At 42.2% G+C, this 144,179-nt stretch overlaps 1 protein-coding gene across 1 annotated transcript; it reads right to left on the bottom strand.

Annotated features, from left to right (window-relative positions):
• Positions 1–28,319: 28,319 nt before the first annotated feature.
• On the bottom strand, positions 28,320–114,990 carry SH3TC2 (SH3 domain and tetratricopeptide repeats 2). Its single transcript, XM_075856588.1, has 16 exons — positions 114,417–114,990; positions 92,478–92,605; positions 87,438–87,543; positions 85,037–85,180; positions 81,083–81,287; positions 73,474–73,550; positions 70,306–70,501; positions 63,897–64,030; positions 51,338–51,379; positions 44,986–46,689; positions 42,359–42,539; positions 37,221–37,371; positions 34,825–34,947; positions 32,668–32,818; positions 30,145–30,341; positions 28,320–29,525 (listed from the first exon to the last, which is right to left on the bottom strand). Exons 1-16 carry the CDS (start codon positions 114,556–114,558, stop codon positions 29,334–29,336), a joined length of 3,873 nt encoding a protein of 1,290 aa, XP_075712703.1. The 5' UTR covers positions 114,559–114,990; the 3' UTR covers positions 28,320–29,333.
• Between the last annotated feature and the right edge of the window lie 29,189 nt (positions 114,991–144,179).

Here is a 144,179-nt window from a genome sequence, read left to right on the forward strand (position 1 = left end):
CACTGTATTAAATAATATATATAATTGTGCTCCCACAATATAGAAAATTTTTTGGAAATTCACTGAAGTGACATTTGAGTAAAATATACCTTTTATTATAGTAACTCGCTAAAAACAGGGGTAACACACCACTGTGAAAAAAGCCCCACCGTGTATATTAAAAGATGTATTAAACAGTAAACACTGAATCATTTAGATAAGTATATCTCAGTGTTTATAGCGATATTCACCGGAATCAGCATTTAGGCCTGGGCACAACAATAGTACGAGCCCCAAGAACACACCAGGGTCCGTGATCAACACTGGAATCTCCTAGCGTTGGGTCCACCACAATGCTACTGTCCACTATGCAACAATCCCATATACAAAAAACGACCCAAAACGACCCTACGCGTTTCAAATACTCATCCTCAGGGGTCTGTATCTTGGTCACTCTGGCCTAACCACCAGCGATAAAATATTCAACAGCAGATATTCTGCTGCGCATCACGGAAGGATGCTTGCGTCGATGTCAGCGGCATACTTCATTTCGGGCACTGAGTTGCTATAAGCACCAAACTCCACCCCTCGTACTTGGCGGCGCTGTACGAACTAACCAATCAAAGCGCCCCCTGCGGTCAATGATGATTCTTGGCTGTCAGCTGACGGCCGGCAGTCACATGGACAGGTGTCACGAATTCAGGGGGCACTGTGATTGGTTAGTTCATACAGCGCCGCCAAGTACGAGGGGTGGAGTTTGGTGCTTATAGCAACTCAGTGCCCGAAATGAAGTATGCCGCTGACATCGACGCGAGAATCCTTCCGTGATGCGCAGCAGAATATCTGCTGTTGAATATTTTATCGCTGGTGGTTAGGCCAGAGTGACCAAGATACAGACCCCTGAGGATGAGTATTTGAAACGCGTAGGGTCGTTTTGGGTCGTTTTTTGTATATGGGATTGTTGCATAGGGGACAGTAGCATTGTGGTGGACCCAGCGCTAGGAGATTCCAGTGTTGATCACGGACACTGGTGTGTTCTTGGGGCTCGTACTATTGTTGTGCCCAGGCCTAAATGCTGATTCCGGTGAATATCGCTATAAACACTGAGATATACTTATCTAAATGATTCAGTGTTTACTGTTTAATACATCTTTTAATATACACGGTGGGGCTTTTTTCACAGTGGTGTGTTACCCCTGTTTTTAGCGAGTTACTATAATAAAAGATAGATCGAATTACACATAACTTGATTGCTTCACAACTTGCATATATACGTGGCAGGATGGTACCCTGACATACTTGGGCATTTCCCTGACGAGTCCCAGTTCAAATTTGTTTTCCAAAAATTACCTACCTCTTATACCTAAAATATCCCACCTCCTTAATATATTTTTTTAAACCCATGATATCGTGGGCTGGTCGCACAGCCATTGTAAAAATGATGATACTGCCGCTAATCCTATATGTTTTTCGTGCTGTTGTTATTCCTGTATCTACCACCTTCCTTCGTAGACTACAAAGTCTGCTTACAAATTTAATCTGGGCCGGGAGGAAAGGCAGGATTCGAATCTCGACTATGGTGCGTCCTTGGTCATGGGAGTCCGAGATGTAAGGAAATATTATGTCTCCACTCTGCTTTCTCATCTCAAACAGTGGTGGGATAACAACATGGACTTAAGATGGGTTTCCATAGAAAGAGACACAGCTGGAGTCCCCCTAATTTCACTTCTAAATTTAAAAGGACAACAAGCACACAGCTTGAGGCACTCCTCCACGATTACTGCCTCTTTGGCGGCATGGAAATATTTAATTCCAAACACTCAAGCCTCTGACTCCAAGCTACTGAAACATTTACTGCTCCGATATCTGTCAACTAAACTTCCAGATATCTAATTTCAAGTATGGGAGGAAGTGGGCATATCTCAAATAAATCACCACTAAGATTCTACTGCACTCCTCTTATTCCAATTTATTGCCAATAAATACAACATAACCAACCGGGACTTCTATAAGTACCTTAGACTCAGGCACCTACTTCAGTCTTGGCCGCCAGATTCCCCGGCTATCCCTGTGGCTTTTGAATACTTTACAAGGTCCCCTCACACCAAAGGAATTTCTTTGTGATATGCTGCCCTACTAAAACCTCAACTATCTCAGAAACTGGGTCACTTCCTGATTTGGGAGAAAGACCTACAAGCAACCCTCACTTTGCTTGAATGGAAACAGGCCATATTCGGATCGAAACAAGTTTCTCACAGCTCCATACATTGGGAAATTGCTCTCAAAATCTTATTGAGATGGTATAAAACTCCTGTACAAATTTCCAGATTTAACCCATAGTATTCCACCCTTTGTTGGCGCCGTTGTGGTGAAAGAAGCGACTTCCTACATGCCTGGTGGAATTGCCCTCTAGTATATAACTTCTGGAAAGCCACATTCATTTTGGCAACTACAGTTACACATTGCCAGATTCCTTGTAAAGGATCTGCCAGACAAAGCTTCTGTGTCGACGCCCGTGGTTAATCAGTCTGCACCTGCTCCTAGGTCTGATAGTGTGACTCGATCTGCTACCACTCAGGCTGCTAGGCTCAGAAGTGGGAGAACCTATCACAGCCTGGCCAGACGGTTCTAGCTCCCGTCCTCTGTCTATTTATACCTTCATTTCCTGCTTGTCTTTGCCTGTGATTCTATCCTGTTTCCTTGCTCTGCTGCTCCTGCTATTATTATTGACCTTGCTTCATTTTGACCCTGGCTTTACTGACTACGCTCCTGCTCTGCGTTTGGTACCTCGTTCACTCCTGGTTTGACTCGGCTCGTTCTCTACGCCTGTTGCTCACGGTGTTCCGTGTGCAACTGCCCCATTTCCCTTAGCTTCTGTGTACCCTTGTCTGTTTGTCTGTCGTGCACATATTGAGCGTAGGAACCGTCGCCCAGTTGTACGCCGTCGCCTAGGACGGGTCGTGCAAGTAGGCAGGGACTGAGTGGCGGGTAGATTAGGGCTCACCTGTCTATCTCCCTACCCCGTCATTACATAATCACAGGCCCATATACCTTTTCTACCCTGGTCCCTGACACAACTATGGACCCACTTGAGACCCTGGCTCAGCAAATGCAGGGCCTCTCCCTACAGGTCCAAGCCCTGGCTCAGAGGGGTAACCAACGTGATGCCACCCATGTAGTGCCCCCCACCTCACCTCTTGGAGCCCACCTCAAGTTGCCTGACCAGTTCTCAGGGGACAGCAAGACTTTTTTCTCCTTTTGGGAGAGTTGTAGGCTCTATTTCCGTCTAAGGCCCCACTCCTCAGGTTCTGAGAGCCAGCGAGTGGGTATAATTATGTCCCGGCTCCAGGACGGGCCCCAAGGATGGGCCTTCTCCTTGACTCCTGACGCCCCTCAACTTTCCTCTGTTGATCTTTTTTTTTCTGCTCTCGGGCTCATATATGACGAGACTGACAAGACTGCCTTTGCCGAGAGTCAGCTGGTGACCTTACGTCAGGGTAAGAGACCCGTTGAGGAGTACTGTTCTGACTTTAGGAAGTGGTGTGTAGCTTCTCGGTGGAATGACCCTGCCTTGAGGTGCCAGTTTAGATTGGGTCTATCGAACGCCCTGAAAGACCTGTTAGTTAGCTATCCCTCTTCAGACTCTCTAGATCATGTTATGGCTTTAGCGGTACGTCTTGACCGACGTCTCAGGGAACGACGACTTGAACGTTTTTGTGCTTTCTCCTCTGGCTCCCCCATGATGGCTCCCGAGGTTCCGTTGCTTCGTGCTTCCACGGAAAACTCGGATGAACCAATGCAACTCGGGGCCTCTGTGTCTCCCCAACAACGTAGAGAGCTCCGCAGGAAGAATGGTCTCTGCTTCTACTGTGGGGATAACAAGCATCAAGTGAACAACTGTCCTAGGCATAAGAATAAGCAGCCGGAAGAACTTCCACGCCTATGTGACCATCGGGGAGGTCACTTGGGCGCACAGGTATTTCCCGTAAATATGAAACCTAATAAGATCTTGCTTCCCTTTCAGGTCTCTTTTGAGGGTAGGGGAATGACAACTGAGTAAAAAGATATCTTTAATAGTAACTAGTTTAAAAACAGGGGTAACACACCACTGTGACATAAGCCCCACCGTGAAGATTTAAAAAATGTATTAAACAGAAAACACTGAGTTATTATGATACCTATATCTCTGTGTTTAAACGATATTTGTAGGAATCAGCATATACCCAGGGCACAACAGTAGTACAAGCCCTAATTGAAGCATAGGTGTCCGACAAAATCGGATCTCCTAACGCTGGGTGTAACACAATATAATTGTCCCCAATGCACACATTCCATAGACATTAAACGACCCTACGCGTTTCAGATACTCATCCTCAGGGGTCCGTATCTTGGTAACTCTGGCCTCATCACCAGCGATATTAGTATTCAACAGCGGATATTCCGCTGTGCGTCACGGGAAGATGCACGTATCGATGTCAACGGCATACTTCATTGCAGGCGCTAGGTTACTATAAACGCTAAACTCCACCCATCGTATTCGGCGGCAACACATGAATTGACCAATCACAACACCCTCTCGATTCGTGACACCTGCCCATGTGACCCCCCGCCGTCGGCTGACAGCCAGGGGTCATCATCGGCCGCATCAAGACGAACGCGCAGGCGCAGTGGAAGCCAAGGACGTATCGCCCGGACTGCCAAACACGAGGAGGTAAGCGCTAAAAGATAATGTGTTATAAGTATATCTTGCGGGACAGTAAAACACCGCAAGTGGGCAGCCTCACAAAGCAACTCAAGAGTAAATAAACACATATGAGGTGAACGAAGTTGCTAAAGTCCCTATTCCTTAGAAAAACTGACAAAACGATCTCTTTATGTGTTGGCTGATCAGTGTAGCCATCTCAAATAAGTAATAGAAAATGCAGATAAACACTCACCCACCCCAAGGTAAACCACCTATAGGGGGATGGTATCACACATTTAGATAAAACATGTATAATTAGTCTGCTCATTTAAACCTGCTGGTTGTATACATTCCAGTCTATGGATCCATTGCGCTTCCTTCCGTAAAATCAGGTTGTCCCAGTCCCCTCCTCTTTTGGGGGGTCTGACAAGTTCAATTGCTTGAAACTTTAACACTGCTGCCTGGCCTTGGTGTTTAGAATGCACGTGCTTGGATATTGGGGTGTCCCTACCATGGATAATATCTCCAACATGCTCCCTAATACGACGACGAAATTGTCGTGCTGTTTTACCCACATAATTTAGGGGGCATGGGCATGTGATAAGGTAAACTACTCCTGCTGTCTTGCAATTGACATAATCCCGAATATTGTATTGTTTCTGTGTGACAACACTGGTAAAACTGTTCCCTTTAAGAATGAAATCACAGGCTTTACAGCTACCACATTTGAAAGTGCCTGGTATTTGTCTATCCAGCCATGTATCCCTAGGTGAAATGGGGTCGAAACAGCTGTGCATGACTCTGTCCCTTATATTTTTCCCTCTCCGATACGTAACAGATGGCCTCTGTGTGATCTGGTCTACTAAATCTATATCAGAACTGAGAATACGCCAATACCTATTCAGTATCTGCATAATGTCATTTTGTTTTGAGTCATAGGTGCCTATGAGTCTGGTAACTTGTTCTTCTTTCCGTTTTTTAGGGACCAGGAGACATTGCCTATCTGCATCCCTTGCTCCCTCATAGGCCTTCCTAATGACACTCTCGGGGAAACCTCTATCCTTCAATCTTGTTTTGAGTTCCTGGGCCTGGTACTCAAAATCACCCATAGAGCTACAATTCCTGCGTACTCTCATGAATTGGCCTTTCGGAATGCCACGTTTGAGGGAATAAGGATGACAGCTATTCCATTGCAAAAAACTATTAGTTGCTGTTTCTTTCCGATGTACCTTTGTGCGGATTGTACCTCCTTCCGTTTTTGTGATTTTCAAGTCTAAAAAAGACAGTTCGTTCTCACTGATCTCACATGTAAACCTAAGTCCTACATCATTTTTGTTGAGGGCTGCTACGAACCTATGGAACTCATCTGCTGTAGAGTTCCAAAGAATCAGCACGTCATCAATATATCTAATCCATAATCCAACGGATGAAGTCCAATTGACAAATTTGTCCCCAAAAACAATTGTCTCCTCCCACCAGCCAAGAAATAAATTTGCATAGGTGGGAGCAGCAGGACTCCCCATTGCAGTACCACATTGCTGATGAAATATCTTGTCTTCAAAAATAAATATATTTTTTTCAAGAACAAACTGTAATAACTGCAAAACAAATTGGTTATGGGCAGCAAACTGTGTACCTCTTGATCCCAAATAATACTCGATCGCTTTATAACCACATTTGTGAGGTATGGATGAATACAACGCCTCAACATCCAGACTAGCCAGGATTGTATCTTTCTCCAGAGAAATACCATCAATCTGTTTCAAGACATCCATGGTGTCACGTACATATGATGTAAGACTTAAGACAAAAGGGCGCAACACCTGATCAACATAAGTACTCACATTTTGAGTTAAATTATTAATGCCTGAAACAATGGGTCTGCCACGTAAGGGAGGATACCCTTTGTGGATTTTGGGCAGGCTATAAAAACACGCCATAACAGGAAATTGTGGGTACAGGAACCCAAACTCTCCTGCACTAATCAAGGATCTGCTCTTTGCATCACTCAGAATGCTCAGCAACTCCTTCTTGAATAGTGCTGTGGGGTTATCCTTTAAAATGGTGTAACAGTTATGGTTAAACAATATGTCCTCACACATTTTTTTATAATCATCCCTACTCATGACCACAATGTTCCCACCTTTATCAGATGCTTTTAGAACGATGTTCTGTTTTTTCTCTAGAGTGGTCAGAGCTAGTCGTTCGGACCAAGACAAGTTATTATCCATGCCCCTACTGTCCTGACTAAGATTTTTGATCTCATCTCCCACCATATCCACAAATAAATCCACATTGGTAAAATCTCCTATAGGTGGCAGCTTTCTACTCTTCATTTTTAGGTTGGTAAAGGGACCTAGACCTGGAGCTCTTCCAGATTCCTCTAATAACCCCTCCAAGGCTGCAAGGCCTTCCATATCAGACTCTTCCAACCCTAGTTCCATACATTTTTTTCTATTGTGGTGTTTGAAAAATTTGATCCATTTGAGTTTACGAGCAAATAAATTAAGATCTTTTATCCACGAGAAAGAGTCAAATTTAACTGTGGGGACAAAGGAAAGTCCTTTTTCTAATAATGTGTTCTCTGATGTACTCAAATTGTATTCAGATAGGTTAATAATTTGTAGCCTATCCATATTTTTTCCCTTCACTAATCCTTTTGTCCCCTCAGCATATAGCGGGAAATGGGAGGATTGTTGGCTAAAAAATTATTGCCACTATTAGAAGAGGCTCTACCACGGCCTCTATTTCTACCTCTAGCTCCTCCCCTAAATTTTTGTTTCCCATGCAAATTTATTTCTTGGCTGGTGGGAGGAGACAATTGTTTTTGGGGACAAATTTGTCAATTGGACTTCATCCGTTGGATTATGGATTAGATATATTGATGACGTGCTGATTCTTTGGAACTCTACAGCAGATGAGTTCCATAGGTTCGTAGCAGCCCTCAACAAAAATGATGTAGGACTTAGGTTTACATGTGAGATCAGTGAGAACGAACTGTCTTTTTTAGACTTGAAAATCACAAAAACGGAAGGAGGTACAATCCGCACAAAGGTACATCGGAAAGAAACAGCAACTAATAGTTTTTTGCAATGGAATAGCTGTCATCCTTATTCCCTCAAACGTGGCATTCCGAAAGGCCAATTCATGAGAGTACGCAGGAATTGTAGCTCTATGGGTGATTTTGAGTACCAGGCCCAGGAACTCAAAACAAGATTGAAGGATAGAGGTTTCCCCGAGAGTGTCATTAGGAAGGCCTATGAGGGAGCAAGGGATGCAGATAGGCAATGTCTCCTGGTCCCTAAAAAACGGAAAGAAGAACAAGTTACCAGACTCATAGGCACCTATGACTCAAAACAAAATGACATTATGCAGATACTGAATAGGTATTGGCGTATTCTCAGTTCTGATATAGATTTAGTAGACCAGATCACACAGAGGCCATCTGTTACGTATCGGAGAGGGAAAAATATAAGGGACAGAGTCATGCACAGCTGTTTCGACCCCATTTCACCTAGGGATACATGGCTGGATAGACAAATACCAGGCACTTTCAAATGTGGTAGCTGTAAAGCCTGTGATTTCATTCTTAAAGGGAACAGTTTTACCAGTGTTGTCACACAGAAACAATACAATATTCGGGATTATGTCAATTGCAAGACAGCAGGAGTAGTTTACCTTATCACATGCCCATGCCCCCTAAATTATGTGGGTAAAACAGCACGACAATTTCGTCGTCGTATTAGGGAGCATGTTGGAGATATTATCCATGGTAGGGACACCCCAATATCCAAGCACGTGCATTCTAAACACCAAGGCCAGGCAGCAGTGTTAAAGTTTCAAGCAATTGAACTTGTCAGACCCCCCAAAAGAGGAGGGGACTGGGACAACCTGATTTTACGGAAGGAAGCGCAATGGATCCATAGACTGGAATGTATACAACCAGCAGGTTTAAATGAGCAGACTAATTATACATGTTTTATCTAAATGTGTGATACCATCCCCCTATAGGTGGTTTACCTTGGGGTGGGTGAGTGTTTATCTGCATTTTGTATTACTTATTTGAGATGGCTACACTGATCAGCCAACACATAAAGAGATCGTTTTGTCAGTTTTTCTAAGGAATAGGGACTTTAGCAACTTCGTTCACCTCATATGTGTTTATTTACTCTTGAGTTGCTTTGTGAGGCTGCCCACTTGCGGTGTTTTACTGTCCCGCAAGATATACTTATAACACATTATCTTTTAGCGCTTACCTCCTCGTGTTTGGCAGTCCGGGCGATACGTCCTTGGCTTCCACTGCGCCTGCGCGTTCGTCTTGATGCGGCCGATGATGACCCCTGGCTGTCAGCCGACGGCGGGGGGTCACATGGGCAGGTGTCACGAATCGAGAGGGTGTTGTGATTGGTCAATTCATGTGTTGCCGCCGAATACGATGGGTGGAGTTTAGCGTTTATAGTAACCTAGCGCCTGCAATGAAGTATGCCGTTGACATCGATACGTGCATCTTCCCGTGACGCACAGCGGAATATCCGCTGTTGAATACTAATATCGCTGGTGATGAGGCCAGAGTTACCAAGATACGGACCCCTGAGGATGAGTATCTGAAACGCGTAGGGTCGTTTAATGTCTATGGAATGTGTGCATTGGGGACAATTATATTGTGTTACACCCAGCGTTAGGAGATCCGATTTTGTCGGACACCTATGCTTCAATTAGGGCTTGTACTACTGTTGTGCCCTGGGTATATGCTGATTCCTACAAATATCGTTTAAACACAGAGATATAGGTATCATAATAACTCAGTGTTTTCTGTTTAATACATTTTTTAAATCTTCACGGTGGGGCTTATGTCACAGTGGTGTGTTACCCCTGTTTTTAAACTAGTTACTATTAAAGATATCTTTTTACTCAGTTGTCATTTCAGTGAACCTTATAATTAAATTTCTTTATATTGTGGGAGCACAATTAGATTTCTATCTAACTATACAGTGAAATTATTTTTCTCTTTTGAGGGTAGGTCTGCTACCGGCAGTGCCTTCGTGGATTCAGGGTCTACTGCTAATATTATGTCTGTGGAATTTGCTATGTCTCTAGCTATGCCATTGATTGATTTGCCTAAACCTGTCCCGGTAGTGGGTATCGACTCCACTCCATTTTCTAATGGTTATTTTACGCAGCATACCCCTGTTTTTGTAATCATTGTTGGCTCCATGCATTTGGACTAGTGCTCTGTACTGGTGATGCAGGGATTATCGTCCGATTTGGTTTTAGGCCTTCCCTGGTTGCAGATGCATAATCCCACGTTTAACTGGAATACTGGGGATCTTACCAAATGGGGTAATGAATGCATGATGTCATCTTTTTCTGTTAATTTTATTTCTCTCCCTGAGGAGGTGAACACTCTACCTGAGTTTATTCAGGACTTCGCTGATGTTTTTTCTAAAAAGGCCTCCGAAGTGTTACCTCCTCATAGAGAATACGATTGTGCAATCGATTTGGTACCAGGGGCTAAGCTCCCTAAGGGTAGGATATTTAATCTCTCTTGTCCCGAACGTGTAGCCATGAGAGGGTATATCCAGGATTGCCTGGCCAAGGGTTACATTCGCCCCTCTACGTTTCCGGTAGGTGCTGGCTTCTTCTTCGTAGGGAAAAAGGATGGTGGTCTTAGGCCGTGCATCGATTACCGAAACTTGAATAAGGTCACTGTAAGGAACCAGTATCCCCTTCCTTTGATTCCTAATCTCTTTAATCAGGTTCAGGGGTCCCAATGATTCTCTAAGTTTGTTCTTCGGGGGACTTATAACCTTATCCGCATCAGAGAGGGGGATGAGTGGAAGACTGCGTTTAACACGCCTGAAGGTCATTTCGAATACCTCGTCATGCCCTTAGGGTTGTGTAATGCTCCCGCGGTCTTCCAGAATTTCATAAATTAGATTTTGAGAGACTACCTGTGGGTATTTCTTGTAGTGTACCTTGATGACATACTTGTGTTTTCCAAGGACTGGTCCTCCCACATTGAGCATGTCAGGAAGGTGCTCCAGGCCCTTCGGGAAAACAAACTCTTTGCTAAAACTGAAAAATGTGTGTTTGGGGTGCAGGAGATACCATTTTTGGGTCAAATTCTCACTCCTCATGAATTCCGCATGGACCCTGCCAAGGTTCAGGCTGTGGCTGAATGGGTCCAACCTGCCTCCCTGAAGGCGTTACAGTGCTTCCTGGGGTTTGCTAATCATTACAGGAGATTTATTGCTAACTTCTCGGTCATCGCTAAGCCTCTTACGGATCTTACTCGCAAAGGTGCTGATCTCCTCCATTGGCCTCCGGAGGCTGTCCAGGCTTTTGAGGTCGTTAAGAAGTGGTTTATCTTGGCCCCAGTGCTGATTCAGCCTAACCAAATGGAGCCATTCATCGTGGAGGTTGACGCCTCCGAGGTGGGAGTGGGTGCTGTCTTGTCCCAGGGTACCAGGTCCCTCACCCATCTCCGTCCCTGAGCCTACTTCTCCAGGAAGTTCTCGCTGACTGAGAGTAACTATGACATTGGAAACGGCGAACTCTTAGCCATTAAATGGGCATTTGAAGAGTGGCACCACTTCTTTGAGGGGGCTAGGCACCAGGTAACGGTCCTTACCGACCACAAGAATCTGGTTTTCCTAGAATCTGCCCGGAAGCTAAACCCGAGACAAGCTCGATGGGCGTTGTTTTTTACTAGATTCAACTTTTTGGTCACCTATAGGGCTGGGTCTAAAAATATTAAAGCTGATGCACTGTCGCATAGCTTCATGGCCAGCCCTCCTTCGGAGGAAGATCCTGCTTGTGTTTTGCCCCTAGGTATAAGCATTTCCTCTTTTGATTCTGACTTAGTCTCCGAAATTGCGGCTGATCAAGGTTCAGCTCCCGGGAACCTTCCTGAGAACAAGCTGTTTGTTCCCCTGCAATTCCGGCTAAGGGTACTCAGGGAAAATCATGACTCTGCACTATCTGGGCATCCAGGCATCCTGGGTACCAAGCACCTCATTGCCAGAAACTATTGGTGGCCTGGGTTGCCTAAAGACGTTAAGGCCTACGTCGCCGCTTGTGAAATTCGTGCTAGGTCAAAGACTCCCAGGTCCCGACCAGCGGGCTTACTATGTTCTTTGCCCATTCCCCAGAGACCTTGGACCCATATCTCCATGGATTTTATCACCGATCTGCCTCCATCTCAAGGCAAGTCGGTGGTGTGGGTTGTAGTAGACCGCTTCAGTAAGATGTGCCAATTTATGCCCCTCAAGAAACTACCCAATGCTAAGACGTTAGCTACCTTGTTTGTCAAACACATCCTGCGTCTCCATGGGGTTCCTGTCAATATTGTTTCTGACAGAGGGGCACAATTTGTTTCATTGTTTTGGAGAGCTTTCTGTAAAAAGTTGGAGATTGATCTGTCCTTCTCCTCGACCTTCCATCCTGAAAATAATGGCCAAACCGAGAGGACTAATCAGTCTCTAGAACAATATTTAAGGTGTTTTATCTCTGAATGTCAATATGATTGGGTGTCCTTCATTTCCCTCGCCAAATTTTCCCTTAGTAACCGGGTCATTAACTCGTCAAGGGTCTCCCCCTTTTTCTGTAATTTTGGGTTTAATCCACGGTTCTCCTCCGTTTCACCTGGTGGTTCCAACAATCCCGAGGTAGATGTCGTTCATCGGGAACTGTGAACAGTCTGGGCCCAGGTTCAGAAGAACCTAGAGGCATCCCAGAGCATGCAAAAGACTCAGGCAGATAGAAGATGTTCTGCTAACGCCTTGTTTGTGGTCGGGGATCTGGTGTGGCTGTCTTCAAAAAATTTGCGCCTTAAAGTCCCGTTGAAAAAATTTGCTCCACGGTTTATAGGGCCGTACAAGGTCATTGAGGTCCTTAACCCTGTCTCCTTCCGTCTTTTCGAATACACGACGTGTTTCATGCCTCCCTCCTGAAACGCTGCTCCCCGTCCTTGGCTAATTCGAGGAAACCTCCTGTCCCTGTTCTCACCCCTGAAGGGGTAGAATTCAAGGTGGCCAAGATTGTGGACAGCAGGATGTTCCAATGCTCCCTCCAGTACCTGGTCCATTGGAGAGGATACGGGCCTGAGGAGAGGACTTGGGTACCTGCCCGGGATATTCACGCTGGGGTATTGCTCAGGAGGTTCCATCTTCGGTTCCCCAATAAGCCAGGTCCACCTAGGAAGAGTCCAGTGGCCCCTCATAAAAGGGGGGGTACAGTAAAGGATCTGCCAGACACAGCTTCTGTGTTGACGCCCATGGTTAATCAGTCTGCACCTGCTCCTAGGTCTGATGGAGTGACTCGATCTTCTACCACTCAGGCTGGTAAGCTCAGGAGTGGCAGAACCTATCACAGCCTGGCCAGACGGTTCTAGCTCCCGCCCTCGGTCTATTTATACCTTCATTTCCTGCTTGTCTTTGCCTGTGATTCTATCCTGTTTCCTTGCTCTGCTGCTCCTGCTATTATTATTGACCTTGCTTCATTTTGACCCTGGCTTTACTGACTACGCTCCTGCTCTGCGTTTGGTACCTCGTTCACTCCTGGTTTGACTTGGCTCGTTCTCTACGCCTGTTGCTCATGGTGTTGCCGTGTGCAACTGCCCCATTTCCCTTAGCTTCTGTGTACCCTTGTCTGTTTGTCTGTAATGCACATATTGAGAGTAGGGACCGTCGCCCAGTTGCTCGTCGTCGCCTAGGATGGGCCGTACAAGTAGGCAGGGACTGAGTGGCGGGTAGATTAAGGCTCACCTGTCTGTCTCCCTACACCGTCATTACATTCCTCCATCCGCAGCAATGGCCTTGTGCTTTATTGGAATGTCAGATCACCCAAGAAGTATCCAAACCGTAATAGGTCATATACTGATGGCAGCCATACATATGATAGCCAGATCCTGGAAATCCCTGTCTCCCCTTACGATACAGGAGCTTATCAATCAGATATGATTGAATTGGGAAATGGAACGAATGTTGGCATCCAGGAACAATCAATATTCAAGCTTTGTCTCACGTTGGTAAGTCTGGAAAGATTGTATGTCAGGTTACTCCACTCCCAGTCCCCAGCCTACTATCTTGCCTCCTTGATATTCGTATTGGGTCTTTTTTTCCAACCCACCTAAGGTGACTGAATTGCCAACATTTATTTCAACAGTTGGCAAGAGATTGTTTATATTATACATGTATATTGCAAATGGTATAGCCGTCCTCTACTTCTTCCAAGTTAATACACTGTCTTTGCTTTGACTTAATTACAGTAGCCACAGGTATACAGAGGCATGGACGGCCTTGAATATGTTCGACCAGTGCGGTCACACAGGGCGCCAGCCTCCACACTGCAAGAGGTGTGTGTATCCCAGCGCCGTTACAACTACCAGCGGGGTTACACACATTAACTGCAGTCGCCTTTCCACCGGGGCACTTCTTAACTTAGTGGCCGTCGCTACCGCTGTAGCAGCCATAGCGGCTGCTAGCTGTGACACCGGGCATGAAGGCGGTGTCGCCGCTGGCAGCCGCTGCGGCTGCTATAGTAGTAGCGACGGCACTACAGCAGAGCAGGAAGGTATCTCCCTGCTCTGCTATCTACTAGCGCCACTGTAGTATCCTGAAGGAGCGAAATCCCCATGTGGCTGGGGATTCCGCTCCTGGAGCGCTGCTTGATGTCTCTGTCCATATATGGACAGTGACATCGGGGGGGAAACTCCTGAAGCGGAATCCCCGGTCACAGCGTTGCAGACACTATGACCGGGGATTCCACGCCAGGAGAAGCCAATGACGTCATGGACATAGACGACAGGAGCTTCTCCTGGAGTGGAATCGACGGTCACAGCGTCTGCAACGCTGTGACTGGGGATTCCGCTTCAGGAGTTTCCCCTGATGTCACTGTCCATATATGGAAGAAGAAGAAAAACAAAAAGCACGGTGCCACATAGTGCAGGTTACCCAGGTAGATTACAGTGGAGAATACCAAGAAACTGCTAAACTGGTATATGATGAAAGAAAGCTCTGAATGATGTTTGAGCTGCTGCCAAGACTCGATGCCGGTGATCCTTCAGGAGACCGCAATGGATAGTGGTATAGGTGAGAGGAAAAGTGGAGTCTTCAGGAGGCGGTGCTACACACAGGATAACATGCAAACCCATGAACGGTAGTAAATCACGTATGAGGAAGCGGACTAAACTCGGTAAACTTGAATTTTGCAGAAAAAGAATAAAAGACTTAGCAAGGTGCCATGGGTTGCTAGGCAACGCAAAATATATCAATGGACGTATCTGAAGAAAAAAACAGAAGTTATTGCTGTGAAATTTGTCTACAAACAGGAAAGAAGGGGAATGTATAAGAAAACTACTAAAGGTAAGCGGTTCCCGACATAATGATACTACTTTTGTAGCTACTCAAGGGCTGATTCAAATATGTCATTAAGACCGTCTGGTTGGAGGGTTTTCAGTTTGAAAATCCAATAGTTTTCTCTTTTTTTCAGCTTGCAGAATCTGTTTGTAACATTATAAAAAATGTGTTCTATAGGGGTAATGACAATGTTACTGAATTGACTATTATGTGCAGAGGCAAAATGACGGGCAACACTATGTTTCATGAAACCCATATTTACATTAAATCTGTGCTTATTAATCCTCGTACGTAGGCATTGTGTTGTACGACCGATATACTGCAAGCGACAAGGGCATTCCAACATATATATTACATAGGAACTCCCACAATTAAGGAAGCTCCTAATAGGAAACGATTCATTAGTCACTGTGGATGTATATGTACTTTTTTCTATGTGCTATATTGGTACAGCACATGCAACGTTGACGACCACATTTGAAGGAGCCAAGTGTCTTTGGGAACATAGCAGGACACAGAGATTTGGAGCTCCTTATTTTACTGGGTGCTAAAATATTTTTTGACCTACCATGAGAGAAATTCTCTTAAACAACTGGCAAAAAATGACACTATTGTGATTCGTTCCACAGGCGGCGGTATAGTGATCATGGATAAGGATAAATATCTGGGTGAGACATTTAGGATCCTTGATGATAGTAATTTTTACCTTAAACTAACTGAGAATCTGTTACCGTCACATATACTTGAATATTGTAGTCTCATTAATACAGCATTTAAAGAGGGTCTGATCACTAAAAAAGAAAAAGGTTTCCTAAATGTTCCATTTCATAACATGCCTTTTATATACCATCTTCCAAAGGTGCATAAATCCACTACAAATCCCCCTGGTCGTCCTATAATCTCTGGGATCGGTTCCTTTACCAGCAATCTCTCCCATTTTATTGACCTTCACCTTCAACCCATAGTCTTGAACTTGCCCTCATATCTGAAGGACTCCATACAAGTGATAAAGGACCTTCGTGCAAGTAATGTCTATGACTCAATGTTTCCTATCAACTTTTTAACAGCAGATGTTACGGCATTATACAGTAATATCCCTCATGATAAAGGCCTTGAGGTTATTGAATCTGCTCTATCTGCCAAAACTTGCATGCCTGACAGGCAGATTACATTTTTAACCAATTGTGTGGATTTTATCCTCAATCATAATGCCTTTAGTTTTGACAATAAGTACTTTAACCAAATCAAAGGATGTGCTATGGGCTCGAGATTTGCGCAGGCATATGCCAACTTGTATATGGGATCTTTTGAAGAAGAGCATATTTATTGTGACCACCTTTTTAAAAATAACATTTTATTCTATAGGCGCTATATTGATGACCTCTTTTTTATCTGGAGAGGTACTGAGAAAGAGGCTACGTCTTTTATTGAGCTTTTAAATCCAAATAATTTCGGATTGTCTTTTATTCATACTTTTTCTGTTGCATCTATTGATTTTTTAGACCTAACTATTACCTTTGATGATATCTCTAATAATTTTTATAACTAAGACTCATTTTAAATCTGTGGATGTTAACAGTTCTATTAATTTTAAAAGTGCCCATTATCCTCCTTGGATAAAAAATATCCCTTTCGGACAGTTTAGAAGGGTGAGGAAAAATTGTACTACTGATATTGATTTTACGGAAGAATGTAATTTACTAGAAAAGAGGTTTAAAGAAAAAAGTTTCCCCCCGAACCTTATTAAAGGGGCACGTTTTACAGCCACTCCGTTATCCCAAGAGTCCTGTATTGCACAGAAACCAATCAAAAAAGAGAATCGTAGATTTACAAGTAATTTCATTACTTCATTTAACAGTGGCAATAAAGCTGTTAGGGAGATTTTATATAAACACTTTAAAGAGTGATCCCTACCTGAAAACAGAGCTACCCGATAGACCAATTATAACATTCAGACGTTCAAGGTCTTTAAAAAATATTTTGGCACCCAGTAAAATAAGGAGCTCCGAATCTCCGTGTCCTGCTATGTTCCCAAAGACACTTGGCTCCTTCAAATGTGGCCGTCAACGTTGCATGTGCTGTACCAATATAGCACACAAAAAAGTACATATACATCCACAGTGACTAATGAATCGTTTCCTATTAGGAGCTTCCTTAATTGTGGGAGTTCCTACGTAATATATATGTTGGAATGCCCTTGTCGCTTGCAGTATATCGGTCGTACAACACAATGCCTACGTACGAGGATTAATAATCACAGATTTAATGTAAATACGGGTTTCATGAAACATAGTGTTTCCCATCATTTTGCCTCTGCACATAATAGTCAATTTAGTAACATTGTCATTACCCCTATAGAACACATTCTTTATAATGTCACAAACAGATTCTGCAAGCTGAAACAAAGAGAAAACTATTGTATTTTCAAACTGAAGACCCTCCAAACAGACGGTCTTAATGACATACAGTGAAGGAAATAAGTATTCGATCCCTTGCTGATTTTGTAAGTTTGCCCACTGTCAAATACATGAACAGTCTAGAATTTTTAGGCTAGGTTAATTTTACCAGTGAGAGATAAACTATATAAAAAAAAAAAAAAAAGAAAATCACATTGTCACAATTATATATATTTATTTGAATTGTGCACAGAGAAATAAGTATTTGATCCCTTTGGCAAACAAGACTTAATACTTGGTGTCAAAACCCTTGTTGGCAAGCACAGCAGTCAGACGTTTTTTGTAGTTGATGATGAGGTTTGCACACATGTTAGATGGAATTTTGGCCCACTCCTCTTTACAGATCATCTGTAAATCATTAAGATTTTGAGGCTGTCGCTTGGCAACTCGGATCTTCAGCTCCCTAGTGCTTGTTCTTAGCCGTTTTCTGTCTTTCTCTAAACAATTTTTGGTAGGGGGGCCCTGAGGAAATGTTATTTTTCCAGTGCTGCCTCGAGTCCAAAAAGTTTGGGAAACTCTGTAGTAGGCTTCAGGATCCCGTCATGGAGCAGCTCAGTTTGTCATGGGAATGGGGCCTAGGTGAGTACAATTTTTGTTTTTGTTTGGGGGCACTGTATACAAGGGGGTGGTGGGGGGGCTGTATGGCACGATCTACAAAAAGGAGGTGGGGGATTATGGCACTGTCTACAGGGAGGCTATATGGCAGAATCTACAGGGGGCACTATATTCTGTGGGGGCCACTGAGCGGACATTATAGTGTGTAGGGGCACTACAGGTGGCATAATACTGTGGGTACAATTAGAGGACAAAATACTGTGTCCTTGAAGGGGTTGTAATATATTATTAAATATTATTATTATACTGTATGGGGGCACTAAAGGGGCATCATTTTTTTATGGGGCATTTTGTTTTAATGATAGGGTGGGGCGCCGAAAGATCATTTCGCACAGGGCGCCATCTATCCTAGGGCCGGCCCTGTACAGAGGTCTCTCATTGATCTTCCCCTGTCGTTCACATCTCTCTATATCTTTTCTACCCTTATTATTGTTACATAATATAATCTGAGAGTTCTCTGCAATTAACAATGTTCTTTTGTTTCGTAAAAATATAATAAAATGTCAATTTAGAAAAAAAAAATATTAGATTATATTAAAAATGAAGTGACACCTGGTGATCTGAAGGTTCAGGTAAAATTAGGTTCTGTAATAAAGAGATGTAAGTCATGGTATAATTTTGAAAGCATTCTGGCACTATCGTTCCATTTCTATATTTCTGTCGCTGTCCCCTATGCTAGCTTTCAGTATGACAGGGATGTTTATAGAACTGGGCAGTTTATCTGTTTGTCCAGTCAAGCCTTGGTGATTGCTTTTAAAGAACACATTAGTGACAGCCTGGGAAAGAAAAGGCAGTGTTCAGTATTACCCACAAAAGGTGCTAGCATCAAGAACATAGTAAATATAGCAAGTGTAATGTCCCAAAAACAAATAATGTCTACAAACATCCACTCATTACACACTTCACAAAACCCTGGATCTATTTGAATTATATAGAAACCTTTTCAATTACATTGGTGATTGTTTTGATAATTTCACAATGTGATATTACAATGGTCACTGTTATGTCACAATGGTCACTATTGTGATGTCACAATGGTCACTGTTGTGATGTCACAATATTCCCTATTGTGATGTCACAATAATCACTATTGTAAAGTCACATTGATCATTATTGTAATGTCACAATAGACATTGTAGTAAAGTCATATAGGTCACTATTGTGGTGTCACATTATTCACTTTTGTGATGTCACAATGGTCACTGCTTAGTGACCTCACAACAGCGCTCATTGTGACATAACGATAGTGACCGTTGTGACGTCACAATAGTTGTGACATTCCAATAGTAACCATTGTGATATAACAATAGTAAGCGACATCACAACAGTGACCAATTTAACAGTGACTATTGTGACATCATAATAGTGACTATTGTAACATCACATTAAATACCATTAGGACATCATAATAGTGACTATTGTGACATTACAATTGTGCAACTGTTCGCCATTGTGACATCCCAATAGTGACTGTTTTGATATCTCAATAGACACCATTGTAACATCACAGCAGTGAATTTTGTGACATTACTATAGTGACCATTGTGACATCACAATAGTGACCATTGTAACATCATCAAAACAATCACCATTGTGACATCACAATACTGACAATTGTGGCTTCGTAATAGTGACCATTGTGACATCACAACAGTGACTATTGTTAGAGCATCAAAACAATTACCATTGTGACATTACACCAGTGACCATTGTGACATCACAATGGTGACCATTGACATATCATATTAAAGACCATTATGACATTATAATAGTGACCATTGTGACATCACAATTGTTAAACTTGCCATTGTGACATAACAGTAGTGAGCATTTTAATATCCCAAAAGAGACCATTGTAACATCACGGCAGTGACCTTTGTGACATTACTACAGTGACCATTGTAACTGTCACGCCTGTGGGGTATGTGGACGCACTAGGCAGATGACACGGAACGTGGAAGCTGACAACACGACTCCAACACTAGATGCAGCTCAGGAACAAGCACAGTTATGGGATACAGGATACAGGTAGCAGTATATGGGAACACTGGGAGCAGGATAACAACTAAGGGACCATTTGCAAGACAAACATGGGAATACAACAACAACAACGCTCAGGCAAAGAGTGGAAGGACAGAGCCCTTTATATAGTTCAGGAAGTAAGGGGATAGGTTAGGGAACATTTAGTTGGTGCACGTGCTAGCCCTTTAAGACCAGGAACGAGCGCGCACAAACCCGAGCAGCAGAAGGATGCAGCCACGTGGGTTGACGCCGATATGCTGACCAGACTACCGCGGTCACGGCTGCCGGTAAGTACTGCGTGCCGATGGTCAGCGACCGCAGACACAACAGTAACATCACAATAGTGACCATTTTAGCATCATCAAAACAATCACAATTGTGACATTACAGTACTGACAATTGTGACTTTATAATAGTGACCATTGTGACATCACAACAGTGACTAATTTGAGATCATCAAAACAATTACCATTGTGACGTTACAACAATATCAATTGTGACATCACAATAGTGACAATTGTGACATCACAACAGTGACCATTGTAACATCACAACATTAACTATTGAGACATTACCATAGTGACCATTGTGATATCACAACAGTGACCATTGTGAAATCACAAGTGACCATTGTGAAATCACAATAGTGACCATTGTGACATCGAAAAAGTAACCATTGTGGCATTACAATAGTGACAATTGTAGCTTTAAAAAAGTGACCATTGTGATATTACAACTGTGACCATTGTAATATCACAATATTGACCACTGAGACATCATAACAATGACAATTGTAACATCATAACAGTGCCCATTGTTGCATCATAATAGTGACAATTATGACATCGCAACAGTGCCCTATGTAACATCACAATAGTGACAATTGTGACATCACAATAGTGACCATTGTGACATAACAACAGTGACCATTGTGACATAACAATATTGTCCATTGTGACATCCTAATTTTATTATTTTATTTATAAACATCTTTCTTAATCAGAGATGCTTATTATTACCCCATAGCTGCATAATATTCCACATATGTTAATGTGAACTTCCACTTTTGAGTGAAAATTGCTCAGCTAGCATTTACTAAGCAAAATGGGCAATTATGACAGACAGAGTTGCTGGAATAAAATTAATTTAAATATGTTTTATGTCAGGCGTGCGCTGGGTATTTGGTTAGGATATGCCTCATTGGTGTGGGGCAGGATAGATAGAGGTACACATGGCACAGCGTGCGCATATTTTCTAACCATTAGTCACGACCCCAGGCACACACAATGCCCACACCTGAGGGCGAGTCATCAAGAAATGTGTAAGAACACAAGGTGTCATTTGTATGGAGTCAAATACAGAGAGAAAATGTCATAAAATGTTCAAGCAGTTAAATCATTTAGCAACAAATTCTGCAAAACCCTATTTAAGGCTTTGTCCACACTGGAATTTTTTACTAATTTTGCATCCCTATTGACTTCAATAGAATTTTTGTGGTTTTCAGTTAGATTCCGTTCCGTCGAGTTCCTATTTTGTTGACGAGCAGAAAACTATAGTCTGCTATACTATTCTACCCAAAAACCTGACAGATCCTATTAATATCATTGGGATCTGTAAGGCTTCCATTTAAAATTTGCTAAGACTGATCAGATGGAAGCATTGATGACACCAGTGTGAACAGTAAGACTGTACATCAAATCCTAACTCATCTATCCAATGTTACATTAATTGAAGCATCAATGATGATGATGATTATTATAATTACAGTTATTATTATTATTACTGAAGCGCCTGATCGACTGCTCACCATGTCTAACTGTTGGTGTTTTCTACCTTTTTGACAAGTAAAATTAGACACCCTGTCATGGTTTTTCTTTCCTGCCATACCATTATTGGCTGAAGGACTTTCTGCTATCAGTTTTTTGTAGGAAGACATACAATATAAGGACTTATCTTAGTTTTAACAGGAGCTTCAGACAGCCCTTATATGTGATGGATCTTGCATAGGGTTGCCACCTTTTCTCCCTACAAATCTGCTAGTTTGGCGGTGTCTTTTTCTGCAAGATTGTGCAAATTGCAGCAGAAAACGCCACAAAACTGGCATGTGTAAATACACTTTATAGTTCATATGCCCAGCCAGTCAAGATTCGCAATAGAGTATAGAAATAGCAGCAATGGTTCCAGCCCCGATCAACAGGAAACTAAATGCAGGAACCTGCAGGGAATGAGTAAAGAAGAGACGTAGGCCAATTATTTAATAAAGCAAAAAAAGGCCACATACTATATATAAATATATAAATTATTTTATTTACATCAGGATCATATCAATTACATCAATAACATCTTCTTACATGCTCCTTAAATATATTCTCACATTTCATACAAAATGTATTATGTTTTTCCATTTCCCTATATGTTTTAAGTAGGTAACAAGTTGCTATGGGAATTCTGTGTGCCAGCATATAATAGCACCTCCGTATCACCACCAACTAGGAACATTGTTGTAGAGTCCATCACAATTTCTGTGCCAGGGATCTTATTTATTAAGACGCACTATATAAAAGTGCAGTTAACCAACGTATTACTTTTAATGTGTGTGTTCGCCTGCTCTTCAGTCCAATCTGTTGGTGTCTAAACAGTTCGCCTCCACCTGTTGCTGCTAGGTGAGACAGTGACAACAAACATTGAAACAACGGGTACAAGTACAGTAAGGTCCCACTCAAATGTTCCATTGTCAGCCATTGCACCTGCTTTCACTCTGCATCTCCCGAAAGTGTGACCATCCTGAATGTACACTGTGTCTTTCCGTCAGCGGTACTGCAGCCCTAGATAGTAGCCCAGTCACCCGAAGCCCATGGGGTCATTTAACATGCACTCCACATCACTTGGTTTCCTGAGCACCCACTCTAGCTCCCCTACTTTGTTTTATTACATTAATTCACCAGTACCCGCCATTTCTTAGAGGCCTCACTGCATTGCATCAATCTCCATCTAACCAATCTACATCCTCCACTTGATGAATAGCTGCTTTTATATTCCAATGTGGTACAAGACTCTTCTTATATTGATTTGGTTTATATGACTGGTATTTTCAAGAGATTTGAGGATCTAAGAAAATGTAGGAAGCAGGGTCTAATGCAAATAAACACAGAGAACACACACATGTTTTTTTCACCATAGAAAATGATAGGATACCACTAGGATAAGTCATCGCCTTCTAGAACGAAGGGACACTCAACTTGGGTGCTGGGTTGCAGTAACTGCACAGAAGTGGGTCAGGAGTGGCACTGTGTTAGGAAAAAATCCAAAGGGGCTTTGCCTAAAGCTCAGTGGACCCACTGTTCTAGTGACCACTGATCACATAGTAACGGCACATCATTGGGGAGAATCCCTCAGTATACATCACTTGAGCAACCAGTAACCCAGTTTTATTGCCAATTGTGGACCACTTAGAAAAAATAGGTGCTGCAACATCACCGCTTCCAGTAACAACCTCTGCAACAGACCGGATTTTGACTATAGCAAAATAACATTTTGGTCTTTTTTTATGACATTACCAATAGATCTAGATGAGGCATTAAGAATTTCAAATTCCACAAATTCTGACTTTTATTTTGTACACAGGTTTATTTTGTTTGCTGTGGTGAACAATGCTGTTTTTTTAACTTTTAGATCCCCAGTTCTTGTATTCTATTAGCACACAGGCTAACTGTACATATTTAGTGTCTGCTCCTTGTTTTATGTGGTGTTAAACTTGCATTACTCATTACTATTGTTGTTACCATCTATTAAATGTATTTATTTTGCATCTCTAGCCTTATGCAGATTGTTTTCGATGCTTGAGATTTTTCCATTTGCTATAATCTTTTTTTTTTAAATATAAATTAACCCCTTAGTGACCACTAATACGCATTTTTACGTCGGTCACTAATGGGCTTTAGGCTAGGCTGACGCCTTTTCACGTCAGCCTAGTCTAAGTCCTGCACGGGTCTTCCGTGCAGGCAGGAACCAGGGCTCTGCCGTCTGATGACAGCTGAGCTCCTGCTCCAACGCCCGCGATCGAAGTTTACTCCGATCGCGGCCGTTTAACCCGTTAAATGCCGCCGTCAATAGCGACCGCGGCATTTAACTTTGTTTACAGAGGGAGTGCGCTCCCTCTGTCACCCATCGGCGGCCCGCGAATGCAATCGCGGGTCTCCGATGGGGTGTCATGGCAGCCGGGGGCCTGATAAAAGCCCCCAGGTCTGCCCTGGACATATGCCTGTTAGGACGCGCCGGAGGCACGTCCTAACAGATTGCCTGTCAGATTTACACTGACAGGCAATAATGCTCTGGTATACGAAGTATACCAGAGCATTATAGCAGCGATCGGAATATCGCACAGTAAAGTCCCCTAGTGGGACTAATAAAATAAGTCATCAAAGTGAAATAAAGATTATTAATAAAAAGTACAGTAAAAAAATAAATAAAACCATTTTTTTCCATAAAAAGTGGTTTTATTTAGTAAAAGTGTAAAAAAAAAAAGAAAAAGTACACATATGTGGTATCGCCGCGACCGTAATGACTCCATTAATAAAGTTAATATGTAATTTAAACCGCAAAGTAAACACCGTAAAAAAAAAACGCAAAAAACCATGGCGAAATTGCAATTTTTTTCCATTGCCCCCCAAAATGTCATAATAAAAATGAATCAATAAGTCCCATGCACCCCAAAACAGTACCATTCAAAACTACGTCTTGTCCCGCAGAAAACAAGCCCAAAAAATCACTACATTGATGGAAAAATAAAAAAATTACGGCTCTTCGAAAGCGACGATGCAAAAACAAATAATTTTAGTTCAAAAGTCGTAAAACATAAAAAAACTCTACATATGTGGTATCGCCGTAATCGTACCGACCCATAGAATAAAGGTTACATGTTATTTACGTCGCATAGTGAACGGCGTCAATTTAAAAACGCATAGAACAATGGCGGAATTTCAGGGTTTTTTTATAATCCCCCTCAAAAAGGTTAATAAACGTTAATATAAAAATTATATGTACCCAAAAATGGTGCTATTAAAAAGCACAACTAATCCCGAAAAAAACAAGTCCTCATACAGCTATGTAGACGAAAAAATAAAAAAGTTATAGGCCTTTGAATGCGACTATAGAAAAACGAATAAAATAGCTTGGTCATTAGGGCCTAAAATGGGCTGGTCACTAAGGGGTTAAGGATTTATAAAAAAATAAAATGCAGTACTGAAACCATGCAATAATTGTACCAATAAGGAAAATGCATGGGGTGAGTCATTGTTTAATGCATTCAGTATCACTCGATCTACACTACCATTGCCAGCCAATTGCTTATTCTATACATTGTGCAGGAGAAGCAATAATCAGTCACACTTAGCCTAAAAAAAACTAGTCCCATTCATGTAAGAAAATAACAAGCATCCCTGTAAAAACAGCTCTTTCCTATCCATAAATACCAAAATTATAGGTCAGTATGCACAATATGTGACCACAGTTGAACAGGCAGAATCAATGGTTCTGTGACCGTCCAATTTTACAAGCCGTTCTAAAAGAACTCAGCTATCACTAGTGAACTAGAAAATGTGTCTGTATGTACCTTTTCCAATGAGCCATGTGCAATTTACCAGAACAGCTATACCCCATTAGATGCCACCCATTCGGCTTTTATTTAGTTGATATAATGACAGAATTAAGATTAAAATGTAATAATATAAATTACACCTATGGCAGCAGGGATAACATCTGCTAATAGGAGAAAATATTAACAAAAGACATCGGTGAAGCTATTAAATTGCGCATACTAGGTAGGCTTTTCTAAGGTCAATTGGACATAGCAGCATAGTGCCTTTAATGCACCTTTATACATACCCTCAATTACAACATATTATTTAAGTTTTTCATTCAGCTTCCCTAAATATATAATCTAATGCAGTTATCACTGATAAAGTATACCCTGAAGCCACAGTATGATATTAAGATAGATGATAGATAGAGATAGATAGATAGATAGATAGATAGATAGATAGATAGATAGATAGATAGATAGATAGATAGATAGATAGATAGATAGATAGATAGATAGATAGATAGATAGATAGATAGATAGATAGATAGATAGATATGAAATAGATAGATAGATAGATAGATAGATAGATAGATAGATAGATAGATAGATAGATAGATAGATAGATAGATAGATAGATAGATAGATATGAGATAGATAGATAGATATGAGATAGATAGATAGATAGATAGATAGATAGATAGATAGATAGATAGATAGATAGATAGATAGATAGATAGATAGATAGATAGATAGATATGAGATAGATAGATAGATAGATAGATAGATAGATAGATAGATAGATAGATAGATAGATAGATAGATAGATAGATAGATAGATAGATAGATAGATAGATTTTGTTTCTCTATCAATTTGGCATTGTTTTAAGTAACCATTATTTATTTATTTTTCTCCAAAAAAACAACAATACTACAAGCTAGATAACAACTTTGTAATGTATCATATTACAGAAAACACCTCTTTCTCTGCTTATCAGACTCATTTCCCCCTCCCCTGCCTCCTACACTGATCACTCACTCTTAATTCACTGGTAAAATCTGTCTTTAGTAAAGCAGTGATTAGATGGATTAACAGCCTCTCTAAGAGATCAGGTGACAGCTGCTGCCCATAGATGTCTATGAAATTGGAAGGGGGAGCTGCTTCTGCTGCTTCCCTCTGTATGTGTGAGATAGCGATAGGGGAGCAGGATCTTCTCTTCTCTCTATGCTGTTTGTGGGAGACATCACAGCAGCTAGTCTCCACCCTATCTGGAGTTGAGTTCAGGGACAACTGACAATCAGAAATGAAGCCCGCAGAGAGGAAGCCCGCAGAGAGGAAAAACTGCTTAAAATGCAGATATACATCATATAATGATCAGAATATGTATAAATACATAGGACCGACTATTCTCAAAAGTCATCTGAAATGTAGGGTAGCTGGGTATCAAAGTAATGAGTGTCTGGGGCCTTGGCAAATCCATACAGATCCAGAATAATTAATTTCTTACTGTTGATTAGTGATTTCAATCATATACGTTACAAATTATAAGTTTCTTGTGATAATTATGCATTTTAATGTAAAACACTACAGCAGAAATTCATAAGCATTCATGTGTATACTAAGTAGCCATCATTGCCTAAGTTACTTAAATAGAATGATAATATTTGTTGACACAAAAAAATCTTTATCCTCTTCTTCTTCTTTACTTTAATGCATTTTTGAAGACAATATTTTAAAGTTTTCAAAATCTATCCAAATGCTCATTGTCTCCATTTAAAAGAGGTTTTCTGAGACATTACATTGATGGTATATCACTTCTACTGGTCACCGCGGCCCCTTCCTCCTTGTGATCATGGGGGACACAGGAGTCGGGCCCCACTGATCACACATTGATGACATATTATTCAATGAAGTGCTGTGATCCAATTGTATTATTTACAGACACAGCACTGGCCTTGTCCAGACTCTATAGCTGGTATTGTAACTAAGTCCCATTAACTTGAATTGAGAGAGTTCCAACAGTCTGACTCAACTGATAACACATTGATGGTATGTGTTAGAATATCCCTTTAAAGGTAATTTCCCTAAAATACTTTTAAGTCAATCAGAAATATAATAAAAGATAAGCAGGGAATCTGAACTGAGCCAGTCCCTTTTTATTTTTCATTAAGCAAGTGCTGTGGATAGTCATGCAAGGTACAACTCGAATTAAATAAATAGATACAATTGAGATCACTACTATTAAATTCCCATTCATTCCATTTAATAGGTACAGCACATACATGGCCAGATCTTCATTGAGAACAGGAATGTGATTAGCTGAATCTCATGATCTGAGACAATATCAGTTAACTTCCAATAATCATTTATGGCATTTTGAAGGGACATCTCATAAAATTGTTTCTTGAGCAAATAAAAAAACCCTAATATAACTCTTCCAATATCTGCATTCATTCTCAATTGCTCTTTGTATCATCATTTTACTTATTTTCCATTTTTTACTAAAAATTAAAAGATACTGCAAATGGAAAAAGTTGGTTGTGTAAGTCAATGAGCAGTTGGTGTAAATCATACAGTATATTTGAGTTGCCTAAGAAAATAAGAGAGTCACAGCACTCACTAAAGATTTCAGAATAATTAGCTTTATCCATAAATCACATCTGTGCAAAGTGAGAACAGATAATTTCAGCCAATGGCCATTTTGCACTTAGAGGGACACTTTGTCATGGCCTTGACATGACCTTGACATAGCACCACTTAAGATGAGTAATAGTCACTGACCCCAATTGAACTTTTCTTACTTGTATATTGCCCATCCAAGCAGCTCAGTCTATTTAGAATGGTGGCAATCAGCCCAGTACTGACTTTTCCGAAATAAGTGAAAGAGAGGTTGTAAAATATCTCCCAAAGTAAAAAAAAATAAAAAAAAATAAAATAAATTGAGTTGATCTATTGAGGATGCTTTCATAGCGTGGGTCTTCCTTAGGGATGGAATGTCCAGAAGATTAAACACCTTTAATAATTACATAAATAATTGAAGATTGCAAAAATAACAATAAATATTTTATATTATAAATGTTAATATCTTTACATTTCATCAAATCATTTTCATTGCTTGTTTTTCCTATTAATTTAGGAAATTAGACATTTTCTGTATGACAATATCTGACAGTGCTGGTGATATCTTACCTATACCACTGCTTTCTGTTCCTTATAATGTAATACCGCCCTTTATAATGTGCGGTACAATTTCCAGTATTTTAAGATTATATCAGAGATTCAATATTGTTGAGTGTGCGCCTCTGGGGAATATAGTAGTGTATGATTCATATATTGGACCTCTAGGTTCAAAGCTGATAGAAACCACTGCCCACGTAATTCTTCACAAATCTCTCTAGCGCTGTAAGGGATAAGATGATGATCTTCTTTATACTTGAGATGCTATGAAGAGCTGTGTCTGTGCAATAAATCTAGTCCTGTATCATCTATTATACGGTATTGATAACTAGAATTTAATCTTTGGCAACCGTTGCCAGTGACCGTTATTACAACTGGGCTCTCTTAACCCTGTCTGTTTTGTACAATGGAAGGGATTTTTGTGTCTCTTTTCGTTCTTTATAAGCGCATATATGACACAGTTTCACGTACAAGCCTGGTTATTGCCAAGTTGCAGGATTTGTTTAATGAAAATATCCGCCTGTTCTTCATCACATAGGAACTTCCCATACACATCAGAAAGTTTCCCCATTAAGAGCAGTTGAAACTCTTCATTGCCGACTTCGATAGCAGCTGCAAGGGCCAAGGAGAGGTATGTGACAGCATCTTCTGCATCCTGTAAACAGGTAACACGGTTACATCAGGACAGCTGTTCTGCTTCTTTGTCCAAGAGGAAGTATCATCACATTTCAGTCATCAATGTTCAGGAATAATACACACGGCACAAGCGGACATGTTCACGTGAAGTTATGTTCCCACATTTAATTCTAATGTTGACCAAGTTATTTCATTGTCTCAGCATGTTATTTCCTTCACATCTACTGTAAGGAATGATGTATTTCTGTATAACTCCTAGATAATATGTTACTATGTTACACGAAACAGTTTCAAACAGCAAACAAGCCTAATCCGTCTACAGGAACTCCCATATTTATACTCCAATTTAAAAACACTTTCTTTGTTGGTAATTTTTATTTATTTTTGTCCCATTTCATATGACTTACCATTAAAAAAGAATGTGACATCTAATAATTCAGCAAAAGCACTAAACAAATTTAGAATACTTTAACCTCCTCTACACTAAGCTTTGAAATAGAAATGGGAGTAGGATTTCTCCGTAAATGAAAACAATTTTCAGGGGTCCCCTCGTGGTAATAAGGTTCAGGGTCTCTACCTAAGCTGTTTTTTTACCTTTCTTGTCATACACTAAATACTAATTTTAGAAGATCTTTTACCTTTCGTCTATGCAGTGCAATATCCCCCAGCCGCCAATACACCTTCACATAATATCCAGCCTCACTTGCGTGTTGAATCGGTGAAGAACATACAGACAGCGCCTTAAGATAACAGTACTCAGCAATCTCATAAATCTGCAAGGCATAGTAGACTCCTGCCAGTCGATGAAATGCAACCAGCTCATGCACTGGGTCCTCTGGATGGAGACAATAAAAAAATGATACATTAGGAGCGAAAATTAGACAATTCAGGGTGAGTGTAGTATCAAATGCAGCTTTGCAATAATTTATGATAAGGATTCCTTATGTTCCGTTACTAAAGGTGTGTTTACATTGGCAGATTTCGGCCCATAACAAGCGCCGATTGATGATAGAACATTGACGATATAACGAGTTGATTGGCCCTTGTTTAAAGGCCCTTTTACACGGGCTGATGCAAATTGTATGGGAATGAATGTTCAATAATATGATTTCTCGGTCCCCATACAGTTTTTAAATTGTTGTCAGTACATCCTCTATTTACACGGGGAGATGTGCTGCCGACAACAATGATTTTATAGGCTACATAAAAGATTTGTTCAGCTGACAAAAGAGCGTTTGCTCGTTTGTCAGTTGATCGCTGACATGTTTATATAGGCCAATGATTGGAAACGAGCGTTTGCACGAACGCTTGCATGCCCGACCATTGGCTCGTGTAAGTGGGTCAAAAGATATGTACAAAGTTGCCAATAATATGTGACTGCCTATGCTATGCCAAATCCAAGTCTTGTTTATTAAGTATGTATATTGTGTGAAATCTAAAATATAACATTTAATGGAAAATAAGATTGCTTTTATAAGGCGGAAATGGCCAAAAGTTGATAAAGTACCACAGTTTATGGTGCTGCTACTTGGGAATGTAAAATAACTTAGCCTATTACTGATAAACGATGCTAAACAAGCCATATGTTTAGTCTCTTATATGTTTATTTGAACTGACCTCACAATATATCATCTATTTTCATGTAACACAATTAAGAAAAGTCTTAACCTTACATTTTATTATTTACATTTTGCATTTTATCTACCAGAAAGAATGACAATTATACATTACTTTTGGAGTATCTCTTTCATGTAATATTGAAACACGAGGAATCATGTGTATGAAAACTAGTTTAGAGAAAAATATGTCCATGGCAACCAATCAGATTCTAACACTAGGAATCTAAAACTTAGAAAAACCACATGATAGGAGGATTTACATTTAGTCCAGTTTGCCCATAACAATCCAATTTCTTTTTTATTTTGGTGACTTTTTTTAGTTGCTCTCATCCTCATCTCAAGTTGCTCTCATCCCCATTTTAATGAGTGGAGAGAACCTGCACAGGGATGTGGTCTCCATAGTTGCTGCAAAGTTAGCAAACAAGCAAAAGTAAAATATACTGAAGTCATGAAAACTGTAATGGGGCCCCAGAATCTCCTATTAGACTTAACAATTAAGGATAAAAAAGAGACTTCTCTTTTGAAAGATATTTCCTGGTATTTTGTTTTGGGGAGACATGTTCTTTGAATGCAATTTAAGGAATGAGATATAATGTGTGGGGTCCAGTATTCAACTGTAAAATGAAAATGTAACTTACTACCATTGCCACTTATGACATTCAAATATAAATCTTATTCAAATATTAACAGAAGGAATGCAATGTTTTAGGGTAAATGATATTCGAGACTTTACATCTAAATAATTCATAATTAATTTGTGTGTCAAAATTCGCCACAGCTTACAAACCTATGCAGTTGTCATTTTGTTGCAAGATAAAAAGCTAACATTTGACAAACTTATAAAATGTCACTACCCCCCCTGATCAGTAGTATAGCTGAAGGGGGTGCATGCATAGTGTCCAGTCTTACTCAGGTCCTAGTGCCTGAAGAACCTCTTTGTAGTTGAGCTTTAGTAAAACTTCTGCATGAACATTCAAGCTATTCATCTGCTTCTGAGATTCAGTCGTCAGCAAAAACGGACACTACTTTCTATACGATCCACCAGGACATTAATAAAAAGAACTTGGTCCACCACAGGACGTTGTATTTTAAATGTTTACCATTTGCAGCTACTTTAGCTCCTTAAACAGTATTTCACCCATTTACAAACAAGGCCAGTTTTAGGAGGGTGCACACAGGATGCATCGTCTGACATTAAAAAAAAGAAGCACTACTGGCCCTGGTGGCCTGTGGACCTGATGCCCAACCCTATGGAAAGGCAGAATGCAACTATGTTCCCTAGTTTATTGATTGGGAAGAGAAATGAAGGCAACTGTCTGGCAATGTTATTTGTACCCTATGTGATTGTATTATTTGGGAACTATATGGTACACCATAAGTAAGGAGGGGCATCAGTAGAAGGCAATGCATAGGCCAGCCCTGTGTTCAAGCATTCTATTCTAGTACTATTGTAACTTTTGAATGCAATAGATGCAACTAATTATTATGCTCATGTTTGCCTAAGGTGCTTAATCATAAGTAGAAAAATATTAGAATACCTACCGACTAGGGTGCTCAGCCTGACAGCCATTGTTGCGAATTCCAGTGAAGATTTATAATCTCCCTGATTTATCAACAGCTGAGTGAGTTTGTGGAAAATTCGGAGCTGTGACCGGGTGTCTTCAAGTTTCTTTGCTAGTGGTAAGGCACCCTCCTACAAATTACAATACAAATTATGAATAGACTAGATATCCTTTTGTCTAAATATTACAGATTAGGCCTCTTCATACGAGTAAAACTTTCTGCACGCCCTACTAATGACAATACAAGAATACAAGTAATACTTACTGCATGACTTTGATGTAGAGTGCTATTTAGTAATATCATAACTGAAGCCGAAAATAACCATAACTAATGATCTACAGGAAGGTTTAAACAGCCTCTTAGATCAAATGATATGAGTGCTTATGGATTTTTGCCCTAAGTCAACACAGAGTTACACTTGATAAACGGAACCTGTCACATTGAACATGCTGTTCAATGTACAGGCAGCATTTTATAGAACAGGATTAGCTGAGCAGATTTATATATAGTTTTGTGCAAAAGGATTTAGATAACCTGTAATTTATTAATTCAAATCCCTGCTCACAGTAGGCTTAAGAGTCCAGTGGGAGGTCTCAACCATTGATTCACAATGTCAGAGTGTGAATACAGAAATACTGTAACTGCTAATCACTGAGTAGGACTGCCCACTGGACTCTTAAACCCAGAATTAGCAGGGATTTCAATGAACAAATTACAGCTTATCTTGTATTTTTTCACCTAAAACTATATATTAATCAGTTCAGCTCCTCCTGATCTGTAACATGCTGCTTACAGATAAGACTGGATGCTAGACATGAAAAGTTGCCTTAAAATAGCTGTTTGTTCTCTAGAGCTGCTTTTTACAGACGCTTTCCCATAGAAACTCCTTTATGATTACTGTACATTATGAGTTTTGTACACAAGGGGAAAACACTTCTACACTGAAGGAAACAGCAATAAAAATTCCTCTATTTAAGGTTTTCATTCATTCAAGTGGAAGGTCCAGTCTGGGAGATAATAGCTCTATATGACCGTGAGACATAACATTTTTAAGTCAAAAATATGTTTTAATAGAGCACAATGAAAAAAATCACTACAAGAAAATTTGAACAAATACCTGTATAAAATATGTCTAAGGGGTTTTCCCACCAGGGACATTTATGACATATCCACAGGATATATGAGTAAAAGGGGTTGTCCGGGCATGTGGATAGGTCATCCGTATCAAAAAACGGTCCGTGCCCAGACAACCCCTTTAATGTATGCGCCTGGGCTTTGGTGTCTGAATTTTTGTGTTTTTATAGAGGCTGGAAATGGCTGAAGAAGTGTCTCATCAGGAAACTCTGCAGTCATCAGGAGAAGTTGCTATAACAGTCTGTGTCAGATGGAGAAGAAAAGAACGACTCCCATCAGAGAAGACGTCACTTTTCACAGTCACTGGATTTATAGAAGATCTGTCACCTCTCCTGACATGCCCATTATAGGAAATCCTTGTATTCCACATAAAGTATTTGTGTACCCAGGACTAATAGACAAATGCGTGTTACCATTCCCATTGTCAGGAAGATGTGTCTCTAAACAGTGTGATACTGTCAGCGATGGTTGGAGACTGTCAGTATGTAGGGACACAGCCCTTTATCAAGGGGAATACTAACACCCATTTGTCAATGCTCACACAGAAAGGTGGTGTTAACTATAAACATGGCAGAGAGGGCTGGGGCAGGAGGCCCAAGTTTGGGAAACAGCCCAGGGCCTATGGTCTACCTAACCTGCAACTGCACAAGGTTGTTGTATTGAACTTTTTTTGGGGTAAGTACACGTGCAGCAGATTTGTTGAAGAAATTTCTGCAACTGAAAAACAGTTACACATATCCGATTGTGGTTGCTTCTGCAGTAGGTGCATGAATTTCCCCAAGTTCCATTTAGATGAATAAGACTGATATTCAGTGGCAGAAATTTCTGCAACAAATCTGTCTCATGTGGACTTACCTTTAGAGGAAAGTTATAGAAAACTTTCAGGATGTTCAAAGATGAGTGAGATTATTAATAAACTGAAAATAATATAAGTGGTAGGGCTGAGAAGCTATAAAGTGTCAATGATTCAAGGTACAGTTCTCACTTATAAACAGTCATTACCTTATAAAAAGGTAGAGCCTTCTCTGTCGTCTGTAACCCATGGAAGAATACATCTCCAGCAGCTTCATACAGGTGCAATGTAGCAGTAAAGTGCTCTGATTTCATGGAAGCCTGGATACCAGCCTGTAATAAATTCACAATGTAGCCATTATTCGTCAACCCCTTGCCGCTGTGACCAATTTTCATTTTTCAATTTAGTTTTTTTCCTCCCTCGCCTTTCTAGATCCATAACCTTTGATTATTTCATCGACATAGCCATATGAAGCAGTTTTTTGTGGGATAAGTTGTAGTTCTAATAGCACCATTTAATATACCATATAATGTACTGGGAAACTAGAGTGGAATGTGAAAAAAAACTGCAACTCCTTCATTAGTTTTTGGATTCAATTTCTACAGCATTCAATGTGCGCTAAAAACAACATTCTGCAATGTGATTATGGCAAACTTTATAGGGTTTTTTATGATGCATTACTTTTACAAAGAAAAAATATATTTTCGAAAGAAAAAGTCTTGAGCTGAGTCCAAAAGCATCGTGCACATGCTCAGTGCTCATATGAAGCCGAAGCCAGTACACAGGGTGGGGCCCCACTCGTTCGCCGGGTGTTTTCTCTGCCGTCATGGCTCCTCCAGGAGCGGAATCCCCAGCCAGAGTGTTGCTAAAGCTCTAGCCAGGAATTCTGCTCCTGGAGAAGCTCCTGACGTCACTGTCCATATATGGACAGTAAAGTCAGGGGCTACTCTTGGAAGTGAATCGTTGCCGACGCTCTGGCTCGGGACTCCGCTCCTGGAGAAGACCCTGATATTACTATTTATATATGGACAGTGACGTAGGGGTTCCTCCAGGAGAGGAATCCCCAGCTGGAGCATCGGCAGTGCTCTGGCTGGAGATTCCAATCCTAGAGGGTGCTATCTACAAGGGTGTGTGTGGCACTATTTACAAGGGTGTGTGGCACTATCTACAAGGGTGTGTGTGGCACTATCTACAAGGGAGTGTGTGTGGCACTATCTACAAGGGGTTGTGTGTGGCACTATCTACACGGGGGTGTTTGGTGGCTTAGTTCCCTAAAATCTAATGACAGGTTTCTTTTAAAGTGTAGGTCAATATGTTACTTCCATTCCACCGATTATGTCTAGGTATATTTAAAGGTGTAGCTGGCAGGGTATATGCCCTGGTTGTTGGGCGTTAGGGTAGCACCAGCAAGCCACTCTCCCTTGCCCCTAGTATTTAGATAAACGGCAAGGGCAGTGAACTGAAACTTTGCCCAGGGTGTAGTAAAGCATACAGCAGGTACATCTTTGGATATAATCTACACAAAAAGTAATCTTTGCTAATGCATTGCTTCTTGTTTTGACTTACAGAACGGAATTTATTATTATTCTGAATGGAAATCTCCCAGCATTTCCTGTCAGCTCCATGTCTGCATAAAGCTTGTTCTGACCACCTGTATTAGATAGAAGTCACTGAAGATGCAGCGCAGCAGAGTGCATTGCATATAGCAACTCAGCTAATTTGTCACACGTGTACAAACTGTCAACTGTTTCTAATAGTAACCAGCATAAATGTAAATGTAGTTCTGGACTATAATACAGGCTGTAACACACGAACACGACAAGTAATGCAATGTACTTACAAAGTTACTCAACCTTATATGTAAACATATCTTCATCTTATCTACATTGGTAGATAAATATACTTCATCAAATCAGATTTAAAAACCTTAGAAAATGCACACTAATCCGTCATAGCAGTTATCCCCGACAATAACATGATGAAACTAGATTAAATTATGTATCAGTTAGAGAAATGTTTTGAGTATGTGTACACCGCTCTGCTGTGTCCCCACTTGCGTTATGTTCTGTTCACACTAGAGCCATGGCTTCATTTTCTAATTGAGCCATGACAGCAATGCTGGATCCGTTTTTGAACAGATCCTAACTAATCTTGATGGATCCTATTAATTTGTATAATCAAGTGTTTGAACAGGATTACAGTTTTTTTGACAGCATGAATATATCTACAAAAATAGCTTTATTCTTGTAGTCAAAAATTCCAGATGGACTGGCAATAACTCCAGTGTGAACAGAATCTAAGGCCCCATGCACACGACCATAAAATCAGATGTAATTATGGCCCCATTCAGTTCTATTGACTGCGGACACCTTTCCATATCGCTACGAATGGGTGTCCGTGCCGTAGAACTGTCCTGGGATTAATGGAGTATGTCCATTTTTTCGTGTTTTACGGGCCGTGCTCCCATACTTTGTATGGAAGCACAGCCCTAAAATTGGGGCGGCCGTCGGCGACCCGTGATTACTGGCATGGCCATGTGTAAGGGGCCTTAGTCATACATATTTTAATATGTTATATTGCATTTCACTTTGCGGTTATTACTTACATGCAGATAAATCTCCACAAGTTCATCTTCTTGCAGCAGATAATATAGTTTTCCAGCTTGAATCCACCGATCAGCAGATTTCTCATGCTGTCCCAGATCGATGGAAATCCTTAAACTCTGTTTCGTATAGTCCAGAGCTTTCCTTAGAGATCTACAAATTAATACAATATTCTTAATACAACAATGTTGAGAATCACAGTAAAGAAAAGAGGTGTAAGTTGAAGCTTTTCCTCCTAACCACTATAGAGTGAGCGCAGTCTACGAGGTTAGATAAAGGGAAACATGACTGAGGTGGTGGACACAGCTAGCAAGGGGTTCAATTTAGAGGTGTGCTTACAAGTTCAAGGGGAGGTAGAATCTAGACTGTATTGTTCTTATAGGGTGGAGAAAAAGTTCAGCCCACTCCTTCTCCTCATGTGTTCCAGGGTGTTGTTTCCCCACCCGCCCCTATTTAGGATTTATTGCAAAACAGAATTTGTCATGGCAGCAATTCGGGAAAGATGTGGTCATAAGAGGGATGACAGGGAGGGAAGAAGAAAATTGTGCATTTAAGACCTCTGGGGTAAGCTCAGAGTACAGTGAAATAAGTGCCAGACCGATGGTTTCGGGTGCCCTTGAGGCGATGTTAGCAGCTGGGGTGAGAGGTTGGGTTGACTGAATGAGACAAGGCACTCCTCACAAAATATCTCTCCTAATGAGATTATGATTAGTTGCACTTTAAATATGTTGGAATTTTATGCAATTTGAAATGTTATGTGAACAATTATATTTATTAAATAGTTTTTAATAAAAAGCTGCTGTGGCCGTTTAACCCAATGGGGTGTGGTTATTTATGTTCAGTAAAGTATCACTAATCCTCTTAGTCACTTGTGTGACCTGCTGTGCTTTAGGTCCTTTATTATATCATTGTAAAATATTTGTTTGTGTAGCAAGAGGGTTGTGTAACCAGCAGAATGTTGTCATTGTTTAATTATAATTGGGGTAGATTTACAACTCAAATTGAGCCAGAATCCTGGCGCACACATCTCGTTTGCCACATTTATTACTTTATTTAGACATCTTTTGCGCCTAGGGTAGGTGGCCTAGCCAAAGGGATGTGATCTAGTAAAAAGGGGCATGGCTTAAATCCCTCAAAATGTTGGCACAAAAAACTGGCGTAAACTAATTCAACGAAGAGGGGGTATGAGGAAGAGAAAAGTGTCTAAAATTTCTAGCAAGATGCACCATACTTATCATACAGCATGCACCACTGTGATAGATTTGGCATTTCTTCCGGCTGTGTGCTCTAAGTTTATGCTGTCTAAATTTAGACAGCGTAAACTTAGACCAGGCAGTCAGAAGTAGCACCACACAATGGGCAGATTTGAAAAAAATATGCCAAATGTGTCTTTTGCACAATGGGAAATGTGTCTTCTTATAATTATGTTTTTCTTTTAATTTACAGGGGTGTCTTTTGAACCCCAAGGCAGGTTACTAAGTAAAAATAATTTGCGGTGCCAAATTGTGTGTATACAATATACAGAGTGTATTTAATGACGGGCCCGTTCATTAAGTTAATGAAAAAGAGACATCTGACTGTTTATTCTGGAAAATATGTTTCATATTTGTAATTAATGTCAATATATTGATGTATATTTATATATATATATATATATATATATATATACATACATATATATACACTACCGTTCAAAAGTTTAGGGTCACTTAGAAATTTCCTTATTTTTGCAAGAAAAGCACAGTTTTTTTCAATGAAGATAACATTAAATGAATCGGAAATACACTCTATACATTGTTAATGTGCTAAATGACTATTCTAGCTGCAAACGTCTGGTTTTTAATGCAATATCTACATAGGTGTTTAGAGGCCCATTTCCAGCAACCATCACTCCAGTGTTCTAATGGTACATTGTGTTTGCTAACTGTGTTAGAAGGCTAATGGATGATTAGAAAACACTTGAAAACCCTTGTGCAATTATGTTAGCACCGCTGTAAACAGTTTTGCTGTTTAGAGGAGCTATAAAACTGACCTTCCCTTGAGCTAGTTGAGAATCTGGAGCATTACATTTGTGGGTTCGATTAAACTCTCAAAATGGCTAGAAAAAGAGAGCTTTCATGTGAAACTCGACAGTCTATTCTTGTTCTTAGAAATGAAGGCTATTCCATGCGAGAAATTGCCAAGAAACTGAAGATTTCCTACAACGGTGTGTACTACTCCCTTCAGAGGACAGCACAAACAGGCTCTAACCAGAGTAGAAAGAGAAGTGGGAGGCACCGCTGCACAACTGAGCAACAAGACAAGTACATTAGAGTCTCTAGTTTGAGAAATAGACACCTCACAGGTCCTCAACTGGCAGCTTCATTAAATAGTACCCGCAAAACGCCAGTGTCAACGTCTACAGTGAAGAGGCGACTCCAGGATGCTGGCCTTCAGGGCAGAGTGGCAAAAAAAAAGCCATATCTGAGACTGGCTAATAAAAGGAAAATATTAATATGGGCAAAAGCACACAGACATTGGACAGAGGAAGATTGGAAAAAAGTGTTATGGACAGACGAATCGAAGTTTGAGGTGTTTGGATCACACAGAAGAACATTTGTGAGACGCAGAACAACTGAAAAGATGCTGGAAGAGTGCCTGACGCCATCTGTCAAGCATGGTGGAGGTAATGTGATGGTCTGGGGTTGCTTTGGTGCTGGTAAAGTGTGAGATTTGTACAAGGTAAAAGGGATTTTGAATAAGGAAGGCTATCACTCCATTTTGCAACGCCATGCCATACCCTGTGGACAGCGCTTGATTGGAGCCAATTTCATCCTACAACAGGACAATGACGCAAAGCACACCTCCAAATTATACAAGAACTATTTAGGGAAGAAGCAGGCAGCTGGTATTCTATCTGTAATGGAGTGGCCAGCGCAGTCACCAGATCTCAACCCCATAGAGCTGTTGTTGGAGCAGCTTGACCGTATGGTACGCAAGAAGTGCCCATCAAGCCAATCCAACTTGTGGGAGGGCCTTCTGGAAGCATGGGGTGAAATTTCTCCCGATTACCTCAGCAAATTAACAGCTAGAATGCCAAAGGTCTGCAATGCTGTAATTGCTGCAAATGGAGCATTCTTTGACGAAAGCAAAGTTTGAAGGAGAAAATTATTACTTCAAATAAAAATCATTATTTCTAACCTGGTCAATGTCTTGACTATATTTTCTAGTCATTATGCAACTCATTTGATAAATATAAGTGTGAGTTTTCATGGAAAACACAAAATTGTCTGGGTGACCCAAAACTTTTGAACGGTAGTGTATATATATATTCATTCAATATACAAAGATATGTTTGACAATTTATTACAACTAAGTACAAATGACCACGTATACCTACTTTTATCAGGTGGCATCTCACGAGCTGAAATTTATAGGCGGTTATAGGTGATGACTAGGGAAACCTAATGTTGCCATATGGCACCACCCAATCTGAAATTTACAGCCAGTGGTAGGTAAGGACCAGGTAGAACCTGCCATTATCAGACGTCACCTCACTATCTGAAATTTACAACCAGTGGTAGAAGTTGACGAGGGATTACCTACCATTATCATATTTCAGGTCGGTCTCTGAAATTTACAGCCAGTGGTAGAGTAAGTGGAGACTAGGGAGCACCTACCATTACCCAATTGCACTTCAATCTTTAAAATTTACAGCCTGTGGTAGGAGTATACCAGAGAGCAATTACAATTACCAGATGGCACTTGACTATGTCAAATTTACAGCAAGTGGTAGGTGTTTACTAACGAGCACCTACCATTACCAGATTGCCCCTCACTATCTGAAATTTACAGCCAGTGGTAAGTGTTGCTGAACAGAGAGAGCCTACTGATACCAGGTAGAACCTCACTATATGAAATTTGCAGCCAGTGGTAGGTGGTGACTAGTGAGCACCTACCGATACCAGATGGCCCCTCACTATCGGAAATTAACACTGCCAGTGGTATGTGATAACCAGGGAGCACCTACATATACCAGATGGCACCCCACTATCTGAAATTGGCTGCCAGTGGTATTTGATCACATTTATTTATTTGGCTAATAAAAAAATGAATCAATAATCAAAAATTCCTAAAGACTTACTGTAAATACATACTTTGTATGCTATATACCTCAGAATCTCAAGGACTCATTTAAAGTGTAGCTACACTGTACAACATATAAAATATATTTTTCCTGCAACAGTAGTTAAAATCATAACCAGAAACAAAAAGTTCCATCTGAGCAGGGCGCATTTTCCCAGCGCTAATGGGTTATTATAACCATATGTAACCTCTGGGCTAGGAAATAATAAATTGTTATTTTTCAAACACAACTGCATTTAAAGGGACGTTATAAATGAAAATAATTTGTTCCTTTCAACAGCCCGGAAAATTATCTTGATTATTCAAATTTAGATTTTTAATCTGTTATTTTTTACAACTATTAAACAATTATGAAGATTTTTATTTTATTTTAATGACTCTGAAAGGTGAGTTGTAATATCTAAAACACCGGTTAATTTGTAATATTATCTTCTATCTGGATAAATGAGAAGGGGATTTGTCTTGGGAGCCAATCAAAGCACTTGGCATAAAATCAGTAGGTTTCTCCTGATACTCTTGAGTAAGGTTAAAAATAAATCAATGAAAATCATTTACAATATTAACCTTTTTAAAAGTAGCTTTTAATAAACCTTAACAGTATTTTTCTATAGATGTAATGATATAAAAGACTTTTTGGTGCCTAGTGAGTTTAGCAGGGTCCAAATATGTGATTACCCTAAATTAAGCTGGCAGACAGCCATAAATGTTTACATTGTTTCTCACTCCTGATCTTACAAAAGTTAAGATTGTGGAAATGGTACATATAACCTACAATGTAGCTTACGTTGTTGAGATATTATTACATGGACATTTTTACCAATGTTGATATTTGTATATCAAAAAAACTATGCACTATGACAGGAGAGGTGAGAGAAGGAACATAAACATTTTATTCAAGCATTGATAATATAAAAAGCTGGATCAATATCAAGTTACAGATTTTCTACATGGTTATTAGTCACTCAGCTATTCAACCCACTTCATATAATACACCCAAAAAGTTGACTGCACTTACTTAGCAGTGTTTAGGGTCTGATATAGTCTACTTAGGGTACTTAAAATGTCTCCTTCCTTTTGTCTGTCTTTCAAACGTTGCAGCAAGTAGACCCAGTGTTCACAGTATGTTATGTGCGCTCCAACGGCAGGACACACTTCACTGTAGAAATTAGATAGTTCTTCAATGACACTTAGTTGACCTGCAAAATTAATACATAGTACAATCACTTGTCTAATTACTCAAAATTTATTTTTACTAAATATGTCAATTAGGAAGCATTTTTTCGGACTATATTGTCAAAATCTTTACCAATCTTTTGGAAAAAAAAGTTGATACAACTAAAGTAAATATTAACTGTTTCTTTTTGCCTGCATATTTGGCACACTCAGCAGAATTCTAGCGCTGTTTGATTAACTTTGATTAAAGAATTATTCCGCCAATTCCCCCCCCCCCACTCCTATTTAAAAATGTAATGACCTGAAATGAAATGAAGTGAGGTGTGTTGATTTACAGTGAGCTTTATTTTATGGGTAGCTCTCCACTTCAGGCTGCCGTTGAATCATGTGATCCTCACTTTAATCACCCAAATTCTACAGCCACTGCTATAGGAACTGTCGGATACATCGAGGCTCTGATAGCCTTGCATTGAGAGACTGACTTCCGGTCCATACAGCAGATGCAGTAGAATTCAGAGAGTCAGAATGAAAATCACGTGACCCAATGGCGGCCAGGAACTGAGTGGCTACCCATAAAGTGAAGCACACAGTAAGCCAATACACCTCAATACATTTTGCTTCATCACATTTTCAAACCGGGGCCGGGGCAGAAAAAAAACTTGTCCTAGTGCTTCTTTAACATCATCTACCTATTTTGTTTGCAAGACACACAAATATTTTTTGGCATTACATATACGTTGAGGCAAAAGTGACTGTATACCTATGCTTACACATAATAATAAAGTGAACAATGTTACAGGAGCTACCAACAGTCAGTTGAATATGAGCTGAGATGAAGCTCTGATGAATTTAATAAAACAGGTGGTTTTTTTTTATAGTGCATGGAAATATATGGTAGAAGTGAACTGTAATTTTATGGAAAAATTTTTCAATGATGACATACACCATTCAGTCAGCCATAACATTGTAACAACCTGTGTAGGTCCCCTCATGCCACTAAACCAGCTCTGACCCTTCAATGCATGGACTCCACAAGACCTCTGTAGGTGTCCTGTGGTATCTGACAGCATGACATTAGCAGAAGATTCTTTAAGTCCTGTCAATTTCAAGGTGGGACCTCCATGGATCAATCTTGTTTTTCCAACACATCACACAGATGCTCGATGAGATTGAAATCTAGGGAATTTGGAGGCCTAGTCAACACCTTGAACTCTTTATCATGCGCCTTAAACCATTCCTGAGCAATTTTTGCAGTGTGGCAGGGCGCATTTACCTGCTAAAATAGGCCACTGACATTAGGGAATACTATTGCCATAAAGGGGTGACCCGGTCTGCAACAAGGTTTAGGTGGTAATTGTCAAAATACTTGCCACATGAATTCCAGGATCCAAGGTTTTCTAGTAGAATATTTCCCAGAGTATCACACTGCCTGGGCAGGCATGTTTTCTTTCTATAGTGCATCCTGGTGCTATCTTTTGCTCAAGTAAGCAATGCACACGCACCTTGCCAACCACATGATGTAAAAGAAAATGTGATTTATCAGACAAGGCCAACTTCTTCCATTTCTCCATGGTCTAGTTCTGATGCTCACATGCCCATTGCAAGCTCTTATGGCTGGGGACAGGGGGTCAGCATGGGCACTTTAACCAGTCTGCAGCTATACTGCCCTAAATGCAACAAGCTGTGATGCATTGTGTGTTCCGACACCTTTCTATCAAAGCCAGCATCAACTTTTTCAGCAATTTGTGCTAGAGTTGCTCTTCTGGTGGATAGGACCAGACAGGCTAGCCTTCGCTCCGCACGTGCATCAATGAGCGCATGATTCTGTCACTGGTTTCACCGGTTATCATTCCTGGATCACTTTTGGTAGGTTCTAACCAATGCATACCAGGAAAACCCCACAAGATCTGCTGTCCAGCCATCACAATTTGATCCTTGTCAAAGTCGTTCAGTTGCTTATGCTTGCTCATTTCTCATGCTTGTAATACATCGACTTCAACGACTGACTATTCACTATATCCCACCCCTTGAAAGGTGCCATTGTAACGAGATAATCAATGTTATTTACTTTACTGTTATGGCTGCATGGTGTATATCTCAATGTAATATGCTGCTCTAGGGTTGAACTTTGAAAAACTGAATCAGTGATAGACACTCTGAGATCAAGAAGGCCATGAGTACTCATAGATGTCAAACTAGAGAATATTTCAGATTCAATTAACCAAAGCCCCAAAAAAATAGTTTGTAAATTGGCTCAGCAGGGTGTCATTTGCTAGTACACATATGGCAATGTATGAAATAAACAGTTCACATTTGATGTAAAAAAATCTGTTTTAACCATTACATTACATCCTAAATTAAATTCAAGCATTGCAAACTAATGCGAAATAGGATTTTTTTTTTATGAGCATAAAGTAATTGGAAGATACATTAGAGCTCCTTGAGGCAAACGTTAAATAAGTTACTTACTTTTTAAGTTATTGGACTTCATAGCAAACAGCAATGCAAGCTCAAAACAAACTCTGCCATCTTCAATCTTCTGTTGTTCTATCAGTATTTTACCCAACCAGTGCAGGACTTGGGCTAGCTCTCTCTCTGCGTCACCACAGTCCTGCACGTCTATAAAGAGCTGGACAGACTTTAGAAAATATCTCTCTGCCATAATAGAGGCCTGGCAGGACACAGCTAATGTCCCAAAGTTTGCAAGGGCTATGGCTTGATTTCTTCTGTTGCCTGTTTCAGTAGCCATTTTAAGGGCATATGAATACCCTTTTGAAGATTCAAGTACCTTTTTATTCCTCTTCTGTGCATTTGCAAGGAGATTATGCACAACTCCACACTGGGTGGTACTGTCAGTTTCCTGCATTGAGTCTAAAAGAGGCATTAAAATATGGCAAGCTTGTTCAAAATGGCCATTCAAAATATATAACCATCCTAAAAACAGGGAAGATTCAAAAGCTTCTTCTTCACTGGCCCATCTACCTAATTCAACAGCCCTTTTAGTATACTCAATGGCACCAGACAGAAGACTTCGCTGGAGGTAGAGCTTGGCTAAAAGAAGACACAGAGTTCTCTGAGCTTTCACATCTCCACTTTCATATGAAGAGGACATTGCATGTTTTAAGTAAAGGGCAGCTTGAGCCGGAATATGATTTCCTTTTAGTGGACAACCCATAATTTTGGATATATTTTGCATAACTACACCAACTCTCCACAATGGAGATGGCATTAATTTCATTCCAACTGATTTATACAGTCTGGCCGATGCCAAAGCAACATGAGGCAGGTATTTTTTATCATACAAGTAACTTAAAATGGGCATTACACTTGTATTGGAGTTCAAAGTCTGGGAGCATGAAGTAATGAGAAGAAATTGCAAGCGTTCCAGAAACGGTAGGGCTTCATCATGTCTTCCTAGTTGAAGTAGCAGCCGGAATATAAGGAAGCAAATACGAGATTCTAAGGAGGCATTGTTAACAATTACAGCTTTCCTAAAAACATATTTTAGCACCTCAAGCTCATTTTCTGAGCTAAAATTATGCTGAGATATGCAAGTTAGAAGAGTGGCAGCTTTTTCCAGCAAAAATTCTTGCTTAGATTTCAAATTTTGCTTCAAGTAGATAGCTGATAAATTCCCATACAAGGCAGCCAAAAGTTGCAAATCTAGAAATCCATGGCTAATGGCACTTAAGGCTTCTTCAAAGTAAACTCTTGCCTGGGATAGCTTCATCCTCTTGGCACAAATCCGTCCTAGAAGGAAACAACATCGTATGTGAGCCCAAGACATATTATTCCTCTTTGCCCAGTTCCGGGATGTTTCCAGGTACATTACCAAGTCTTCCTCTTCTGAAAACCCGTAAAATGTGGAGTTGAGAAAAGACAGAGAGAGATCATAGAGGGGCTGGAAATGAGAATCATAGCCTTCTTTATTGAGAAATGTCAAGACGGGATCAAAGACTTCAGAGTCTTCTAGGTCTCCAGAATTTAAGTCAACAAAGAACTTTGGGTCATCAATATCCTCTTGTCCATGCACATGGAAGCCCTCCTCTTCAGATCTCCTTTCTGTATCTGAACTTGACTTCTCAGACACACTGCATTTAGAATATTCACTTATAGCTTCAATTTCCTCCCAACTATCAGATATTTGTGTTTCACCAAACTCTTCTCTTCTACCTGAAAAAGTGGAATGTTTTATTATAGATTGGAACAACATATTGCAACTTTTAGACACATTTTAAATATTGTTTCAGTCCATAAAAATGTAAAATGCAGACAATATATGGTAAGCGGAACCATCAATAACATCATTATACAATCTTACTATAAATTGGGGCTGCTTTATAAATATGTAAAGCAGTTCATTGTCTCGTGTCATCTCAATTTACTGTGATGTCACTTTTCCAGACACGACTGTGAAAGTTAGGCCCATTTCACACAACCTTTTTAGGCTATGTGAGAAGGAAACAAATGCCTCTAAAATTTAACTGAGTAGAATAATACTATATAGTCTATATTGTGGGCAGTGGCGTAACTACCACGGTAGCAGCCGTAGCGGCTGCTACGGGGCCCGGGGCTTGAGGGGGCCCGTGCCGCCAGATGACACGCCCACCCAAATGCCCGGTGGCGCCGCTAGTAGCCGTTATGGCTGCTACAGCGGTAGCGCCGCTACTGTGGGGCCCGCGCCGCCGAGCCTTACACAGGCCCTCTCATGCCTGTAGGTGTCGCTAGCACCGGAGGGGGCCCCAGTGCTAGCGGCAGCCAAATACATGTATTAGCACTGAATGGCCGGACATGTTCGGTGCCTGACCATCCAGTGCCTTACAATGACACTGATTGGCTAGCGGCGCGATGATATAATCGCGCCGCTTCCATGCTTGGAAGGTGCTGATTGGCGGGGCAAGTCATTCTGCCCCGCCAATCAGCGTCATTGGAGGACGATCGTTCAGCTCCTGCAGACATGCTCAGAAGAGAGCATGTCTGCATTGCCAGTGAACAGCGTGGGAACGGGATCATGTGAGTATGTCAAGTTTATATTTTTTTTTTCCTCATAAAAATCTGAATGGCATTATTTATAGTGGGGGGGTCTATCTACAGGGGGGGGGGGTCGTCTTTATGTGGGCTATTATATATAGGGGGGTCTATATGTGGGGCAGTAGCTACAGGGGGTCTATATGTGGCTGTGTGGGCCACTATATACAGGGGGCTCTATATGTGGGCCATTATATACAGGGGGTCTATATGTGGGTCATTATATACAGGGGTGTCTATATGTGGGGCACTATATACAGGGGGGGTCTATATGTGGGCCACTATATACAGGGGGGTCTATATGTGGGCCACTATATACAGGGGGGGTCTATGTGGGACACTATATACAGGGGGGTCTATATGTGGGGCACTAGCTACAGGGGAGGTCTGTATGTGGGGATGTGGACCACTATCTACAGGGGGGTCTATATGTGGGGCAGTATATTTGAGACACTATACAGGGGTGGGCTATATGTAGAGCACTATCTATAGGGGAGCTATTTTTTAGGGTACTTTCTATAGGGGTGGGCTATGTGTGGGACACTATATACAGGGGTGGGTTACCTGTGGAGCACTAGCAACAGGGTGGCTATATGTAGTGCACAGTCTACAGGGGTGGGCTATATGTGGGACACTATATACAGGGGGAGCTATATGTGAGACACTATCTACAGAGGTGGGCTATACGTGGAGCACTAACTATAGGGGGACCTATATGTAGGGCAGTGGCTCAGTGGTTAGCACTATTGCCTTGCAGCTCTGGAGTCCATATGTGGGCACTACCTACAGGGGCTTCTATGTAGGGCACTATCTACAGGGGGCACTATCTACAGGGGGCATGGTGTGTGTGTGTGTGTGTGTGTGTGTGTGTGTGTGTGTGTGTGTGTGTGTGTGTGTGTGTGTGTGTGTGTGTGTGTGTGACAGTTATATTTAGATGTGTTGAGAATTTTAACTTTGTTTATAGGTGCAGAAATGTTTTAAAAGTGAGATGCTGAAGACATCTAAACGGAAAACTGCAGAAATGGGTCATGGCCGGGAGAAATCCATCATAGATGTCTGGACCGGAGGGAGAAGAAACGAACTAGAATCTGAGATGTCACCGGTGAGTCACTTAATGTAAATGTTTATTCTGCCTCTAATCAGTATTGTAGTCACTGTATGATCTGCAGCGAGATGATGGTGATATGATTTTTTTTTTTTGTGAAACCGCATCTCCCAGCATATCCTTACCATTGTTCCGGCCATGCTGGGAGCTGTAGTTTTACGCCGTACAAACCTATATGCAGTGGCGTAACTACCGCTATAGCAGCCGTAGCGACTTCTACGGGGCCTGCAGCATGAGGGGGCCCGTGCCACCCGCCGGCACGGCCCCCTCCCATGGCCGCAGGCTCCGCTAGCAGCCGCTATGGCTGCTACAGCGCGACGCCACTGAAGGGGTTGTTCCTACAAAAGACATGCATCCCCTATCCACAGGATAGGGGATACATGTGGGATCGCTGGGACGCCCAGCGATGAGGAGACCGGGGGACTGAAAGTCCCCCCTAAGTTCTCCATGACAAACCTCGGACTTCCGGGGTCTGTGTCGGCAGCTCCATGGAAATTACTTGCGCACCGGTCGCGCTTGTGCGCATGCGTGACCAGCGCTCCTTTCATTTTTAGTGAGCTGCTCAGACTCCGGAAGTCCGAGGTTATTCATGGAGAACTTAGGGGGGACTTTCGGTCCCCCGTTCTCCCTATCGCTGCCAGCGATCACACATGTATCCCCTATCCTGTGGATAGAGGATGCATGTCTTTTGTAGGACAAACTATAGGCCGTTTTTTTTTGGGGGGGGGGGTGGCTATATGGCGTTATCTACAGAGGGGGTCTGTATGGCGTTATCTACAGAGGGGGTCTGTATGGCGTTATCTACAGGGGGGGTCTGTATGGCGTTATCTACAGGGGGCTGTGTATGGTGCTATCTATAGGGGGGCGCTGTGTGGTGGAATCTATAGGGAGGCACTATCTACAAGGGGGGGGGTTGTGTGATACCCAGCAGAGGGGGAGCCCCGGTCAAAAGTTTGCTATGGGGCCCAGTCTTTCCTAGTTACGCCCCTGATTGTGGGGGTTCTCTAATACCTATAGAATCATTTTAGTTTGATTGTCTGAGGGTGTTCCACACTTAAGGGTATGTTTGCACGGTCAGGATTTGCACTAGACAAATCGGACGTGGATTTTAAAGATAATCTGCAGCTGAAACATGAAATACTGCCACGGAGTGGCAAGCGGATCTGCAACGATAAACATGTTCTGGGTTTTAAATCCACAACGTGTTCATTATAATGCATATTTAATTCCAAAGAATTTGAATGGGACAAAAAATATACCAATCACATGCTTTGCTGGCAGAATACTAGCGGATTCTGTCAGGATTCTAACAGAATCAAGTACATGTGAACATAGCCTAAGGGTTAGTTTACACAAAGCCCCCTGACCCTGTAGTCAAATCGAATGCAGTTTTATGATGAATTAATGCATTTTTGTCATATTTTAGATCACAAGATTTTGTGATCTTTTTTTCCATTCACACCCAAACCTAAATACAATATTTGGGTTACCACTTGAAATCTATATGTTTACATGCACTCCACAGAAAGATATGTAGCCTAGTTGTAAATTTATAATGTTCACGTATGTTCCCATAATGCACTGATCTCTCGTAACAGGAAACAGGGAATGTTGAACTCAGCTCTAAAGGAGAGCGGATATAAAGCATATTTAAATAGAATATTTGTTTAAAGAGGCTCTGTCACCAGATTCTCAAATCCCTATCTCCTATTGCATGTGATCGGCGCTGCAATGTAGATAACAGTAAAGTTTTTAGTTTTTTTTTAAACATTCACTTTTGGCCAAGTTATGAGCTATTTTATATATATATGCAAATTAGCTTTGAAATGGACAATTGGGCGTTTTTTTTTCGTTATGTTCAACTGGGCGTGTATTGTGTTTTAACTGGGCGTGTTTACGTGTATGACGCTGACCAATCACTGGCCAGTCAGCATCATACACTCCTCTACATTCATTTACACAGCAGCGATGTGCAGCCACATACACAGAGATTAACGTTAATCAAGTGTCCTGATAATGAATACACATGAAATCCAGCCTGGACGTCATGTGTATTCAGAATCCTGACACTTCTGACTCTTTTCTTTGAGATTTCCAGCAAGGGAAACAAAATCTCGTTTACCTCCGTAATCTCGCGAGATTACGCGTGGCTTGCTGGAATCTCACAGAAAAGATTCAGAAGTGTCAGGATTCTGAATACACATGACATCCAGGCTGGATGATCATGTGTATTCATTATCAGGACACTCGATTAACGTTAATCTCTGTTTATGTGGCTGCACATCGCTGCTGTGTAAATGAATGGAGAGGAGTGTATGACGCTGACTGGTCACTGATTGGTCAGCGTCATACACGTAAACACGCCCAGTTAAAAACACAATACACGCCCAGTTGGACATAACGAAAAAAAAACGCCCAATTGTCCATTTCAAACCTCATTTGCATATATATAAAATAGCTAAAAAAAAACGTTACTGTTATCTACATTGCAGCGCCGATCACATGCAATAGGAGATAGGGATTTGATAATCTGGTGACAGAGCCTCTTTAAGTATACCGGAAATGGTTAAAAAACTGTGGTTATAAATAACAGTGTACACACACATTTACTTTTTGTAAGTTTGAAGCAAGTATGACATCGGATGCAGAAAATTATATTTATTTCTATTAGTTCATAACATATTTTACCTGGTGGAGATTTCAGGTATATTTCAACAGGATCCAGACCATCTGCAAAAACAGCAAAAATCTCAATGCACTGCAAAATAATGTCAATAGTAAATATAGTGAATATTTGAAAACATTATATGACACCATGTGTCAGATATATATTGTGTCTATACTGTATGTGTATGGGCAGTCATATTACCAATGATAGTACATAAGAGCAAAACATAACATGATGACTATTATTTTACTAAAGAAGAATATATTTACGTATATAAAGAGTTACATCTGATCTTAGTGTACTGCAAAAATTGTAATGTACTGTACAGATGTAACCAAATGTATCTTGACTGATAACTGCAGAATGATATCACACAAAAGCCATTGGAAAGTTTATTATTCGAGTTAAATGGAATTTCCACCACAAATGCAAAGGTGGCCATTTATTGATAAACCAAATGCCATATTTTCTTAATTATTTTCTACTCACACAGATATTGAAATTTTTCTACCATTTTTGTAAAAGTGAGAACAGGAAGTGCAGCCATATTGGTTCTCACTTTTGGATAAACTTCCCAGAAACATATGACAAACTTTGTTATTAATACACATTGACAAAATAACAGTTTGTCATCAGTTTCTAAGCAGCCAATTCCAAAGTGACAAGTAGATACAAGAAAATATAGTATAGGAACATTATATAAATTATATTTTATTGACTCTAGCAATACACTAAAACAGGACCCAGAAATATTGTTTTCAGGGGAGCTAATTTGTGTTTTATTCCTGCCTTTCCAATGTGGCACGCAGATTGTTCCCATACATACAGGATAGGAGCCCGTAGCAAAAATGAAAATAGATTAGTTCTGGTTCGCACAACCACATTCCAATTTCTTGGGACCCTTGTAATAGAAGAACCAGAAATATGGTCTCTGTAACATAAATAATTTTACATAATATATAAAAGTTGCTTTGTCTAATGGAAGTTTCTACTTATGAGCTTTTACTAATGTCAGCATCGCTATCACACACAGGACATCACATATCACTTCTGCCGCTTCGTTTTAGCGATCGGTGGGAGTGCTAAGACCCCACCAATCAAAACTCCTGACATGTCTGGATAAAATGTTAAACGTTTTTTAAAAGCTTAGTTACCCTTTGAGAACAAAATTGCTGCATTTTTTTTTTTTCCGATGGATTGTGACAATAAAAAAAATGTGTTGTGAAGATACTTTGCCTTAAAGAACTTGCCATTTTTACACTAAGGGTATGTTCACACGCAGAGTCAAAAACGTCTAAAAAATACGGAGCTGTTTTCAAGAGAAAACACCTCCTGATTTTCAGAAGTTTTTTTTGCCACTCGCAATTTTCGCTGCTTTTTTCGCCGTTTTTGGAGCTTTTTTCAATAGAGTCTATAGGAAACCGCTCCAAAAACATCCCAAGAAGTGTCCTGTACTTCTTTTGCGCCGCTGCGAAAAATGCTGCGAAAAATGCTCCATCGGAACAGAACGCCGAAAAACGGCTGAAAATACATCGTGTGAACATACCCTTAGTTGTGAGAGGAATTGGGTATAAGTAGACACCTAACTTATTTCTATTTGAGGCTCAAAAGCCAGAGAGGCAGTTTTATTTCTAAATCTAGGATTAAATTAGTAGAATTACCTTTGCAAAAATTGTTGTCTAAAGAACATTCAAAAAAAATTTGATATTTTATTTCCTTAAACCCTTTTCTTTATCTGGACAGGAACATGTTTCTTATAACATGTCCTCTTCAAATGCCCTTGCATAAATTTTACAAATGTGATATACACACAGCAGTTTTTTTTCCCACAAATGCAATTATTTTCCACTCTGATCTGAAGGCTTCTACCACGACCTTTGTCTTAACCTCTTCCCGTGTAAATTAATGGACTAATGGACTGGTCCCTCTACCTTAAGCACTTTCATTTACCTGTTTGGTTTTGTGGCACTTTACACTCCTGCACACGGTGCCAGCGACAGGATAGGGCTGCACTAAACTGCCAATTCTTTACTGTGACAGTAAATTGAAATAATTAGTACCCTGTCATAAATAACCCTGAACCAAGCAGCTGCTTCTGCATTCCGGCAGTTCTTTTGGACCCTTATTACGTTAATAATGACGTTACAGGGATTCCCTATACAGAGGGGGCTTGGAGGGATGTAGAGAAGATGCAATGTGCGTATTCTCTGCATGTCTGACTATACATATTGATAATGTGCTCCCTGATAACCTGTGCCCCTATAGTAAAAAATAAATTATATATATATATATATATATATATATATATATATATATATATATATATATATATATATATTAATAATTAATAAACAAAATGAAGGAAAGCAAATTAAATAAATAATAAAAAAATAATACATTTTAGACATTCTGCGTGGCACAAACATGTTTTGCATGGGTGTCAGGCGCCCAGGCATTAATACATTCCTGTCAGATAGAATGTCTGTTACGCCAAACATGAAACAGTTATTCCCTGCCACCAATTTTATTCTGCTCTATTTTGCCCCTCTTCTAAAAGTATCACCCATGTACAGAGGCTAAGATTCACACGAGCGTTGCTAACCTCGGACATGAAAAGCTGCCGTTCTTCACGTCCGAGGTGCATCCGTCCTGTTCCCTATTGTCCCATGTCCTATCTTTTAACGGATCCTTCACACAGTCCATTGTGAACGGCCCCATTGAATTACATAGGTCCGTGTGACGGCCGTTGTTTTAATGGCCGTCACACAGACGTATTACACGTTCGTGTGAATAAGGCCTAAAGATAAGGGAGGGAGATACATTTTAAGCTAAAATCGTTTTATCAGTGCTATAGCAAAATCATATGTCACACAATGTACACATATTTGACACTGCTATGAGTGGGAGAATTACAGGATTAATCTTTGGGGTTAATAGTATTTATTGAACAAACTATCTTGAAATAGAGCGTAACATTTTTTATTTTTGTCTGTTTCTGACTATTTTTCCCTAAAAATTAACGGATATCAGTTTGGATTTTAGAAAGTCCCATGTGTTCCGCCAAAAAAATAAATACAAAACATTTTGGCGTTGACTAAGAAACAACAACAAAAAAATTCAACATTCCAAAAAGTTACATTTTGCTCTGGGCATGAAGGCGCAAAATACCCGTTGTCATGAAAGGGTTAAGATAAACAGTCCAGTGTCACCCATACACAAAATGTTTGCGTTAAGATACTGTAGCTTAGACGCTGAGATACAGCAAGAACTCAATCTAAGTTTATTGTCCTTGTTTATTCGCTAACATTTAGATCCCGAAGTTATTTTTTTTCTGTATTCAAACTTTGATAATTCTAATTTAGAGTCATACTTTAAACAGATACTAGAAGTACATTTATAATGCAGATATGACTTTTCCTTTACGGCTGGTACCTGACACTTTGTGTCTTACCTTGCATGATCAATAAAGTTAATTAGCGGAAGTCTGGTGCTTCATAAGGACAAACTTTGCCCTGTGTCTATATAATTTAGTAAAGCGTTGTCGTGCTGCAGACTAATTTACAATTATTAGAAAATGGAAGAGCTTTTCATTATAAACAGGTTGTTTCCATCAATTTGCCACGCGAGTGAGTAAGTGCTTACATCCTGTATGTATTGAGTTAATATTGTCCGTAATGAAGAAGAAATCTGGTCAAGTGTAATCAGCAAATACTGTTCTACGAATGTGGTCATCTCAGTGCAAGCTTGTGGCTATGCTTAATGTAATGCCCTGTCTTTGGAGGTTCTTCAAATATGATATTAGGGAATTGCATTAGTTGCAAGTCATTAGAAATACTCCTTTAAGCTGCTCAAATGTTCCAACCATAAGACTGGGAATATTGACATTCTCTGTATTCTGTCAATAGACTATCAGACACAGTCTGTTGCCAATGGGCCTTCAATGCAAGCATGTGAAATGAAAAGGGACTGTCCCATTTGAAGAACTTCTAAGGCCTCATTCACACGGCAGGGTTTCCCGGCCGGGTGCCGGCCGTTAATAAATCGGCCGGCACCCGGCTGCATTAGGAATAATAGACCCCTAATGGGGCTATTCACACAACCGATTTTTTGACGGCCGGAAAAACCGGCCGTCAAAAAATAGGACGTGCTCCATCTTCGCCCGGGTACCCGGCCGCCCGGCTCCCATAGAAGTCTATGGGGCCGGGTAATACACGGCCATCACCGGGATGTGTCCCGAGTGATGGCCGGGTTTTCCAGAGCTTGCGCTCTATCTCCTCCTCCTCACAGCGCAGAGTGCATGTGAGGAGGAGGAGTTGATGCCATTCTGATGAATGGCATCGCTGTACACTGTGTGGCAGGGCCGGGGTGTACAGCAGGTGGAAGGGAGCGCTGCGCTGGCTCCCTTCCCCTGCTTGAAAAGCACCCTGGCCCGGCTGCTACTACTGTAGCGACGCCACTATAGCAGAGCGGGGAGGTATCTCCCCGCTCTGCTATGTGCTAGCCGCACTTTAGCTCCTTGAAGGAGCGGAATCCCCGTGTTTTCGGGGATTCCGCTCCTGGACAGAGCGCTTGATGTCTCTGTCCATATCTGGGCAGTGACATCAGGGGAAACTCCTGAAGCGGAATCCCCGAACACATGGGGATTCCCCTTCAGGAGTTGCCGCTGATGTGACTGTCTGGATCTGCCCGGCCCGGCACGGATGCAAAACTTAATGCAAAATGGCCGGGCAAAATGGCCGATTTTACCGGCCGACACTCGGGCTCGGGAACGACCCGGTCGTGTGAATCCCGCCTAAGGGTGAGTTCACACATAGCGTAAATACTGCAGATTTTCCTCAACGGATCTTGTGGCGGAACATCCGCAGCATAATAGAGTAGTAGCATAGTCGATGAGCTTTGAACAAATCTCATCCACACGCTGCGTAAATGATAAGCGGAAAAGAACGCTCAGAAATTAAACTGTGGTGCGGTTTTTTAATCCGCAGCATGTCACTTGTGTTTGCATAATCGCTGCTATTCTCTTGTGGGTTCAATTCAATGGGGAGGTAAAACCCGTAATAAATAGATGTTTTGCGATTTTTGCGGCGGAATAAAAATCACAACATAGAAAAAAAAATCGTATACTTTTCCTGTGCTTCTTTATCCAGGCCAGCCTCTGGGGATGATGTTTCATGTGAAACGTCATCCCAGGAGGCCGGTCTGAAAGATATCAGAGGGTAAGTATGCACGTTTTTTATTTTCTATTCTGTTTTCCACAACGGACATTCTGGTCGAATTAACTGCACCACAATTTAGTGCGGTTTTTCGGACGGAATTCCCTGTGGCTGCCAGGGCTGATACACTGTGTACCTTTTGTGGCGGAACGGGTGACGGTTACAGGCATTGTACCCAAATACAGGTTAAGCCTGCCGCAAACCGTCGCACTCCCGCCATCCGGGTGCCATAGCTTAGATGGCGCCCGATGCTAGATGTGGATATGTCCCCTCAAACTGCATTACGTTATGTTTGACAACCAGTTGATTTGTATTGTATTCAGTGCTGCTTCACTGTCCTCCCCCTCTAGGGTTAATCTTATACTGAAGGAGAATGAGTCACAGGCTGAAAGCGGGAACTTATCTAATGTAAATAAGAAAAAGGGAGGGGTGAGTGAGGGATATAGTGGAGCTGGATGAGAACTGAGTTAGCTGCAGCCCAGGAGAGGATGAGATAGCAGTGTGAGATGCAGGCAGGGGCTGTCTACCTCAGAGATGGTACCTGACCTAGGGACAGTAATAGAGGACAAGTGCTGGAGTCCCATCTAACTAAGGAGGATCTGGAGACACCCCAAAGGATGAAAGGTACAGTGGAGAGACCCCATAGTGAGGTAGCCTGTCCCATCCAGCGCAGAGGGGAGAAGCAGCGATGCATTGGTTCTGTGTGTGTCTGTCCCTGTTAATAAACGTGCCGCTGTGGCTTGTCCCCAGTTAATGTGTGTCGCCTGAATCTATCGCCCACATTCTCTTGGCGTAAACCGACCCCCACTGACCCGGTTTCGCCACATTTGGTGGCAGCGGTGGGATAGATTCAGCCCGTTCCTGGCGAAGCGGCAGGGGATAGGTACCCTGGTACCATCCGGCGCTTCGCGGCCAGACCTCAAGGGCGGACTGCCACACGTGCTGCAGTACAGGGGCACCACAGGCACCTAAATCCCCAGTCATGGAGCCTGACTCTATGGATCCTCCCGGCGGAGCAGAGGATGTCCCCTATGGCAGCTACCTCCGAATTACACTCCAAGAGCTGTGCCGGTTCCGGCGTATTGCCTTCTCGTCCCGCGACATCAAAGATCGGCTGATTGAGAAGCTCCAAGCCTGGGACCTGGTGAACCCGGCCGAGATGGGAGAGATGGCCGAGGGTGACGTTGACTACTGCCCCGAAGAACCGGCCAGTCGCCAGGGAACCGGCCGTAGCGCCATCTCGGACACCCAGGCCCTGCGGATGGGGGATCTGCTGACCGCTCTGGGGCCTCAAAGCTCCGAGGCCGAGCGCCTAATCATCGTTGGGGCCGTGGCCCGTGCAGTGGCACCCCCAGAACCAACAACCCGAATCCCTGCCGGGCCCCGAAGACCTCAACTACGATACAACGACCTCCCCAAGTTGGATCCTTCGTCCACGGATATCGATGCGCACCTAACCATGCTGGAGACACAGCTACAGGTGCATGACATCCCCACCACCGAATGGGCTCGCTACGTGGGGCCCAGCCTGCAAGGGAGGGCCCTTGAAGTCTACCGGAGCCTAGGTCCAGAGGACGGACGGGACTACGGTTGCCTCCGGGACGCCCTGTTGAAGAGGTATGAGATCACCCCAGAGACTTACAGAGAGCGGTTCCGTAATTTGACGCTCGCCGGCCAGGGTACCCATGTGGAACTGGCAGCCCAGCTCCGCTTAAGCTGCTCCAGGTGGGCCGAGGGGAAGAAGGCCTTCAGTCGGGAGGCCCTGGAAGACCTTGTCATTTTGGAGCAACTCCTCTCCAGGATGGTGGTCCCCGTTCGTGCCTGGGTCGCGGACCGCCACCCCAGCACCCCTAAAGATGCCGCCACCCTGGCCGACGAGTTCTTGGCCCACCGACCACAGTGGAGAAGCCTTCCGCGCCAGGACCAACGCCGAGAGCTCCGAGCCCCTACCAAAATAGCAGAACCACCCCGGCCAACTTCGATGAGACCCCAGCCGCAAGCCTACGGCCGCCCCGATCCCTCCAAGGGTCCGCGGCCCTACGGACTCCCGCCAGTGTTATGGGTGCCACCAGCCGGGGCACCTCCGACGGGACTGCCCCCTGGCCCAATCAACGGTGCCCTTTCCCAGACCAACCCCAACCCGGGTCGCCTTTTGCCCGGAGGCGGGCGACCCCGATGAGTGTGACCACCTCCTAGATGCACCAGAGGTGGAGGAGGTGGTCTACCACGTAGAGCTTGCGAGCCTCGTGACGAACCAGGTCCCTGTCAACATGCAGGGCCACCGACAGCCCGTGGTGCTGGGACGCCGCACCGTCCAAGGACTCCGTGACTCGGGGGCATCCCTCACCCTGGTAAGAGCGGACCTGGTTCCCCAGTCTAAGGTTCTTCCCAAGCGATTAGCCCGGATTGCCCTGGCGGACGGACAGCAGCGGTCCATTCCCCGCGCCAGAGTCTACCTGGACTGGGGCCCCGGAAAAGGGGAGGTCGAAGTCGGGCTCATGCCGGATCTCCCCGCCGATGTCTTATTGGGGAACGACCTTGGGAACGGTCTCACAAGTCAGTTCGCTGGGGCCGTGACCCGCAGCCAAGCCCGGGAGAACCTTTACCGGCCTCCACCACCGACCCGTGTAACCACCGAGGCTCCTCTCCCGGAAGCCCCTCCCCCCAAACCGTCGGTGGGAAGTACCCAAGCCCCTGACGCCTGACAACTGACCGACCTGACGAACCCCCCGACAGACCTGGGGGAGGTGGATAGGGTCGCTTTTAGGGAGGCCCAGCATACGGATCCTTCCCTGTCCTCTGCCCGTAGCCTGGCCGATCGACCACCCAGTGGAGGGGCCCAGGCAGGGTTCCAGTGGGACAATGGGCTGTTGTACCGGGTCGAAGCCCCGACCAAGCCCGCGTCGCCCTGGACCGCCTCCAAACAGCTGCTTGTTCCCCAAGCCTACCGTGCACGACTGTTAGCCCTGGCCCACGATATACCCGTGGCGGGTCACACTGGGACCAGGTCCACCAGGGCCCGGCTCTCGAAGGCTTTCTTTAGGCCAGGGCTGACTGAGGACGTGCGGCGGTACCGAGCTTCGTGCCCTGTCTGCCAACGGGTGGCGGGGGCCCCGCGCAAGGTGCCGCTCAAGCAGCTGCCCCTCATCCGAGAGCCCTTCCAGCGGGTGGCCATAGATCTGGTTGGCCCCATTAATCCCCCCAGCCGAGGGGGAAAGCGTTACATCCTAACCCTGGTAGACTTCGCTACCAGATACCCGGACGCAGTGGCTCTGTCCTCCATAGATGCCGAGCACGTCGCCCAGGGACTCATGGACATCTTCAGCCGGGTGGGGTTCCAGCGTGAGGTACTCACAGACCAGGGATCTCAATTCCAGGGAGAACTCATGCAGGACTTCTGGAATCGGCACGGGGTGAGTTCTCTAAGAACCACCGCCTACCACCCCCAAACGAACGGACTGTGTGAAAGGTTCAACGGTACCCTCAAGCAGTTGCTACTCCGATACGTCCACTCGGAGGGGAGAGACTGGGACTGCTCCTTGCAGCAGCTTCTCTTTGCCTATCGAGAGGTGCCGCAGGAGTCTACTGGGCACTCCCCATTCGAGTTGCTGTTCGCGAGGCGGGTCCGGGGACCCTTGGACTTAGTCCGGAAAGGTTGGGAAGGGAAGTTTGCGAGCCTGGAGATCCCGGTAGTAGACTATGTGAGCCAAATGCGGGAGCGCCTAGCACGGCTGATGGATTTGGTCCATCAGCGATTGGAAGTAGCTCGAAGCCGTCAACGGGACGAGTACAACCGTAGCGCCCGACCCTGAGAGCTGGGGGTGGGGGAGAAGGTACTGGTCCTCGCGCCAGTACGAGGCAACAAGTTGCAGGCCAATTGGGCTGGACCGTACACTGTAGTGGGGCGACAGGGGACGACGAACTACCTAGTAGCCCACGACAAAGCAGAAAAGCGGGTACGGAACTACCACATAAACCGGCTCAAGGCCTATGTGGTAAGGGAAGTAGGAGCGGTCGCGATATGCTGCCCGCCCATGGACAACCCTGACGTGGACCGCATCCCTGACCTACTGGCAGAGGCCCGGCGCCAGACAGGGCTGGCAGATGTACAGCTTGAAGTCCAGCTATCGCGCTTGCAGAGTAGGGAGATGGGGGAGGTGTTAGCAGCCCAGGAGGCCCTGTTCACCGCGTCCCCCGGACGTACCTCCCTAGTCGCTCACGAGGTCGACACTGGAGGAGCCCGACCCCTGAGGCAGCCCGCGTTCCGAGTGGCTCCCTCAGTGCTGACCGCAATGAGAAAAGAAGTAGAAGAAATGCTTGAGATGGGGGTCATTGTACCATCTCACAGTCCTTGGGCCGCCGGCGTTGTGTTGGTCCCCAAGAAGGACAAAACCACGAGGTTCTGTGTAGACTACCGGCGGCTGAACGAGGTAACCGTTACGGATGCCTATCCGATGCCCCGGATTGATGAGCTGCTCTTCGTGTCCACTCTGGATCTCAGCAAGGGCTACTGGCAGATTCCTCTGACCAAGGAAGCCCAAGAGCGCTCGGCGTTCATCACCCCGTTCGGCCTGTTTGAATTTACGTGCATGCCATTCGGGATGAAGAACGCCCCCGCGACCTTCCAGAGGGTGGTCGACCGGATCCTCGTGGGGTGTCAGGAGTTTGCCCAGGCCTACCTGGACGATATCGCTATCTTTAGCGAGACTTGGGAGGAACAATTGGGGCACGTGGCGCAGATCCTGGAGCGCATCCGGTACGCCGGCCTCACCATCCGCCCCGACAAGTGCCAGATGGGGATGGCAGAAGTCGCCTACCTGGGGCACCGAGTGGGCAGCGGACAGATCCGCCCCGAGCCGGCCAAGGTGGAGGCCATTCTCCAATGGCCCCGACCGGCCAACCAGAAGCAGGTTAGGGCCTTTCTGGGAGTCACAGGGTACTACCGAAAATTCATCCCGCAGTATAGTACCCTGGCCAAGCCCTTGACCGACTTGACGTCCAAAAGGTTCAGTCGACTGATGCCCTGGTCCCCTGACTGTGAGGCGGCCTTCGGGAGCCTTAAGACTGCCCTCTCCACCTCCCCTGTCCTGGCTGCCCCTGACTTCCACCGGCGGTTCATAGTCTAAACCGATGACTCAGACGTCGGGCTGGGAGCGGTACTGAGCCAAGTGGACCAGGCGGGCCACGAACACTCGGTCGCGTACCTCTCCCGGAATTTGCTGGACCGAGAGAGGGCATACGCAGCCATTGAGAAGGAGTGCCTGGCTGTCGTGTGGGCTCTAAAGAAGCTCCAGCCGTACGTTTATGGGAGGGAGTTCACAATAGTCACAGACCACAGTCCTCTCAGTTGGTTGAACCGAACCGCCGGGGACAATGGGCGTTTACTACGGTGGAGCCTGGCCTTACAATCCTATAACTTTACCATCTCTCATAAAAAGGGCCGGGACCACGGGAATGCTGATGGACTCTCTCGGCAGCAGGACACTGATGGGCAGAGACTGACAGCACCGGGCCCAGATCTCATCACTGACCCGACAGAGGGTCAGCAGGACTGATTCTGGATCTAAGCTGGGGGAGGTCTGTGGCGGAACGGGTGACGGTTACAGGCATTGTACCCAAATACAGGTTAAGCCTGCCGCAAACCGTCGCACTCCCGCCATCCGGGTGCCATAGCTTAGATGGCGCCCGATGCTAGATGTGGATATGTCCCCTCAAACTGCATTACGTTATGTTTGATAACCAGTTGATTTGTATTGTATTCAGTGCTGCTTCACTGTCCTCCCCCTCTAGGGTTAATCTTATACTGAAGGAGAATGAGTCACAGGCTGAGAGCGGGAACTTATCTAATGTAAATAAGAAAAAGGGAGGGGTGAGTGAGGGCTATAGTGGAGCTGGAGGAGAACTGAGTTAGTTGCAGCCCAGGAGAGGATGAGATAGCAGTGTGAGCTGCAGGCAGGGGCTGTCTACCTCAGAGATGGTACCTGACCTAGGGACAGTAATAGAGGACAAGTGCTGGGGTCCCATCTAACTAAGGAGGATCTGGAGACACCCCAAAGGATGAAAGGTACAGTGGAGAGACCCCATAGTGAGGTAGCCTGTCCCATCCAGCCCAGAGGGGAGAAGCAGCGATGCATTGGTTCTGTGTGTGTCTGTCCCTGTTAATAAACGCGCCGCTGTGGCTTGTCCCCTGTTAATCTGTGTCGCCTGAATCTATCGCCCACATTCTCTTGGCGTAAACTGACCCCCACTGACCCGGTTTTGCCACACTTTTACACAGTGTATCCGCCCTGTGTGAACGTAGCCTAAGAATGAAGCCACCCATCGACCTGCATCAATCACCTGGAGCTCCATGCATCCACTCATACACTGTGGCTCATACTAGGGCATGCCGAGCAGGACACCTGCCTCCATATAGTCTATATACCCTAAAAGATTTTGAGGAAAGTGGGTGTGCAGATGGAACAACCCCTTTAACTTTTTCTACAGTCCTGCACTTTATTACTGGGACAATCTAATAGAGAGTTTTAGATAATAATTTATTTATAACTAATATTTAATTTTGGAATATTTAATAAAATAATAATATAGATTATATCATACATTATTTTAAGTGGAGCTGCTTTTTTAAAAATTGTAGTATGCTCCAGATTCGGCAATTTTGTCAATTGTCTACTGGCTTCAACTAGCTTCAATGGGGAAAAAAATACAATATGAAGAAGCATATAGAAAAAACAATTTACATGGAGTTCTTGTGTGTGGCCAATGTAAAGCTGGTCATAAATTGGAGATTTCAGACAACCTACAAAGCAGATTTAGATAGTTTTCCCGACTGTTGGAGCCACTGTTGGGATGGACTGTGACTGAAGGCATGTATCTATGGAAAAGTTGATCCGTCATATTGAATTTTTTCGGTTGTTGTCTTGATGACAAACAACAGATGTGCACCCCTATTAATAGAAGACCAGTCCAGGTCACAGGTCCGGGCAGGGATCTGTCAATTGTTCATATATTGTTGAAACTTGCAACCGTGAAGGACAAGTTGTTCAGAAAGTGGCGGTCTGAAATCTCTAGTGTACGTTCCTCTTTGGGGAGGACAGAGCTTCCTGTGATAAAAGCAATGTCACGATGTGAGGAGGTGAATGAAAGGAAATGAGATGTAACAGATTGAGGATTAGATAATGAAAGAAGTAAGGTCTCCAGACAGTACAAGATTAACGATATATTGTTATCCTTCTGTCAATATGCCGCTAAATACTGCGGTGTCAATCACATGAATTTCCGCTTTGTTCCTCCTTGATGTGAACTGCAACTTATCAATGCATCTAAAATCAATAGTAAATCAATAGTAATATATCATAGAACTCACCCAGCTTGTACACTGAACTGATGTCTGTCTGAGCCAAGCTGCTTAGAAGATCCACTGGGCCTTTCTGAGCATCTTCATCGAATAAATTAAGGGAAATCTTCTCATCCTCACTTAAAAATAATAAATCCTTACCCCTGTAGGAATTTAAAAAAAATATGATAATGGTGTTTTTTTAAAGTATGTAGAGACACGACTTGCTGAAGAAATGCTGCACTGAGTACCACACTTTGCTGGGAAAATCTGTAGGAACATATGATACTAATATTTCTGTAAGAAGCTATTCCTCACATCCGCATATTGCCTATTTTATTATCTTACATATATGGACTTTGTCTCTTTTGGGCAGTGTGGTGGTTCTATGGTTGCCACTTCTTTCTTCCTGGGTTTGGATGCAAACGTAATTTTAATAACTTTTTTCGAGTGGAAATCTATTTTGACTTCTTTTATAATTGGCCCTACAGTGTGTTAGCCTGGGTTAGGGATAAGAGATGGGGATTGATGTGAATCCATTCTCCCTATAGTGCTGCAGTATGTATTATATAGTATTAGATTTGAATCAATGATTTATTTGAAAAATTATAAGGCTTTGTTCACATCTGCATCAGGGCTCCGTTCAGGCGTTCCATCTGAGCTTTCCGTCAAGGGAACCCATAGGTTTCCGTTTGCATCACCATTGATTTCAATGGTGACGGATCTGGTGCAAATGGTTTCTGTTTGTCACCGTTGTGTAAGGGTTCCGTCGTTTTGGCGGAATGAATAGCGCAGTTGACTACGGTATTGCTTCCATCAAAACGAAGGAACCCTTGCACAACGGAGACAAAACGGAAACCATTTGCACCAGGTCCGTCACCATTGAAATCAATGGTGATGCAAACAGAAACCTATGGCTTCCGTTTGTTTCAGTCAGGGTTCTGTTCTGATGGAAAGCTCAGACGGAACGTCAGAACGGGACCCCGACACAGATGTGAACGAAGCCTTAGTTATGCACACAGCAGAGCTATGTGCATGGAGCCTGTACGATGGTACGTGGAGTCCTTATGGGTCACCTCTTTGGCTCACTTCTGTGCAGCAGCAGATTACCGGAATATTCTCTCCTAGTAGCAATGCTTAGACGGGAGTATCCCTCCCTCCATACTACAGAATCCGAAGGAGCATGGTATGATTTTTTTTCTTTTTCCATATGAATCCGACAGTAAAAACCTCTGTGAGCCCTGTATGAACTCAGAGGTATACAGTGGTACAATATAGGCCTATAGACTCCTATGGGTGCCATATTACAACTCTATACAACTCTGAGCATTTATGAAGCTGTAATATGGTCATGTGCATAAGCCCTTCATTTTTTAATTGAAAACCATGAAAATAAAAATGTCACAAAATAATAATCATTCATGTATAGATTCTGTTCACACAAGCAGCATGACTTCAATCCATAACCGAAGCCATAATGCTGTGACGAATTCGTTGTATGATAAATCCAAGTAGTGACCTATGGTCCCTTTTGACTTATAATGGGGTCTGTTGGGAAAAATCTGTATTCTGTGACATTATTACCGTCAAAAGTTATGGAAACCCCACGGAACCACTAACAGAGCCTCTGAACAGCAATGTGAACAGAGACTAACTAGAAATAATCAGTGTGAGGCCTCAAACCTTAGAAATGACTTTGTAATCTTTTTCAGACTGACATCTTTTTCTCGTATTTCAACTTGAATTTTCCTTGATGGTGACCTAGTATTCTGGGAATACCTTTGAAGTGACTACTCTCATGTTACGGTTCAATGCATAGAAGATTCATTTCACTCATTTTATTAAGACAATTCCTTTACCCTCCTGTTTTCCCAAATGTTCATGATGAGCCTTGCATGCAATAAATAAGTCCTGGTCTGTGACATATGTGATCATTTAGACCACTTGACGATACTCTTAACTTGATACTTTAAAGGGATAATCTCATTTGCCATCTAGATTTGTATTCCCGTCAGGCAAATCATCTTTATTTTATGAGCCATTTCATCGTGTCAGTTACATTTAATAGCTCTGGAAATTTAGGAACTGAATGTCTGCATGAAAACAAACGTGTTTTGCTAGCAAAGGATCTGATTTCTATCAGTGATAGTCTATTTGTGCCATTGAGAGCTCTAATTCTTGCAATCTGCGTGTCAACAGAAACCGATGTTAAATGGCAGTACTATGCAGAATTTTGTTTTTAGGGATTCATGTTGGACCAGCTATTAAGCATAAGAAACTGTCCAAGAAATAAAATTGTTCATAGCTGCCATTTGTTAATATTACTTCTATCGGCCCCAAAAAAATATCTCAGTACATGCATATTAATATTTTTAACATGTATATTTTTGTTTTTTGGCAACGATAAATACTCTGACTATAATTTACACATAAATCAAGAACATAAACCTGGTGATTTTGTATTTATAAAGTGACTAAGTTTGAAACAATAGCGCCACCGTGTGGATAATTTTTAGCACTATATGTAAATAAAGTGATTGTTATGTCATTTTCATAAAGCATTATATTCTGCAGCACTGTGCAAGCGAGGAAATTCTAATGCAAATATAAAATATATAAGTAAACATGAAAAGATATCCCAAATCGTTCATGAACAATAATCAGAAATATACAGGTTTGAAGTATTAATTGGATATATACTAGTCCTTCTCAATGAATTAGAATATCATCAAAAAGTTAACTATTTCAGCAATTCAATTCAAAAAGTGAAACTCGTATATTATATAGATTCATTACACACACAAACACACAGTGATCTATTTCCCCCCAAAAAAAATTAATGTTGAAGATTATGGCTAACAGTTAATGAAAACCCAAAATGTAGTCTCTCAGACAATTAGATTATTGGGTAAATGTTGAAGATTGTATACTCATGGTGTCACACTCTAATCAGCCAATTAACACAAAACACCTGCAAAGGTTTCCTAAGCCTTTAAATGGTCCAACAGTCTGGTTCTGTAAGCTACACAATCATGGGGAAGACTGCTAAATTGACAGTTGTCCAGAAGACAATCATTGACTACCGTTCAGTAAGTTTGACATCTGTGGTATGTAAAGTATTTTAAGGTATTCTACGAGATGAACTACAAAAGTATATAGCGGAGAAAAGTCTAATTACTGATAACTAACATGGATTCATGAAAAACAGGTCATGCCTAACCAACATGGTCAGTTTCTATGAGGAGGTAAGTGCAAATCTGGACGTTGGTCATGTGGCTCTTGTGATTTATTTGGATTTTGCAAAAGCATTTGATACTGTTCCACACAGCAGTCTTGTTCTGAAGCTACAGACACAGGGACTGGGGGAACGTGTATGCAAGTGGGTAAATAATTGGTTAAGGGACAGAAAACAAAGAGTCGTTATAAATGTAACTTACTCAAAATGGGTTGAAGTCCGCAGTGGGCTACCACAAGGATCGGCATTAGGCCCAATTCAATTTAATCTTTTTATTAATAACCTTGTGGATGGGATTGATAGCAATGTGTCAGTTTTTGCTGACGATACAAAACTTTGTAAGATACTTAAAACTCAACTTGACTTTAAAATATTACAGAAAGACCTAGATAACTTGACAGCATGTGCAAATACATGGCAGATTAAATTTAACGTTGATAAATGTAAAGTAATGCACTTAGGATGCAATAATAGCATTAATTCATATACATTAAATGGAATAAAAATGGGGATAACGGAACAAGAGAAGGACCTGGGTATTCTGGTAACAACTAAGCTAAGTAGCTCTCAATGTCAGGCAGCAGCTGCAAAAGCAAATAGGATTTTAGGGTGTATAAAAAGAGAGATAAAAACCCGGGATTCAAATGTAATATTACCACTCTATAAATCCCTTGGAATTCAGTTTTGGGCTCCACATTGTAAAAAAAAGGGCATAGGAGAACTGGAGAGGGTTCAAAGGCGGGCAAGGAGATTATAAAATGCGATGGGAGGTGACGCTTATAATGAAAGGCTAGAAAAATTGGGCTTGTTCAGCTTGGAAAAAATAAGTCTTAGAGGGGATCTTATTAATATGTATAAGTATATGTGTGTTCAATACAGAGAACTAGCACATGATCTGTTCCTTCCAAGGTCTCTACAAAGGACAAGGGGACAAAAGACGTGGAAGAAAAACGTTTCTGACATCAATATAGAAAAGGGTTCTTTACAGTTAAAGTAGTCAAGCTATGGAATGCCCTACCCCAAGAGGTAGTAATGGCAGATACTATGTCAGCATTTAAAAGAAGGCCAGATGCTTATTTATTTACGAATGGCATTGAGGGTTATAGTTAATCAAGCAATGAATGACGGGTAATTTATTGAGAAAGGTTGAACCTGATGGACTTGTGTCTTTTTTCATCCTATGTAATATGTAACAACCTCCACAAGGAGGGTAAGCCACAAAAGGACATTGCTAAAGAAGCTGGCTGTTCACTGAGTGCTGTATCCAAGCATATTAATGGAGAGTTGAGAGGAAGGAAAAAGTGTGGTAGAAAAAGGTGCACAAGCAACAAGGATACCCGCAGCCTTGAAAGGATTGTCAAGAAAAGGTCATTCAAGAATCTAGGGGAAATTCACAAGGAGTGGACTGCGTCTGGAGTCAGTGCTTCAAGAGCCGCCGCACACAGACGTATCCAGGACACGGGCTACAACTGTTGCGTTCCATGAGACAATGTCAGAAGCGTTCTACCTGGGCTAAGGAAAAAAAGGACTGGTCTGTTGCTCAGTGGTCCAAAGTCCTGTTTTCAGATGAAAGTAAATTTTGCATTTCATTTGGAAATCAAGGTCCCAGAGTCTGGAGGAAGAGTGGAGAGGCATCAATCCAAGTTGCTTGTGGTCCAGTGTGAGGTTTCCACAGACAGTGATGGTTTGGGGAGCCATGTCATCTGCTGGTGTTGGTCCACTGTGTTATATCAAGTCCAGAGTCAGCGCAGCCCTCTACCAGGACATTTTCGAGCACTTCATGCTTCCCTCTGCTGACAAGCTTTATGGAGATGCTGATTTAATTTTCCCGCAGGACTCGGCACCTGCCCACACTGCCACAAGTACCAATACCTGGTTTAATAACCACAGTATCACTGTGCTCGATTGGCCAGAAAACTCACCTGACCTAAACCCCATAGAGAATCTATAAGGTATTGTCTAGAGGAAGATGAGTCACCAGACCCAACAATGCAGACAGGGCTGAAGGCCGCTATCAAAGCAACCTGGGCTTCCATAACACCTCAGCAGTGCCACAGGCTGATCGCCTCCATGCCACGCCGCATTGATAACACCTCAGCAGTGCTACAGGCTGATCGCCTCCATGCCACGCCGCATTGATGCAGTAATTCATGCAAAAGGAGCCCCGACCAAGTATTCAAGGTGTATACTCTACATACTTTTCAGTAGGCCAACATTTCGGTATTAAAAATAATTTTATAAATTGGGTTTATATAATATTCTATTTTTCTGAGACACTAAATTTGGGGTTTTCATTAACTGTTAGGGCCGATTCACACGACCGTGAATTGCGTCCGTGCAGGCCGCGTGGTTTTCCCGCGGCACGCATGGACCAATAGAAGTATATGGGGCAGTACAGACAGTCCGTGCTTTTTGTGCAGCGTTTGTCCGCTGCGTAAAAAGCGTGACACGTTCAATATCTCCGCGTATTTCGTGCATCACGCACCCATTGAAGTCAATGGGTGCGTGAAAACCACGCAGGTCGCGCGGAAGCACTTCCGTGCGAACTGCCTGTTTCGCGCAACAGCTGTCAAAAGGATGAATGTAAACAGAAAAGCACCACGTGCTTTTCTGTTTACAAACATCCAAATGGCGTGTCATAATGATGGCGGCTGCGCGAAAAGCACGCAGCCGCGCATCATATGATGCTGCCTCACGGAGCTGTCAAGTGGCTTTTGCGCATGCAAAACTATGCGTGTTTTGCGTGCGCAAAAACGCCACGGTCGTCTGAATCAGGCCAACATTAAAAGAAAAAATGCTGGAAATAGATCACTCTCTGTGTAATGAATCTATATAATATATGAGTTTTACTTTTTGAATTGAATTACTGAAATAAATGATCTTTTTCATGATATTCTAATTCATTGAGAAGAACTAGTATATATATTTTCTTCATATTGTATGGAATTTGTAGATCCAATACAACAAGAATTATGTGTTATCATCGTTGCAATACACAGGTACACCCCTTGGGTTAGCACCTGGTTCGCATTAGCTATATTCAAGCAGCATTAGTGACATAAAGAACTGCCATTGCCTTTAAACATTATTTCACACTTGTAAAATGTACACTTAGAATGAATGTGGCATAATGGTCATTGTCATCCACGGAGCTCATTGCAATAGTAGAGGAAAGTAGCAGTGACAATCTGCAGAGGAACTTACAAAGGTTTTAAGCAGTTGGGATCAACGTGTTTTGATTGGACAAAACCAGTGGCTCCAGTAGAAGGACATTTCCCCACAAACCACTTGAGTCCAGGTACAAAAAAGCCAACGACTTCAATGGCATCCCCCCTGCAGTAGCTGAGCTCATCCCATTCTGTGGCTGAGTGGTTCTCTCTAGCAGTACATTGACCCAAACCTAAGGGAACGCAGAAATGAAGCATGAATTATACAAACACTAACTAAATGTATACAACATATGATGGTTGTGTATGTTACAAAAAGTCAGCTACCTGCTCCATAAGAGTAATGTATTCAGAATATAAATATGAATACCAACATTGGTGACTACATTGGAGCCTGTGAAGAGGCAAGCCTAGCTGAAGCTGGCCCCATCGTCACATTCTGTTGCCGGCCTCCTCTACTCCATCTATGCCTCTAACTAAAAGGAATATATTACTTATAATAAAGACGTGATACAACAAAAGAGAAGGAGACGAGGGAAAAACTGCAGAAGAGACAACGTTTGAATAGGACTTCAACATTTACCGCACATGTTTAATAACCAAGTCAGATGTAGCAGCAAGAAAAATATATCCAGCTGATGATGGAATCACCACATATCTAGGTGCGTGTGACTACACACAATGGGGCAGATTTTCTAATACTGTCTAAGTTTTAGACAGCGTCAACGTAGACAAGGCAGTCAGACGATTCGCCAAATTTATCAAGGTGGTGCATGCTATGTGATAAATTTGGTGCATCTAGCTAGACATGCTAGACACTTTTCTCTTCCTTATACCACCTATTGTCTGTGAGTTGAACTTTATGTCTACCCTTGACCTCTGTCTATAGAGGAATTACAAACAGATGATGTGAAGGTAGAAAACTTAATGAGTTTTATATTTTGTTTTCCATTTGCATCCTTAGCAACGTACACAAAGTGACAGTTATTTACATTTCATTGTATTGCATACTCAATTGTCTCCTTTATGCTTGTGATTTCTTTAGAGCTCTAATGTTTGCATGAAGAAGTTCTATTATGCTTTTATTATAAGTAATATGCACACATAGGAAAATGTACATTACCTATGCATTTTATATTATCCATAAATATAAGGGTCGGAATATATTTTCATTACAAACATTCTTACCGCAACTGTCCAAGCAGTAGGGCTTGGACTCTTAGGGCTCTATATGGCACAGTGCACTAGAGATATTCGTTAAATCCTGTTGAGGGCGCATGTGCATTTTTGGGAATGTTCTCCCTGCTTTTTATTTGTTGTCTAAAGATTAATTAGCTTCCCAAAAGTCACATGGCAACTACCGGAGCACGGCCGGAACATTTACGTTCACCATAACAAAAATGTCTCCTATTATCTGAATTTTTTAATTTTATTCTTTTTAGCTGCAATTTTTGTGGCTATTAGGACATATAGATAGGGACCCTCATCTATTGGCCAAAACAGCGCTACTAACAAACAGCGGACTTACATAGTCACCCATCTATATTAATGGGCCCCATGTAATAACACATTTCAGCTGACCTTCAGCAGGTACTCATTTAGAGAATGAGTTTTCAACTGTCCAACCTTTTTAGGTAACATTGGAAGCTTTTCTGCAGTCCTATGTCAAAGCATAGATAACACATTATGATATCACAGTCACTCAGTGCCTAATCCAAAACTAAGTTTGGCAAATTCAGCTCAGCTTCATCTGTATTTGCACTCGGCCACAGCCACTAATGAACCATAAGACATTAGCTATGTTGAGCAATTTAGAGAATACAAATAAACGTTGAATAGCTATCTACAGCTTTATTATAATGCTCCATAAGAACTAATGAAGAAGCTAGATGTTTTAACATAAGGCTTTATTCAGACGAACGTGAAAAACGTCCGTGCAACGCGCGTGATTTGCACGCGCGTTGCACGGACCTATATGTGTCTATGGGGCCGTGCAGACATGTCCGTGATTTTTGCTCAGCGTGAGTCCGCTGAAAAAAAGTCACGACATGTCCGATCTTTCGGCGTTTTGCACGCATCACGCACCCATTGAAGTCAATGGGTGCGTGAAAACCACGCATGCCGCACGGAAGCACGCACGGAAGCACGGAAGCACGGAAGCAAGAGCTGTCAAAAGGATGAATGTAAACAGAAAAGCACCACGTGCTTTTCTGTTTACAAACATCCAAACGGAGTGTCTTTGAGAAGAGCGAACCCGGACAACTGAACCGAACTTCACTGGGTTCGGCCGAACTCGTTTTGGCCGAACCCAGCAAAAAAAATTCCGGTACGCGACGTCAGGAGATAGTCACTGTCCAGGGTGCTGAAAGAGTTAAACTGTTTCAGCACCCTGGACAGTGACTTCCGATCCCAATATACATGAACGTGTTAAAAAAAAAAGTTCGGACTTACCGATAACTCCCGGCTTCTTTCTCCAGTCTGACCTCCCGGGATGACAATTCAGTCCAATTGACAGCTGCAGCCAATCACAGGCCAAGCACAGGCTGCAGCGGTCACATGGACTGCCGCGTCATCCAGGGAGGTGGGGCCAGATGTCAAGAGAGGCGCGTCACCAAGGACGCGTCACCAAGGACGCGTCACCAAGGCAACGGCTGGGAAGTTCTCGGTAAGTACGAACCTCTTTTTTTTTTTAACAGGTTACTCGATATGGTTATCGGAATTCACTGTCGAGGGTGCTGAAAGAGTTACTGCCGATCAGTTAACTCTTTCAGCACCCTGGACAGTAACTGACGTCGGCTAGCCTCATCTCTATGATGGCGGCTGTGCGAAAATCACACAGCCGCGCATCATACACGGAGCTGTCAAGTGGTTTTTGTGCGCGCAAAACGCTGCGTTTTTGCGTCCGCAAAAACGCCACGTTCGTGTGAATCCAGCCTAACAGAGTCCCTTTAAGCAGACTAACTTACAATGGATGAAATTAACCACTGCATTTGTGATAGTGTCAAAGTTATTTGCTTGTCTTTCTTTCAATGCAAATGTTTACTAGTACATCTTCATTATAACTAATTATACAAATATTCTTGGTACAGCTCACTGCTGGAACATGATGATACTGAGCAGTACAAAGAGAGATTGTGCTTCTAGTAATTGTTGGACACGGGTGTAACAATAGCATATCAGTGTGTGGTATGGTAAGGAACTTTACCTATTGGCAGAGATGTAATGTTCCGGCAGTTCTGCTCTGTCACGTTACAGGATGTCGGGTATGTTTTCAGAAACCATCTAAAGGAAAAATATAATTTATAGTCAGATCTTTTGTCTGCTAGATTTTCTATATGACCTTAGTCGTAGGGAAAATGACAGGTTTAGAAAAAAAAATAAAATAAAAATACATAACAGAAGAATATACTCTATATGAACAAAAATATATAGACACTCCTCCTAATTAAGTTCAGTTATTTCAGCCAACCCAATTGCATTAAATCAAGCACACAGCCATACAATCTCAGTAGACAAACATTGGTAGTAGTCTGGGTTGTTCTGCAGAGCTCAAAGACTTTAAATGTGGCATTGCCAAACAATACAAACTTTGCCACAAGTCAGTTCATGAAATGTCTGATGTGCTAGATTTGCCCCAGTTAGCTGTAAGTGCTATTATCGTGAAGTGGAAGCGCCTAGGAGTAAAAACAGCTCAGCCATGAGGCGGAAGACCACACAAATGTAGGTGGTGTGTAGAAATTGTCTATCCTCTGTAGAGCCACACACTACAGAGTTCAAATTGCCTCTGGAAGTGGCATCAGCACAAGAAATTGCGTCGACAGCTGCCCAAAAGCCTAAGATCACTATGTGCAATGCAAAGCCTCGGCTGGAGTGGTGTAAAGCACGCCGCCACCGGACTCTGAAGCAGTGGATAAGTGTTCTTTACAGTGATGAATCATGCTTCTCTATCTAAATGTCTGATGGAACAAATATGGGTTTGGCAGATACTAGGAGAATATTACCTGCTGGAAGGCATAGTAATACAGTAAAGTTTACTCAAATATTGATCCGGGACTGTTTTCCAAAGTTTTGATTAAAGGGGTTGTCCAGGGAAAAAAAAAATTCTAAAAATGTCCCCCAGCCTTGATTTGCCTTCCCTAATACCCCCTATTAAACTTCTAACCAGTTTCTGTTTGATTTCCATAGTCACTGGTGCTTTTTCTGTTTGTTTACATCCCTTGCTGTTTGTTTACATCCCTTACTGGCTGTTTCCTGTCTTGTAACCCACCATACCCATGATCCCCGGCTGCATCTGAGGAGACAGTTGCATCCCCTCCCCCTTCCTCCAAAGCACCTCAGCTATTTGCATACTGCCACGCCCCTCTATGGTCACATGGTCCTTCCCTGCTGTAATTACAGATTACAGGCAGACGCACCCTCCCTGCACACTGTCTGAGGCCGGATTACACCAGCGTGTGCCTTTTGCTTGCGCAAAAAACACGTCGTTTTGTGCGCGCAAAAGGTACATAACAGCTCTGTGTGTCAGGCCCGTATGATGCGCGGCTGTGTGATTTTCGCGCAGCCGCCATCATTATGACACTCCGTTTGTATGTTTGTAAACAGAAAAGCACGTTGTGCTTTTCTGTTTTCATTCATACTTTTTACTGCTGTTGCGCGAATCACGCGCGTACCACGGAAGTGCTTCCGTGTGCTGCGATTGATTTTCACGCACCCATTGACTTCAATGGGTGCGTGATGCGCGAACAACACACAAATATCGGACATGTAGTGAGTTTTACGCAGCGGACACACGCTGCATGAAACTCACAGACAATCTGCACGGCCCCATAGACTAATATAGGTCCGTGTGAGGTGCGTGAAAATCACGCGCGTTGCACGGACGTATTACACGTTCGTCTGAATAAGCCCTTACACAGTAATAATCATCATTATCCTTTGTGCCTCCATCTATCCCTGATCTAAGTACAGGCACCCGTCTCCCTCCCCCGCCCCTTCCACAGCCTGATAAATGTCAGGGTATGTTCACAGGCAAAGACGTCTCAAAATACGGAGCCGTTTTCAAGAGAAAACAGCTCCTGATTTTCAGAAGTTTTTTTGTGCAAATCGCGATTTTCGCTGTGTTTTTTACGCCCGTTTTTGGAGCTTTTTTCACTACAGTCTATGGAAAACGCCTCCAAAAACGGCTCAAGAGGTTTCCTGCACTTCTTTTTCGCAGTCTTTTTTTTATGTGTAAAAAACACATAAAAAAACGCTCCTTCGGAACAGAACGCCGTTTTCCCATTGAAATCAATGGGCAGATGTTTGGAGGCGTTCTGCTTCGGATTTTTCGGGCGTTTACGGCCCGAAAAACGGACGAAAATAGGCCGTGTGAACATGCCCTAAGTCTGCCCACTCCACCTAAGTCCGACATCTTAGTACACACAATCCAGTCAGCACATTTACCTCACCTGCTGCTGGATCTGTTCCAATAGATCCTGTATTAGGCCCTGTTCACACTGAGTTTTTTTGCTGGCAGAAAATTCTGCATCAAGATTCTGTCTTGAATTTGGAGGCAGATTTTGACCTGCCTGCACGCCGTTTGCCCTTTTTTTGCCCGCGGCCATTGAGGGAAAAAGAAGCGACATGCCCTAACTTCTGGCGTTTACTCCTCTGACCTCCCTCTGACCTCCCTCTGTCATCTATGGGAGGCAGAGAAAGCGTTTTTCCGCAGCGTTTTTGCCCGTTGCGCTCAATGCCCGCGGGCGAAAATCGTGGCAAACGGCGGGGAGGCAGATCAAAATCTGGCTGAACATTCAAGCGAAATTTTGAGGCAGAATTTTCTGCCTGCAAATAACTGTGTGAACAGTGCCTTACAGTGAAGCAAACGCCAAACACTACTCCAAACAATGGTAAAACGTTTCTTTTTTTTTTTACATAATTTACTATAAATGTATGTAAGGCCCCATACACACTAACATGCTTTTGTGGGCGCAATTCCCCCGAAAATCCACGAGAGAATTGCGGCCCCATTCACTACCTTCTATAGATACTGCCACAGCCCCCCTGTAGGTAATGCCACACAGCCCCCTGTAGGTAATGCCACACAGCCCCCCTGTAGGTAATACCACACAGCCCCCCTGTACGTAATGCCACACAGCCCCCCTGTACGTAATGCCACACAGCCCCCCTGTAGGTAATGCCACACAGCCCCCCTGTAGGTAATGCCACACAGCCCCGCTGTAGGTAATGCCACACAGCCCCCCTGTAGGTAATGCCACACAGCCCCCCTGTAGGTAATGCCACACAGCCCCCCTGTAGGCAATGCCACACAGCCCCCTGTAAGTAATGCCACACAGCCCCCTGTAAGCAATGCCACACAGCCCCCTGTAAGCAATGCCACACAGCCCCCTGTAAGTAATGCCACACAGCCCCCCCTGTAGGTAATGCCACATAGCCCCCCCTCTGTAGGTAATGCCACATAGCCCCCCCCCTGTAGGTAATGCCACATATCCCCCCCTGTAGGTAATGCCACATAGCCCCCCTGTAGGTAATGCCACATAGCCCCCCCTGTAGGTAATGCCACATAGCCCCCCTGTAGGCAATGCCACTCTCCGTACTTTCCTGTAGGGGACGGCTCTGGAGAAATCCCTCACTTCACTGTCCATATATGAACAGTGAAGTGAGGTACTTCTCCTGGAACGGAATCCCCGGCCACATCGGCGGGGATTCCGCTTCAGAAGTCCCTGACGTCACTGTCCATATATGGACACAGTGAAATCAGTGACTTCTCCTGGAGCGGAATCCCCGGCCACATCGGCGGGGATTCCGCTTCAGAAGTCCCTGACGTCACTGTCCATATATGGACACAGTGAAGTCAGTGACTTTTCCTGGAGCGGAATCCCCGGCCAATTCGCCGGTGATTCCGCTTCAGAAGTCACTGTGTCCATATATGGACACAGTGAAGTCTGTGACTTCTCCTGGAGCGGAATCCCCGGCCACATCGACGGGGATTCCGCTTCATTAGTCCCTGACGTCACTGTCCATATATGGACACAGTGTAGTCTGTGACTTCTCTTGGAGCAGAATCCCCGGCCAATTCGCCGGTGATTCCGCTTCAGAAGTCACTGTGTCCATATATGGACACAGTGAAGTCTGTGACTTCTCCTGGAGCGGAATCCCAAATCCCGGGTTTGGGGATTCCGCTCCTACAGTGAGCAAATAAACACCCTCCTCCTCCTCCTCACATGCGCTTCGGACTGTGAGGAGGAGAAGGAGAGAGCGAGCTACGGCAGACACGGCCGTCACAGTGCACACCGACACCACATATTAAGACTTGCGCATGCGCAATGAAACACTGCTGCTGAAGACGCAGCCATATCATTTAACAGAGCATGCGTGGTAGTGTCAACCACGCATGCTCTAAGCAGATGGGGAAAACACGTGGTACAGTTACGTCATTTATGACGTAGCCGTACACTGTGGAAACCGGAAACCGCAAACCGGAAGTTAGGCGCGAATGGACGGGTATGCACAGGAAGTGCAAATTTTACATGGACAAGCGGTCACGTGAAGGAAGAGGGGATACGACGATACAGCCAGCTAATCAAACGTTAGTACATTACAAAGTTAAATGTTTTGTATTGTTTAGTTTAATTAAAAGTAATTTTTTACTTCCGGAAAACCCCTTTAAGCCACTTATTTCCATTAAAGAGTAATGTTAATACTACAGCATACAAAGACATGTTAGACAATTGTATGCTTCCAACTTTGTGGTAACAGTTAGGGGAAGGCCCTTTTCTGTTCCAGCATGACTGTGCCCCTGTGCACAAAGCAAGGTCCATAAAGACATGTTCGGTGTGGAGAAACTCGAGTGACCTTAACCACATCAAACATCTTTGGGATGAATTGGAACGCCAATGTCTGACCTCACAAATACTGTTTTGCTTGAGTTGGAACAAATTCCCACAAACTCTCCAGATTCCTTTAGAAAGCCTTCCCAGAAGAGAGGAGCCGTAAACGGGAGCCCAACTCCATATTAACAGCCATGGTTTTGGAATGGGATATTCACCAAGCATCAGGTGTAATGGTCAGGTGGCCACTTACTTTTGTCCAGATAGTGTACATCATAACAAGATTCTTTGCAAAGTATTGTAAATAAATGGAAATGTATTATTATGCTCTTGAAGCCAAATTCTACAAATTTTATATTGTGTGTAATAAATAGGAACATTACTTTATAGGCTGAAAACTAGAAATAATGGCCCGAGGCCCAACCATTTTCCTATAATTTACACCAGAAATTAGTGTCAATTATAGGGTAAATCTATGCCATCTTGTAGCTGGAGTAACTTTGACTTTCAGGCACATGGATGGACAGAAATGCACCTAATTTATAAAGGGGTTTGCACCTCTTAATAAATTAGGCTCTTCTTTACTTACTAGTAAATCTGTGCATATAGTATTTATTCAGTGCATATTCATGTATTCTGAGATTCCTCAGACATCAGATAATCTTTTCGATAATACAACACTTGTTTAAAGCATAGAAACTACAATATTATGTGGGATTTCACAAGAGAAGCAGGATAGAAGTTTTAAATATTGTGTTAACATTATATTTTCAGCTAGAAAATACTTTAACCTTGCAAGTGAGTCTTATATACTTATCTATGACCTCTAACATACCTCCTAACTTTCAAGAATCGCAAAGAGGGACAACCGACGCGGCGTGCATAATGTGTCGCTGCAATTTTTTTACTATTTTAAGCCATGCCTCAAATCCTGCCCAATATCCGCCGTTACACACCAGGTTCAGCCCACATAGTATCATGCTCCCTTAGTGCCTCCCCACAGTATAATGTCTCCATAGAAACCCCCACAGTATAATACCTATAGCTGCCCCACATACAGTATAATAACCCATAGTGCCTTCCACACAGTATAACGCCAAATTGCTGACCCCATACAGTATAATGGCCACACAAATTCCCCTATACAGAATAATGCCCCATAGCTGCCCCATACAGCACAATATCGCCATAGCTGCCCCACACAGTATAATCTCCCCATAGCTGCCAGTATAGTAACCGATAGTGCCTCCCACACAGTATAATGCCAAATAGCTGACCCCATACAGTATAATGGCCACACAAATTCCCCCATACAGAATAATGCCCCATAGCTGCCCCATACAGCACAATATCCCCATAGCTGCCCCATACAGTATAATGTCCCCATAGCTGCCCCATACAGTATAATGTCCCCATAACTGCCCCATACAGTATAATGCCCATATAGATGCCCCCACACAGTATAATGCCCACACAAATCCCTTTATACAGTATAATGCCCACAGCTGCACCCATACATTATAATTCCCCATTGCTGCCCCCATATAATATAATGCCCCCATAGCTGCCCCATACAGTATAATGCCCCCATACAGTATAATGCCCCCACAGCTGCCCCATACAGTATAATGCCCCTATTGCTACCCCCATACAGTATAATGCCCCCATAGCTGCCCCATGCAGAATAATGCCCTCATAGCTGCCACCATACAGTATAATGCCCCCTTAGCTGCCGCTAGTGCCAGTGCCCACATATAAAGTGCCAGTGCCCATATAGCTAGTGCCACACACCTCTGTAGATAGCGCTACCCCCTGTAGATAACACCATTGGGGCTCCCTCTAGGAGTGGAATCCCCAGCCAGAGCATCGGCCACGCTGTGGCCGGGGAATCTGCTCCAGGAGCCACTGACGTCACTGTCCATATATGGACAGTGATGATAGGAGCTTTGAGATGACGGAATCCCTGGCCAAAGCATCTGCAACGCTCTGGCCGGGGAATTCGCTCCTGGAGGAGCCACTAACGTCACTGTCCATATATGGACAGTTATGTCAAGGGCTTTCCCAAGACAGGAGTCCCTGACCAGAGAGTTAGCATTGCTCTGGCCAGGGACTCCATAGTTGAAGGTCCGACAGTAAAGTCAAGGACCTCACCGGACCTCCACGGGCTTAGCGCTTAAAGTAGCAATGGACAGCGAATGCTGAAGCAGGGATTCAGTATTGGATTCAACTGTATCTGCGTCCTGAGGTTGGAAGGTATGCCTCTACTAATCCAGAATATCTGATCATTCAGAAATTATTAAATCCCATTAATGCCAGATTAAAGGAATTTTACTATATATGCATATATGTGTACTTCTGTAGGTAAGTATGTAGATATATATGTATGTGATATGGGCTGTGAACTCACTCTGCTGCCGACACTGAATGGAGCCTTGTTACAAACGTTGCTATATGGTCTGTGATTACTTGTGCCCCAGCTCTGGACTTAGAAAATAAGTGTGTGGTCTGCCTCTCAGTTGATAAGGACTATTCCTATAACTGCATGGAGGGGTCTCCATAAGAACATCGGGGCAGGTTTGTTAACATTATAGTAAAGTTAGAAAGGATAGTACTAGAGAAAACAGGTGAAACTGTTCCATATTTATCACCACGGTACACACTGTATGATCAATTTTGTTCAACTCGATGGGCATTTTAGGAACTTTTTTCTTTCTTATGCTGCCCTATGGGCATTAATAAATCCAGTGTATTTTAAGATTTTTTCATTTGTCACAACACTTTTCCTAGACACATTTTAATATTATGGAAGGAAAAAAGTTTAAGAAGTGTCTAAAATACTTAATAATACATTTGTGATAGAGTTCTGGCGCATTTTGCTTAGTAAATATCTCCCATCATACCTAGAGTAGATGAGACATATGATCTGTACACTTTATAATATGGCACTTTGCTATTTTACATTGTGAAACAATAAAAAGCACTTACTGGTAGAAAGGATGTGGAAGTGGCTCCACTGCTATAATGGGCAGAAAGCCACGCTCTCCTGTGCTTAATGACTGTCCTTCCCATGACGACTCATCACCAACGTCTTTAACATAAACCACATCATTGACAGACACTGCTAGGAATTCTTTCTCCTCGTCCACTTGTGCACCAGCGTCGTGTACCACGGCCCTTGCATAGAAGCACCCTACAATGCACAAGATGGAACAACACTTGCTTTAATAATTATGATAAAGTATCACAAAATATTGTGACAATTCTTGCCTGATTGGGTGAGAATTGCTAATGGGTGATATGGCATACAAACTATATGGGGTGGTACTTGCTATCCATGAGCAGTCAGGTTGATATGGAAGATTTCACTAAAGCACAGTGCATGGAAGTCCTTTTGGTCTGATATTCTAAATAATTTCAGGAGTCGACTAGCTCATGGGTAGTGTAAGAAAATTCTACCATGTAAATATGCTTTAAAGTGTACCTAACTTTTCAGGTGACTTTCAGAATAAGATGTCCTACGTGTATACATGAGAAATAACACTAGTTCTGGCCATTATATAACTTGTATTCTAAATGTTTTAGCAGATTTCCTCTCTGTAGGCTCTATCTCTAATTCTCAGTTGTCTCTGAACTAGTGGGTGGAGCCTAACTGCTATCATGTCTTCTATAGAAGAATAGTGCTCTCCTATCGCTATTTATTATTTATATATATATATATATATATATATATATATATATATATACACTACCGTTCAAAAGTTTGGGGTCACCCAGACAATTTTGTGTTTTCCATGAAAACTCACATTTATATTTATAAAATGAGTTGCAAAATGACTAGAAAATATATAGTCAAGACATTGACAAGGTTAGAAATAATGATTTTTATTTCAAATAATAATTTTCTCCTTCAAACTTTGCTTTCGTCAAAGAATGCTCCATTTGCAGCAATTACAGCATTGCAGACCTTTTGCATTCTAGCTGTTAATTTGCTGAGGTAATCGGGAGAAATTTCACCCCATGCTTCCAGAAGCCCCTCCCACAAGTTGGATTGGCTTGATGGGCATTTCTTGCATACCATACGGTCAAGCTGCTCCCACAACAGCTCTATGGGGTTGAAATCTGGTGACTGCGCTGGCCACTCCATTACAGATAGAATACCAGCTGCCTGCTTCTTCCCTAAATAGTTCTTGCATAATTTGGAGGTGTGCTTTGGGTAATTGTCCTGTTGTAGGATGAAATTGGCTCCAATCAAGCGCTGTCCACAGGGTATGGCATGGCATTGCAAAATGGAGTGATAGCCTTCCTTATTCAAAATCCCTTTTACCTTGTACAAATCTCCCACTTTACCAGCACCAAAGCAACCCCAGACCATCACATTGCCTCCACCATGCTTGACAGATGGCGTCAGGCACTCTTCCAGCATCTTTTCAGTTGTTCTGCGTCTCATAAATGTTCTTCTGTTTGATCCAAACACCTCAAACTTCGATTCGTCTATCCATAACAATTTTTTCCAATCTTCCTCTGTCCAATGTCTGTGTGCTTTTGCCCATATTAATCTTTTCCTTTTATTAGCCAGTCTCAGATATGGCTTTTTCTTTGCCACTCTGCCCTGAAGGCCAGCATCCTGGAGTCGCATCCTCCCTGTAGACGTTGACACTGGCGTTTTGCGGGTACTATTTAATGAAGCTGCCAGTTGAGGACCTGTGAGGCGTCTATTTCTCAAACTAGAGACTCCAATGTACTTGTCTTGTTGCTCAGTTGTGCAGCGGGGCCTCCCACTTCTCTTTCTACTCTGGTTAGAGCCTGTTTGTGCTGTTCTCTGAAGGGAGTAGTACACACCGTTGTAGGAAATCTTCAGTTTCTTGGCAATTTCTCGCATGGAATAGCCTTCATTTCTAAGAACAAGAATAGACTGTCGAGTTTCACATGAAAGCTCTCTTTTTCTAGCCATTGTGAGAGTTTAATCGAACCCACAAATGTAATGCTTCAGATTCTCAACTAGCTCAAAGGAAGGTCAGTTTTATAGCTCCTCTAAACAAAAACACAGAAAAAGGCCATACTTGCAAATGGACACAGCCAGGTCAGAAACGCTGATGGAGAGTGGGCAGGTGCTTTAAATAATAGCCACTCCCACTAGTCTTGTGGGGAGTGGTGTGTGGTGCATGGGATGTGTAGTAAGAAAAGAATAGTGTATGTGCAAGTGTAATACTATAAGTGAAATATAGGGGGCAGTAATGAGTGAAGTGCCTCAATAGAAATAAATGAATAATGGGGTGTAAGTGTGTGAAACATGGAGGGATAGTGTGTACGTCATGAGGCACAACGTGTATAGCCAGGTAGAAGCCTATTTGTGACGCCTTGATAGTTCATAGAGCGGGCTACCCTGCTTGCTATGCCAAACAACAACACACCATGGTCTCCCAGCATCAAAGACCCGGCTGTGTCCAAGAGAAGCGAATATACGTAATAATGAAAAAGACCTGGCTGTGTCCATTTGCAAGTATGGCCTTTTTCTGTGTTTTTGTATATGTCCCCTTGTTTTTATCTGTTTTGTCTGTGCATCAGGAACATTCAGTTCCAGTTAAGGAGTTAGGGACTCGCAAGTCTGGGGATCCTTGTCGTGGATTGCGAGCTTGCGTCCTTTTGGCCAAAATGATCACTAATACCCCAGGTCTTTTTCATTATTACGTATATTCGCTTCTCTTGGACACAGCCGGGTCTTTGATGCTGGGAGAGCATGGTGTGTTGTTGTTTGGCATAGCAAGCAGGGTAGCCCGCTCTATGAACTATCAAGGCGTCACAAATAGGCTTTTACCTGGCTATACACGTTGTGCCTCATGACGTACACACTATCCCTCCATGTTTCACACACTTACACCCCATTATTCATTTATTTCTTTTGAGGCACTTCACTCATTACTGCCCCCTATATTTCACTTATAGTATTACACTTGCACATACACTATTCTTTTCTTACTACACATCCCATGCACCACACACCACTCCCCTCAAGACTAGTGGGAGTGGCTATTATTATTTAAAGCACCTGCCCACTCTCCTTCATCAGCGTTTCTGACCTGGCTGTGTCCATTTGCAAGTATGGCCCTTTTCTGTGTTTTTGTATACATCCCCTTGTTTTTATCTGTTTTAGCTCCTCTAAACAGCAAAACTGTTTACAGCGGAGCTAACATAATTGCACAAGGGTTTTCAAGTGTTTTCTAATCATCCATTAGCCTTCTAACACAGTTAGCAAACACAATGTACCATTAGAACACTGGAGTGATGGTTGCTGGAAATGGGCCTCTATACACCTATGTAGATATTGCATTAAAAACCAGACGTTTGCAGCTAGAATAGTCATTTAGCACATTAACAATGTATAGAGTGTATTTCTAATTAATTTAATGTTATCTTCATTGAAAAAAACTGTGATTTTCTTGCAAAAATAAGGAAATTTCTATGTGTAGCTAAGAATCCAGTGCTGGGGTGACATAGAAATCTTACCAGCAGCGTGTGTCTTTCTTTTGCTCCTGCTCCCTTCCCCTGCTCAACCCTCCTTTCTTTTGCTCCTGCTCAACCCTCCCCTCTCTACAGACTTGTATGCAACATGTCTGTGTGACTCACTTTCTCCCCTCTGGTCCCTCTTCCTGCTCCCCCTCCCCTCCCAATAGACTTGTATAGGCAGGCAGTGAAGAGACACATCCCCACCTTCTGCGGCCTATCTGTAACCAGGGATGGACTTTGCTTGACAACAAGGGGTGGACATCAGATTACAGGAAGGGAGACACTTAGTGGCAGTAACTTCACACATAATTTCCATGGATAAAACAACTGCATTTTAAAAGTAACTAAATTACAACGTTAATCTATATCAGGTATACTATTAGATCAGCATAAGTTGTTTGAAAAGTTAGTGGGGACTTAAAAGCCTTCACTTACCTTCTTGAAGAAGCAAACCAAGATATAATGTTGCTAATTCATCTTGATTTACAGATACTTGTATCTCTGTGTCTTCAACCAAGGCAGCATTCAACCAGTACCTCTCATCAAAGAGCAGATGTTCCAGAGTGCAAGCCACAATACCTAGTGGTAGCATAACAAAATATTTAACATTACTTTAATAAATCTTTTAGAATCTGTTGCTCAGTATGTGATCCAAAAACAAAATAAAAAGCAAAATAAAAATATATTCACATTACTTATAGCAATGCCTCCACTATTACATTATTTTCATACTGTAGACTGTGGTGTGATTATTAGAATTATTGTGACATCTAGTGGCACAAGACAAAATCTACTACTAGAATCTTTAAACCACTTAAAGTAATTTTACAGTATGCCCTTCAAGAAGTGTTTACAATTGTAAACCTACATAATGAAAAATGGGAAATCATTTGTACATGAGCCGGAAAAATGTTAGTTACTTTAGATCTTACTAATGGTATTCAAATACCTAGTAATAATTTTTTAATGTTACTACCAAATGGGAGTCTGTTCCATTGCTCACAATAGTTTGAGGAATTACTTTAAATTCTTCTTATTGATTTTACTAATTAAATTCTGAAAGTGTTGCATTTAATTAGTTATTGTATAAGAAAATACAATACACAAACACTGAAACACAATCAAAATGGAAGAAGAATGGTTTTCTATATTATTCATTCACATTTCTCATCAACAGGGGGAGCAAACTTGGAATCTGTACCCGCTCTCGTAATTTCCCTGCTAATGCAGGAGCAGTAAGTAGCATCAAAGGAGCTTTACTCTCTAGATTGAATCAACGTCTTTGTAGGAACCCTGGGAAAAACATTGATTGGGGGCCCTCTAAGGTTTTTGGATTTTCTTAGAAAGGAAGGACAATTACACAAACTCATGAAAGTAGGGAATAGTCGAAATATACAAAATATACAGCTTAAATATATTAAAAGATTACAAAAAGTGTCACAATCATAAGAACATTCTGTCCAAAATTATTACAAAATGCACAAATAAAGTACTATGCATTGTATAAATAATAGTACCATACAGTACTCAATTAACACCATACAGAGCTCAAATAAAAGGGCTGATCACATCACATTTTGTTTTACCTACGTTTGACGTGTATGCTGTGAAAAGCTTCCGACATAGGCTGTGACTGATGCAGTGGCATCCGTAACCCATAGACTATTAGGGTATACGTTTAACGTATATACAGTATCATGAACTCTCATGACCCATTCATGACGTAAAGGTTAAACAGATTCCATAATAGCCTATTGTGACGGATACCAATGTCAATGTTAGGCATCTGTTTAACATATACTTCACCTGTAGGCTATAATGGCATCCGTTTAACGGATACTTCATTAACAACTCATGACGTATGCGTTTAACTTATGCCTGTGATGGTTGCCTTACAGTGCCATCTGACAACCATAGGCTACTATGTTAAGGAAACATATACATTTAACGTATACTTTTTTTTTTACTGAACTCTGTGGGAGGGAATAGCATAGTCTATTACGCTATTCCATACTTTTTTTTGCGGTATACTTACGGATACTGGCCAGACAAAAAACAAAAGCACAATCTTTTAGCCTCCATTGGGCTAATGGAGCCCTATGGACACCTTTAGAGCACACATCAGGAGCTTTCTCAACATACACGCTAAACGTAAACAAAACATGTGACTTGAACAGGGCCTAACACTACCATACAGTGCACAAATAACACCACTATACAGTGTATAAATAATACCATCATACAGTACACAAATAACACCCTTATGCAATGCTCAAATAATACCACCTTACCCAGGGGTGGACACAGAAAGCTGAGGGCCCCTGTGTAAGAACTGTATATGGGCCCCCTGATCTCCAATATTTCATCATAAATCTCCCTTATGTCTCTTTAACAAATCTATCAGTTATTCTTAGCCATACAATTCTTTAGCTCAGACATTTACATGCAATCTAATAGACAGAGGAAGGCTGTTTTAAGTTGACAGTGGGCCTGCTTACCTACTTGGCCCCAGTGCAGCTGCACAGGTTGCACCAATGATATGTCCACCCCTGACCCTACCATACCCCAGATAATGAGGGCTCAGGGCCATTTTGCTAATTTTGCCCTCCTTATAACCCAGCCCTGTTCAGAGGTGTGTATTGAATATTTCCAAATATGTTTTGTTATAAAATGAGAGCAAAATGTCAGTTTTTTATTACTGTGTGAATAGAATTTTATGAAAGGTGATTTTAATATGCTATGTCAATTGGGAATATAACTTAATCAACACCAACTTTAGGATTTATTGCTGAAGTCAGTTAAGTCATTTTATTCCACTTGCAAATGTTGGCATTACCAAGTGAGAGGTATGTAGTAAATTTCCAGATTTCCTCAATAGTCTTGAAGGTGACAATAAAGACATCATTTTGTGCTTGGATAGATACTAGCCGGGCAGACAGCTCCTAAAATAAAAAATAAATAAAAATGTTTCTAAAAATGAAAACCACACCGAAGTCACATTAAAAAGGCACAATAGTGATTTTTCAAATATCATTTTAAGTATTTTTAAAAAAAAATATAGCATTCATACAGCAGAATTTGGTAGAAAACCTTTATGGGTTTTTTGTCTTGGATTTTTTTCTTATTTGAATGGGGAGGTGATAGTTAAATAAACTAATAAAATAGCACAAATAAAGTCAAGCTCTCAGCAATTCAGTATAACCAAGAAAACTCAATGCAATGCTTATTCCCAAGGTATGCAGCTAGATACCACCGTTGGCAAATTCAGCTGGTAGACGGAGTGAGTGTGCAGCCCATCGAACACGATTTGAGATGCTGCAGCATTTGATTATTTATGGGATGTGGTGTCTCTTAAATGTTTTTAGGGGAATTTTTGTCATATATTTGATTGTCAATAAAGGCTATATATTTATGTTATGACTTGTGGTATGAATGTATGTAGGGCATGATTTGTAGGTCAATATTGTTGTTGGTTCATTCTTACCATACTTAATATTTTTTATTACAGAACAGTGTTTGTAGGTTTTATATATTTCAAAGGGTTGTGTGGTTTAGAAAAACACATCTTCTTATTCCCTGTTAGAGCATTCTGAGTATATAAAGGGGAGTCCCTCAAGTGTAATCTACCTCATTTAGCCAGGGCAAGGAACAGCTACAAAGAGTTTCTCTCTGGGGGACCTGGCACATATCTTCATTACATAGAGAGCAAGGACCATGTGATGCTTCATTTCTCCTGTGGTGGTGCTGCAGAGGAATTCATCACTTGCTGCGAGGTCCCTCCGCATATTATAGCTGATTGCTTTGATCAACCTATTTTAAGCAGCCCTTCTAACAAACAGGAACATTACAATGTGAAAAATTTCTTTAAATTATCTGCCACTTCCCTGCAAATCTGTCAGTAGAATGTAGGTTGTCATTGCCAAGAGCAGTACACAGATGACAAGCCATTTAAATGTTGTGAAACAGTCTATAGTCTGCCGATTTTACTTGTATACAATATAAGAAGATATTACTGTTGAACATGACAATATCTAAAATGAAAAATTGGTGTGGTCATTTAAAACACACCTGGTGAGGTCCTAAGGGTTAAGCTACAGACAAATGGATATGTTACTAACCATAACTAATTATAGGATAAAGAAAATTCAATATTGCCACTTTTGCCTAACCATAAAATCAGGCTATGATATGGTAAACTATAGGTGAGCCAAGGCTTCTTGATTATAAGTATAATTCCAGGCTTCCTAATATAAACCGTGCCTCTATGGACTCTGACCAATGATTTTTGGCTACATGCTGAGTTTTGTTGACCTTTACGTGTGACAGTATGGTATGCTGGGAAAGGCCAGTACTGTAACCCCTGCTCTGGTATTAGTGAGCAGAGAGGCTGCTGGGAGCGGTGGATATTCCTTTACAGCTTTGGTTGTTTTACCTTTGTCATGTAAAGACACTATTGCTGTTGAGATATTTAACAGTAAAGTGAAGTATTTTCCAATTCCACTTACGATTGTTGCTGGAAAAATATCCAGTAATCGTTTTATTGAATGCGTACAAATGTACAAAGATATACATTGGTTGTTTCTCGGATTCAAATGATTCCCTTGTAAAAGGGGTTGTCCATTTCCTGAAAATTAATGTTATGTTTTGTATAATTAAAGTATACAATTTTCCAATATGCTATCTTTATTCATTTTTCACAGTTTTCAAGATCTCTGCTTGTTGTCATTCAGTAGACACATTTACGGTTTATTTCCAATGGATACAATTCTGTCCATGGTCATGTGATGGTTACACAGGTGCACAGCTCATTACAGTATTTGTATCAAGGTGTATTTACACTGTGCGGTTTTGGCCGCACCGAAAAAACACATGCGTTTTTACTGCGATTTGCAAAATCATAGAAAATTGCAATAAAAACACATGCGTTTTTAGGTGCGGTTTTTGGCTTTTCTGCGAAACGTGCAGCAAAACAGCACCGATTAAATACCCCCTCAGAGCTGTGTTTTCTAACGAACCGTGCACCTGTGTGTCCATCACATGATCATGGACAGAATTTTATCCTCTTGAAACAAGCAATGAATGTTCCTATTGAATAACAACAAGCAGAGATCTTGAAATTAGTGAGGAATTAATACAGATAGTATATTGGAAAATTGTACACATTTTATCTATATAAAAAAATAACATTGATTTGCTGAAACCGGACAATCCTTTTTATTGGAAATTTTTAAATAAGTGGTTAATTTTGCATTTTGGAAATGAAAGTCCACAGAGTTTAAAGTTTAGCTAAAAGTCTTCAAGGAAAGCTCTGAGACACATCAGAGGACAGAACTATGGGGGGCACCCTAAGGACATACCCAGACGTGGCAGATTTTTTCCGCCACTATCCGCATCAATGCCGCACAGAATCTGCGTTGCAGATTCTGTTGTGGCTTTGCCTAAAATGGGCATTAAATTGATGCGGACTAGACGTTGCGTATTGAGGGGAAGAGGGCTTCCCTTCTCTCTATAAGTTCAGGATAGAGAGAAGGGACAGTCCTTTCCCTAGTAAAAGTAACAGAAATTCATACTTACCCAGCCGTTGTCTTGGTGACGCGTCCCTCTTTCGCCATCCAGCCCAACCTCCCTGGATGACGCGGCAGTCCATGTGACCGCTGCAGCCTGTGATTGGCTGTAGCCGTCACTTGGACTGAAACGTCATCCTGGGAGGCCGGACTGGAGGAAGAAGCAGGGAGTTCTGGGTAAGTAGGAACTTCTATTTTTTTTACAGGTTGATGTATCTTGTGATCGGAAGTCACTGTCCAGAGTGCTGAAACAGTTACTGCCGATCGCTTAACTCTTTCAGCACCCTGGACAGTGACTATTTACTGACGTCGCCTAGCAACGCTCCCGTAATTATGGGTGCACACACGTAGTCACCCGTAATTACGGGAGCCCCATTGACTTCCTCAGTCTGGCTGTAGACCTAGAAATACATAGGTCCAGCCAGAATGAAGAAATGTCATGTTAGTAAAACCAATACGCTCTGCAGCACACATAACATCTGCGGACTTCATTGCAGAATTTTGACTCTCCATTGAAGTCAATGGAGAAATTCCGCAATGAGTCCGCAACAAGTCCGCTACATGTCCGCAACAACCATTGTATGCTGCGGACACCAAATTCCGCGCCGCAGCCTATGCTACGCAGCGGAATTGTCCGCAACGTGTAAACGAACACAACTAAAAAGCTGTGGAAGGCAATGGAGAAATGTGTACGCTGCGGATTTCCGCTGCGGACTGTCCGCAGCGGAATTCCAGAGCAATTCCGCTACGTGTGGTCATGCCCTAAGACTGGCTTCCCGCAGTGCAGATTTGTTGCAGATTTTGCCAGCATTTTGTAAGCCAAATCCAGAATTGGATGCAGGAGAGGAGAGCTATAAGGCCTTCCTTTATATATTTCTTATGTTTAGGTTCCTTTGCTGGTTTTGGCTTAAAAAACGCATTCAAAATCGACAGCAAATCTGCACTGTGTGAACCCAGCCTAAGCATAGGCACAAGCACTACAGTTCCATTGAACATCAGAACTGCTGTTTAGCCTAAGGGGTGCCACCCATCTAATTTTCGCAATTGGTTGGAATTTTAACTGATACCTAATTGTTAAGTCACATTGCCTGGAAACCGCTATAGCAGATATTATGTGAGTGCTATGACTGGTATTAAGTGGGTACTATGGATGAGGGCACTATAGTTTGCATTATATGTTGACAATTTTGTATGGGCACTACAGCTGGTGTCATATACACACAATGAATGGCATTATTTAGGCACTATGACTTGCACTATTGTACTGTATATGTGCTAAAACAGGCACTTTTATTCATTTACTACATCTAATGCTCTTTTATGTGCATTACTATTCTGTTCAGTTTGTACAAAAAACATGTATTAATTTTCTTACTTTCTTCACTTTATCCAATCACAGATTGTCCGAAGACTTACTGAACTCCCTAAACTCCTTGAGTTTCAGGCATTCAGATGCACAAATATCTGACATGTTGGCAGGGTCCTCTACGAGTCACGGTAAAATAACGGCATTACCTCATCTTGCGATGACCCCCTGTGTCATTGTGGAGCCCTAGGCTAAAACATTATGCAATGACATGAAGGCAGGTACTACATGGGCATTGTTGTATCCATTATATGGGCACTGTTGCAAAGACTATATGGGCACTGTAGCAGACATGATATAAACACTCTTATATGGTCTGTTATTTGTGTGTCAGCATTTACAAAACTAAAAATGCTTCTCAATCAAAAAAAAAGTGAATGTGTTTGGTAAGTAAGGCGGAGTTTGATTTTGTCTTCCATCTTTAAATTTTTGACAGTGGGGGGCATTTATTCTGACGGCTGATTTCCTTAGAAACTGCCATGCTTACCTAGAAATGATGTCATAACAATCCGGATGACAAATGACTGCCGTTTTACTTTCTTAATTGATATAACATGAAGTCAGGACTCTGCGCTGTGTCAAAGTAATGTTAGAAATGTCAGAATCAGGATGATAAGTGTTTCTGTATATATTTTATTATCCCATGCAGCGTTCATTGTAATCTGAAGGAAACTTTCCCTTTAAGTGACGACATATCTGCTCTCTATTTACAATGCAATTGTCTGTCTCTGCCGGATTCAGCTGGAATCCCCAAACCCAAAGTGTTTTCTGAAAACAGTAGCACACATCCTGCCTTTTTGTGTATTGTTGGATACAATGGTTGTATATGATACAGATCTGTACCATGTCATGTAAACCTAAAACATATATAACTGAAAACTTAGCTAGAGTTAAAATGATACAATCCAGAGACCATGAATTCTTCATTTCTACAATATAAGTCTACCTTGAATAGTAACAGCATTTCCTTGTTATCATTTTCAAGAGCCCAAAGAGTCTTCCTAGCTGCCTCCTGCAGAGGGACATTAGGGCCCAGGGTGGAACGTCGCAGGATGGAAAAGGACAAGGAGATTTCTGTAGAAAACAGGAAGGGCAGAAACAAGAAAGGAAACGAGCAGCGTTTACTTGGTTACTGTGCCGTAACAGACAAAATACCTGGAGAACAAATCAAATACAGACCGCACACAAGTATATCAATGCCATGCAATCTGCACACACAGGATCTTCCATAAGGAGTTCACTAGACCAAAGAACTTGCAATCTATTCTCTATATACTTTTCTAGAATACAGTACTAAAGTTAAAGGTGTTATCTGTACGTAAACTCCAAAAAAAGCTAAGGATAACTGTGCATTTGAAGCATAAATATATGCTCAGTAGCTTAATGTGGACGGGACTGCAAGAGTAAGGGCATGTTCAGACGTGGCGGAATTGCTTTGGAATTCCGCTGTGGACAGTCCGCAGTGGAAATCCGCAGCAGTCGTTTTTTCCATTGGTTTCTATACATTTTTAGGTAACTTAGTTCAGACGCTGCGGAAAAAAACCAGAAATGTCACACCGCAGCATGCACATTCTGTTGCGGATAAATAGCGGATTTTCACTGCAGATTTCAGCCTTGGCAATGCAAAAAACGGAGATCTGCGGCAAGTCTGCTGTGATATCCGCAATTTCTGAACTACCACTACTACTGCCACGTCTGAACATGCCCTAAGACTGACAGGCCTGCTGTAAGTTCAGGGTCCTGCTCCAAGGTCCTGGAACTGCATAGTAAAAATTTTACAGATCACACACATGTACCGAGTACCACATTTTCATAGAAGCTAGAAGACATGCAGCATTGAAGTTAATAAGACATTACATTACATTCAGTGTATGCTGCAGGAGACTTTTATCTCAGTATGGGAATGTCTGAGAGCTGTGGCAGTGCCTATGCATACTGTGTGCCACTAGGCATTGTAAGTGTTAATGTATGGACTGCTTGCACTATGTAGAAAGAGTATGGAACTATATATATATATATGACACTGTGATCTCTGTATGCTTGATTTATCTGAGAACTATATGCCACTATCTGGGCAGAGTATGTGAATTTAGTATGCACTATGTATCTGGACAATGATTTGCCCTTGTCTATACTAAAAATACACTTCTGGGCGCTGTGTGTATGTTGGTATTGTAGAGCATATACTGAGTACTATGTGCACTAAACTGAGCTGTATAGGTACTGTATGAAATATTTATCTGCACAACGTATGCACTGTTTACCTGCGGACTGTAAAACACTCTTAATTATGCAGTGGCAGAGTGGCATTACACCCTAGAGCACTGTTTTAGCACTATGGCAGTACATTCAGTATCTAGATGTGGGCTTCGGTTGGGAAGAGACAATTAGCTATGGGTTTGTAAGCAGCAAGAGCAGGGGCGTAGCTAAAGGCTCATGGGCCTTGGTGTAAGAATTCAGCTTGGGCCCCCCTACCCCTCTCCAACACCACCTCACCCCTGAATGCACCTATGCCCAGTCGCCTTGCCCAACAGCAACCATGGATGACCCCACACAGTATAATGCCCTCCATATCTGTCTCCACAGTATAATGCCCCCCATAGCTGCCCCCACACAGTATAATGCTCCCCATAGTTGCCCCCCACAGTATAATGCTCCCCATAGCTGCCCGCACACTGTATATTGCTACCCAAAGCTGCCCCTCCGCAGTATAATGCTCCCATAGCTGCCCCTTCACAGTATAATGCTCCCCATAGCTGCCTCCCCACAGTATAATGCTCCTATAACTGCCCTCCACACAGTATAATGCCCCCATAGCTGCCCATACACAGTATAATGCTCCATAGCTTCCCTTCACACAGTATAATGCCCCCATAGCTGCTCCTCCAAAGTATAATGCTCCCATAACTGCCCTCTACATAGTATAATGCCCCTATAGCTGCCCCTTCACAGTATAATTGCCCCCATAGCTGCCCCCACACAGTATAATGCTCCCATAGCTGCCATTACACAGTATAATGCCCCCATAGTAGCCCTCACAGTTAAATGCCCCCATAGCTGACCCACACAGTATAATCACCCCCATAGCTGACCCCACACAGTATAATACTCCCCATAGCTGCCTCCATACAGTATAATGCACCCCATAGCTGCCCCCATACAGTATAATGCCCCCATATCAGCCCCCCATACAGTATAATGCCCCCATACAGTTTAATGCTCCCCATATCAGCTTCCCATACAGTAAAATCTCCCATATCAGCTCCCCATACAGTATAATCAGCCCCGCCTTATATCAGCCCACCATACAGTTTAATGCCCCCATATGTGCATAATAGAAAAATAATAAAATTACTAACCTATCCCGTTCCTACGCTGGGTGGAGCATCCTTGTCCTCCTTTGCCCTGTGATATGAGTGACTCGGCGCGGACTGGCGCGATGGCGTCACTACATCGCGCCTATCTGCGTTGAGCCGCTCATGGCTCAGTGAATGCTGGAGGAAGGAGCTGTCAGCTCCTTGCTCCAGCATTGAATTCAACAGGAATTGGGACCTCGATAAGTGACTCGCGACCCCCCACAGTTTGTAGTGTATTGTATTGTGCAGTTTATGGTGGAGAGAGGAGGGGGGCTGTAATTTAACGGCCCTCTCCTCTCTCCACCACATACACAAACCGCACAATACAGTACATTATGGGCCCCCTCTGCAGCTCACCTGGACCTTCTGCGCACTGGCTGGAACGGCCCTCACATGACATCACGGTCACATGGTACTGAGTGTACCATGTGTCCGTGACATCTAAGGAGCGCAGCCCGAAACCAGGAAGTGCCATCAGAATGTATTTAATTATTAGTGCGCTTTGTGGCAACGGGGCCCCATGGGCTCCCCAGGCTTAGGAGCCCAGTCACAACTGCAACCGCTGCGACCCTTATAGCTATGCCACTGAGCAAGAGATAGAAGTTCAATAAAGTAAAGTTTGCCCCCCTTTGCCTATGGACAGGCATTGACATTTCTCTTAGATAACAGAAAACGAATGTTTGCTAACATTTCTTGAGGTAGCCCCAGAGTGAAGAAATGCACCAGATCTGGAACATGGTGTACAATTGGTAGGTTGTTGGGTTGTTTTTGTTTGTTTTTTCAATTAAACTTTTTTTTTGCTAGACAACCACCTTAGTTATATATATGTTCAGATAGTTCAGATATATGGCTGCAAGCAATATACACTTATAACTCATGTATAATAGTTTCCAAGCTGCATCATGTCATTGTTACTAGGGAAACAGATATACTATAAAAGAAAGACGTCCTTTGTATCTCATATATTTAAATTTATAGGGAAAGTCTACTTTTGTTCATCATATAAAATGTTGCACAAAATATATATTTTATTTTACTGATCATTATTAGTTACATGATATATTTTTCTCTAAAGTTAAATTCAGAGTTCTGCTGATTTTCAGTTGCCAGAGAGCGGTGCATGCATTAGAAGGCTGGGTTCACACAGATTTTTTTGCAGGAATTTTAAGCCAGATTTTACTCTGCCTGCACGCGTTTTATTTATATATATATATATATATATATATATATATATATATATATATATATATATATATATATATATGTGTATAGCTTTTCTAACCTCTGCCAGTTAGCTGATAATACTAAAAGACTAAAAGAAGCTGCAATTGGCCACTGCAATTAGAATGTAGTATTAAGCAGCACCAATTTTAAAAAATAGGCAACCGGATAATACGCGATCATATCGAGTCCATCAGCGGGAATGAAGCTCTTTGCAGTGGCTGTCTGCTCCGGCTTATAAAGCAAGATCCTGCGCAAAAAAAAAAATCTATGATGTCAATATGCCCTAATCTATCATATAGAAAGAGGATGTCTCAAAAGGTTGTCCCAATATTATCTAATCTTCTATATAAGGCTGGGTTTAGCTAATTTTACTACATTACTACTCCAATCAAATTGATGACCAGATTATTTATTATTATACATTTTGCTTGGATATGAATGGAAATGTTTATTCTCATGTTAGTAAAATATGCTTAAAATTTCCAGAATGTAATTTCCAATCACCATTTACACTCTACTTTCCTAACAAGAACAGTGATGGAATCAGGAACCTTTTTACGCAGGTCTGATCATATTTGAAAAGTAGGTAAAGAAATATAGTTTTTGAAATTTTTGCGTTCACGTAACTCAAAATCGAAGGTATGGCCTGGGCAAGTAATAGACTCCGTAACAGAAACGCAGCACCTGTGACACAGTGTGCATTTACACTGGAATGAGCCACATCACCTAAATTCCCTGTGCATTAACTCCCATGACAAACAGTGCAGCACCTCAAGCAGTATTGTGCATTCACACTTACAAGGGACTGTATATTTAAACAAAAGTGTGCATTTACACTAGATGAATATAATATATTAAGTGTGCATTCACACTAAGTGAATATGGTATATTAAGTGTGCATTCACACTAGTCAGCAATATCTACAACACAGAGTACTTTGTCGCTAAGATGAGCATCAGCACATGCAGGTAGTGTGCATTCACACTCCTCAATTCAGCGTAACACCTATAGTAATAATAATAATCGTTATTTATATAGCGCCAACATATTACGCAGCACTTTGCAATTTAGAGGAAACATGAAATAAACAATATCAGACATTACATAGTGACAAAGTTCATTTACAATTCAAACTAGAGGAGTGAGGACCCTGCTTGCAAGAGTTTACATTCTATGAGGAAAAAAGGGAGACACAAAGTGTAACAGTGTTTGTTCTGTACAATAGTCCTATCAATTTTTATACACATGGGGTGGTAACATAAAGCTGCATTAGTCGTCACCAGCCGGTATCCGTGTATGACGGAAATGAAGAGTAGTGTGAGGGAATCTTATTCTGATGACTAATATAAACGGGGGCTATGGAAAGGAGTCAGATTAGGGAATGTTATAGGCCTGTCTAAATAGATGTGTTTTCAGGCACGTTTAAAACTGGGGATATTGGGAATTAATCTGATTGTCTGGGGTAGCACATTCCAGAGGACTGGTGCAGCACGAGAAAACCCTTGGCGACGGGAGTGAGAGGTTCGGATTATGGAGGATTTTAATCTAGGGTCGTTGGCAGAAAGTAGAGCCCGAGTAGGGTGGTGGACAGAGATGAGGGAGGAGATGTAAGGAGGTGCAGCACTGTGGAGAGCTTTGTGGGTGAGAGTAATAAGTTTGAATTTAATTCTGAAGGGTATGGGAAACCAGTGCAGTGGGTAGAGGCGTTGGTGTAGCGGTTGGTCAGAAAGATGAGCCTGGCTGCTGCATTGAGGATGGTTGGAGAGAGGAGAGTTTAGTGAGGGGAAGACCGACTAGTAATGAGTTACAGTAGTCAAGACGAGAATGAATCAGAGCAACAATGAGTGTTTTGGCTGTTTCCTCAGTAAGAAAAGGGCGGATTCTGGAGATGTTTTTGAGGTGAAAATGACAGGAGCGTGAAAGTGATCGAATGTGAGGAGTAAAGGAAAGATCTGAGTCAAAAATAACCCAGAGACGGCGGGCGTGCTGCTTAGGAGTTATGATAGTGCCACACACTGAGATGGAGATATCCGGTTTAGGGAGGTTAGTAGATGGTGGGAACACAAGGAGCTCAGTTTTAGAAAGATTCAGTTTCAGATAGAGAGAGGACATGATGTTAGAGACAGCGGACAGACAATCACTGGTGTTTTGTATTAGAGCAGGGGTGATGTCAACGGAAGAGGCATATAATTGGGTGTCATCAGCGTAGAGTTGCTACTGGAAGCCAAATCTGATGATAGTTTGTCCAATAGGGGCTGTGTAGAGAGAAAAGAGGAGCAGACCTAGGACTGATCCCTGAGGAACCCCGATAGCAAGTGGATAAGGAGAAGAAGTAGAACCAGAAAATGACACATTGAACGAGTGGTCAGAGAGATAGGCGTAAATCCAAGAGAAAGCAGCGTCCTTGAGGCCAATAGAGTGGAGCATGTTAAGTAGGAGTTTGTGGTCTACAGTGTCAAAGGCTGCAGAGAGATCCAGAAGAATCAGGAGAGAGTATTTACCGTCTGATTTAGCTGCCAAGAGATCATTTGAGACTTTAGTAAGGGCAGTTTCTGTGGAGTGTAGAGTGCGGAAACCAGATTGTAAGGGGTCTAGAATGGAGTTAGCAGAGAGATAGCGGATAAGGCGAGAGTAGACTAAGTGTTCCAGGAGTTTGGAGATGAAGGGCAGATTAGAAACTGGTCGGTAGTTAGCAGCGCTGGATGGGTCAAGAGTTGTTTTTTTCAGTAATGGGTTTATAATGGCATGTTTAAAAGAGGAGGGAAAGATACCAGAGGAAAGAGAGGTTAAATATTTTAGTCAGGTGACTAGTGACAGCTGGGGAGAGGGACTGGACGAGGTTTGAGGGGATAGGATCACTAGGACAGGTAGTGGGACAAGAATAAGAAAGGAGCCTAGAGACTTCTTCTGTTATTGGGTCAAATGCTGAAAGTGAAGAAGAGGGAAGGGGATCGATGTTACTCGGGGACTGGGAGATAATATCATGCCGGATGTTGTGCATTCACACCTGATAAATATTGCCCACCTGATAACAAGAGTGTGCATTCACACTGAACAAAGATTAAACGCCAAACGCCTTTCCACGCCCTTATTTTGTATAGAACGTTTCTTCAGAGGCATATATATTGAGACAGGAAAGATTAGCACATCAGTTTTTTGTGCAGTATTGTCTTTCCGCCCTGTGTCTGCTAGAGATTTTCTCCTAACAGCACGGTTCTGGTATCTGACCGCAGCGATGCAATAGAAAGCCAACTATTTAAGCTTTTAGCCCTGCCCTTTGGGAGGCTGGACAATTACCTCAAACACCCAATCAGAGCGCGCCACGTCATCAGACAACCCGCCCATTCATAAGCTCATCCAAATACCTCCTCCCCGGGCATTTTAAACGACACTTACTGTAATGACAGGGATAGGGAAACCGACAAGTGAGCCCTAATCTACCCGCCACTCAGTCCCTGCCTACTTGCAACGACCCGCTCTAGGCGACGGGGTACAACTGGGCGACGGTCCCTACACTCAGTAAGTGCACAACAGACAAACAGACAAGGAAACACAGAACAAAGGGAAGCGGGGCAGTTGCCCACGGCAACACCGTGAGCAACAAGAGTAGTAAACGAGCCGAGTCAAACCAGGAGAGTACGAGGTGCCAAACGCAGAGCAGGAGAATAGTGAACAAGCCGAGTCAAACCAGGAGTGTACGAGGTACCAAACGCAGAGCAGAAGAGTAGTCAGTAAGCCAGGGTCAATACGAAGCAGGGACAAGTTGTTCAAGAAGATGCAGCAGGGCCAGGAAACCAACAGAGAAGAGAATCACAAGCAATGAGGAACAGGAAAGGCAGGTATAAATAGACGGAGGGCGGGAGTGGTGGAAGATGGAGTCAGTCTCACAGACATAGAAGCAGGTGCAGACTGATTACCTATGGGCGTGGATACAGAAGCTGTGCCTGGCAGATCCTTAACACTTACTGTCATATAGCTATGGGAATCACCAAGCGGCCATAATTCCTAATAATGGTGTATATATAGGAGAAGCGTAGTGATATCGATGAGAGGTTATAAAGAGACAATTGATTCTATCAGCGAAAACAAAACTATGTATAAGCCAGTAGGATGTACAGATGATACAAATAAAGAATCGCCACGGATCCATACACATAAACTACCATCTCCAAATGTCAGCTCCACCTTATAAGAAACAGGAGATGTTGTCATTGAGACCTCCAGGTTTAACAGTCTGTAACAGAAATATCCACCTTGCTTCCCGCTGGAGTAAATGTTTATCCCAGTTACCCCTTCTAGGATGAGGACGTACCCGTTCAATCCCCTGGAATCTCAAATGGTCAGAGTTGCCCTGACGACATTCCCAGATATGGCGTGCGATCGGAGTATCAGCTCATTTAGCCGTGTCGTTGATGTGATCTCTAAAACGTCTGCGAAATTCTCAAATGGTTTTACCCACATATTGGACACCGCAGCTGCATGTCATCAAATATATAACACCTTGGGTACAGTTGATGAAGTTATAATTCTTGTAAGAGCGACCTGTTGTGGTACTACAATATGATTTACTTGTTAAAATTGACCTACACGCTTTACAGGTACCACAGCTATATGTACCAATGGGGGGGCTTAGGCATCCAGGTTGCCCGAGTGGCTGGTTTCATATGGCTCTGAACCAATTTGTCTTTTAAATTATGTCCTCTACGGTATTCTCCTATATATACGCCATTATTAGGAATTATAGCCGCTTGGTGATTCCCATAGCTATATGACAGTAAGTGTCGTTTAAAATGCCCGGAGAGGAGTTATCTGGATAAGCTCATGAATGGGCGAGGCGTTTGAGGTAGTCGTCCAGCCTCCCAAAGGGCAGGGCTAAAAGCTTAAATAGTTGGCTTTCTATTGCATCGCTGCGGTCAGATACCAGAACCGCGCTGTTAGTAGAAAAGCTCAAGCAGAAACAGGGCGGAATGACAATACTGCACAAAAAACCGATGTGCTAATCTGCCCTGTCTCAATATACATGTCTCTGAAGAAACGTGCTATATAAAATAAGGACGTGGAAACGCGTTAGACGTTTAATCTTTGTTCAGTGTGAATGCACACTCTTGTTATCAGGTGGGCAATATTTATCAGGTGTGAATGCACACTATCAATATAGGTGTTACGCTGAATTGAGGAGTGGGCTGATGCTCATCTCAGCGACAAAGTACTCAGTGTTGTAGATATTGCTGACTAGTGTGAATGCACACTTAATATATTATATTCATCTAGTGTAAATGCACACTTTTGTTTAAATATACAGTCCCTTGTTAGTGTGAGTGCATAATACTGCTTGAGGTGCTGCACAGTTTGTCATGGGAGTTAATGCACAGGGAATTTAGGTGCTGTGGTGAATGCACACTGTGTCGCAGGTGCTGCGTTTCTATTAGGCCTCATGCACACGACCGTAGTGTTTTTCTGGTCCGCAAATTCCAGGACCGTGTTCCGTGAAATGTCATCCGCAGTTCATCCGTATGTCCTCCGCAGTTCATCCGTATGTAATCCGCAAAATGCGGATGAAAAATAAAAAGCCTAGGTAAAACATGATGACGACAGAACTCATTCCCGGTCGTCGCCTAGCAACACTTCCGCAAATCCGCAAAACTGCGGATGACACACGGCGGTGTATCCGCAATTTCCACGGGCCCATTGATTTCTATTGGCATGTCCGCACCGCATTTGCGGCCCATAATAGGACATGTCCGTAGTTTCTGCGGCACGGATGTGCGGACATGCGGAGAGCCATGAAAACACGGATAGTGTGTATGGGCCCATAGAAATGAATGGGTCCGCAATTTACCCGTGGATTTGCGGTTGAATTGCGGACGCAAAAACACGGTCGTGTGCATGAGGCCTTAGGGCTTATTCAGACGAACGTGATATACGTCCGTGCAACGCGCGTGATTTTCACGCGCCTCGCATAGACCTATGTTAGTCTATGGGGCCGTGCAGACTGTCCATGAGTTTCATGCAGCATGTGTTCGCTGCGTAAAACTCACGACATGTCCGATATTTGTGTGTTGTTCGCGCATCACGCACCCATTGAAGTCAATGGGTGCGTGAAAATCACACGCAGTACACGGAAGCACTTCCGTGGGACGCGCGTGATTCGCGCAACAGCAGTAAAAACTATGAATGAAAACAGAAAAACACCACGTGCTTTTCTGTTTACAAACATATAAACAGAGTGTCATAATGATGGCGGCTGCGCGAAAGTCACGCAGCCACGCAAAACGCATACGCTCGTATAAATCCGGCCTCACTGAGTGTTCACACACACTTTGCGGCTAAGTATCAGATCTTTACTCGGTGTGAATGCACACTTTGCTATTTAGTTCAGGTAGGGACAGAATTGATATGTTTTAACTGGATATTTGGAGTAGCTCTATAATAATTTTAATCAATATATTGGCACCCTTATCTAGTCTTACCTATCTGGTTAGCCTGGTATCTATAGAAATTATTGGCCTGAGTAGGCCATTTTAAAGATTTAATTTAAAAAAATTAAAATTTTAAGCGTTCTTGTCCAGGCGATACCTTCTGATCATATTTGATCATTGTGTCCACTTATACAAAGTTATTATTGCTAAAATTCTTCATCTCATTGCAAAAACAATTACTACATGTAAACGTGGCCTAAAGAATGCCCTTTTTTTAATAAAATTTGTTATCATTTTCCTTTCATATTGTACATAAGACATAGCACATATATTTTGTGTTTATTACTAGCATTTATTAATAGTGTCAAATTTAGAAGGGTCAGTAATAAGTAGTACACAGAAGACGTTTTTTTTAAGATAAATAAAGATTCTGACTTATTTAGTAGATAGATTCATCTCGATATATCTTTATCTGGATAATTTGGCAATTGGTGTCCAGTCACTTACCTTAAGTCCATGAAAAGTAGAGTTGTTTCTGCATAACATGGGTACTAGACCTACATTCATTAAATACATTTCCTTACATGCCCATAAATTAAAATGAGGTTTCACTAATTTTTTTAATCAAAGTTTACATTACTGTTGCTTACATTTTACAATGTTTAAGCAACACAGAGCCTTCAAAGACTCTTTTGAAGAACATGTCTGGTTCTATACCAGATATTACCAGTGATATATCCTTCTCCCACTCCCAGGGAGATAGTTTCCTTCCCCAGTGGGGTCTCCTCAGCCACAGAGACTAGCTCTGATTCCTCCAGGTCATCTATGGAGACAGAAAGTATGGATACTCTTCATACAAACTGAAATAAGTAGCCAGTTTTACAAAATATAAGTCTGAATGTAAGTATGATATCTGAAGATCTATCAAAGAAGGTGATCATATAAACTATACATTTTCTACTAATATATTAAATTACATTTAGATGTTATTTTATTTGCTTATTCATCTCATTTTTATCCTCGACCAATGGTTCATCTCTTATTGGCCATCTTTACAAATACAGGGGAATAGAAAAAGTCAACCAATATTTAAAAAGTATAGAAGGCTATTCAAAGGTAACCCATAGAATAGCCTACAAATGAAAGTAATTCTGTCACCATATATTTCCCAGTTCATTTTGTGTTTAAAGTAAAGTTACTGGGGAAGTGGGAGCAAGACTATTCTTCATAAGTCAACAGCCGTCAATGAGCTCAAGGTGCTCCGCTGTTGCACAGCAGAAGATGCTCCTTCCCACTGCTCCACATACTTTATTAAAAACACGCGCTCGGACAAGCAAGTTGCTCCCTTGCAGCGCTCCACATACTTGAAATTTAAGCAGGGACTAAAAGATTTCTCTCTTCCAGAGCTTCACTTACTTGACTTATGTGTTCCACAATTAATGAAGAAAAAAAAATCAGACACCATATAGTGCATGACAATCTCTTTTTAACAACCCTACAACCAGCCCTGTATCTTACATTGATCCAGAAATCTCCCTATTCATTGCTCTGCTAGATTTTCTTCAGACTGACAGCACAGGGGGCGTGTCTATTCTGCTGAAGCTCCTCCCCCTCCCTGTCATAGTTTGTATAGGCACATCGTTCTGTTTCATTGCCTCTGCCTCTTCTCTACATTACATGTATTTTTAGAGGGAGAGCCCAGCCCTATATAACTGAAAAAGACGGAGAGCCTGCAGCTTACACACCGTGAGAGGATGAGCAGTGGAGGGGAGAGAGCTCAATGCTGTATGTAAGCAGGGCTGTATGCAGGCTCTCTTCATCTAGATAAACTGCTGGCTCTTTTGTGTGTTTATTACTGTGTGAGTCTCTATTCACACTACAAGCTGTGTTTCTGAATACAAGCTCCTTCTCTACTTCTTTACTGACAAGCAGAGAAGGCATTTTCTATTGGCTGGTGGTAGTTGGAGAGTGGAACTGAGCATGTGCGTTCTTCGGCATTCAGCTCAGTAGGAGAACGTGCACATTATTATACAGATTGAACTCCAGGGGGTGCTATTATAATGAAGTAAAAGAATATCGCGCAACTGGAGCATTTTTTGTAATAAAACTAATTTATTTTTAATGCTGAATTATATTGCAATAACATTTAATACTGGGACAACCCACAACAGCCAAATTATTTCTGCTTATTGAAGACAAACAGGAAGTGTAGAATCTAAATGCTATACATGTTCAGATTAAGCATTTAAGCAGAAACTAAGAAACTTTCTGTACTTTATTTATAGATCTGACTTGTTTATGCAGCAGACCAAAAAAAATCCTGGAAAGAACCTGTTCTACCTTTGTTCTGTACGTCTTACATGGTGCTAGTTCTTGACTGCCTGCACGTCATTTCCAGAAAAATAAACGGAAACTATTTTTTACGCTCTGACCCGGAATTATCGCAGTCTGTCAGGCTCAAAGACAACAAAAGTTCCTATGTTCTACCTTGTAAAGTCACAAAAAGTTCATTATGAAATGGCTTTTTTTATTTTTTAAAACCCTTTTCTGCCCAACCTGCAAAGACTCAGGGTTTTCAGGTGTTTTGTACAGTAAACATCTGGTCAGAAATTTACAAGCTTTGTTAGGATTATTTTATGTACTGCTTTGTTGGAGTTTAGGGTGAGATATGAAATACAAAAAATATCTGCACGTCTCTATATACAGGGGGTCCATGTCACAAAGTAGGAACCGGATTTTAGCCAAGTTGCTTAGGGTGGAAATTAGCACTAAGGTACAGAACTGAGTAGAATTTTGTACTGGGAAACTGAAAACATATTATTTGCAAGGTATAATGGGAAAAAAAATGTTTTTACGGCTTTCACCATGAGGTAAAAACTGCAAACTAACTTAATTTTGAGGGTCTGTACGATTACGAATAAAAACAAATTGAATTTTTTTTGTGATGTACTTTTACAAAGGAAAAAAAAAAAGTTTTTAAATTTGTTTTATCTCACCATGTTCTACGAGCCGTAACTCTTTTTTTTTTCCATCGATAGAGCCACCGTGGGCTTGTTTTTTTGCGGGCTAATCTGTAGTTTTTACTGGTAGCATTTTTGGGTACATACAACTTTTTGCTTATATTTTCTTGGGGAGATAAAGCCCCATGCACACGACCGTAAAAATCATCTGTAATTTCGGACCGTAATTACGGTCCGCAATTACGGACACATTGACTTCTATTGTCCACGGACACCTTCCTGTTTATTTACTGGAAGATGTCCAGGCTGTAGAAGTGTACTGCAAAAGATAGGACATGTCCTATCTTTTGCTTTTTACGTTCCGTGCTCCCACACTTTGTACAAAAATGCGGGAGGCTGTCCGTGGCCGTCGCGGCCCGTGATTATGGGCACGGCTGTGTGCATGAGGCCTAAGACAACTAAAGAACAGCAAGTCAGGCGTTTTTTTTTTTTGCTTTTTTTTACAGCGTTCATCCTGCTGGTTAAATAATGTTATATTATGATAGTTCTGACTTTTGATTGATGTGGCAATACCAATTATGTTTATTTTTTACAATATTTTAAGTGGAAAATGGCAAAGGTTTTTCTTTAACTTTTAATATTTTACATTTTGTTAGCCCCCCTAGGGCACTTGAACAAGCGATCGTTTGTTAGCTTGTAGAATACACTGCAATACCTATGTATTGCAGTATATTATCTTTTTTTATTTCTTGCAGGGCTTAATAGGAGCAGAAACATGTCAGACCTGGCTGCTATCACAACTACCGACACCCGGGGGGGGGGGGATCAGATAATGAAGGGTCACCCCTCTTTCTAACTGTTTATATCCTGTGGTCTTTATTGACCTTGATATCTAAGTAGTTAAACGGCCGGTATCGGAGTTATTTCCGATCCTAGCCATTACAGTGAACTGTCAGCTGTATGATACACCCGCCGAGTATGGAGTGAGCTCAGCCCGTGAGCCCACTTCATACTACCCCCCTGCCGACTTTAACATACAGTTATGTCAAATGTCAGGAAGCGGTTAAATCACCTGTGCAGCAGTAAGAAAATCCCAAGGACTTGGCCTATTGAGATTCTTTAGAACCATGTTTTGGTCATAGTGCGTTCTTCAAACGTGCAGCGGTCTTGCCGAGGCTTATTGCAACGTGATATGACCGCAACATGTGAATGGACACTTTTAGTATATAATACAGGGTGATGCAAAAAGGATGGTGCAAAAGTAAAGGCCTGTAGTTAAAGTAACATCAGTGGTAAATGGCCAGTGACTGAAAATCAAAGCTAAACAGCCTTAGGTGCCCGTAGCAACCAATCACAGCACAGCTTTAATTTTCAAGAGCCAAATTTGAAATGTGCTTACATGTGTGAAATAAGATGGCGACATCGAAGCAGGAAAAAGCGTAATTGCGTGTTGGAATTTGCAAGAACGGAGTCTGTTGTGACAGTACAGCGAAACTTTCAGAATAAATTGGTAAATGTGCTTTGCATAAAAACTGCATTTTGCGGAGGGTGAAGCAATTCGAAATCACTGTTTTTATGTCATGGGAAAAGTCCAGGTCCCCCAAAGACTTCGGAAGAGACAGTGAACAGGATTCGAGCCGTGTATGAGCATAGCAGTAGAAAGTCGACCAGGCTGACTAGTATGGAACTACATGTGCCACAAACCACGGTATGGCGTATCTTACGAAAACATCTGCGTTGTAAGCCATACAGATTACATCTTCTTCAGGAGCTGAAACCAGATGACAAAACGAAAATGACGTGTCTTCTGCATTGACTTGCAGGGCCGATTGGAAGACGACGAATTTGCTAGCAGGCTGGTGTTCAGCAATGGGGCTACTTTTCACCTCAGTGGGAAGGTGAACTCAACCAAAGAAAACTTGTTCTGTGCAATGAGCAGGCGCAAAGTCTACAGTCCTTTCTTTTTTGCCGAGGATACTGTCACTGGCCACTCATAGCTGGACATGTTAAAGGAATGGCTTATGCCACAGATAGAGGAAGATCTGCTAAACGTATTCTATTAGCAGGATGGTGCTCTTCCACATTTCCATTTGGATGTTACCGATACCTGAATGAAACTCTACAGGAACGTTGGATCGGCCGTGCCGGAAACAACGATTCATCAATATTGCGCTTTCCTCGACGTTCGGCAAATCTAACACCCTGTGACTTCTTTCCGTGGGGTTACATCAAGGACTGTGTGTATCTGCCCCCCCCCCCCCTCCAGCCACAGGATCTGAACGACCTGAGACAATGCATCACTGAAACAGTGGAGTCCATATCCGAGGATATGCTGGTACGCGTCTGGACAAAACTGGATTGCCACCTAGACATCTGCCATGTCACCAATGGAAACCACTTTGAACACTTGTAGTGTATAGATAAAACTTGTGTCTTTTCATGTTAATAAATTTTGCACAATACTTTTTGAATCACCATGTATATATATAATTAAATATAATAACAGGAGGACTGACTGGGCCAAACATTGAAAGCTCCCACCAATCTTATCCTAAACTAAAGATTTATTTTTCAAACCAAAAGGCAATTTTGTCTATCCTCTTAGTCATATTTGAGCCCTGCTTTATATTAGAGTGAACCTATCACACTGAGCATGTTGTCCTAATTGCAGGATGCATCTTTCTGAGCAGGAAGAGCTGAGCAGATATATATATATATATATATATATATATATATATATATATATATATATTTGTGCAAAAAAGAGTCAGGATAACTTGTAATTCATTCATTTAAATCCCTGCTCAATGTGGGCTAAAGAGTCCAGTCTCAGCCATCGATTGTGAATACAGAAATAGCTGCCAATCACTGATTAGGACCGCCCACTGGACTCTTATCCTGTATCTTTTCCCGCACAACTATAAATCAATCTGCTCAGCTCCTCCCGTTCTTTATCATGCAGTCTGTAGGTCAGACTGCATGTTTTGATGTGACAGGTTCCCTTTAAGACTAATAATGTACACAGTAAAAAAAAATTGAAAATACCACACATGCTTACCTGGTAACTACATCATGCATGCTTGAAAGAAGAATAAAGCACTGCATATTAATAACCATTCTTGGAATATTGCATTATTATTATGACACATTAAAATGAGTCCGGAGTTCAGATTTCACTTGGACTTTCCCTACTCTGAATAGATCCAGTTACGCTGAGGGCCTTCCTCAAACATTTCCCTAGTCTAGAGGCTGATAGTTATGTGTAAAATGTGTTAGGTAAGGTTAGAAGCAAGGTGTAGTTAGTTGTTTCATTATTGATATCTTCCATGTCACGAGTGAGGCAACACAACTAATTCAGGTGAATATGTTTTCATATTTGCTGACTGGTTTGCCAGCACTCTGGAAATACCACAACTAAGCGTATAATTGCTGTTGAGGTGCAGTCGGAAAACGTGTTCGATCCGCATCCAAAAACGATCAGCAAACCGCATCTTATTTTGCGGAAAGTACAAGCGGGTTTGCAATGTGTTTTTTTTTTATTGCTTTTGTACATATCTTTTGCAGTTCTCATGCGGTTTTGAATGCGATTTTGCATCACATTTGTTCAAAGTGGTTCTGCATCAGAAATTCAAACATGCTGTTTAGCCACTAGTGTGGTATAGCCCATGAAAATAATAGGAGGAAAGCCGCAGTTACCCACACAATTTGCATTGCGTCTTCTACCACCACATTCCAATAGTATATAATAAATAACCATTAATAGTTTCTAGTGTCTGTCTAGTGTCTTTACTGTCTTAGGCTAGATTCACACGACCAAGTGCAAACTCGGATGTGAATAACGGTCCGAGTTGCACCTGTGTGGGAGACCCGATTTTCACAGATCCTTCATAGACTTGAGCCTATTGAGGGATCCGTGAAAACGGAAGAAAATGGGACATATCCTGTTTTTCCACAGACCCTCCATGCGGTCCATTTAAAGAACGGTCGTGTGAATAAGCCCTTACTTTGTATGCTGGCACAACCACAACTAGCGTCTCTATTGGGTATTGTTCAGGACAGCTCAAACTGCCATAATGGTTCCTTACCACTAGATTGCCGCTGCCCTTATGGACAGAATAGTGTAGTATGCCTCTTATTCTGGTCTTTAAAATTGAAACAATGGTGAAAATTGCAATCCCTCACCACAAGTGCAATAGAGATAATCCTGCACAAAATATCAAATATAAATCACTGGCATAAGACTGCAGTTTCTTAAAACGTAACTTTTACTAAAGATTATTTTAAATATGTGTTACATAGTGTTTACACATTCAAATTTTCTTTGTCATAGTGGACATCCAATACAATTCAATATTCAAATATATCAATGACTGAACATCCCATTTTACTTTCTGGGGTTCTCCTTCCAGTCGTCATCATGAAAGCAATAAGAGCCTTTTTTTGGGGGTGATCAACCCCCCTACCCGTTCTGTTGTTAGTTGCATCTAGTATGACTCCTTGAATAAGGGGACTGGGGGAACCTCTCTTCTGTTAATTACTTCTTTTTCCTCCCAAATTATTTTGGTATTTAAACAGAATGGATTAAAATGGATCTATCATATCCATCATGGATCCTGTCAAAAACAGAACCAATAAAGTCATTGGGAACAGAGCCTAAATCTAAAGAGTACCCGATTCGCCATTACAAAATCTAACTCTAGGGCCTTATTTACACGAATGTGAAAATCACGCGCGTCGCACGGACTTATGTAAGTCAATGGGGCCATTCAGACATTCCGTGTTTTTCACGCAGCGTATGTCCGCTGCGTGAAACTCACTGCATGTCCTATACTTTAGCGTTTTTTGCGCATCACGCACCCATTGAATTCAATGCGTGCGCGAAAATCACGCGCAACAGTTGTTCAAGAAATGAAGGGAAAAGTAAAACCACCTCCTTCATTTCATTTTCTAAACATCAAAACCGCGTGTCATAAGGATGCCATATGCGCGAAAATCACGCATCCACGCACCCAGCACTGATGACACACGGAACTGCAACGCGCAAAAAACGCAGCATTTTTTGCATGCGCAAAACGGACACGTTTGTGTAAATAAGGCCTAAAGGAGGTGGAGGTGGAGCTGACAGAGACTTCTAAAACTGCTTACCTGAAGAGGGCGATGGGATTAGTGATGACAAACATTTGTCATTTATTTCTCTAGATCTTCAGTGGATCCCACTAAAAATAGTTTTCAATGTTGATCACTGCTGATCACCACTGATCACTAGTGATTGTATCTACTCTAGAATGTATTATGACATCTACTAAAGGCAGGGTTTTTTTTTAACGAGACAATTAGTCATATCACATGCCATAAAAATACCTTAGTTATATAACCAGGAGGAAATTGTATATATATATATATATATATATATACTATTACTAATTCATTGTCATTATTATAATTTTCAGAAACTCATCTTACTGTTAAACATAATCATGTTATTAATTCTTTATACAATTAAAGTGGTTGTCTGGTTTTAAATAAAATAAAAAAATCTCAAATAGCCTATTAGGGAATTCTGAGTTAATAGAAGAGGATACGTCATTTGGAGCCTCCATTAATTACAAAAAGCATCTTTCACTCTAAGGACTAAGCATATCCCGGCATTAGGTGAAAGCTACACCTAGATTCAGTCCCATTGACACAGATGTATAAAATCAAGCACCTAGCCATGCAGTCGGCCCTTACAAACATTTATGAAAGAATGGGTCGTTCTAAAGAGCTCACTGAATTCTAGCGTGGTATTGTAATAAGATGCCACCGTTGTAACAAGTAAGTTCCTGAAATTTCTTCCCTCCTAGATGATATTCCACAATAGACTGTGAGTGGTATTATTGCAAAGTGGAAGCGTTTAGTTACCAGAGTAACTCAGCCATGAAGTGGCAGACTACGTAAAGCTACAGAGCATGGTCGCCAAGCTCTGAGGCGCATAGTGCATAAAAGTCGCCAATGCTCTGCTGACTCAATAGCGGCAGAGTACCAAACCTCCTCTGGCTTTAACATCCGCACAATAACTGTGTGCAGGGAGCTTTATGGCATGTGTTACCATGGCCGAGAAGCTGCATACAAGCCTTACATCACCAAGCACAATGCCAAGCGTTACTCCAAGGATGGAGTGGTGTAAAGTACGCCGCCATTGCACACTGGAGCAGTGGAAACGTGTTTTGTGAAGTGATGAATCATCCTTCTCTATCTGGCGGCCTGATGGACGGGTCTGGATTTGACGAATGCCAGGAGAATGTTGCCTGCCTGACTGTATTGTGCCAACTGTAAAGTTTGGTGGAGGAGGGATAATGCTATGGGGTTGTTGTTGGCCTAGGCCCCTTAGTTCCAGTGAAGGGAAATCTTAATGCATTCAGGATATCAAGATATTTTTGACAATTTTATTCTTCCAACTTTGTTGGAACAGTTTGGAGTAGGACTTTTCTGTTCCAGTATGACTGTGCCCCAGTGCAAAGCAAGGTCCATAAAGACATGGTTGGTTGGATTTGGTATGGAAGAACTTGACTGGCCCGCACAGAGGCACAACCTCAACCCCATTGAACACTTCTGGGTAGAACTACAATAGAGATTGCAAGCCAGGCCCTCTTGTCCAATATCAGTCTGACCTCACAAATACCCTTCTGGGTGAATGGGCAAAAATTCCCACAGACACACTCCAAAATCTTGTAGGAATCCTTTCCAGTAGAGTGGAAGCTGTTTAGCTGCTAAGGGGTCACTACTAATGCCTATGGATTCAAATTAGGATGTCATAAAAACTCATGTAGGTGTAATGTGTAGGTGTCCCAATACTTTTGTCTATATAGTGTATATGTAATCCCATAAAAACACATTATGTATCATGATGTGTTTTATGTTGCAGCTAGTTGCTGTTATTGTCAGGGTATGTTCACACGTAGTCAACAAAAACGTCTGAAAATCCAGAGCTGTTTTCAAGGGAAAACAGACCCTGCTTTTCAGACGTTTTTTTACCAACTCGCATTTTTCGCGGCGTTTTTCGCGCCGTTTTCGCGGCGTTTTTTATGTCCGTTTTTGGAGCTGTTTTCATTGGAGTCTATGAGAAAACAGCTCCAAAAACGTCCAAAGAAGTGTCCTGCACTTCTTTTGACGAGGCTGTATTTTTACGCGTCGTCGTTTGACAGCTGTCAAACGACGACGCGTAAATAACAGGTAGTCTGCACAGTACGTCGGCAAACCCATTCAAATGAATGGGCAGATGTTTGCCGACGTATTGGAGCCGTATTTTCAGACGTAAAACGAGGCATAATACGCCTCGTATACGTCTGAAATTTGGCCGTGTGAACATACCCTAAGGGTATGTTCACACGATAGCAGGCATTTACGGCTGAAATGACAGCCTGTTTTCAGAAGAAAACAGCTGCGTCGTTTCAGCCGTAAATGCTCCTCCTCGTAATATACGAGGCGTCTGTGACGCTCGTATATCTTGAGCTGCTCTTCATTGAGTTCAATGAAGAACGGCTCAAATTACGTTGCAAAGAAGTGTCCTGCACTTCTTTGCCGAGGCAGTCAATTTACGCGTCGTCGTTTGACAGCTGTCAAACGACAACGCGTAAATTACAGGTCGTCTGCACAGTACGTCGGCAAACCCATTCAAATGAATGGGCAGATGTTTGCCGACGTATTGTAGCCCTATTTTCAGACGTAAAACGAGGCATAATACGCCTCGTTTACGCCTGAAAATAGGTCGTGTGAACCCAGCCTAACACTGCAGTATAAATGTGATATTACCTGCACATATTCAAGTAAAGAAATGATCATGTGATACATGGTTGGGACAAGTCCTACAGAGTGGGGGAAACACTTTGGATCTCTGCACTGGGTAAATGAGGGGAGTCCCAAGAATGGGAACCCTGTATATGATGTCCATATGCCCTAATAAAGAGATTTTTAGTAGCTCTCAGGCCCTGTTGCCTAAAGTGATCCACTGACTACTCTGCCACATAAGAGTGTACGAGTAACATAAATGGCATGTGATATGTGGGGCGGCATTACAGAAGTTTTATGAAGATAGATAGATAGATAGACAGACAGACAGACAGACAGAGACAGACAGACAGACAGACAGACAGACAGACAGACAGACAGACAGACAGACAGACAGACAGATAGATAGATAGATAGATAGATAGATAGATAGATAGATAGATAGATAGATATGAAATAGAGAGATAGATAGATAGATAGATAGATAGATAGATAGATAGATAGATAGATAGATAGATAGATAGATAGATAGATAGATAGATAGATAGATAGATAGATAGATAGACATTTTGAACATCGTGTCATTTACTTGAAGCTTAACTCCACTCAAATTCGGAAAATCTACAAGTGCAGTTAACTCAAACATCCCACTCCCTCCCCCACTCTTTTCCTGACTAACACAATGTAATGTGAGAGTGACATAGTAGGGATATTAAGGGTAAACTGCCACCATACTGTACCTAAATTCTTACAGGATTTGTGTTGAGTTAGTCTTTTAACCGTAATACGTTATAGATTGTAAGCTCATGTGGACAAGATTCTCACCCCTAATGTACATCAGGATAAAGTAAATAGTTCACATTATATTTGTAACTGCTCGGTTATACTAATTGTACGATACCTATGGTAATGGATTACCTGCAAACTCTTATTTTGTCATGTACAGTGCCACAGAAGATGATGGTAGTGATAATAATAATGATAATAAATGTCATATGGTATACATGATGCTTTTAATGTATTATGAATCTAGATGACTTTACATCAAGAAAGAACACAGAATCCAATCACAATGTCCACACTGACACTGCTACACATTCACTAACTTACTAAATGCTATAAAAACAGAATATACAAAAAATCCAAGATATTTACTTGCCTGATGCCATTGTTTCCACATCGGGACATCCTTCTTGTCTGTGAGGACTGCAGCTTTGCCAGTGTGTCCAGCCGGCCAGGAATCCTGAGTCGGTGCTGTCCACAGATCCTCTACCTGCAGAGGACACTGGAGATTGTGGCATAAATTACATGGAATCCTTCAATCAGTCGATACATAGTAACCAACAGTGGTGAAATATCCCATTCTCAGGCCATTACAGACATCCCCTGAAATAAACAGCTCAATGTCTTTGTTAGGGATATAGAATGTGTCAGTAGAAGGGTTAAGCTTTGCTGCAGAAAGTGTGTTCTTGAGAATTATTGTCATTTTCTTATCAGCTTGCACTTCTATATCTGTCCCAATTCTCATCTATTTAAGGCTGGTATTTCAAGAACATGGGGTGGGGGGGATTTTCAGTATCCATGGAGATATCTATGTTGGGAAAGGTGAGCCTTGTTTACTGTAGGAACACGTCAGTAGAAAAAGCGTGGCTGAAAAAATAGAATTACACAAGAGAAATAAAAGCGTAGAAAGCCAAGGGAGGATCTTGAGAATAAGAAAGAGATACACAAAAATTTCAGAACACACCACAGGAGCAAACGCAACTGCACATGGAATCGACGCAGTTCAGAGACTCTTAGCAGTCTCTTCCGAGAGACGACGACTCAACAGATTGTGGGAGGAAAATAAGCGAAGGGCTTTATTTATGCAGGAGAACAATTGTACAGGAAACTGACATCTATGAAGAAAATACTCATGAGATTCATGTCTTTATTGTAGGATTGTTCCTGAGGTTCCTGTTACCGGGAAGACGCAGGAAAGTCAGGATGGATTGTATGAAGATGTTCCCTAAACATACAATACACATGATCTCTCATGTGTAGAATACGGATATGTATGGATATGTGTTAAAATCCTTTCATGTACATTGCAGTGACACAGCAATGTAATAACTCTTAATTGAAATAGTATTCTAAAGCACAAAAAAAATTTGATATAATGAGTATAGTAAAAAAAAAAGAAGAAGAAAATAACATAAGCTAAGTAACTGAGCAACATAGGAAAAATAAAAAACAAGGCGCTCCTCCTAGTGCTGGTTCACATACATTACTATGCTCCCTGGTCCCAGGACAAAGGGACTTAGCTGGCTTGGGGACCTGCCTACCCTTCTTTCAATCCCTTGTAGATAAATATGGTGGTGTGATCCTTGAACCAGTTCCCCATCCCTTTTAAAATGACCACCTCTGATTGGGGGTCAATCTGGGCCACTTCAAATGGGCCCTATTGCAGACACAGGGGTAACCTTTATGGTATGTAAATCCTTTGCAGCCATATAATTCCTCTTTTGCTTTATTACAGTCCATGTTTTATTAGTACAATGCTTTCAAATTCCCAGGTACACAAATTCAACATGCTAATACACCACTCTTGGGAGAATGTTCTAACCTTCTTCTGTTACTAACGTCACTGAACAGTGATATAATCTTGTTTAAAGTGAATTTACAGAAGACATAGCAGAAGATAATACCCTAAGGGGAGCAGGGCAGGGCTTTTATCAGGACAGTACAGATGGTTCTGTATTCAGAGGCCCAGGTTAATGTGTCCAAAAACTACCCCGTTGGCTGCCACCCACGTCCAAAGAGTCACTGCATGATAGTTACTGAGTGGGCTACATTTAATAGGCAATAATGTAGAAGCATAAGGCCCTTCATTTGTCACACCCCAGTTCATTTTCTGTCCCCCATTAAGGGACCTACCAAATATATGGTATGGGCTAGTAAGGGTGCATAACGGCCATCCTAATACCTCTTCTATTTGTACATGAAGGACTGAGCATAGAATGGAAATAACATGATCTGTATGCTGCATTATGATCATGTTAAACCTCCGTCCAACACCCTCCCTTAAATTCTTACCTGTATATTGTGGAATGAAAGATGAAGTATAAGTTATCTGGAACAAGGTTCAGGGGCCCCAGGTCAATTGACTGCATGGGGCCTAGATATTTCAAATGGCAGTCCTTAGAACAAAGGCACTGCACAGGTTCTACAAATAGGCCATAGATTATATTGACCCAACAAGAAATATCAATAGGAGCAACAAAGCTCTGGTGAGTGCCACAGCTCCTTTATTCTAGCGATTAGTGGGGGTCTTTTTGCCCAGGGTCCATTGATAAATTACTCTTCCACCCAAATCATTTATCTAGCTATAGGCTACGTGGGCAGTAAAATGGCAAATGGGATTCAATGTTGACAAGTGTAAGGTTATACATTTTGGGGCAAAAAATATACAAGCTATTTATACCCTAAATGGTTCACTTTTGAGTGTCTACAAAAGAGAAGAATTTGGGTGTAATTGTTCATACTAAACTAAATTATAGCATGCAATGCCAGTCTGCTGCACCAAAAGCTAACAAAACATTGTCTTATTGTCTTGTATTAGAAAAGGCATGGCTTCTTATGAGAGTATTATTTTACACCTTTATAAAGCACTGATGCTGCCGCATCTTGAATATGCAACCCTGTTTGAGTAAAGATATTGGAGAGCTGAAGAAAGTTCAAAGAAGGGAAACCAAATTAATAAAAGAGATGAAAGATCTCTGTTATGATGAAAATTTGTCCAAACTAAATGCAGAGTAGAGAAGGCTTTGGGGAGATATATGTTTATATAAATATGTAAATAGCCCCTATAAGACCCAATGAGAAAATATATTATTTTTGTGGACCCCACAGAGTACACAAAATCACTGCTTCCAGTTAAAGAAAGTGCAATTTCATCACAAAGTTTAGAAGAATTACTTTATTGTCCAAAGGGTTTAGGTCAATAGGATATTTTTCCACTTTATGGCGAAATGGGTCTTTGACATTCAGGGGTGGTTTTTGCCTTACTCTTGATCATCAGTATAAAAAGTTTATGTACGTAGGTCTTTTTTTTTTATCCCATTTACTATGTAACTATGTGAGGTGAAGCACTGATGTTGAAGGAGAAGGTCTGGTTTGCAATCGGAATTCCAATTTATCCCAAAGGTGTTCATTGGGGCTGAGGTCTGGGCACTGTAGATGCCACTCAAGTTCCTCCACAATAAACTCACCCAACCATGCTTTTATGGACCTTGCTTAGTGCACTGGGGCATAGTCAGGCTGGAACTGGAAAGGGCCTTTCCCAAACGTTTGCCACAAAGTTGAAATAATACAATTGTCCAAAATGTCTTGTAATAAGAGGCCTAGCCCACTTTGAGAAACAACCCCAGACCATTCTCTCTCCTCCACAAGATTTTACAGTAGGCACTATGCATTCCTGGCATGCGCTAAAGCTAGATTTATCCATTAGACTGCCAGATAGTAAACCTTGATTGATTACACCAGAGAACACGTTTCCAGAGTACAGTGGCGACGTGCGTTACACCACTCCAGCTTGTGTGCAGCTGCCCGACCATGGAAACCCATTTCATGAAGCTCAAGACGTACAATTCTTGTGCCGATGTCACTTCCAGAGGTAGTTTGGAATTCTATTTTATTTTCAAAATCTGTTTATTGAAATTAAGCAACAAATAGTACATACAAATGATCAGAAGCAGCTCTCATCATGTATAACTTTACATGAGATCGTTATAGAAAGCAGTTATACACAAATAAAGAGTTTACATCCTGCGACTGAGAATCTGGAGCTCAGTTTGGAACTCTTCAGCTTTTTATTGAGTCATGTAAGGGAGGACAGGTGATACTTCAGCACTCAGATGGCCCGCTATGTGAGTTTGCATGTTCTACTGCTTCATACCTGATCTGTTGTTACTCCTAGATTCTTCCACTTTATATTAATAGCATATACGTGACCCATAAACTTAATGGTTGTTTGGCCAACACCTATTCCTTACCATCCCCGCATACACATGCATCCTCGACTCAGCTGATCGTGCATATGTATTGAACTATGAGAGGGTGATAAGCCACAGCCAGAATCCTCGGGCAGCGGCTTATCTCCTGCGGGAACTAAGGATCGGCCATGTTCAAATCCAACATACCCCATTCTTCCTTCCCCCGACATTTGCCGTCGAGATACAACCATACACATCAGATCATAGGCCAGTCCCGCTGGAATCGGAAGGTTTGGTCAACTGTTATCTAATGTGTATGCGCACTTTTACAGTTGAATGGGACAGATCTAGCAGATCAGAAATGTCACAAACTAACTTGTAGAAAAGGTGACATCCTACATCAGGGCCCTTTATAGTCACTGATCTCTTCAGTATGACCCATACTACTATCAATGCTTGTCTATGAATATTGCATGACTGTGTGCTTGTTTTTATGCACCTGTTTGCAATGGGTGTGGCTGAAACACCTGAACTCAATAATTAGGAGGGGTGTCTACATACAGTGAAGGAAATAAGTATTTGATCCCTTGCTGATTTTGTAAGTTTGCCCACTGTCAAAGACATGAACAGTCTAGAATTTTTAGGCTAGGTTAATTTTACCAGTGCGAGATAGATTATATAAAAAAAAAAAAAAAATCACATTGTCAAAATTATATATATTTATTTGCATTGTGCACAGAGAAATAAGTATTTGATCCCTTTGGCAAACAAGACTTAATACTTGGTGGCAAAACACTTGTTGGCAAGCACAGCAGTCAGACATTTTTAGTAGTTGATGATGAGGTTTGCACACATGTTAGATGGAATTTTGGCCCACTCCTCTTTGCAGATCACCTGTAAATCATTAAGATTTCGAGACTGTCGCTTGGCAACTCGGATCTTCAGCTCCCTCCATAAGTTTTCGATGGGATTAAGGTCTGGAGACTGGCTAGGCCACTCCATGACCTTAATGTGCTTCTTTTTGAGCCACTCCTTTGTTGCCTTGGCTGTATGTTTCGGGTAATTGTCGTGCTGGAAGACCCAGCCACGAGCCATTTTTAATGTCTTGGTGGAGGGAAGGAGGTTGTCACTCAGGATTTGACGGTACATGACTCCATCCATTCTACCATTGATGCTGTGAAGTAGTCCTGTGCCCTTAGCAGAGAAACACCCCCAAAACATAATGTTTCCACCTCTATGCTTGACAGTGGGGACGGTGTTCTTTGGGTCATAGGCAGCATTTCTCTTCCTCCAAAAACAGCGAGTTGCGTTAATGCCAAAGAGCTCAATTTTAGTCTCATCTGACCACAGCACCTTCTCCCAATCACTCTCAGAATCATCCAGATGTTCATTTGCAAACTTCAGACGGGCCTGTACATGTGCCTTCTTGAGCAGGGGGACCTTGCGGGCACTGCAGGATTTTAATCCATTACGGCGTAATGTTACCAATGGTTTTCTTGGTGACTTGGTCCCAGCTGCCTTGAGATCATTAATAAGTTCCCCCCGTGTAGTTTTCGGCTGAGCTCTCACCTTCCTCAGGATCAAGGATACCCCACGAGGTGAGATTTTGCATGGAGCCCCAGATCGATGTCGATTGACAGTCATTTTATATGTCTTCCATTTTCTTACTATTGCACCAACAGTTGTCTCCTTCTCACCCAGCGTCTTACTTATGGTTTTGTAGCCCATTCAAGCCTTGTGCACGTCTATGATCTTGTCCCTGACATCCTTAGAAAGCTCTTTGGTCTTGCCCATGTTGTAGAGGTTAGAGTCAGACTGATTAATTGAGTCTGTGGACAGGAGTCTTTTATACAGGTGACCATTTAAGACAGCTGACTTTAATGCAGGCACCAAGTTGATTTGGAGCGTGTAACTGGTCTGGAGGAGGCTGAACTCTTAATGGTTGGTAGGGGATCAAATACTTATTTCTCTGTGCACAATGCAAATAAATATATATAATTTTGACAATGTGATTTTCTTTTTTTTTTATATATAATCTATCTCTCACTGGTAAAATTAACCTAGCCTAAAAATTCTAGACTGTTCATGACTTTGACAGTGGGCAAACTTACAAAATCAGCAAGGGATCAAATACTTATTTCCTCCACTGTACTTCTGTATTTATAGTTAAAGTGCACAATAGTCAAGAATAGGATATAATGGTCCAGAAAAGATGGAGAACAAATAAGGCTTTATGCACACTGACGTTTGGGAGATACATTCCCTTTTCCGTCAGTGCAGCACTAATGTGCATGTAGCCTAAGGAGTGGCAGATTGTGGCTTACAATTCATAGTACGATCCCAAGGAAGGGGATTTCATCATGCACAACCATGCGGAAAGGTTGGCATATAAAAAGGACTATGGGGAAAACTAATCAAGCACTGTAGGCTAGTTTTCTGGCGTAGAAAAGTCTACCTTTTTTATGAAGAAATTTTGCAACTTTAGCATTTTTACGCTTTCTCCTTCACACTTTAAAAAAAGTGGGTGGGGCATGGAACCAACAAATTCATTACAATTTACACCAGAAACAGGCGTGAATTATAGCAAAGATCTACGCTTAGATCCCTGACATTGGTCAGCGTCAGGACATTGAATGTACCACCAAACCCAACATCTTGACACTGACCAGCACCACGACCCTGTATGTGTCAGGCAGCCTCCCACAGAACATCCTGGCACTCGCCAGTGTCAGGACGTTGCATGGGCCGCTGCACACAGCGTCCTGATTTTGCCTAGTGTCAGGATTTTGTGTCAGGCTGGGCCCCTTTGGAACACCTTAGCATCTTCTCAGAGGAGACCGCGCACCTTAGCAGCTGCTTGGGGTGCCTTCTCCTCTAAGCAACTGTCCAGTGCTGTGACCCCACTACCACCCAGTCAGCGTCCCGGGCGGTCCCGGATCCTGCCTGATGGTAAAGATGGATCTGCCTAAAAGTCTATGAATACTTTATTGTAGATGTCCAGATACCTTTTTTTTCTAAGCGGGGGTGGGTCTACATGTACAATTGTATGAAAAATGTGGTATGAATTGAGCCATATGTTCTCCTTTGAGACCAAACACATAGAATGAAACAATTTGTTTATGTTCATTCTGTATATCCATTGTATCACGTATCTTGTATTCTTTTCAAATAGAGGTTGAAAGAAAACAGTAAAAAAAAAAGATTGTGAAAAAGTCAATCGTTCAAGTCACTGCAAAAAGGCTAATAAAAAACAATCACAATTTGCCATCTTGTATACAGTTGTTCACACCCAACTTTTGTTTATATGGTTATCTACTATTGCACCAGTAAGCACCAATATTCTTTAGCATAAGCACCAATATCCTTTATCTCCATATCATAGAAAACCACTAAACACATAATGATCTAAGCAGCTTATCAGATGTAGATAGAATGTCAGTGTCAATAGGTGCGATGTGCCAAGTTTAGTTATAAACTTGGTTTAACAAATCTTTTACCTAGATAGCAAAGCTCAGATGAGCTAAAAGAAGCACTTTACAATATACCTTCATAAAAAAATAAACCTCATTGGGATCATAACAATAATTTCTAGTCAATAGGACATGTAAGTGAGCAGAATTCAACAGCATTTTAGCACTGGCAAAGTAGCCGAGTATCTAATATCCTGTCTTAATGCTATAAGAGAAGATACAGTGAGGTCAGCAGATGGGAAGAATCCTACTCTCTCCAAGAAACGCCACTTAACAATCACTTAAAAACTCAAAGCGAAGCTGAAAGGATTTACAGTGATTAACTCTCTAAGATCAGGTTTGTGAAGGATATGGAAGCATAAAACTAAAAATGGATGTCATAATACAGATGTAGCAGAGCCGAGATACTAATTTGACTATTATTGATAGTAGTATGTATTTTCTGAATCATTGTGAAATCATTGGACAAACCCCACTACAAGCTGCAGCTAGCCATCCGCATTACCAAAGCAGCCCCAAAGAGCTAAACAACAAATTCAGCACAGCTATATCTTGTGCTATCGAGATATTGATAGTTCACATATTTTTTTCTTATTTTTTTCTTGCTGAACTAACCTGAACACCTGAAGAGTTTCTTTCCCAATAGGATTCCCATACAGCAGCCCATTGGTATGAGGGTCTGTTACAGCAGAGCAATGACAGCACCCTGAGTGCGGAGCAGTGACATGACTCTGCTGTGACAAGGTCCCAGTCCTTTGCACAATGCATCTTTTGACAGTACTGCACATCTGTAGGCTGGAGGAGGAGACAGAATGGCGGAGGCCTTGTGAAAGAAGGGTAAATGGCCTGGTTTATGCAGAATGAGTTCCCTGGCAACATGGCACATTTTGCTTTCTGCTCCCACTCCTGCTTTTAGATTCTTTGCATTCTCTTGTTATTTATGCACCAATTAAACAAGTTCAACTATAAAACATATAACTGATCCGGATCAATACAAACATATATATATATATATATATATATACTATATTTATACTATATTTATGTAAACCAGTGATTTTCAACTGTTGTGAAACTGCAGGCCCCATCCATTATGCCATAAAATATGCAGATTGGTATGGTATGCTGGGTCTTGTAGTTTCACAAGAGCTTGAAAGGGCTGTCAAGAAATAGAAAAACATGGCAGCTGTCTTCCAAAAACTGCGCCACACTTGTCCACTGGTTGCGAGTGGTATTGTAGCTCAGCTCTATTCACTTCAATGGAGCTGAGCTGCAAAACCAGACACAACAGAACAGGTGTGGTGCTGATTTTGGAAGAAAGCAGCCATGTTTTGCTAATTCTAGACAATTCTTTAAAAAGATCTAAAGGTGGCTGACCACAGATATAAAGGAATTTTACCATGCAGACTTAAGGCCCTACTAGACGAAGCGATTATCGTACGAATTTTCGTATAATCATACAAATGTAAGAAATAATCCCCACATGTAATAGCGTGCAAAAACTGAAAGACAAATGATAAATCGTTGGGTTTCTTTGGATCGGCCAGATCTACCTGAGTAAAAGATTATTGCTCGTCGCTGCCACATCCCGCCGTCTAATCATGAACTTTTCAGTCGTTAGCAGATCGGTCCTCTGCACTTCACCTACAAGCTCAATAATCTTTGTAATATCTGTATGGGCGATCGCAGTAATGACTGAACAGCGAAAATCTTTAGCATTTATTGTCACGTGTAATAAACGTGTTTCGAACGCAAACAACTTGCTAAATCATCGCTCGTCGCTAGTTCATGAAAGAATATCTGCCCATCTGATAGGACCCTTAGGGCATGCCCAGACGTGGCAGATTTCTTCCGCAACTGTCCGCATCAATGCCGCACAGAATCTGCGTTGCAGATTCTGTTGCGGCTCTGCCCAAAATGGGCATTAAATTGATGCGGACTAGCCGTTGCGTATTGAGGTGAAAGCACTTCCCTTCTCTCTATCAGTGCAGGATAGAGAGAAGGGACAGCACTTTCCCTAGTGAAAGTAAAAGAATTTCATACTTACCCGGCCGTTGTCTTGGTGACGCGTCCCTCTTTCGGCATCCAGCCCGACCTCCCTGGATGACGCGGCAGTCCATGTGACCGCTGCAGCCTGTGATTGGCTGCAGCCGTCACTTAGACTGAAACGTCAACCTGGGAAGCCGGACTGGAGGAAGAAGCAGGGAGTTCTCGGTAAGTATGAACTTCTATTTTTTTTACAGGTTGATGTATATTGTGATCGGTAGTCACTGTCCAGGGTGCAGAAACAGTTACTGCCGATCGCTTAACTCTTTCAGCACCCTGGACAGTGACTATTTACTGACGTCGCCTAGCAATGCTCCCGTAATTACGGGTGCACACACGTAGTCACCCGTAATTATGGGTGCACACACGTAGTCACCCGTAATTACGGGAGCCCCATTGACTTCCTCAGTCTGGCTGTAGACCTAGAAATACATAGGTCCAGCCAGAATGAAGAAATGTCATGTTAGTAAAACCAATACGCTCCGCAGCACACATAACATCTACATTAAATCTGCGGACTTCATTGCGGAATTTAGAATCTCCATTGAAGTCGATGGAGAAATTCCGCAATGAGTCCGCAACAAGTCCGCTACACGTCCGCAACAACCATTGTATGCTGCGGACACCAAATTCCACTCCTCAGCCTATGCTACGCAGCGGAATTGTCCGCAACGTGTAAACGAACCCAACCACAAAGCTGTGGAAGGCAATGGAGCAATTCCGCTACGTGTGGTCATGCCCTTAGGCTGTGTTCACATCATCGTCTGTTCCGCTGACAGCTTCCGTTGAACTCAATGGTGGCGGAAACCTAGCTAATGGTTTCAGTCTGTTACCGCTGTGACAGAGTTCCGTTGTTCTTGACGGAACCAATAATTCAATGGTGAGGGAAACGGAAGCTGAGGTTTCCGTTTGCCTTTCTGCTGAAGGGTTAACCCGACGGAAACCTCAGACGGAACCCCTCAACGGAAGGGCAACGGTGATGTGAACAGGCCCTTATTCCCTTAAATACCCAATTCTCCTGTAATCTCTCCTGTAAATCAGACTTAAAGAGGCTCTGTCACCAGATTTTGCAACCCCTATCTGCTATTACAGCAGATAGGCGCTGCAATGTAGATTACAGTAACGTTTTTATTTTTAAAAAACGAGCATTTTTGGCCAAGTTATGACCATTTTTGTAGTTATGCAAATGAGGCTTGCAAAAGTCCAAGTGGGTGTGTTTAAAAGTAAAAGTCCAAGTGGGCGTGTATTATGTGCGTACATCGGGGCGTTTTTAATACTTTTACTAGCTGGGCGTTCTGATGAGAAGTATCATCCACTTCTCTTCAGAACGCCCAGCTTCTGCCAGATCACGCTGTGACGTCACTCACAGGTCCTGCATCGTGTCAGACGAGTGAGGACACATCGGCACCAGAGGCTTCAGTTGATTCTGCAGCAGCATCAGCGTTTGCAGGTAAGTAGCTACATCGACTTACCTGCTAACGCCGATGCTGCTGCAGAATCAACTGAAGCCTCTGGTGCCGATGTGTCCTCGCTCGTCTGACACGATGCAGGACCTGTGAGTGACGTCACAGCGTGATCTGGCAGAAGCTGGGCGTTCTGAAGAGAAGTGGATGATACTTCTCATCAGAACGCCCAGCTAGTAAAAGTATTAAAAACGCCCCGATGTACGCACATAATACACGCCCACTTGGACTTTTACTTTTAAACACACCCACTTGGACTTTTGCAAGCCTCATTTGCATAACTACAAAAATGGTCATAACTTGGCCAAAAATGCTAGTTTTTTAAAAATAAAAACGTTACTGTAATCTACATTGCAGCGCCTATCTGCTGCAATAGCAGATAGGGGTTGCAAAATCTGGTGACAGAGCCTCTTTAAGCCTATTAAGATGTTTGCTAAACAAGGATACTGTTGATTTCATATTGTGTTTCATGTGCAATATGTTGGGAACAAGATCAATGTACGGTCCATTTTGAAGTACTTAAATTATCCTTAAACTTCTTTAGAAATTTTTACATCATCACTGGTTCATCAGAGGATCTGTCTTATATAATTGTACTAGTTTCCGTTATGATTGCTCATCATTTTATAAGGTCTGGATACATCCTAGGCCTTTTGTCTGTTGCTGTTGGGCTGTACACACTTTAAGAATAGTTTTTGGGGCTCTGGTAATTTAACTTCTGACAAACAAAGAGTTTCAAGGTATATGCACACAACGAAGCCGCAAATCTGGACCTTGTAAAATGGCACATGGAGTGCCTACTGTTCTGTATTATTGAGAAGCAGGTACCCCTCGTGCAGCTGTTAGGCCTCGTTCACATCTGCGTTGGGGTCCCGTTCTGACGTTCCATCTGGGCTTTCCATCAGAATGGGACCCTGAACTAACACAAACAGAAACCAGAGGTTTCCGTTTCCATCACCATTGATTTCAATGGTGATGGATCCGGTGCCCATGGTTTCCGTTTGTCTCTGTTGTGCACCAGACCCGTCGTTTTGCCAGAAGCAATAGTGAAGCAATAGCGTAGTTGACTACGCTATTGCTTCCGGAAAAAATGACGTGTCCGGTACACAACAGAGACAAACGGAAACCATGGGCATCGGATCCGTCACCATTGAAATGAATGGTAATGGAAACGGAAACCTCTGGTTTCCGTTTGTGTCAATTTGTGTCTGTTCAGGGTCCCATTCTGACGGAAAGCTCAGACGGAACATCAGAACGGGATAACGATGCAGATGTGAACTAGGCCTTAGTTGAGGAAGCATATTGTTCCCAACAAGCAATACTTCTAGTGAAGAATTGTTTTTGTGCGTTTTCTCTAGCATTTTTTTGCAGCATTTTTTAATGCAAGTTTTAAGTGTGGCCAGATGTTACATTAAAGTCTATAGTAAAATATAAAATGCACTACAGACAACTGCATATTGGTTTGTGGCGTTTTTGAGGCAATTTTGTGGTCATACGCAGCATGCTCTGGGTACGATGTTTTTTTCAGGTGTTTTCCCCATAGGCTTCTCTATAGGACCTAAAAAAATGCCAGAAAAAAGCATGTACAAAATTACACTAAAAGAAAACCGCCACAAAAAAACTGCACATGATACATTTGAAAACTGCTAGTGTTTTTTTAGGAGTTTTTTTTATGCGTTTTAAAACGCCAGAAAAAGTATGTGTGTGTAGGAGGCCTAATACATCATGCATTTAAACTTTCCACAATTTTTCTCATGATTCGATATGGATCTGTGCCTCACCATAAAAATCAGAGACCTACGGCGGCACAGTAGCAGCTATGAGTTCTGTGTACTGCATCCATTCAACACAGATCTGTATACGACCATGTGATAGGGCCCTAAGGGAAGATTTCACACGGCTCTCTCTCTCCACTTGTAATCTCAGTTTGTTGATGAACTTGTTGAATGGGTTGCATTTTCTTGTTTGATATTGTACTTTTCTTCAATTTCTCATTTCATATATAACAGTTTGGTAGCATTGGATCCTTTGTCTTTTCGGTTGTGTCATATGTTTCATCATAAAACCATGTCCACTGTGGATTCACTGGCTAGCAAGGTAATATATTATTAGGGGGTTTTATTTATGTATAAAAAATGCGGCCAGGGCAAAGTTCTCCATATTTATAAAGCTATGACCAACCTCTACTTATCATATCTTAATGGCATTGTCACACGCCTACTAGTGCCATAGCAATAAAGTATATGTAGTCATGTGAGGTCTAATCTCTCCCACACGGCATAGCTCTGTGCACGGAGCCCGTATGGCAGTGCACGGAGGTCGTACAGCTCCCTAGTACAGAGCCGCACTGCCTCTGTGTGCTGCCGTACAGGCTCCATAAGTTGCCGTATGGACGGAGCTATTGTCCCCTAGAAGAAATGATTCTAGGGGAGAAAATGTCCGTACATATGTCATCTGATGGAGCACACCATCATTTATTATCTTTCGGATTCGTACAGAATCAGATTGAAAAAAAAAACCTCTGCATGCCTATTGTACCTGTATGGCAGCCCTATTATGGCTCTGTGCAGAAATATACGTAAACCGATCACGTATTCAAAACCCTCCTGTGCTGCTAACCTATGTGGCCTCCATCTCCTCCCACTTTACCACATGATGATCCTAATCAGTGGCGTAACTACCGCGGTAGCAGCAGTAGCGGCTGCTACGGGGCCCGGGGCTTGAGAGGGCCCGTGCCGCCAGCCGACACGCCCACCCAAATGCCCGGTGGCGCCGCTAGCAGCCGTTATGGCTGCTACAGCAGTAGCACCGCTACTGTGGGGCCCGCGCCGCCGAGCCTTACACAGGCCCTCTCATCATGCCTGTAGGTGTCGCTAGCACCGGAGGGGGCCCCAGTGCTAGCGGCAGCCAAATACATGTATTAGAACTGAATAGCCGGGCATGTTCCGTGCCTGACCATCCAGTGCCTTACAATGACACTGATTGGCTAGCGGCGCGATGACATCATCGTGCCGCTTCCATGCTTGGAAGGTGCTGATTGGCGGGGCAAGTCATTCTGCCCCGCCAATCAGCGTCATTGGAGGACACTCGTTCAGCTCCTGCAGACATGCTCAGAAGAGAGCATGTCTGCATCACCAGTGAACAGCGTGGGAACGGGATCATGTGAGTATGTCAAGTTTATATATTTTTTTCCTCATAAAAATGTGAATGGCATTATCTATAGTGGGGGGGGTCTATCTACAGGGGGGGGTCGTCTTTATGTGGGCTATTATATATAGGGGGTCTATATGTGGGGCAGTAGCTACAGGGGGGTCTATATGTGGGTCAGTAGCTACAGGGGGGTCTATATGTGGGGGTGTGGGCCACTATATACAGGGGGCTCTATATGTGGGCCATTATATACAGGGGGCTCTATATGTGGGCCATTATATACAGGGGGGTCTATATGTGGGCCACTATATACAGGGGGGTCTATATGTGGGGCACTAGCTACAGGGGAGGTCTGTATGTGGGGATGTGGGCCACTATCTACAGGGGGGTCTATATGTGGGGCAGTATATGTGAGACACTATAAAAGGGTGGGCTATATGTAGAGCACTATCTATAGGGGAGCTATTTTTTAGGGTACTTTCTATAGGGGTGGGCTACTTGTGGGACACTATATACAGGGGTGGGTTACCTGTGGGGCACTAGCAACAGGGTGGCTATATGTAGTGCACAGTCTACAGGGGTGGGCTATATGTGGGACACTATATACAGGGGGAGCTATATGTGAGACACTATCTACAGAGGTGGGCTATACGTGGAGCACTAACTATAGGGGAAGCTATATGTAGGGCAGCACGGTGGCTCAGTGGTTAGCACTATTGCCTTGCAGCTCTGGAGTCCATATGTGGGCACTATCTACAGGGGCTTCTATGTAGGTCACTATCTACAGGGGGCACGGTGTGTGTGTGTGTGTGTGTGTGTGTGTGTGTGTGTGTGTGTGTGTGTGTGTGTGTGTGTGTGTGTGACAGTTATATTTAGATGTGTTGAGAATTTTAACTTTGTTTATAGGTGCAGAAATGTTTTAAAAGTGAGAAGCTGAAGACATCTAAACGGAAAACTGCAGAAATGGGTCATGGCCGGGAGAAATCCATCATAGATGTCTGAACCGGAGGGAGAAGAAAAGAACTAGAATCTGAGACGTCACCGGTGAGTCACTTAATGTAAATGTTTATTCTGCCTCTAATCAGTATTGTAGTCACTGTATGATCTGCAGCGAGATGATGGGTGGTATGATTTTTTTTTGTGAAACCGCATCTCCCAGCATATCCTTACCATTGTTCCGGCCATGCTGGGAGCTGTAGTTTTACACCGTAAAAACCTATACGCAGTGGCGTAACTACCGCTATAGCATCCGTAGCGACTTCTACGGGGCCTGCAGCATGAGGGGGCCCGTGGCACCCGCCGGCACGGCCCCCTCCCATGGCCGCAGGCTCCGCTAGCAGCCGCTATGGCTGCTACAGCGCGACGCCACTGAAGGGGTTGTTCCTACAAAAGACATGCATCCCCTATCCACAGGATAGGGGATACATGTGGGATCGCTGGGACGCCCAGCGATGAGGAGAACGGGGGACCGAAAGTCCCCCCTAAGTTCTCCATGACAAACCTCGGACTTCCGGGGTCTGTGTCGGCAGCTCCGTAGAAATGAATGGAGCGCCGGTCGCGCTTGTGCGCATGCGTGACCAGCGCTCCTTTCATTTTTATTGAACAGCGCAGATGCCAGAAGTCCGAGGTTAGTCATGGAGAACTTCGGGGGACTTTCGGTCCCCCGTTCTCCTTATCGCTGCCAGCGATCACACATGTATCCCCTATCGTGTGGATAGGGGATGCATGTCTTTTGTAGGACAAACTATAGGCCGTTTTTTTTTTTTAGGGGGGGTTATATGGCGTTATCTACAGAGGGGGTCTGTATGGTGTTATCTACAGAGGGGGCTGTATGGTGTTATCTACAGGGGGGGCTGTATTGTGTTATCTACAGGGGGTCTGTATGGCGTTATCTACAGAGGGGGTCTGTATGGCGTTATCTACAGAGGGGGCTGTATGGTGTTATCTACAGGGGGTCTGTATGGCGTTATCTACAGAGGGGGTCTGTATGGCATTATCTACAGGGGGCTGTGTATGGTGCTATCTATAGGGGGGCACTGTGTGGTGGAATCTATAGGGAGGCACTATCTACAAGGGGGGGGGTTGTGTGATACCCAGCAAAGGGGGGGGCCAGTCAAAAGTTTGCTATGGGGCCCAGTCTTTCCTAGTTACGCCCCTGATCCTAATATCTCATAGCAGAAAATGTAATAGAATCAGTAGAGAAGAAGGTCGATTTTAGAGAACATGTACTTGTACTAATGCTTTAGTAAAGAAACTCCCAAGTAAGGCCTCATGCACACGACCGTAAAAACACCCGTTATTGCGGGTCGTTATTACGACCCGCAATAACGGGCTCATAGGCTTCTGTTAGCCACGGGTACCTTCCCGTTTGCTCACGGGAAGGTACCCGTGCCGTTAAAAAAGATAGAACATGCCCTATTTCATGCCGTAATAACGGCACGGGCATCCCATAGAAGTCTATGGGGCTCCCGTAATCATGGGTGGCTGCGTGTGTTCACCCGTGATTACGGGAGCGTTGCGAGGTGAGGCGAGGTCAGGGGACTACCCGGTCTGCAGGCCACAGCCCAGTGGCGTAACTACCGCCGGGACTACAATGAAAACTATGGCAGAGCGGGGAGGTATCTCCCCGCTCTGCCATAAACAAAAGACATGTATCCCCTATCCTGTAAAAAATAAAAATAAAAGACGTTCATACTTACCGACAACTTCCTGCTTCCTCCAGTCCGGTCTCCCGCCCGTTGCCTTGGTGACGCGTCCCTCTCGACATCCGGGCCGACGTCCTGGATGACGTTTCAGGCCATGTGACCGCTGCAGCCAATCACAGGTCAATCACAGGCTGCAGCGGTCACATGGACTGCCGCGTCATCCAGGGATGTCGGGCTGGATGTGAAGAGAGGGACGCGTCACCAAGACAACGGCCGGGTAAGTATGAATTTCTTTAACTTTTATTACAGAAAAGGCTGTCCCTTCTCTCTATCCTGCACTGATAGAGAGAAGGGGCTGCCGATTAGTGCAGTGCTATTTTGCTGCCAAAAACGTGCTCGTAAATACGGGTGGAATACGTGTGACACCGGACCCATATTTACGAGCACGGGTTCGTAAATACTGGTGCAAAACGGGTGGAATACGTGTGACACCGGACCCGTATTTACGCCAGTATTTACGGGTGTGAAAAAATACGGTCGTGTGCATGAAGGCCTAAGGCATCTGTAAATCAAGCAAATCAAACTGAGACCTAGATTTAATCTAGTTTGTCTGGGAAGTGTGGTTTTCTTTTCTAATTTTCATATATTCTATAGTCAGGGGCGTAACTAGAATTTGTAGGGTCCCATAGCAAAATTAGATGTGTTCCCAACTACTTGTGACAGGAAACTAAAACAGCAGCATAAGTAGCAATAATTAAAGGTATGACTAATAGTGCCACATATCAGATAACCCACATAGTAGTGCTAGATAGCAAAAAGCCACCTACTTGTTATTCCCCACAAAAATAACAATGTTTTGGCACCTGAGTTGCCCCCTTTTAACCTATGGGCTCCATAGCAGCTGCTATGGCTACCACGGATATAGTTTGCCCATGTTTGTAATACATGAAATGTATACAGTAAAGTTGTCCCCAAGAATAATGTATGATGGATAGATAGATAGATAGATAGATAGATAGATAGATAGATAGATAGATAGATAGATAGATAGATAGATAGATAGATAGATAGATAGATAGATAGATAGATAGATAGATAGATAGATAGATAGATAGATAGATAGATAGATAGATAGATGATAGATACTTAGACTACTGTGTTTTCTCTTAGTCTATGTTTGCACACTGCGATTTGTTGCAGAATTTAATGTTGATTTTTAAACCAAAGTTAGAAGTGGATCCAGGAGGAAGGACATGAAGAAGCTTCCTTTATATTTCCTAATTATTTTTAAACCACTTCTGGCTTTGGCTCAGAAACAATGTTAGCGGCTGGATGTGTGTGGGACTGATGCACTAGGATTAACATCTCTCATTTTAGGTCCTATGTTGAGATATGAGTTCACACAGGGTGCAGGACTGTTATTATCCTTCATCTTCACAAACCTATATACTACATCAAACTATTAAAATGAAAGAGGACCTGTCGTCAGTTTTTTTGTAAACCATTAACATACCCTTATTCCCTGCAGTCTCCTAATTCCTGTTCTTTTCCCATAAATTTTTTCCAATTGTCCCCTCCACTGTCCCGCTACGGCCAGCGCTCAATTTTGGCGCCCAATGTCTTCTGCATTGTTGTGAAGTGGTCCATAGAGTTTGGTCTGGGTCACAGCGAGAGGGAAGACAATGCCCACTGAGGAGAGCTAAGGTCTCCTCCCTGTACCGTTGCTAGTAATTAGCATATTGGCACTAAACTGGAGTGCTGATGGTAGCAGGGAAATGGAGGGGACAATTTGAAAAAAAAAATTGTGGGAATTAGTAGACCGTAAACAGTTTACAACAAAAAAAACTGATGACAGGTCCTCTTGAATATAATACATGTCACTGGATAATCTACATTGATGTGTACATAAATAATATAATACTATAAATATATAATAGTAAAAATAAGCCTAATAATAATAATAATGTTATAATCTATGAACTCTGGCTTCCCTGAGCAGAAGAGATATGTGTTACAGATCATTCCTGTCAGGTGTTCTTCCTCCCGTAGTGATCTCAAAGGATGGGTAACGTACTGGAGGATAGACGGACAGCATCATAAGGAGGTAAGTATAGTGTGGCTGGTTCCTGGGGAAACATTGTGGATTGCACTAGTGTTTGACAGCTTGCATTGTGGTTGGCACCAGGGGTTAAATTGCTAACTTTTAAGGGAACATTGTAGCTGACACTGGGGTAGCATTGTGACTGACTTTTGGGGGCACTGTGGCTGACACAGAGGGGCATTTGGCAATCTCTTTGGGGCACAATATGGCTGGCACTGTATAGGGCACACTATGGCTAGAACTGGAAATTAGACTGTGAGTGAGCCTCATTGGTGACTGGATCTAATGTAAATAAAACAGCCTGGATAAAGACCTGCAGAAAATGTCATAGCTATATAAAAATAATAACTATATATAACCAAATTAAAAATATAAAAAAAATCCATAGTCCAGTTTCACTAAGTTACAGAATTTTTAAATGCTACTCTGATGAGACTAATGTGATCCCTATTATTGCAGACTTTAGACATTACTGATGGTTACCTCCATGTTCTGGCAACACATTGAGGGAGATATATAAAATCTGGTACAAAGGAAAAGTGGAGTAATTGCCAATCAGGTTGCTGCTTTCATTTTCCAAAAGGCCTCTGAAAAATGAGAGGTGATACCTGATTGGTTGCCATATGCAATTACACTACTTTTCCTATTCACCAGCTTTGATATACCTCTTTTACTATTTTGTAGTAGAATATTGTATACACTGATTAAAATGAAAATGTATCTGCAAGTATCTGATTGGTTGCTACATGTTGCAATCTATTTGTATTGCCTATCTATCATATACAATAATATCCTTATTGGCTTTCTAGGACATTGTCACTAATGTGAGTCAGATCTAGAGATTACTGTAGATCATGAGCCTCCCTGGGAACAGGGACTCTTGTAATATTAGTATATTCTGCCACTACAAGCAATGTAAACTTAATAATAAGTACATAAAGGAAAACTTTCATAGATAAATACATTTACAATAGACATTAAAATTATAATACATGTAAATAAGTAATAAAAATGAAAACATGTAAAGTCAATAAGTGCATAAGTAATAACGTACCACAATGTTTTTGAGAAAACAAGAAGTTTAACAATGTTGCTAAAAATATCATTTGACTAACAATCTGAAATACAGAGCTCAATCGCTGTCAGAAGCAACAATGTCATTTTTCTAGTTCTCTAAACGTAGTGAGCACAGTCTTTCCATTGACCAGTAAAGATAAAATAAGGTGTGTGCACATGTCAAGCAGCAAGCACCAACCCTGGGCTCAACATTCTATATATAAAGGCTGAGAAGAGAGATGAGCCAATTCCTGTCCAAACACAAGTGCCATACTAGTGTCTCCTTACCAGGCCGGCCCGCTGCCCCTGATCACGGCGTCCCCTGTAGTGCTCTGCATGGCAGTGTCTTGACAGGATTTAGGTGTGTGACTCTGTAGTTTCCAAGTGTAGAATACACTGATTGTGAGCCAAGTGTATGCAGACTCAACCCCTTCCCTCCCACACTGGAGCAGGAATGTCTCACTTGTTCCTTATCAAGCTTCTACCAGGGACTTCTTCTTTTCCCGCAATCTCATTCTGCATCACCCCCTTCTGTCATCAGCACGATTCACAAGATTGTAATTCTTTATCACTGTATTCATGGATCAGTATTGTTGAGAGCGGGCTACACAATCTTGCAGTGTAAATTCACGGTTAATTTTTTTTACAATCAATTATAACTAAAAATATAAAGATGACAGATATAAAGAACAGAGCAATATACATCATCCCATCTGCTTAGTGATATCACCAGCCCCAGTCAACTGTGTGGTGAACATACTGGGGCAGTAAGAATTTAAGAAAGCACAGTCTTCTTTTTATTACAGCATAATACTAAAGTAAAGGGCAAAATTGTGCACCCTAATCTGATGTCCAAAGTTTAAAGGGGCTGTCCGAGCACCGACAACTGATGACCTATCCAAAGGATAGGTCATCAGTATATGACCGGTGGGGGTCCGACAACTTGACCCCACACCGATCAGCCGCTCCAGCTGCCTCCGGGCACCAGATGTCCATGCCGGAAGTAGATGGCTCTGGTCGTAGAATAGCGGCCGAGTTTCAGTACTACAGCTCTGCTCTTGTGAATAGGAGCAAAGTTGCAGTTCTGCAACACAGCCGCTATGTAATGTACGAAGCCATCTGCTTCCGGCTCTGAACACTGCATACCCTGCATAACATCCGGATGCCTGAGGCAGCCGGAGCAGTTGATCAGTGTGGGGTTGGGGCGTCAGACCCCCACTAATCATACATTAAACAATTAGCTAAACTCTACTACTGCATGCGAGCTTCATATAACATAAAAACTTGAACCCCAGCTTGTTAGTGAAGGGCAAAAATGTGATTAAATAAAGTTTTTACTGTCATTTATTATCGGTAGTAGTAATATCGTCATTGCTACTATTTCCAAACACAGCTAGCCCTGATAACCAGGACAAACACGTTTTACACACTGAAGTATTATTGACAAATAATCATTATTATGACAAATGGGAATAGTAGCAAATGTTTACATATTTCTGACTGCTGTACTCTGACCGGAGCTGCCTGCCGCTCCCCATAGCGGAGTTCATTAGTACAGCCAAGACATCTGGCCCTGGTACTCTCTAGCCACCCTTGAAGTATGAACTTTACAATGTAGTTAAACATAAACTTAACAAACACATCAAAAACAAAAGCAGGAGGTATTTACTACCTACAGTCTTCTACAAATACGTAACTACAAATACAAAGTCCTTAAATGTACCTGTTTGAAGACTGTGACATTATTATGTTCATAAACATAAATATGTAGAATTATTATATTTGCTTCTTGCAAAGTAATATAAAGTGAGAAATAATGAAAATCATAAAATGACCCCCTACTATTTACATGTCATGACAATGTAACATATTCAGTTAAACGCTACAATTTACGGAGAAAAAAAGATCATTAGTAAATGACAGCACAGTCACTTGCTCATTATCTTTTAGACCCCCTTCATTATAATAGTATGAGACAACGAACAGGGACAATGTACTGTAGACATAACAAACACTTCATATGAAATCTATACCTTCTATTTGAATAATGGTTTGTCTCCTTATTCCCTTTCTTGTGTCAAACCATAAGGACACAGACAATTTTTGTCAACATAGCCGTATAAGATATTCTGCGGGAGGAGCTGCTTTTTTCAATTGCACCTTTTTATGTACCATATAATGTATTGAATAATTAAACAAAAAAAAATGTGGGCTGTAATTGAAAATAATGCAATTTCACCATAGATTATTGGGGGTTTTGCGTTTTATGGTGTTTAATGTGTAGTAAAAATGACATGTTAACTTTATTCTGTGGGTCAGTACCATTATAATGATACCAAATTGATATGGTTTTTTTATGTTTTAGTATTTTTACAAAATAAAAACTATTTGTTAGAAAAATACGTTTTGTGTAGCCATTTTCTGAGACACATAACTTTTTTATGATTCCATCATGCTATTTTATTGTACATACAACTTTTTGATAACTTTTTATTAAATATTTTGTGGGAAGTGAGATGAGAAAAACTAATTCTGGTATTGTGAATTTTCTTTTTTCCTCACCCTGCCATGTTAAATAACGTGATGATTTAAAAGTTTTTACTTTTGCGGACACGGTATTACCAGTTATGGTTATTTTTACTGTTTATATTTTTATGTGAAGAAAAGAATGGGAATTTTTTTTTACGATTTTTTTTTTTATTAAAAATTATTTTACATTTTTTTTTGTCTCCTCAGAGGGCTTGTCATGTCATTGCTAGATCACTCATACAATACACTGCAATACTTATGTACTGTGGTCTATTATATTTTTCTGTGCTTGCCTATGAAAAGCTTAAAGGGTCTTATTTCAAAATTCATGAAAAAAAGAAAATCAGACATAACATAGTGCATGACAATCTCTAACAAAACTACAGCCAGCCCTTTATCTCACATGCATCGAGAGATCACCCGATTAATTGCTCTGCTTTTCTACAGGCTGGCAACTCAGGGGCGTATCTTTACTACTGAAGTTCCTCCCCTTCCTGTTATATCTTGTATAAGCAGATCCTTCTGTTTCAATGCCTCCGCCTCCTCTATAGGAGAAGCTTTATAAATGCCCCATGATGTCTTTTTAGAGGGTGAGACCAGTTCTATATAACTGAAAAAGACAAGCTCTGTCTGAATAAAATCTTCTTACCGACAAGCAAAGAAGACATTTTCTATTGGCTGGTAGCAATTGGAGAGTAGAACTGAGCCTGTGCGTTCTTCCTCATTCAGATCAGTAGTAGGGTACTAGGATGTGCTCATTACTATACAGATTGAACACCAGCATTTTTGTAACATAAGATAAATTACAAAACTAATTTTTAATGCTAAATTATATTTCTATAACATTTAATAGTGGGACAACCCCTTTAATAGAGAGACACAGTAGGCAGACCTGGAGGCCTTCACCATGACTTCAGCTGCCATGGCAACCGGTCGGCACCCCACAATTTCATCAGAGGTACCGATCAGGGGATAGAAAGAGCCAACTCCCTATTACTAACTGCTCAGATGCCACGGTTGCTATTATCATTATTATCATTTTAGGGGTTAAACCACTGTAGACAGGTGTCAGCTGTAAAAAAACGGCTAGGACCTGCCATATATGGTGTGGACCTAGCTTCTGAGCACACGCCATATTTTTAGTACACACATTCGCTGTATATGTACAGCACATGTTGGAGTTAAGGGGTTAATACATGTACTTAGGACTTGCTTGAAAACGAAATAAGACATTATTTGCAATATTTGTTTTATAGGGCTTAAAACACATGACACTGCATTGTACATAAGTAGGGTGGCTGAACTCAGATCACGGCTGTTTAGCGATCAATAGTATTTGGGGTATTAACAAAGGGATTGGGCTCATTTTGTAATCCCAAGTTAAATTCCTTAAGTACATTTTTTTTAAATATATATTTATTATAAATATTTAAAATGTATGGTGGACAGCGGTGATGCAAGTAATACGGCATGTGACCTTTGAGGCCACTGATTGGCTCCAGTGGTCCCGTAAAGCCATGGCACGTCATTGCTGGCAGCTTGTAAATAAAAGCTGATGGGGAAAGTTAATATTGATTTTTTTTTGTTATTTTATAACATGTGGTGTTTGTTTTGCTTATTTTTTTGTGGGTTTTTTTCAGCAAACCACTAACCCTTTTAAGTTTGACTGTCCCTGTTTGTAAAAGTCATTAGGCCAAATGGTTCCTTGGAGGGCCTGGATTTAACAAGCACAGCAATTAGGCAGCATTAATAGGGACTATGAAACCATTGTAATAGCTTTCTGTTCATAAATAGTGCTCCGCCACTAATCCCAAAATCACATAATGAATCTCGTGACCTCATAATTCTCTGAATGAACTCCCTTGAAGCCATAAGGATCGTTGATTTTTTTAAGCAAAATCAGAGAAAAAATATTTCTTAACTGCTGAGTGTAAAACTGAAACTAGTGGCCCTACATCAATCATCATTGCCACTTAAGAAAAGGTTTAGTACCAACAGCTTGTAATTACTGCCTGGAGTGATCTATAAAAAGGCACATGTGCGTCTTAGAGAATCAGACTTGGGACACTAAAGGATAAAGATTTCTCCATATTAATTAATTTTCTCACTGGACATTACCTAAAGAGTTTGTGCCAAGATAGACATTTATCGCCTATCTACAGAATAGGTGATAAATGCCTGATCGCTGGGGGCCCCACCACTTAAACCCCAATCATTTACAAGAACTGGGCTCCCACTGCACAACCACAGTAAAGAGAACTTTGAATGGAACAGTGGTCAAACATGGCCGATGCATGGTCTGCTGCCGCTATACAATGCAATAGTGTACAGCCTCCCAGGGGTTCAATTAAATTTATTAGGGCCTATGTAGCCAAATATGGCTTACAATGGGTCAGGGGAAGTAAAGATAGTCAAGAATGCATTAGTGAAAGTAATGATTCTCTCCAAATATTCTTAGATTACAGGACATTGCCTACTGGGGTCCTGAATGCAAAACAGTTTGTGGATTCACAAATATCCATCTTTCCATGACATGAGAAGTTAAGTGTCATTGGGTTTAAGTCATTTGAGTATAAGGGAGAGTGTGGTCTGAGGTACGCCAGTCATCTACCTGGAGAGAGTAGAAAGGGAAATTGAATATTCCAAAGGGACATGTACGAATTTATAATTGTTTGGAATTCTAAGTAGGGATACGACTTTAACCCCTTAATGACCGGGCCTGAAAAGACCTTAATGACCAGCTCAATTTTTCTGTTTTTGCCTCTCTGCGTTTCAGCCATAACTTTTTTATTTTTTCATTGACATGGCTGTATGAGGCCTTGTTTTATGTGAGAGAAATAGTATTTTTTTTCCCCACAGTTTGGGGGTAAAAAAAAATTTTTTTTACGGCGTGAATATAGGAAAAAGCGATTCTCGGAATTGTTTTTTTGTTTATTTTTTATCCCTTTCACGTTTCACGCTAAATAACCCATTAGATTAATTCTTCAGGTTATTACGGTCGTGTAGATACCTAATATGTGTAGGTTTTTAGTTTATTTGGTGTAGGGGCAATAAAATGTATTTAATGCAAAATAAAGACTCTTTTTGGTACTTTTTTTATTTATTTATTTGTTTTGTTACTTTTTTTTTTTTTAATCCCATCAAGGGATAACTTTATTTGTAACTTTATTTTTTACTTGTAATGTATTAGCATACATTACACTGTGTCACTATGACACAGGCTGCTGATCGGTCAGCACATAGTGTGCCCGAACAGCAGCCACACGAAACAGACAGCCCTGGGGTCTTTTGTAGGTCCCCAGGGCTGATTGCAGAGGGATTCCCCATTGTTTGATCGCATCACTGGAATCCCGGTGATGCGATCAAAGAGAGGAATTCCCTTTGATCATGCCGCTGTCACGGACCGCGGTAATCAAAGGATTAAACAGCTGGGGTCCGAATGTTTGCCGACACCAGCTGTGTTCAGGAGGCTGCTATAAGATCAGGAGCTGTAAGTTACAGCTCCTGCTTAGAGGATGAGCGCTCACACGAGCGCTCATCAGCCTGATCTACAGCGACGCCAAAAGATGTCTCTATAGATTAAGCACCTGCACCGCCTGATGTCAAAAGACAGTGGGCGGGTCGGGAAGGTGTTAAAAATGTAGCTCTTTGCTTGTAGAAAAGTAAAGAAGATCCCTCTCGGGAACTCCTGTTGCATCAGTGTTTTAGTCTGGAGAATAAAGAGAATCTGTCACTAGTTTAGTAATGCCCAATCTCCTAGCTAATCTAATAGGCGCTGTCACACTGATAATTCTAGTGAAAATTGTGTCCCAAAAAGTTTATTATTTTAAAATTTATGAGCTTCATCTAAATATGCAAATTAGGCTACACTAGACAAGTGGGTGTCAACACCAGCAATTCTCTTGAGCTACCTCAAAGCCTCTGATGCTGTCCTATCAGCATGAAGCTGCTTCACACAGTGTGAGAGACTGAGGCTGGAGGGAAGGGGCATCACATTCATTTAGCCATATCTCCAGCTGCGGACCACTTAGAACAGTGGTTCTGGTGGCATATGAAAGAAGAGATTCTAATCTTTCATATGATAGAATTGTAGTCCTAGCTGTGAAATAACAGGAGGCATCACCAATTGAAAACACAGTCGGGAATAGAAGCTGTATATTATATGATCACGCTGTGTTGCTGGACTGGGAAGAGGAGAACTGTATGATGCTGATTTGACAGCGTCATACAGAAAACATTACACCGCCCAGAGTGAAAAGAAAGAGTTACCTCCCATTTGGCAAGTATAGCCAAATTATCATATTTAGAAAAACGCACATAACTTTGCAAATAATAAATGTTTTTGAAAAAAAATCACGCTGTAGTTATCAGCAGCAAAGCGCCTATTAGATTAGTTAGGAGCACTGGCGTAGCTATAGGGGTCGCAGCGGTCGCAGCCCCCCGCACCACATCAATAAAAAGTTACTATAGTAACTCGGGCCGCGGGCCCCTGTTACTATAGTAACAGACTTTACTTACCTTCCTGGTTCCGGATCGCAGCGGAGGTCCTGACGTCAAGCGCTGTGCGCAGCGCATGACGTCACAGTGCTAAGCGCCGCGCACAGCATCGAGATGACAGAACTACCGCCGCGACTGAAGAGCAAGGTAAGATTAGCCCTGACTAGCGGGGTCCGACTCCCGGGACCCGCCAATCAGCTGTTTTGAAGGGGCCGCAGCACTCGTACGAGAGCTGCTCCCCTTCATTCCGGTCACTTCATTCCGGTCACACTGTGAATCGGTGTCGGCGATTCACAGTGTGAGCGAGTAGTGAAATGAAGGGGAAGCAGCTCTCGTACGAGTGCTGCGGCCCCTTCAAAACAGCTGATTTGCGGGTCCCGGGAGACACATCAGCTATTGATGGCCTATCCTGTGGATAGGCCATCAATGTTTAGGGACTGCACAACCCCTAAGCCTACGATGTAGCAGGCTTAGGGGGCCCATGAGACAGGATCACAGATTGTGTGATCCTGTCTGCTGGGCACTGTATCTAAGCCAATCACATGGTAGGCTTAGATACATGGCCCATGTGTGATCCTGTCTGATGGGCCCTGTATATAAGCCTACCACACTGTAGGTTTAGATACAGGGCCCCAGCACACAGTAATCTTATACTGTATAAGATTACTGTCTGCTGGACCCTGTATCTAAGCCTACGTTGTGGTAGGCTTAGATACAGGGTCCCACAGACAGTATCACACATGAGCCCTGTATCTAAGCCTAATAGATGTGTTACTAATCATTTTTCTTGTGTGTTTTCTTACAGGTTCGGTCGTTGGACTACGGCGGATTCCAGGACTAGGTTCACTGAAGTAACAATTGAGTAAAAAATACCTTTTAATAGTAACTTGTTAAAAACAGGGGTAACACACCACTGTGACATAAGCCCCACCGTGATTATTAAAAAATGTATTAAACAAAAAACACTGAGTCATTATGATGCATATATCTCGGTGTTTGTAACGATATTTTGTCTGGAATCAGCATATATCCAGGGCACACCAGTAGTACAATCCCCAAATAAAGCACAGGTGTCCGAATAAATCGGATCTCCTAGTGCTGGGTGTAACACAATATGACTGTCCCCAATGCAAACATTCCATAAACAATAAACGACCCTACGCGTTTCAGATACTCATCCTCAGGGGTCCGTATCTTGGTAACTCTGGCCTCTTCACCAGCGATAGTGATATTCAACAGCAGATATTCTGCTGTGCGTCACGGCAAGATGCACGTATCGATGTCAACGCTGTTGAAGAGGCCAGAGTTACCAAGATTGCATTGGGGACAGTCATATTGTGTTACACCCAGCACTAGGAGATCCGATTTATTCGGACACCTGTGCTTTATTTGGGGATTGTACTACTGGTGTGCCCTGGATATATGCTGATTCCAGACAAAATATCGTTACAAACACCGAGATATATGCATCATAATGACTCAGTGTTTTTTGTTTAATACATTTTTTAATAATCACGGTGGGGCTTATGTCACAGTGGTGTGTTACCCCTGTTTTTAACAAGTTACTATTAAAAGGTATTTTTTACTCAATTGTTACTTCAGTGAACCTTATAATTTCTTTCATATTGTGGGAGCACAATTAAATTTTTATCAAACTATACAGTGAAATTCGGATTCCAGGACTACTTCGATGACGGCTTTTTTTTTTATTATCAATAAAATGGTTAATGAGGGTTGTGTGGGTTTTTTTTTATTTCAATAAAATATTTTTTCTATGTCTTTGTGGTTTTTTTTAAACTATATTACTACCGCCTTAGTAATGGGTGCCGTCTGATTGACAGCATCCATTGCTAAGGCGGGGCTTAGTGTTAGCCGATGCAGAGGCGAACACTAACCCCCATTATTACCCCAGTACCCACCGCCACCAGGGGTGCTGGGAAGAGCCGGGTACCATCCAGTACCTGACCATCTGTAGTGATGGTCGGCCACTGGGGCGGCCGCAGGCTGGTATTATCAGGAGGGGAAAGGCCAGATACAGTGGCCCTTTCCACCCTGGTAATGCTAGGCTGCTGCTGCTTTATTGTATCTGGCTGGTTATGGAAAATGGGGGGACCCCACGTCATTTAAAAAATAAAAAAATAATTGGAAAGAACGATGTCGGGTCCCCCCAATTTTCATAACCAGCCAGATACAACACAGCAGCAGCAGGCAGCATTACCAGGGTGGTAGGGGCCACTGTTTTTGGCCTTCCCCAGCCTAATACTACCAGCCTGCGGCCACCCTGGTGCCTGCCCGTCACTACAGATGGACGGGTACTGGTTCGTACCCGGCTCTTCCCAGCACCCCTGGTGGCGGTGGGTACCGGGGTAATAATGGGGGTTAGTGTTGGCCTCTGCACCTGCTAACATTAAGCCCCGCCTTAGTAATGGAGGTTGTCAATCAGCCAGCGGCCATTACTAAGGTGGTGATGATAAAGTTTAAAAAGATACAAGCACATAGAAAACATATTTTATTGAAATAAAAAAACACAATCCTCATTAACCATTTTATTGAAAATAGAAAAAACGCCGTCATTGAAGTCCTCAAATCCGAAGTCCAACAACCGAACCTGTAAAAAAACACAAACACACAAAAATAATCAGTACCACATAAAGAAGCAAAATTATTATTCTTACCTTTCCTGGGTCCAGCGCTAGAGCCGCAATGTCAGAGAGCTGAGCCCTGTATCTAATCCAATCATGTGTGATACTGTCTGCTGGGCCCTGTATCTAATCGTATCATGTGTGATCAGGGGCGTAGCTAGAGGCTCATGGGCCCCGATGCAAAAATTCTTACTGCCCCCCCCCCCGCAAACTTCTCATGGCCGACGGTCCGCTTTCAGCTGCATCGCTAGGTCTCCTAAGTGACCCAACAATGCAGCACTAGCAGCCGGGGGCGTCACTAAGGCTGGGTTCACACACACTATTTACGGACGTAATTCGGGCGTTTTAGC

This window comes from Rhinoderma darwinii, chromosome 3 (genome assembly GCF_050947455.1).
Source record: "Rhinoderma darwinii isolate aRhiDar2 chromosome 3, aRhiDar2.hap1, whole genome shotgun sequence".
Classification (NCBI taxonomy): Eukaryota; Metazoa; Chordata; class Amphibia; order Anura; family Rhinodermatidae; genus Rhinoderma; species Rhinoderma darwinii.

Excerpts from the sequence above, each read along its gene's own strand:
- SH3TC2 (XM_075856588.1), bottom strand. The coding sequence starts at position 114,558 with ATGCCACAATCTCCAGTGTCCTCTGCAGGTAGAGGATCTGTGGACAGC. Across the intron at positions 42,540-44,985 it reads GAAGTCCAATAACTTAAAAA|GTCAACTAAGTGTCATTGAA; the intron begins GTAAGTAACTTA and ends TTAATTTTGCAG. Across the intron at positions 34,948-37,220 it reads TTGTGGAGATTTATCTGCAT|GCTGGTATCCAGGCTTCCAT; the intron begins GTAAGTAATAAC and ends AATTTATTACAG.